This window comes from Lutjanus erythropterus, chromosome 2 (genome assembly GCF_056507025.1).
Source record: "Lutjanus erythropterus isolate fLutEry1 chromosome 2, fLutEry1.hap2, whole genome shotgun sequence".
NCBI lineage: Eukaryota > Metazoa > Chordata > Actinopteri > Lutjaniformes > Lutjanidae > Lutjanus > Lutjanus erythropterus.
Genome location: NC_139318.1, coordinates 13,890,759 through 14,034,937, shown reverse-complemented (window position 1 = coordinate 14,034,937; position 144,179 = coordinate 13,890,759). Strand labels below are relative to the sequence as shown.

The 144,179-nt window shown below is 40.1% G+C and overlaps 4 protein-coding genes and 4 non-coding genes across 13 annotated transcripts; 2 read left to right on the top strand and 6 right to left on the bottom strand.

Annotated features, from left to right (window-relative positions):
- Positions 1 to 4,005: 4,005 nt before the first annotated feature.
- eogt (EGF domain-specific O-linked N-acetylglucosamine (GlcNAc) transferase) lies at positions 4,006 to 28,898 on the bottom strand. Of its 3 annotated transcripts, none has more exons than XM_084729230.1 (16): positions 28,879 to 28,898; positions 25,910 to 26,162; positions 24,433 to 24,533; positions 24,012 to 24,120; positions 23,676 to 23,770; positions 23,481 to 23,585; positions 19,762 to 19,868; positions 19,461 to 19,564; positions 17,879 to 17,971; positions 17,037 to 17,108; positions 16,254 to 16,340; positions 8,650 to 8,718; positions 8,268 to 8,329; positions 7,079 to 7,198; positions 6,550 to 6,652; positions 4,006 to 5,429 (listed from the first exon to the last, which is right to left on the bottom strand). In XM_084729230.1, the coding sequence occupies exons 2-16, from the start codon at positions 26,111 to 26,113 to the stop codon at positions 5,283 to 5,285; spliced, it is 1,578 nt and encodes a 525-aa protein (XP_084585356.1). In that variant the 5' UTR covers positions 26,114 to 26,162; positions 28,879 to 28,898; the 3' UTR covers positions 4,006 to 5,282. The 3 variants fall into 3 exon arrangements, with proteins under 3 accessions (XP_084585356.1, XP_084585338.1, XP_084585347.1); XM_084729212.1 differs by lacking the exon at positions 28,879 to 28,898 and adding an exon at positions 27,757 to 27,845; XM_084729221.1 differs by lacking the exon at positions 28,879 to 28,898 and having other exon boundaries at positions 25,910 to 26,302.
- trnae-cuc (transfer RNA glutamic acid (anticodon CUC)) lies at positions 21,055 to 21,126 on the top strand. The gene has a single exon. It is a non-coding gene; the product is annotated as a tRNA-Glu (tRNA).
- Positions 28,899 to 31,285: 2,387 nt separating the features above from the next.
- Positions 31,286 to 45,608, bottom strand: tmf1 (TATA element modulatory factor 1). The gene is made up of 17 exons (XM_084729200.1): positions 44,972 to 45,608; positions 43,499 to 44,871; positions 42,493 to 42,596; positions 41,982 to 42,108; positions 41,792 to 41,897; positions 39,959 to 40,101; positions 38,115 to 38,281; positions 37,491 to 37,647; positions 36,500 to 36,592; positions 36,203 to 36,359; positions 35,894 to 36,086; positions 34,100 to 34,169; positions 33,924 to 34,016; positions 33,676 to 33,798; positions 33,410 to 33,568; positions 33,039 to 33,164; positions 31,286 to 32,155 (listed from the first exon to the last, which is right to left on the bottom strand). Exons 1-17 carry the CDS (start codon positions 45,105 to 45,107, stop codon positions 32,015 to 32,017), a joined length of 3,468 nt encoding a protein of 1,155 aa, XP_084585326.1. The 5' UTR covers positions 45,108 to 45,608; the 3' UTR covers positions 31,286 to 32,014.
- On the bottom strand, positions 34,983 to 35,055 carry trnar-acg (transfer RNA arginine (anticodon ACG)). The gene has a single exon. It is a non-coding gene; the product is annotated as a tRNA-Arg (tRNA).
- Positions 45,609 to 46,360: 752 nt separating the features above from the next.
- On the bottom strand, positions 46,361 to 52,879 carry uba3 (ubiquitin-like modifier activating enzyme 3). 3 transcript variants are annotated; one of them, XM_084729182.1, is made up of 18 exons: positions 52,794 to 52,842; positions 52,634 to 52,672; positions 51,164 to 51,284; positions 50,975 to 51,055; positions 50,797 to 50,879; positions 50,603 to 50,683; positions 50,433 to 50,476; positions 49,941 to 50,005; positions 49,602 to 49,757; positions 49,382 to 49,484; positions 48,876 to 48,989; positions 48,581 to 48,634; positions 48,368 to 48,404; positions 48,180 to 48,261; positions 47,995 to 48,095; positions 47,784 to 47,847; positions 47,050 to 47,104; positions 46,361 to 46,945 (listed from the first exon to the last, which is right to left on the bottom strand). In XM_084729182.1, the coding sequence occupies exons 1-18, from the start codon at positions 52,811 to 52,813 to the stop codon at positions 46,857 to 46,859; spliced, it is 1,389 nt and encodes a 462-aa protein (XP_084585308.1). In that variant the 5' UTR covers positions 52,814 to 52,842; the 3' UTR covers positions 46,361 to 46,856. The 3 variants fall into 3 exon arrangements, with proteins under 3 accessions (XP_084585308.1, XP_084585316.1, XP_084585300.1); XM_084729190.1 differs by lacking the exon at positions 52,634 to 52,672 and having other exon boundaries at positions 52,794 to 52,879; XM_084729174.1 differs by lacking the exon at positions 52,794 to 52,842 and having other exon boundaries at positions 52,634 to 52,779.
- A 33,533-nt stretch (positions 52,880 to 86,412) lies between these two features.
- On the top strand, positions 86,413 to 143,310 carry fgd5a (FYVE, RhoGEF and PH domain containing 5a). Of its 2 annotated transcripts, none has more exons than XM_084729160.1 (21): positions 86,413 to 86,702; positions 89,203 to 91,909; positions 101,728 to 101,845; positions 103,533 to 103,591; positions 103,987 to 104,017; positions 109,418 to 109,569; positions 110,867 to 111,023; positions 126,102 to 126,192; positions 126,791 to 126,841; positions 127,045 to 127,103; positions 127,813 to 127,884; positions 128,069 to 128,137; positions 133,314 to 133,397; positions 133,506 to 133,585; positions 133,991 to 134,087; positions 134,880 to 135,017; positions 135,478 to 135,580; positions 135,716 to 135,852; positions 137,526 to 137,627; positions 137,962 to 138,116; positions 141,716 to 143,310. In XM_084729160.1, exons 1-21 carry the CDS (start codon positions 86,693 to 86,695, stop codon positions 141,750 to 141,752), a joined length of 4,509 nt encoding a protein of 1,502 aa, XP_084585286.1. In that variant the 5' UTR covers positions 86,413 to 86,692; the 3' UTR covers positions 141,753 to 143,310. The 2 variants fall into 2 exon arrangements, with proteins under 2 accessions (XP_084585286.1, XP_084585279.1); XM_084729153.1 differs by having other exon boundaries at positions 137,526 to 137,654.
- On the bottom strand, positions 137,098 to 137,169 carry trnae-cuc (transfer RNA glutamic acid (anticodon CUC)). Its single transcript has one exon. It is a non-coding gene; the product is annotated as a tRNA-Glu (tRNA).
- On the bottom strand, positions 140,917 to 140,988 carry trnae-cuc (transfer RNA glutamic acid (anticodon CUC)). The gene has a single exon. It is a non-coding gene; the product is annotated as a tRNA-Glu (tRNA).
- Positions 143,311 to 144,179: the final 869 nt, after the last annotated feature.

The window sequence follows — 144,179 nt, the reverse complement described above, 5'->3', positions numbered from 1 at the left end:
TCCTCATCATCACCTAATAGTCCACCTCGCCTCTACACTTCGATCATGTTACAGATGGTGTCTGGATATCAATACTTGGTTGTGCGCTCGGCCGTACGCGCGGATGGTGTGTAACCCACCCCACCCACCCACCTCCCCCCAGCGAGATGTTTAACAGAATTTAATCACCGCCGCCTCTCCGTTACGCACCAGGAGACAGCCTATCAATTATTCCATCCCTAGAATATTCTAGTGTGTTGATGGCGATTGATTGCCTTGCGCTGCATTTGCAGTCGTTAAGACTTAGAGGAGGTCGATGTCTGCTAACGACCCGAGTTGAGGAGTATCCGATACATTCAGATGTCTTCCTTGTTTTCTTGTTGGGCCCATACGGTGAGGTCTGTGTCAGTGGAGGTGTTTTGGTTGGGAGTAGTTTACAGTTAGGTGTCTTTTAACCGAATCATGCACCATGTAGAATAATGAATTTCAGGCCTACAACACAGAGTACAGGCGATTATCTTTACAGCAATCTGAAGAATCCGTGTCTGGTACTGTCCTCACCACCCTGTGACAACTTGTGCTACCTGTGCACGAGCGAGAGAGTGCTGTGTGTTATTTTCGACCGATTAATCTAGGCTCGAATCTATTACAAATCGATCTGTCTGACTTTGAGCTGAGAACAGATTAGTCATTGATGTGTGGTCGCCAGGCCTGAGGTGCAAACATGCAGCCGTTTAGCTGTTGGATTCAGATTAAACATAAACCAAAACATTAAACTAAAGTAAAAAAAAAAAAAAAAGAAAGAAAGAAAATCTTAGAGAAAATCTTAGTTTCAGCACCATGGACAAGGCCAGGTTTCAAATAAAAAAACATTATGCTGACGTAAAAAAGAAGACAGAGGAAGAATCTTAGTCTCAGCACCGTGGATACGAGGATTCAGATAAAACTCAAGAAAGAAAGAAAGAAAGAAAGAAAGAAAGAAAGAAAGAAAGTTCCAGTTTCAGCACCATGGACAGAGCCAGACGCGCTGCATATAAATTCAGCACGCTGGACAGCTACAAACTGTCCTGTCACTGCTCTGCTTTCCTTTGCGTTTACTTTGCTGCCAAGTGGCTCATCTGATCTGATCCACGCTGCAGACCAAATAGACAAAAGTAGTTTAACCGTGTGAAGTGTAAGTGAACAGCAGAAAGTTGATCAAACATAATACATCCTGTCTAGTTGAGTCCACAGTGTTGAACCTGTGTGTCGCAGAGGGGAGAGGAGGCCTTTTATCTTAAAGTGAGGCAGCTAATGGATGCAACAGCTCCACAGCACTTATCTCATCTCTCCTCCCTCGGAGGGGCCAGATACTATCAGAGGAAACACATCATGTGACCTAAACACGGTTGAACAGTGTGAAATTTATTTTACACTTTCCATCACATTTCCAGTAGTTGTTACAAATCCATCCGTTTTCTTAACACGTTTCACTGTGTATCCGGTTCGATCTTAAATAGGAATGGGAAGTTACAGGTAGAATAATTCTCATATATATATTGTGGTATTTGTGGAAAAGGTATGAGTTCAGGCTCTTTGCGTGTCATATATCAAAAGAGTGCGGTTATAGGATCCCTCTGTGGGATTATTCCCCAATAAGCATCGCCCAGGGGAGAAAAACATTAAGGAAATATCTGCCTATAACTTGAGGAATATTTCTTCCTTCTGAATCGATATCCCTGCATTAATCCCCCTGTTTTCCTGGTGTGGAAAAGTGGCCGAGGTAAGATGAGCGGATTGTGATTGATTTGTCTGAGTTCAGTGGTGAGAAATGTTTGTCTTCGGAGATAAATTAGATTATGCTAATAATGACTTTGTAAAAACACAAAGATAAATGGCTGTAAAGATTAGCTTTAGGCAAATAAAGCCAATATATGTAAATAATGGAGCAGAAAGTTCCGAATTCTTCCGGTGGAAATGCCAAGCAAACTAAAATAGGACAGACAAATCATCTAGTGTGGCGTCTCACTCCTGAAACTCAAACGCGTAAAAACTTCATAAATCTGACGTGTGAATCGCGGCTCAGACGTGATTCTAATGACTTTACTCACAGCTTCCACCTCAGTGATTAAACCTCAGCATGTGCTTGCAATCTGATGCCTCTAAAGCCCGTTTCTTCGCTCCCAAGGCCTGTATTAAGGGCGACAGAGATAAGTAATTCAACATTTCTGCAGGAAAACACACGATTATTTAAGGCTCGACAAAATAAGGCCACCCAAACGTGGCTGTGGGAGAACTGTGGGTGGTAAACTTCCAGCGGCCCGAGGCTGTAAATGAGGAGCCTGTTCAGTAATGATAGGTGAGAGGAAGTCTGCCTGCAACACCGCTAATTACACCAGCGCACAGACGCTGCGCCCTGGCGGCCACCGAGGCAAGGTTACACCAAGCGCACAAGGACCGCGCCGCACACATATTTAAGACTTTTCTTCGCGATTTATACTTCAAATCGAAAGGAGTGTTGGGTGATCCGATGCGTTTCTCTCGTTCTCTTCCACTCAGATGCTCCAGCAAGCAGGCAGGTTTTGCGCTAAAACGCAGGCCCTGGTCATCGATTTGGAGCCGCCATGAAGGTTAATGAGAACAGACATCTTGGTTCCTCTTCTTTTGATCCCCTCCTGCATAGAGATTCTTCATTTCTTTACGAGGTCACTGGCAGTAACCTGAGCCGGGCCATAAATAGTGTCCATGCCAGACAGGCCCGGTGTCTGTCAATACTCAGAAAGTTCAGACACAACATCCGGAAAGAGCGGCCAGGAGCACAGCTGCCGACAGCGAACTTGTGATATTGGAGCAAAAAACATTTAAATAAACATTGTCTTCTTGTGACCCGTTGGGAAAATTTGTGAATAAATTGTTCTCACTCTGAACAGCGTTTGGAACAAGTCTGTCTGGGACGATCTCACAGCGGAGAGTGATGGTTTGGTCTCATGTGTGGTGTTATACTGCCCCCCTGTGGTCGAGAGGCGTCACTGTTAGCTGAGGTAGTTTTTGAGGTCATCCAGATTTATTATGGTGACAGTAAAAACTGAACTAGTGCCCTTTTCCAGGGAGTCCTTTCCCTCCTCAGACCTGAACTCACTAAAATAATGAAACCCACAACAAAGAGCTGTCTGCTATCAGCAAGAACCGGCATCACAGATGCTTCAGTTTTTCCCCCTCCAAGGTCAGACTTCAAAAGATGATTGATTAAATTAAGAAGAATTAAATCTCTGATCCCTAATATGTGCCAGCACAGACAGGACGAAGACATGCTTCAGCATTTTTTTAATAATTATTTATTTCAAAATATTACACAGCTTTTGAATAAGAAATTGCCTACAAGCCGAGCACAGCCCTGACCGAAAAGGGTCTGGCTGAGTTCAACACCGTTTCATTGATAAAACATCAAGCTCATGGAGAGGCCAAGGAACATGAAAATGATCTGCTGAGTGCTCAAAATACTCCTGTGCATTGCATCAGACTGCATGCATATTGTGCTCACTCCAAGCCAGAGTGATTTACTGTCAAATGTGAAACTAACAGCATTTAAAAGGCTTTAGGAAAGGTAACAGACAACATTTGACCATACTGACAACACATTTCCTTTGGTAAAATACAAAGAAAATAATGATAAACATCAGTATCAACAGTACATTCCATCAATCCAACATGATATACACACGCTTAAATAATAAATGTTAATGATGTAAACTGCAAATACAGATGCAAAAACAAAGGCAGCTTTTAAAAGCCTTACAGATATTTTTGATATTTACACTGTTTTCATTATGTTGTATGAAACAAAGGAGTGTTGAATTTTATTGACAAATACTTAAAAACGTGTGTTTCACAGTACTTATTATTAAAGTGTTTAAAAGTAAGCCTATTGGTGTACTTGCACAGGACTCCCTAAAAGTGTCACCCAGATGGACACGCTTTTGCAGGACGTAGCAGGGGATGCTTGGCAAGCTCCATGAATGCATGCAATATAAGATCTGTTTATTTAATTCATTTCAAGTATGAAGGGATACAGAATAGCCTACTCATGTTTTCCTATGATTTGTTTATTTGATCTCACACCTATGTACATGGAATTTGATAGTCCCTCTTGTAAGCCCATTTGGGCTGAAGATACTAACTCGCATTGAGACCAGAACAGAGACCCTCTGTCTGAGTAGAGATTTATTTTTGGACATAATTAATCCATCTAAATGTCAGTATATATACTGTTCAGTTGAGACTAACCATTTCCAAAACACTGTTATGATGATTAGTTTGAGAATTTACTAAAAGTCAAGTAAAAGTTACTTGACAATCTGCAGGGAAGTGTACTCGCTGTGCCAGCAATACAAAGAGTGTGACTCTAAGTTCATCTACTGTATATAAATCAGTGATCACAAAGAAATTAAAAAAACATCTGTTTTTTAAGTTAAAATTAGATGTAAAGTCTCTTGTATGTTTAATCTTAGGGTTAGGGCAAAGTTCAGGTTCATAAATAACTTTTTAGTCATGGTTTTGCTAGCTTACCCAAAAAGTGACAGAACAAGTGTGAGCCAACAAGAGTGTGCTACAGGCATAAAACACAGTTACACACGACGCAAGGCAAGGGAGTCCATACTTGCACACATATAAATATTAATACTGTTATAAAAGAAAATTCTTCTTGGCAGTAGGAGTGTTTTATCTTCTGTCTCTTACTTTTTAGAGTTACTAGTATTTGTGGTGAACACTAACTGAAAAACTACCTGCACAAAGTCTGTATATGAACAGTGTACATCACATCAGACTGGCATATGCTGGATGTGCTCAGAAAACTCTGGCGTTGATTGTCATCAGCTCTGAAGAGGCTCGCATCAAGGTGACTCTGATCAGATCTGACAAGATGTCGCATGTGAAGGGACACCGTAACAGCTGCTCATTTACTAACTTTGCCGGCGTGGAATAAAGTAGACACAGCCGAGGTAATGAAGAAACATAGGACACATCTTATCGCTCTCCAGATGCTTTGACTGCACACGCCTCGTCCTGATATGATACGTATAGAGCTGGTGGAAGCTAACCCTCTGAGTTGTCTGCCATGCTGCTTTCGAACATCCAGACTTATCAAAGCAACAGACAGGAGTAATGAACCAGACCACTGATATCTGCTGGTGGATGAGGTAACTTTGAAACAATCTTCTAAACGATTCTGCCAATGTCAAGACATCTTTAAATCACCAAATATGGCAGCTTCATGTTTAAAAAAATCTTCAGGCAGATGTCTGTGTCCTACACTTACAGAGACTCTAGAGTTCATCGTGAAGGGTCCGACGCTGCCATTTTGGATGGTGTGTGACATAATCAGCTGCCTCCAGCACAAGACGCATGAACTCCCCAACGTCAAAGGAGTAGTTGGTAAACTTCGGATGGTCCCCGAGGGTTGGATGGTGACCCTGAGAGAAGTGATAGAGAACAGTTTATACATTAAAGGGATAGTTTGGATTACTTGAGGTCGGGTTGTATGAGATACTTATCAATAGTCAGTGTATTAGCTACTGAAGGTAGCTGTCAGCACGCCCCCGGTTTGGATCATCAGAGAGGCGCACCAAAATGTAAGCTAAGTAATGTAGTGCTGTGGATGGGGCCAGCAACAAAATATATGTTAGCCACCTGAGGTCCACCTAAAAAGCAAAAAATCAATATCAGTTTAAGTATATGCTATATTTTGAATATTTTCACCACTTTACCTTGCTGTCAGAAAGCTTTTTCTGATGGGACGCCGCCGTTATGTAAGCAAAATATCAATCTTGCCAAAGCAACCAGACTCTTTAGGAGGATCAGTAATTTTATCTTGCAGATTATGGGAGTTGTGCTGTTAGTTTGTCTGTGTTACAGTGTGACTTTGGTGAATTTAAATTAAGCTTTTAATACACAGAACTCACACAATAACACTAACTAACTGATCAAGGTATTGGTAGACCAGCAACTCCTGTTTTCTGCAAGGTAAAATGACTGTTTTTCCTTAAGGAGCCTGGTTGCAGCACCGTATTTGGCTCACAAAACATCAGTTTTTCCGATAGAAAAATGGACTGACAGTAAGGCAAAGCAGTGAAAATATTCTGAATATAGCATACATTTAAACTTACATTATTTAGGTATGCCTATTTTAGGTGGGTAAATTACATTTTGCTTTTGACCCCCTCCTCAGCACTTCATTATTCAGCTTCCATGTTGGTGCATGTCTTCGCTACTCCAAGGTGGAGGCATGCCAACCGCCATCTACTCTAAGTAATACACTGACTATGGATAAGTACCTCAATCAGCCTCACTTAAATAATCCAAACCATCCCTATAAAAGGATGTGTACAAGTATAAGGAAACACAAGATAAAAGCACAGGAATATGGTTATTAGATTGGATGCGACAATAATAACGTTAAAGAGAAATGAAGTATATACATTTTTCTCTGCTGTGCCTATAATTGCTCATAATCAGATGTGTGCATACGTGAGATAGGTGAGATGGATTGAGAAAGCTTGGGGAGCTAATGGCTGGTACGGGAGTTTCCCCTACCTTGTCCTGTGGGAGCACTTTGTCCATTTTCTGCCAAGTCACGTATCGAATGCCCCGCAGCCGAGCCAAATCTCGATAGCAGCTCTCATCCTGACAATTATATCTGGGAGGGACAGATGCAGACACTTTATCTCTTGCTCTCCTCGGTCTGCCTCACTTTCACTCTTTCTTGCTCCATCTTTCTCCCTCTCTCTCGCTGTATACACACTGTGCTTCTCACTCTGTCTCATTCACCAAAACGCACAAAAAACACTTGCTCACACACACATTCCAATCAGCTCCCCCACCCAGGGTAGCCAGGTGTGATGAATGCCTGGTTAATTAGACAGTATTTCACAGTGATACACCAAGTGTCTGAGGGGCACTTTGGGCGCTGCGCCCTGCCAAACCCATCGCTTTCCCTGCTCTCCACTCTGTCTTCTTCTGTCTGTCACTCACTCACACACACACACACACACACACACACACACACACACACACACACACACACACACACACACACACACATACAGACAAAAGTGTCACTCACAGCTCGAAGATGACAGCCCAGTCAGGGAGGAAGAGGAGGTGTGTGAGACCTGCCCCGTGCATCCCTATAAAGATGTCAGAGTTATGGGTGATCCTCAGCTGCACCAGGAAGGGAACATCCCTGAAAGACGGGACAGGGGAGTCATACATCAATCATCCTCATTGTGTGAACACAATTTAAAAAGCTAAACACTTTCTTTATTCTCGTACAGCACTGGTACATCCCTGACCAATGCTAAGCAGCACGTGGGGAATCCTCTATAGCCAGGGTTCCTACACCTTTTCCAAAGTCCAATTCAAGCATTTTCAATGAGTATCTTAAAGCTTTTCCAGCATCTCACAGCTGTGGGAAATTACATATAAATAAATATGTATATGTACCTATATATACTGCAGCGGCAGAGCCAGGCTGTCAGGGCCTGGGGCAAAAAAATAAATAAAATGGTAACAGTCGTATGTAGTGACGCATCAGTGCACCAAAAGTCATGTTGCACTCTATTACATTTTGTCTACTTGAAGGGCACCATAGAGTGCATTTCATCACATTTTATCCACTTGGAGGTCACTCTAGAGTGTACTTTATCATGTTTTATCAACTGAAAGGGCGTTTTACCATGTATTATCCAGCAGAATGACACTCTAAGGGGCACTTTAGTATGTTGGCTTGGACAGTGGGCCACTCTAGAGGGCACTTAATCATGTTTGATCCACTGGAAGGGCACTCTAGAGGGAACTTCATCACATTATCTTGGACACTTGGCTACTCTAGAGGGCATTTATCACCATAGGGGCATCCAATAGGGCACTTTTGCTGCATTTTTTTTTCAAACCTGGACCTGTTGAGTGGCATAAAGAACCAGTTTCATGTTTCAAAAGAAAAACAACCACTCGACAAATAACTTCAATTTCATTAAAATTAAAAAAGACTGCAAGCAAAACTCAAGTGGAATCGTCTCTGTTTTGTACTTAAGTCAAAATCAATTAGGCTCTCTCCAACTTATTTTATTTCTTTCTCTAAAAAGTGAATTATTCAGTCAGACAGAAATTTATTATGAACATAATGCAGTCACAGTTTTAAGGCAGTTTCAAGCACATCATCCAAATTCCAAGCACTTTTAAAAACCTTAGATTTTCATTCAACAAGTGTTTTAAATGATTTCCAGGACCTGTACGAACCCTGTACAACTCACTTGTATTTGTAGTCCACCACGTTGACCTCGAGTGAAGGCACAGTCTTGAGGGCGTTTACCAGCTGCAACAACAACAGAGGTACGTGTTCTCTGATCAATGAGAGAGCAAACAAATATTGGCAGTGACCATATAAATCACAAGCCTTTTTTACTTGTACTGTTTATAGCAAATAAGATTTTAAATAGGCACTTAACAGATGTGGGCAGTTAATCAATGGTGGAGAGGAGGAGCTGCGGGAGTGGGAGAGTTGTATAGAATGAGGGAGGAGAAGGAGATGAAGAGAAAGACAAAGGAGGACAGGATGGAGGGAAGAGAAAGCGAGTGCAAGAAAGTAAGAGACAGAGAGGAGGAGGGAGGGAGGGAGGGTGATGGTGGACTCACCTCCACTTGGTTTAATATCCTTCTGTATTCCGTGCTGCGTGCCAGCAGGGTGACACGAACATGCCCCTCCTGAAAACAGCAATGCACCCAATAATCAATCAGCCAAGGACAGAAAAGATAGGCGGCTGGGAAAACATGATGCTCATTCAAACTAACTAAAAAGCCTCTCCTTATAAAGTCTCTTTTATACAGCGCAGAGAAAAGGACACATTAGTTCAAATCACATTACAAAGTAATTTTTTTGAGTGGAATCAAAGAGTTTCCTCTCTGATGTGCTCTTATTAGTGTACTAAGATGCTTCTTTTTCTACATTCTTCTACTGCCACCTTGTGTTCTGAAAGAGAACTTTTGTAACATATGGGAATAAACAATAAGGATGATAGTGTCATTACATTGATTTAAGGATGGTGAAGCTAACAGTAATTTACAACCTGTGCAATCTGCAGTAGACAACAAACCCACACAACTTAACACCTTACTATAAGATCTATATGTATTCAACACAGGCCTAATTTCTTCTCTTCAACTTAGAAAAATATTTTTAAAAAGTATTGAAAGAAATGTCATTCTGAGCAAGACCAGACTGGAGCAAATTATGACGAGGGGGAGATAGGAGGAGAGGGGCGGTAGAGGCGTATGAATAGGACACAATAGAGGAGAGCAGCAGTGTGAGTCTCCGGCTGTGCCATTAATCTAGGGATGAAAGGAGGAGCTGGGGAGAGGGTCAGGGCCAAGAAGACCTCTCATTCAGACACCAGCCTGCTATCGCTAGCAGCGCCATGTCTCGCTGAAAAGCCTCTTAGCATATTTCCAGTGAAGGCCATGAATACCCAATGAGCTGCTCCACGGGAAGGAAGAAGTTATCGGCCTTTGCTGGTCATAAAGATACAGTCGAGCACTTCAGAACTCGTGTCGTAAAACACCTGCGAGGAGCGCTGCAGAGTTATAGATGTAGGAAGATGAATAAGGAGGTGAGTGCGTGGCTGTGACAGCATATGATTGTGAGTGCACGTACAGTACTTATGCATGTACTAAAAAGCTACTTTTTAACTTCTGTTATCACAAGTTTTTCATTTCACAATAGTCCTATGATAAAGCAATTAATATTAGGTATCATACAAAAAAGGGAACAAGAAAAAGCCTACTCATATCAGTGAGGAGCTCTCACCCTGAGTTTACTGTAGTAAAAATGCACCAATCGATCAGCCTGTGACTGGCATCAGACGGTTTTCAGCTAGATCATCAATTTCAATATCAAAATCCTTATCGATTTTGTGCCAGTTGCATGTGCCACACAATGGTTCACGTCATGCTTCCAGCGACACAGGCAGTAACTAACTGTGTCTAGGATTATTGTGTGGATGACTTCACATCCAAAATACGTGGCAGTCTGTGTCAACTGTAAGTGAACACACAATCAAATGTTAGACTGTGCTCTCTCTTTCTGTTGTGATTGTGAATCAGGACATGCATTTATGTGATTATTGGATCTTCAAACTCTTTTAAAAAAAAAACACAGAAATTGCTTGCCATGGCCTTGATGGACCGGAGTGTACCTAACCCTGAAAAAAACCCCAATTTTGTTTTCACTGTGAACCCTTTGAAAAACAAACATTTCCTATCTATTTAGATGTAATAAGTCAGTTAAAGATGACAACAGCTAGTGTTTAATTGATTGTAAAGAAGAGAACTGATTCTGTTGTACGAATCAATGCCATTAGCAGGACTTCAGTGGGTAAATAACTGGAATAAATAACTTTTATATCAACAAGGACCACAAAGACTGGCTAAAGCTGGTTTATCTATAAAATAACTGGCAGAATAGAATATACTTCCATTTCACTGTAATAATTTGAAAGACCTAAAGAAAAAGACACTTTAAACAATAATGAACTTCCTTCAAACTTTGTAATCAAAAAATTAAAACATTAACACAGTGAGGGTGTCCTCTTGGCCTATAGGCTTAGACATCAATCAAGAACCTCACAGTTCCAGTCTGGCAAAGGAAGCTTGATGCATATAATTTTCAGTCATCAAACGGAATAAATAATTCCATATCTTAGACTTCAGAATCAACTTAAAGGCATTAAAGTACAGCAAAATTTAGATTTAGGCTCACATAAGGAGAAATAATAATACATTAACTAAATATGAATCAGAGTAATAGTTGCAAGAACAAGTGGACTGAGATGAAAGTTAAGGTTTTTCAACAAAGAGAGAAAGTGGAGACACTGGTGGATTTTTTTCATCCAGCAGATGTCTAAACTACTACATAGACAGGGAATCAGAACGCTGATCAGGAAATGGGCTGTGGTGGTCAGAGTGCCGAATTCTAACCACTAGACCACCAGGGATCTGTGCTGCAATTTTATAAACCAAAAACTGTAACCTACTGCCTGTATATCACAAGTAAAGTCAGTCTTAGATGAATAATTATATAAAACTTTACCTAAATACAAATGTCAACAGTGTCATCTTCAGACGTCTACACTCTGAAACAAATTTGACATATCCAGGATTTCTGTGAGTTAGCTGGTTCAAAAAAAACTTCTACTACAAGAGGAATAGGTTGCTATAATGGACAGCAATAATCCTGCCTTAGACTGAGGTTCTCATTTCAATTTTTTAAAAATATTTTTGGGGGCATTTTATGCCTTTAATGACAGGACAGCTGAAGATGTGACAGGAAATGGGGAGAGAGAGTGGGGGAACGACACACAGCAAAGGACCATGAGCTGGAGTCAAACCCACGGCCGCTCTACCAACTGAGCTATCCAAGCGCCTCTTCATTTCAAATTTTAATTTATTTTTGTATATCTGTATTTACTGGGTCATTTTTCAGCCTCATCCACTATACTCCACATACAAGCAGTGCTGATTAAAATTTGAACTTCTTATAAATTAAGTGTCCAAGAATATATGATTGGTATTAAGTTAATATGAAGAGTCCATATATGAAAGCCCAGGACTGTTTATCATTCAGACAAATTTAAATTTAACTTACAGTTTTGTTGTACATCATTCACTCAGAAATTGTGAGGGTTTTTTACATGTTTACATGGGGTCTGTGTGTCAGTGCAGGTCTCAGACCTTGTTGATGAGGCCAGCTGTAGTCAGAAAGAAACACTCTGTGCCAGTTGCTCCTTTCACTCTTGCTATTTTGGTGCATTTGTTGAAGGGCTCCAAATCAGCAAACTTGCTAGCAGCCGCTGCTGATCTAGTACTTAAGTTTAGACTTTTTGTACATAACAACACTATGTCATCATTGTCAGTATGTGAAACTGTTGAGGACAAGGGGATTATAAGTAATTCAATCTATTCTTTTCATAGCATTCTTTAATTTCAGAACTTAGACAACTACTCAAGCAGCTAATCAGTAGTCACTTTCTGTCTCAAGACACACGTAAAACCTGTTCCCTGACCGGAAATCAAACCCAGGCCATGACATCATACATGACATCACACCCCAAATACCAGACCATCAAGGAGGTGTACATAAGAAATGAAGAATTTTGTGTCCAACAATATACAGTTTGTAGTCTTTTTAGGACTACACTATAAGACTATACTTATTAATAAATTCATATGAAGTTCTTGCCATGTATATATGGAAGTCTGGGACTATCTATCATTCAGATAAATTTAAGTTACTATTTGTGAGTGAATGTTGCATAACAAAATTAAATGAAACGATCCAAGTTATACTTCCTATGTTTATCAATTCACCATTGCTTTGCAAAATTCCAACTGAAATGACAAATTTACTGACAAATAATTATCAGTGCATTCAAAAATCTAACTCTGCCATAATTATAATCAAAATTAATGTGACAATGACACTCCCTTTTTAATTTTCCAATTGGCAGACAAAGCACAACCTAAACTTGAAATTAAAAATGACAGGCTGGGCTTTTGCATTTGAATTATATCACAATTTTTAATCGAATCACAGAAATAGTAAATGGAAATCACATTTTCATTTGGATAGTAGAAAGATACACACAGCCTTGTTTTGTGAAATCTGTTATTATTCATTATTCAACTGGCTGAAGTAGAAGTCAGAGGACACGTCCACTACTTGCCATTTAACAGATTTCTAGCCAAAGGAAGAATGTCTGCCAAGAGTCTTGTTTTTATCTGGGTGAATAGTGGCTGATGCACGGAAACATCAGACAGGAAAATTTTACTGTCAGTCATGCCTGTTCGTGTTCAGTTCATTGAACAACAGCATCATCTCTGAGTCAATACTACTCTGGCTTTTCTTGTGACTTACAAATTGCAAGAAGCCTAAGTGGCTATCTGCCTAATAGATAAAAAAATGTTTAGGTTGAAACAAATAGCATAAATTGTGCCCTGACCCAGAAAGGAACCCAAGCAGTGATGAGGAGCTTTACCAGATGGGTATACAATTTTACATTTCATTTCAGTCTGCCTATTAGGTTTTTATTACATGATATATCAACTATCATATACAAGAGGAAATTTTTTAAGTGGCCCAGAGGAAATGTTAGGGTATCTGCCAATTAAGATTCATTTTCTGGTATGATATCCACAGCACACGTGAAACAAAACCTGTTTGTTTTCATCTTTTCTGAGACCAATGTGTTGGTCAGCATAAAATTCTGACCTGATGCTGCCAATAGATTAATGACTAAGTTATCACCAAAATTATTATCAAACATTTATTCGATGTACTACAGTAAGTATATGTCCAAACAACAAATGGCAATCTGTCCAGTTACTGATGACATACCTTGCGTTGGACAAGTTTCCAGTCTGTGATAGTCCATTTTAACATATTCACATTCAGATCAGGCACTCCTGCACAAGCAGGTCGGACTGTACATGTTGATACACTATTTACAATTTTAAAGTCTTGTACAGTTCTCTGGTGGTTTAGTGGTTAGGATTTGGCACTATCATCGCTGCAGCCCAGTTTCAATTCCCGATCAGGGAACACACTTTATATATGACTTGCAGTCTGTGAAAAGTTGAGGAGCAACCATTTCTGGCTTTCCTGTGTACAATGACCTTAAAACATAACAAATACATTGATCAAGTACAGATCCTCTTGTGATGTGATCATACCAGCCACATCTACTGTCAGAATGTTGACATTGGTACCCGTGAGTACTGGGTAATCATTATTACATGACCTCTCATTGGCTTGGACTGAAAAATCCTGACAAATGCTAGACCACTACCAAAAGCCACGGCCAGCTAGACGTTGAAACAGTCTGATTAAAGATATATGGCCCAACTGTCAATAGGCTACCTCTACTGTAAGACAGATACAGTAAGTGGTGCTGACTGTTGTCACCTCCCCCACCCCTTCATGTGGATCCGTCCATCAAAGTAATGTTAGTGGTCAAGCAGGAAATAATCAAATAGCATCAAGACAGAAAGTGCAGAGTTTGAATCAAAAACACAAATGGAAGAGCGAAAAGGTGGCATGGAATCTAGACAAAAGGGATCACCAAAATAACTTTGAATGATTTTCTGGATTCCATATATATTAGGGGTGGGGGAAATTTCCGATTCTTAGATGCATCGCGATTCGGACGTGGACGAATCTGAATCGATTCACAAACGTCCAAATTTCGATTATTTAAATCTGTTAATTAAAGTAATACAGAAGGTTCTAAATAATACGGAACTAAGAAGCGCAGTACACATCATCTCCAGGACACTTTGGGATGCGCACCTGGAGCGGACATGCCAACACACACACAGAGGAAAACAAACATGGCTGAACACCAGCCACCTCGCCATGAGACCCGAACAGCTCCTTCTAATTTAAAAGCAGACGTTTGGAAACACTTCGGCTTCTACAACGTCGACGGCGGAAGCGAACTGGACAAGAGCCACGTTATATGTAAGCTGTGTCGTGCTAAAATAAAATACTTTGGCAACACAACAAACATGAGAAACCATGTAACTCGATTCCACCCGACGGAGGAGTCGGGGAGATGGCAGGCTGTTGTTTGCTGCGGCTACTAGTGGCGCTACCGACCAGAGAACAATCGAGGAAGCAATGAGAAAGTTGCCACCCTCATCGGAAAAGGCGAAGCGAATAACAAAGGCCATCGCAACATTCATTGCCAAGGATTTGCGTCCTTATTCCATCATGGAAAATCAGGGATTTCGAGCACTGCTGCACACATTGAGACAAAAAGTGAGACAAAAAGAAATGTGTGTTGTGAAAAAGTGCATCAATATTAGACTTGCACCGATTAATCGGCAATGCTTGGAATCGGGCCGGTTTTCATGTGACTGGCCTTGACCGGTGACCGGCCGGTCAGCGTCACAAATCTGGTTCTGTGCCCATCATTGTCACACACATGTTCTGCACGATGGTCACGTCATGCGCGCAGCAGACAAACTGACCGTGACCTCAACACAGCGCTGATAACAGCTACACTCTGCTTGAAGCTGGTGTCAGAGACAGATTCCAAGAACAGGATAAAGAAAAGACAGACAGTCTACAACGAGACAGAGCAGCTGACAATGTCGCAAAACAGCCGTAAACTCTCTCGCACTTCAGGCTAATGCTAGCAAGCTAGCAGCAGACTGCTGTTCACAGAGGGACAGTTAAAATCTCACCTCCTGTTCTGGCTGAAGAATAAACAACCTGTGTTGATGCGTGTCCTCAAACATTTTCTCATCCAGATTCCTTTAACTTCTGTGTTTGTTTTTCTCACGGTAAAGTTTTAACTGTTGCACCGCGTTAGTCTCTGGTTTGTTTACATCCGCTTCGACAAAAGATCACGTGAAATTGCGTCCCACGAAATCCCGCGAGATGATATCGCGAGATCACGTTCACCCAATTGATAATCTTAATATAAAATTATAACAAGGCCTGGTTGTAATCTGGATGATTTTGGAGAAAGTATTAAATGAATATTTAATAGTCAGTGTCTTATTATGAACATATTTACAAGAAAAGTTGCAAAAATGTTTGTGAATGCTGTCCATTAAAGTTCTTAGAAAGACTGAAAATCGGAACCGGCCAAAATTGGAATCGGTAGGTCAGACCCATCAAAAATCGGAAATCGGAATCGGCTAAGAAAGTTGAAATCGGTGCATAAATTAAAGATGCATCAATAATCGTTTTATAATCGAATTGTAGCCCCTGAATCGTAATCGTAATCAAATCGGCAGGTGCCCAAAGATTCCCACCCCTATATATATATATATATATATATATATATATATATATATATATATACATATATATATAAGAAGAGCAATCTGGCTAGTTACTGTTGACATACGTATCTTGCTCTGGACAAAGATATTGACTAACATAATCATCCTTAGGCCTTCAATAATGCATTCATCTAATACCCATAAGGACTTACTCCTGCTCAGACTGGTGCTTGAACTTTGACAAGCATTTACTAGGAGGAGGACAGGGAGGTGCTTAAGATAGGATCTCAGTCTATGATGGTCAATTCCAACATATTCAAATTCAATATCCAAATCAGACTGTGACTTGTGTTTAGAGCTGAAACGATTGATCGAACAATTAATTATTAATCAATTATTTAATGAATCACCAACCACCATCTTGATTAATGTTTCTTAAAAGACGTTCTTCTTACCTTTGGCCCATCTTGCGGGATGTTCAGTCGATGAAGGACATGCTGCGAGAACGCCCTAAACATCCCTGCTCCATGGCAGTCAGAGATCTGCCATCAACACACCACAAAAAGGTGTCAGTTTCACTCACATAAGATATTTATTTTTCATCCATAATAATATTACAAAATATTGTAATAACATGAAACATACAAACTGTGACCACACTCGTGCACTGCACTGGGTTATGATGGCAAATATGTAACACACTGGGAATTTGACAATTGTAAACATATTGTCTAATCTCCCCAGAATGAATATCATATGAGCCTATGCATTTCTCAAATCTTAGAATCTCACATACATTGCTGCACTGCAGCTGTAAATGTGAGGACATGAATATAAACATGACATGTGCTGCAGGGGCAATCAAAAGCATCAGCTTGAGGCTGACCTATCAATATTTCACACCTCAAGGCTGGAACCACAGGACAACACACATTTACATGGTATCATCTTTATATTAATCTCCTTGGAATTATCATTTAAATAACATAAGCACTTGCTGAGGTTTTTGAATACATCACATAAATATTTGACCTGAAACTGCAAGTTTATGAGTAAACCAGTGTGCATGTGAGGAGGATATTTCAATAAATTATTTAAAAAAACAACAGAAAATGTGAGATAAAAAAAGCAACATATAAATGAAGACACAAATTTGTTTAAAGTAAATACATGTTAAGCACATCAGGTTAGTGTCTGCAAACACAAATACATGCATATATACATGAGGGGTAACTTACAAGAGGTGTGTTATAAAAGAGGCCATATCTCATCCTCGGGAGAAGGGAGAAGAAGGCATCTTTGAAACACACCTATGGACAAGTGTGAAAATATCAATGACGTAAGCATACAGAATGGCACAGAAATCAGTTAAGAAAATCAGCTAGAGGATTTTTCCTGTAAAAAAAAACAAAAAAAACCCAACCCAGTACCAGGGATCTGTAAGAACACTCCAACAGATGTACTTAACTTGTACCTAGCAAAATGTGCATACTGTAAACATTTAAACTGATCATTTGAGCTGACTGTGAAAGTAAGTACAGCTTCAAATCAAGTTAACAGTCCCTCCAGGATGTCACGGGCTGTTTTGGGGATTGTTGCAGCCTAAAATGCCTGATTTCACAGCAGCTTTCCTAAAAAAAAAATGCAATGTATGTTGCAATGGTTTTAAGATTTAATGTCATAGTTATCAATTACTACTGGTGTTTTTTTAAAAATCTCATTCTCTACTTTCCACTAAATTCTTTACAATTTGGGCTATTTAAGCATTTACATCAAGACAACCAAGACCTCTCAATCTCCTCATCTTCAATTATGATGCTGACCTGCAATTTCACTTTACTTTTAACATCTGATGTATTGCCTGTTAAATCCATGCAAATCCTACTACGTTCCTTGAATGTATTTCATTCACATTCATCTCAGTTCAGGTCAGTACTGTTCAAAATTGGATTTGATTTCTTTAGTCAACTTTCACAGACTAAAAATAACCAATTGCTATTTCCAACCAAACATACTTGAGTAATTAATGAGTTCAACATATTCACAAAGAGGGAGCACCCAGAGGTGACTTGATACCTACTCTTTTCGAGTCATAGGCTTTCAGGTGGATGATGTCATACTCTGAGAAGGCTCTCCATGTTTCACTGAACAGATCTCCATAACCATAAAAACTCTGGGAAAAGACAGAAAAAGAAGGGAACAAATGTTAATTCAATTAACGCTTCATCTGAAATGAGAAACAAAGCTGTAAAATTAAAATCAACAGCAGTCTTCAGCAGCGCCAGAGTCAGTTGTCTGTTTTCAAACTCTGCTGGTTGCATTTTCCTGAAGTTTTGGTTTTTATACTAATCTGTTATAACACTATTATCTGACAGCCTGCCGCTGTTTGGATTGCAGTGTGCAGGTGGTGCTGAAAGGTCACTGCTTTCCCTCTCCCTGACAGATTTCTCTCCCTCCCATTTCTCTTTTTCTCTTTCCCTTTTCCTCTTTACCTCTGTGCACAGTGGAGGGAACAATGGGCCGGATAAGGCTGTCTGTTTAAGTGTTCTGTTTTTCAACTGGTGTTTCCCCTTGATGCCTTCATCAGGCACAAACTGACTTGTTAAACAAAAGCTTTGGCTGTAGTGCAGTGCTTTATCATTGGGTTGTAGTCCTCAAATTCAGTCAGTTTTCATTTGTCTTGGACACAAAACTGTGTTTTCATGTTAGCCCTGACAGGAAGTAACATCAGAGAAGGTTTTTTTCATAGAGAGAGGAAGCTAAAATATATTACTCCATCAGCCAAAATGATCTCAAGATAAATATTCTTATACGTCAGCAATTTAGAATCTTGTGTGCTATCTTTATGAGCCAAGAACAGATCAAAATGTCCAACTCTTCTTTCTACTAGTCAGATGAAACTCCTTGAGTCTTTACCTATTTTATTTCATAAATGTGTGTTTATTTTTTCTGTAGCTTGAATAGGCACCATCAGTTCACTGGAGGGAGGAGACATGGAAATTCTTGCCTGGTATGGAATAAATAAAGGTGTGACAAGAGCTTCTTTGACATTTGTCTTCTTTTGCAGCAGTTTGTACAGGTAACATAAATTGTGAATTTCCAGTGGTGACAACAGCCATGTTCACCTGAATTTCTACAGCTATGTTTCCCTATGTGTACAGTATGTCCTAATTAAAGAGACAGGTCACCCCAATATCAAAAATCCCTATTTTTGGCCATCTAATTTTTTTTGTTGAAAGTTCAAAATCATGGCCCGGTTACTCAAGATAATTCACAGACCTTGTTGTGAACAGTTTCATGTAGGAACAACTTTCTTTCTATGAGAACAAAAGTAGTTCTGGTAGCATGACAGCAGTTCCTACATGAGGGTGCTCACAACGAGGTCTGTGGACTATTTTGAGCATGTCATGATTTTTGGAAAGAGAAACTGGTTTAGACTTTTTCAAATGTATTTTTGGTGTTCAGTCCCATTATATTTTAGAGAAGGCAGATATCTCTATGGCCAATATCTCCAAAACTAGGTAACTCACATCAAAACAGTGTCGCTGGCATTACAGGGGTATAGGGGAAAAACACGTATTTATTTTGTTGGGGTGAACTGTCCCTTTAACAACATACCCTCTCCTCAAATTAAATTGTAGAAGGCGGCAGCAGGTACCCACCGTGTCCCACATGATGATGAGGATATCTGAACTAAAGGAGTTGTTAATGTGCTGGGAGATGTAGAGGTTGACAAAGTCACAGAAGTGGTGGTACATGTTCACCCCTGTTAGAAAAACACAACTATTATTTTGTCATCATCCCACAACCTTTACTATTACATAATAGAAAATTATTTGACAGCAGGAACATGTTCATTTATGGTGCAGACATATAGAAAAGAGCATGTGTAGTGTGTTTTATTCATGTGTAATAACTGTTTAAATTCAGTCACATTCAAAATCACAGTCTTTTGTTACTTACCAGCATCCAGTTTCATGAATATTGTTGGTTTTTCAATGATGATGTCACAGTGTCCACCCTCTATGGGATTAAAGTCCAGCTCTGTGTATGTCTGCAGCTCTGCATACCTACAAAACACCACACAATATTGTATTGTAAATACAAGTGTAAAAATTCTGCATTAAGATGGTATAGATGGCACACTATAGAAATAACATTCACTCTTTCTTGAGAATCAGGACAAAACCATATTTTTTAGAGAGGTTTGTCAATTACAATAGGAAAATATTTTTTAAAAGGTCAAATTCTTGGCTATTATACCTTATAAATGCTCAACATCCTAGTGATTTAATTTTTAATTCAATAGGATTTTTGTGACTGAGGACTACATTACACGAGGTGTACTGAGACATTTCTTGTTGAACTTAACTCATTTTATTAATCCTTATGAGCACATATTTAATGGATGCAATAGAAAAAATGTCTCCATGACTACTTTTTGACAGAACTGACAACTGACAGTGTTGACATCACATACAGGGGCATGTCCAGACATTTTTGACCGGGTGGCTTAAGTGGGCACTGACTTATTTTTATGTATTTATGTTTTTTTTTCATAATTTTGGAAATGAATAATAATTTCAAACACAATAGTCAATTATTCAAGAGAACTGAAACTTACGAGACCGGGCTGGGCATTGTTTCAAAAAAACAAAACAATACCAGTACCCTTAAAGTAATTCATGGACAACTAGAGTACTTCAATAGTTTTGCAGACACATTTCACAAATCAACTATTCACAAATCATTGAACAGACAAGAGTGGATGAAAAAATAATACTGAATAATTAATAACTTGATATAAGACAACAAATCAACCTCATTAGGATACATGCACTGCATGCATGTCATACAATCCAAAAATAGTGCCAAAAAGTAGGGATGTCCCGATACAACTTTTTCACTTCCGATACGATACAGATATTGCAGCCTTGAGTATTGGCCGATACCGATATCGATCCGATACAATATCCGCACGAATCATACATACTTTTATTACTTATTTTGTAGTGTCGAATGTTAGAAAAGGCTTGATCAAGTGATGTTACTCAAACAGAGAACAACAGTCTGCAACCAGAGTCACCTATGGATAGAAGTGCTGGAGCGGAGAATGGACTGCTTATCTGAGCGCTTATATCAGAGATTTTAGATGCAGTCAGATAAAATCCAATACTCGTTTTTTGGCTGATATCGGACCAATATCCGATATCAATATTGGATGGGGACACCCCTACTAAAAATCCCTTTACCACATCCCTGGTGGTCTAGTGGTTAGGATTCGGCGCTCTCACCGCCGTGGCCCGGGTTCGATTCCCGGTCAGGGAACTTGGTTTTGGGCCTACATTGAAACTAACTAACCTGCAAGTGTATGTCATACATTGCCCAATTGTGGTAAAATGCACAGTAACATCTCTAGTGGTTAGGATTCAGTGCTCTCACCGTGGCAGCTCAGGTTTGATTTCTAGCCTGGGAATTCACTTTTGGGCCTACCAAGTAACTAAAACAATATCAAAACTCTACGGGGAACTTTATGCTGAAGTAGGCCTGTATGTAGTTTAAAAAATTACTATACTAGTGTCAATATGAGTACCCATGGGGAAGGGGATAATACTCAATTCTTAGATGCATCGCAATGCAGACATGGTAATGTCAAAAATCGATTCTCTAAATATTAATTAACAGCATGGTGACAGAGCGAAAAAGGTGGAACTGAGCTGCGAGGGCAGTCTACAGCAGACACACACACAAACACTCAAAATGAATTAATGAAGTTAACTTTCTTAAATTAAAAAGGCTACAGACCATTTAACTTTAATTCCCACAACCCAAATGTAATGTTTACTTCTAAACTAGGCTACTTCTTGAGGTTTGGTGAAGATGACTGGGCATGAGAAACTGCAGATGGATACAATGTGACCGGCACCCCCTGACTTCAAAACATAAAATTTTGATTCATGAAGTCCCATCAAGAATCATTTTATCATTGAATCATAATCCTCTGATTGAAGTGAATCAGATCATGAGGTACCAAGACATTTGCACTCCTACCTTAAAGTGCTACCAATACCAATAGAGTACTTAATTCGATACTTTTTTCTTCCAATTCATTGAGTACCCATAACCCTTTTACATATTTATTTTTAATCAGACACCACAGTCATCTACTTTCACAGACTGTATAGATTGTAGCTGCTGTGACTGGCTATGAGCAAAACCCTACAAATAGTAATTTTTCTGGATCTGGTAGGGTTGTTTGTGAGCTGGTTTGCAGAGCTTATAGGACATATGGCTCCACTGTACCATATTTTCACACTGCCCAAAAAAATAAAAATAGTTTAACAGTCTCACTCCACAATTCAGTACTACATGCTTATCAGTCTTTTTACATATTTTCAGCAATTATTTTCTAACATTTATAATATATTTTAAAGAAAGTCTCAGAATTTTCTTTGCACAGACTTGAAACGTATCAAGTACTGAGACCCAGCCCATTTCTGAAGTCAAGTCATTTTGCAAATATGTTTAGGCACTTTCTAAATTCTGTTCACAGATCAAGGAACAGGGGGGGAACAATGCAGACCATTCAGAGTAATTACTGCCTCCATATAAGACAAGCATTAATGAGCATGTGCTAAGTCAACTCCATTAGGAAGCATAAGCCATGCATATGCAATTTAAAGATGCATGTCATACATTCTAAAAACTGTGCTTTAAACACAACCTTGCACTCTCTGGTGATCTAGTTGTTAGGATTAGGTGCTCTCACCACAATGGCCCGGGTTTGATTTCCAGTCAGAGAACATACCCAATAGCTGTTGAATTTTGGCTCTCCTTACACTAAACTAAGTGCTTCAGGTGGTGAAATGATCTTGTTATACTGCCTCTTTTGCTGTTACAGTCCTCTTGCACATTTTACTGCAGTTTATTGTACATCTGATCTTTTATAATCAAACCACCTCCACACTACTGAAGTCACTTCCCTTTTTGGGTAGGTATTGTTTAACTGGAGAGGTTTCAATACTACTTGTTGGTGAATTGTTTTGGTTGATTTCTTAAGGCAGTGGTGCCCAACCCTGGTCCTCAGGGACCCCTGTCCTGCATGTTTTAGATGTTTCCCTGCTTCAACACACCTGATTCAAATGATCAGCTCATCATCAAGCCTCTGCAGAAGCCTGACAACAGCCTGATCAGGAGCAGGGAAACATCTAAAACATGCAGGACAGGGGTCCCTGAGGACCAGGGTTGGGCACCACTGCCTTAAGGAATTCAGACCCAGCCCTGTGCTAAAGTCATGTCATTATGCAGACATGTTTCAGCACGCTCTCAATTCTATTCACAAATCAAAGAACACAGAGGGGTGGCCATGCAGATCATTCAGATCAACACACAATGTACAAATCAAGCCCATTAGGAAACATAAACCATGCACATATACACTACAGATGCATGTCATACATTCCAAAAACTACACATACTTTTCCTGTCAACTCCCTGATGGTCTAATGGTTAGGATTCGGCATTCTCATCACTGCGACTTGGGTTTGACTCCTGGTCAGGGAACATGCTTTTTGGGCTGTCCAAATAGCCATAAAACAATTTCTTCTCCAATTTCCAAGACCTTATACCAAAGTCATTTGATAAAGCCCAGTAAGTGATTGTGTGAATGTGTCATGCCTCACCATGATTGTAAGGGGCTCTTGTGCTCTCCCTCAGCAGCAAGTGCTCCTTTGTTCAGTCTGCAAGAGCCACCAATCTCCCCCTCCTGAATGAAGTCCTCCTTATATCTGCAACATAAACACGGATGAGTTTCAAGACACTCTCATCTATGTCTGTGTAATGCTTTTTTCAAGTAAATGTCGCTTTCGCACACTGACCTCTCATGACTTCTGCGCGGCTTACGCAAGTCCAGGTAAAGGTTGGTTGCTTTACAGAAGCGAGTGTGGCTACTACATTTTAATGATGAGTCCCCCTGAAAAAATAATAGCAGCAGAAATATTTAGTATTCAAATTATATTAGCAAACTCTAAACTGTGGGATTGTGAGAGTGGTCTCTATACTGTACTCTTCCTTTAATAGTGCTTTGGAACAGCAAATTATGTCCAGAGCTATTGTGTGTGGGCTCTTTGTTTAGCATTGTGTCTGTTTCTACCTGTTGTTTCTTCCTGTTGACTCAGCAGGCCTGTGGGAACTGAGGAAATGAGAGGACTTACTGGCCTGCTGGGCTTGCAGAGTGTTTTCAGCTCAGAGAGGCGCTCCTTGACATAGCCAAAATCAGCCTGTTTCCAGAAAAGCTCCTGGGCCGCTTCCAGTGAACGGGCCCTGGCAGGTCAGAGTTTTAGGCAGATCAGCAAAACCAAAACCATGATGGTTCATCAATGATGCATGCTGTGTAGGAGTACACTATTACTTAGTAATAGAATAATGGAGACTGTGGTTCAGTAATTTCAACACAATAGGGTATGAATAAAAGATTACTATCATTTGTTATACTTAAGATTACTGAGGACCTGACACATCATGGATGACTGCTAGGAGAAGTGGATGGTAAATTGTGGAAACTGCATTATACTTTGTGAAGGACAAAGTGAGAACATAAAGTGTGTTAAAAAGATGTGATGTGAGGAACACTACCATCCAGAGTCAGCTTTAGTACAGACTGGATAGCCAAAGCGCTTCCCTGGATCACAGTTCTTCTCATAACCCCAACAGGCAGACAGATCCTGCAGTGCATCCTGTTGTAAAAACAAGTGTGAATGTATATATAAAGGTGTGCCTGTCTGTGTGAGAGAGACACAGTGTAAGACAGTGAAACACTTGTTTCCAATGGTGCTGCAACACAAGAACCCCAACGAATAATCGATTAGTTGTTGACTATTATATAATATTTTGTTCATGAATTAACTGGTTTGAGTAAGTTTCACCTCTCTATGACAGTAAACAGAATATGTTTTGGTCATGGACAAAACAAGACATTTTCAGCATTTACCAAACAACAAATAGATTAATTGATAGAAAATAATCGATACAGCCCAAGAGTTTCAATCAAATTTGATCATTTTAAAAGGACACTGATGATTAAAATCAATTCAAAACTTCAGAATAAAATCGAAACATGCAATTTAAGACGTAAATCAGTGGATGATTCACTATATGAACAGAATACATTTTGATTCAATCACTTTCATGTGTCATAATGAAACCTGAATGAGCTAACTTAACTGATGGAGTTGCAACATAGCTTAAAAATAAAATAAGTTTAGATAATACTGTGTCTAAAACATGTTTTTGTCTAATAATCTTCTTAATACAAGAGAAGAGTTAATTTGCATAAGCAGACAAACACCATTCTTAAAAAAAACACCTTCTTAACTGATATTTACTTGAGTGTACAATACTAAACTTTTTAAAGGAAAAAGGAACATAAATAAAAATTGAGATTGTTTTTTGTTTTGTTTTGTTTGTTTTTTTTTGTAAATGAGCCCTTCAATTGAAAAGTAAACTCTAGAGTAAACCCCACTCATTTATAGCTCCAAGTAGTGGAGAATAAAATGTTTTTTCAAAAAGTTACATGAGTGTTAACAGTTATACACAAAATATATTTTTGAAAATAATACTGGAAAAATATTTATCTTTGTGGGAAGAGCAACACCCATCTTTCTTTACTATTCTAAATCATCGTGTATGGACCATCAGCGTGAGAAACAATCTTTCTTGTCGCCTCACTAACTACAGGAAAGCAATGTCCTTTTATGCATATATCAATATACAGAAATTAAAACTGCTACTCTATTAAATAAGGTGCTGCCTATTCTGACAAATCACAATGCTGCCATCCTACATACATGTTCACTTAAGCTAAGACAATTTACCTCTGGGGGAGACAATAAGGTAACCTTAACACTGAAAAGATGACACAACTGAACAAAAAGTTTCATGCTGATGTTAGTCATGATCTGAACATTAACGCATTTGACAGTCAATCAACAAAGAGTTTTGTCATAGCTTTTCCTCACAGCACAGCAAAACTCAAAAGAACAAACTAACATGCTACCACTCTACAATGAAAACAATTCTTAACAGTGAAAAGGTGACAGAGTGCATATCTTACTTTAAAAGGGCAGAGTGGGTCCAGGCGGCATTGCTTAGCGACCTTCTTGTTATTGTAGAGGAAGTAGGGTAGGTGCTCTCGTGGCAGGGAGATCCCGCTGTAGCTGAGCAGCGGTTCTGGTGGTTTGTGGTTGGTATTCTCAGTCTCCTCAGCAGTGACCCCAGTGAAAGAAAATACGATGCCCAGCGCTACCAAGAGCAGCATAGTCAGAATCACACAGACATGTGAAATAGCCACCTCTCTTCACAGCACCCTGAGGAAAAACAGAAGAGGAGGACGAGAGACAGAGGCACAGACTCAGATTTGCACTCTGTAATCTTGGTTGAAAGCCCAACACCGCAGTATACAAGCATGTGGGCACAAGCAAGTGTGTGGGAATGTAGCTCCAGGCGGATCTGAGCACTACAGAAGGAAAGGTCCTGTTGCAGGAAGTATTACTGACCCTTTTTCCGACTGTTGTCTGAGCAATCATAACGGAGGGTGAAGAGGCAAGTGTGATCTCCAGGCCAGTTTTAATGTGCCCTTTACAGTTCCAGGTGGCCAGACCAACATTTACACGCAATACAGACATATTTCCATGATGCGCTGTGTGCTGTATGACAATAGCTCCCTTGCTGCACATCTGCAGGAACCGAGAGGAACTGATGTTGCTGTACATGACTTAACAAAATTATGAAACTGTCTATACCAGAGGTCTCAAATGTTCAGTCCACAAGCCACAGCTAGACCTCCAAAAGGGTCCAATCAAGCAAAATGTACAACTAGATGAGGCGATAACTAGGGGGGGATATATGGAAAATTAAAAGACTTTCTAAATCTTGACAAGATGTTTGAATCATATATTAATAAAATACTATGCTTTTGTTTGGTTACAAAACACTGTTTTCTGCATTTGAAGGTCCGCTGTTTTCTGTGTATTTTAAGTGACATATTAATTAAATTGCACTCATTTTTCCTAAGGCATCTCAGGCTGTTTATCTGTCCTGTAAATGAATAGTTTACTTATTGTGAACACTTTCAAAATGTACTTCTACTTACTATCACTAAAAAGGGACCACACTGGAGCCAGCCATTAATTAGACGTGTCCTTCAGGAGTTACGTCAAGAGGGTTAAATAAGAGTGGAAAACTCTTCGTTTTGAAACTACTGTGCTAACACATTAAAACATATGTAATCGATTAAATATTTCAGGTGAAAACACAACGCTGATAAGCTTGATAGGGACTTTTGGTGGTATTAACTGCAGATAAGATTTACTTTGTTTAAGCCAGTCTTTTAAAATGAGCTTAGTCTAATTTTTCGTCAAAAGTTACTGTTAAATCATCTTTTTGTTGAATGTGGGCTGTCTGAGAGTAAGCAAACTTAATTTAGCCAGTTAACTAATGCTAATATATAGCGTTAGTTAGCTAGATAGCTACGTATTTAACTTTTAGCTAGCGACAATTATTTAGTCTAGTTAACTAAATGATGTTAAGATGAACGTTATCGTTGAAACCCGCCAGGAAAACTCAGTGACTTTATAAACCCGTGAAATAAATCTAAAGGCTGAATATATGTGAAGTTAATAACGCATTACTTACACTTTTCTTCTGGACGAAAAGTACGAAAATACTTTACAGGAGGCAAATGTGTGAAATATTTAAGTAGTGGCTATCAAGTATCATTAGTTCGTGACAAAGCCAAGACCCCTTAACGTTTATTTAACCGGTTACTGATGTGGCAGCCAAAGAACTAGACGGGAAATTATATTTAATGTTCCCACGGTACAAAAACTTGTACGGGCAAGAAATTTACGAACAACGGTGGTCTGATGAGCGTTGATGAGAGTTAGAATAAAAGGCAGTTACCCGAATAAACAGCCTGCAGTCCTTCAGACTGAAGCGAAGATGTTGCCGGTGGTCGCCATAACACCGGAAACCTCGTGCCGGTATGTAATACGCAGTGACAACCACAGGGTGGCGCTGTGCACCACACACTCTCCTTACAATTACAGTGTACTGTCGGTGCTCCTAACTTATTATACTAAGATCAAAGCTGGTCCAGACCTCCATGGGGCCCTAAGCAAAATTCCGCTGAGAGCCCTCCGACCTGATCGGAGAGCCACGTTGCTACACAGTCACACCTGACACCCCAGTTCTTCCACTGCAGTCCCTCCTCCTTTCAAACAATTTGCTCCATTTGTCAGTCCAAGAATAAGGGGATCTATACAGAACATCTTGCATTAGCTCAGAGCTGTAATCATCAGTGGACTGTAACAATATTCATTTACATCAAGTACTGTACTAATTTTATACTTTACTTGAGTTCCATTTTATCCAACTTTATGCGTTTACACTACATCACGGAGGATGTACTTTATAATCTTTTTAAATCCACAAAGTTGAAAAAAGGCTGTTTTCTGACTTTTTAGAGATACATGGCTCTCACAGGACAATGATGCACATTATTTTAGGCAGTGGTCTTCAACTGTTGGTCTGTGTGACCCTCAGGGTGTCTTCAGCCATTGCAGGATGCCTCCAAATTTTTGTCTGATCTTTTTTTTTTTTTTTTTTTTAAATAATGCAAATTGTATTTGTGTATTTTTCCAGAAGAGAATAAAGATGATTTTCCTTAATGCAAATCTCACCACCATTTATTTATAATGTATTCTGCAATTTATTATAAGATAAATAACATTTCCGTCTAAGTTAGTGCTTTGTAACAAGTAATGGAGGAATTATATTTCACTTTAGTGTCCCAAATGATATCAGGGCAAGGAAACCATAAACTTTAATAAATATTTTTAATAATTATAAAAATTATGCATTAAAAATGCAAATAGAATAAAACATGTATATAATGAAACTGAATTAAGAAACAAGGATTGACTGTACGCCTAAGAGTTTGAAAATGATGTCAACCACAATAAGAGTAATTATTTTCAGAAAGGTTTCACGACCCTGTGTGTCATACAGTCGAAAATAGCCTACCTGAGACAACTGCTGAAAAAGAAAAGAGGGACAAAAGATTCTGGGGTGATGAACTGAGCCAGCCATTTCTTCTCCAACTTAGTGACTGCAGTCTGCAGCACAAATGAACTGAAAGATGAGAAAATGTAGGTCAGCAGACTGGAATAATATCAGAAAACGTCTAAAAAGATGGATGTGGGGAACTACAGTTCAAACTGGGGGGAAAATCCGTTGAATGAAACCTAGTCTATGAAAAGATGTTAAGATCATGGTAGTTTGATTAGTTGTCATTCATTACTTCCCTCTGCTCACCATTTTTCAAAATCATTATGATGCACCACTTGTCAGCAAAATAATGTGTCATTGTTTTTATTGTACCAGCCAGAGTTCATCTGACAAAATACCTGTTTGAGATTTTAAAGGTCATTCCCCCACATGGATGCATGAACCCACTTTTCATAAAAATGAACCACCAGATTAACAGGACACAAATAATCAGGGTGACAACGCAGCAAATGTCAGTTCAGTATAAATCATTGTATTGACAAGACAATGAAAAACCACATTTAATCAGAGCGAAAGTCATTTTCAGTCCAAAATAAATATTATCTGAAACTCTTCAGAGTTTAAAAAAAAACAAAAAAAAACACTACTTTTCAGGGCTTCAGCAATAAACAGAAAAAAAAACTCTTGGTTTAATTTGGCCAGGATCTGTGGGGAAGTTTTAATGGACCTGACTCCCACGCCCTTGTCTCCATGTATCACCACCCGAGCCTATAGCTGTTACTTTGGGCAAACCATAGTGTTAGGAGACAGAAATACTCATCCAGCACGCCGCCTGGCTACCCAGAGGTGGAGACTAGAAATCCAAGGTGAAACAGCCTGTAGTTCTTCATTAACACCAACTGTGACATCACTGGATGCAGGAAGAACAACAGACTTTGCAGCATTAGAACTCTTTCTCTGTTGATATAACACACACTAAGGAATTTATTGCTTCAGTTGACTTCATTTACCATCAATACTGACTGGATAAATATATGAAAAGTGGCAAAGTTGCCTTTCAGAGGAAGGAGTGGTTAGTCTTTCTGATCTTTTGATTCATTGTGGAAAAAAAATCAAAACAGCACATTGTGGAAAACTGTTACGTGAGAGGTTTTAAAGCAGTTTTTACAATCATCATCATTAAAATTAATGCACTAATTGCTTGCAATTAAAATGTTCAGTTAAAGGAGAAATCTGAAGTTTCACATTAATCAGAGTTCAAATTAATGCTGAATGTTCTCTGAATGAGTTAGTGTCTGTTGATGAGTCATAAGAAATCATTAAGGATCTTGTAGAAGATGTAGATGTTTATAACAGTTAAAATGAACAAAATGTTAATGGAGTCTGGCAGTAAGACAGGCAGTCACTGAACTCAAACTCCAGAGTTTGTATTTTCAGAACAGTGGGCTTTTATTTTCACGACAACAGGCTGAACTTTACATCAACTTAACGTTGATGTAAAGATGATAATGAATGATATCAAACTTTGGGAGGAGGAAATACAAGTTTACCTGATTACTGTTCACCACGTTCACTCTCGATATGTTGTTTCCTTTTTAGTTCTGCTTCATCCTCTAATCAAAGTTGTAAACACTGACACCCACTTTGACACGAGGGAGGGGCGGGGCCCTATGCAACTTCCGTAGAGTGCATGTAGGGTTGACTGGCACTGCTAAGATAATAGACTTGATCCAGAATGAAAAAAAGCCTATATGTGTATATAAATATTTGCATTTGTAGTATCTGTCATCCTGAGGTAGGCTAAAAGCACTGAGGGCCCACACTGGATAGATGCTGTAGCCCTGAGCAGGATCCAAACCCCACTCCTCTGTGCCATAGTTATTATATATATTTATTTAATCCAAAAGTGTTTCCCTTTAGAACAGACTTTTAGGAGTAATGAGAATTGGTCTGTGCATCTGTCCTTATTTGTGTGAGGTTCAACTCCTTTATTCTCACAAAAGACCTGTACTGAAAAGGCATTTTTTGAAGGAGCATATTTAGGTGACCTTCAAAACTTTCCCTTGATTCGATTCTTTAAGACATTTTCCTTCATTCAGAACAAATTGAGTTTGTTTATATTAAAATTTGTGTAAAGTTGGCCCACAATGCTGGGTAGAATGTCCTGGCTAATATAGATATGAAATAGTAGGGTAAACATGTGTTACCAATAATACTAAGGAAGGTCCCGTTTTAGTTAATGTATCTTTAGTAACACCTGTGTTTACCTTATTTCATATCAACACAGCTGCTGTGAAAAAAGGTCTATAAGCGCTTTTTAATATAGATGATGTAGTGCTTCACATATAAAACTACTTGACAGTTTTAATGAAATTGTGTTAATCACATTTAGTCTTGCATAAAAACAGATTTGACAACTGTATGAAATAGTTCAAGAAGATGTAGATTTATTTGAAGAGTTTTGTGCATTGTTAAGATAATGTAGAATTTTGTGTGAATGCAATGAAACAACTGGGTTCTTTAAATTAAAAATCACTGTATTTTCCACCACCCAAATAAATGTTTTATTCATTTACATATTTATATGGTTTAAAATCCAATATTCAGGATTTCAATCACAAACTATTCTCAGGTCTACAGCACATTTTATGATCTTTAAAGGAGTTAAGAATAATACATAAATTTCTCTGTACAATATTTTTTTTATATATTTCTTAGATTCTGTAATGGATTAAGAAATAAACAAGGATGAATTTGTATAGTGCAAAAAACCCTCACCGTCTCCTACAGTTATAAACTGTCCATACAATACTAAGTGAAAGAATCAGTCATGAGAAATTATGTCTAAAGCAAAGTTTGCACTAAGTCCCAAAGATTTCAAATGGACACCCAAATCATAAACTGTGGCTATCCTTCATACGGGTTCAATAACAATACATTGTATGTTATGCCTTATTCCAGCACCCCCACTTAAATATAGTATGTGATAATTAAAATAAAATAACAGATAAAGATGCATGAATTTTTCTTAGACACAGTGATTAAACTTAGATTCTCTGCCCTATCTTTTCTGTGAATGCATGTGTGGCTAAGATGGTCGACTGATTTCTTTGTGAGTGTCCCAGAAGTAACACAGCACAGCAAAAACTGTCTATTTCTGGTTCTGCAGCAGTTCATCTATCTGAGTTTTGTACATGTTCTTCACATCCTCGAGGTCCAGTCTCAGCTCCTCTGCCTCTTCAGCCTTTTCGCCATACATCTGCAGGATAGTGTTGTGTCTCTGCTCCAGATCCTGAAATGCACCAACACGCAAATTAGAAGAACAAATAACAGTACCTCTGAATAGGAAAGTTCAGACGGAACTTTTCCAATTAACATTAAAGGGATAGTTCAGATTATTTGAGGTGGCCTTGTATAAGGTACTTATCAACAGTGTGTTATCTATAGGAGATGGCAGTCAAAATGCCTCCAGTCTGGAGGAGCAGAGAGGAATACCAGCATGGGAGCTAAGCAATGTACCGCTGTGGAGGTAGCTTTAACTTTCAGTCAAACAGCCTTTTCCAGCAGTAAACAGACATTATGTAGGCCAAATATCACTCTCTCTTGCTCAGACTCCTTGTAAAAACAGTAATTTTACCTTGTAGAACATGGAAACTTCAAGTCTAACACTGCCTCAATCTGTTAGTTTGTTGGTTATAGTGTGACTAGTGAATCTCAACAAAACCTTTGAAAACACTGAAGTCACAAACAAACTAACAGATTAAGGCAATGGAAGACTCACAACTCCCATGTTCTGGAAGGCAGAATTACTGATTCATCTAATGGTGTCTGGTTGGTTTGGCAAAAGCGATATCTGGCTTATATAACAGCAGTTTCCCGTCAGAAAACGCTGTCTGACAGCAAGGTAAAGTGGTGAAAATATTCTAAATATAGCATACATTTACTCTGATTTTTTTTATGGGCCTTTTCTAAAGTGGCTGCTTCTGCAAACAGGGGACTGACTGACTTTAGATAAGTACCTTATGTCTGTGAAGATTCTCAGTCATCCAGGTCATGGTATTCGTAGTAAAAGTTGTCGTAGGCAACTGGACTTGATGGAGTCTCTATCAATACAATCCAACTTCTATAATCTGAACAGTCCATTTAAAGTATCCTCTTTCTCCTATAGCCTTTACCTTGAGTTGAATTTTCAGTTTGGGGATCTCCTTCACCTTGTCCTCCATCTCATCGTTTTGATTGGTGAGTCGGACCAGCTCCTCTGCCATCACAGAACGACTCCTCTCTAGACCAGAAATCTCAAGCTGCAACAGCAGGAGGACAAAATCAAGGTAGGACAAACCACCGAGACATAGAAGCCTTTTAGTACAGAAGATGACTCATTTTTTTTCTGTCAAAATATTAATTTTGCTGTTGATTCATGTTTTATCACATTTTTTAATAGAAAACATTTTAGATATGGCAATCCTTATGTCTTTATACAAGTGGTGCTGACATGTAGCAAACTAAAGAAAAAATAGTTTTAAGTGGGTTTGTTCTGAAGTGTTACCTGCAGCTGTGCTATCTCTCCCTCTCTGAGTTTGAGCTGAGACTGGAGGTTCTCTATGATGCTGGAGCCTCCAGACAGCCTGGCAGCTTCGTACAGGTTGGTCCCGCTCATCGACACAGACATGGTCATGGTACTCAGTGAGTGGTCTAATGAGTCATCCTGTGACGAAAAAAGTGTCACACCAGTCAGGCTACACAAATCCAAGCATGTACAAAAAAAATCCTTATTTCTAGAATTAGATTTAAAACATTTTCCCTAGTGTGTACCTGGGAAATAATAGAGGTGTGCAAACCGCCATTGTCTGCCCCACTGATGGAGCTGGAGCGGGACAGGGAGGGTGTGGAGGAAGCTGGGGGCTCACCTACAGACTGGGTCATGACCTTCCGCTCCTGATAAGGAAAGATTTCATAACTATTAGAGAGCAGAATCTAAACTGTTTGAATTGAGAAAATTTGATGAAGCAAAACAGACTAAAGACACAATTTAGTGTTAATAATCAAAAATCCTCCTAAACCTTTTCCTTCAGTGCCTCTTGTGCTAAGTAGCATTTCTTCTTCTCTTGCTCCACCTTCATCTTTTCCATCTCTAACTGGTTGGTCAGCAGCAACTGGTGGAAGAAGCAAAAAGATGCACGTGAGTAAGTTGCTTCATAGATGATAACAACAAGAGCAGGAAAGAGCATTACGGTACCTTTTCTTTCTTGGCATCTTCTTGCATTCGGATGTGTTCTCCTCGCAGATTTTCCAGCTCAACGTGCTCCCTACATTGATAGAATGATCAGTAAGTCTCAACAACCAACAGTATCAAAGGCTAAAAACCAGTGAAATACTCCACTGACATGCCATTAATCAAAAATAAATAAATAAATAAATAGAATAAAATAAAAAATCAGCACAATGGTGTAGAGCATGATGAAAAATAACCTAGGTGGTTCCTTAAAGGGATAGTTCACCCAAAAATGAAAATTCCCACAAGAAAACAGCGTTGTATAATCTAGCCAATAATGTAAGTGAATGGTGACCAGTTTTCAGAGGGAAAAAAACAACAGAAAAAACACAAGTGCCTCCATACTGCTCATCTAGTGTATGGGGGTATTTCTCAGGGGCAAGATTCAAGAAGTTCAGAATAGGTATTAAAATACAAACAAACACTTTGTGCAGGTAATTGACTCATCTGTCATGTAGACATCCCAGTCTCAATAAAGATGCACCAATGCCTTCTCATGCTTGTTATGTTGACAAATTTGACCAAATTTAAAGATTCAAACTAAAGACATTTTCTGGAATTCTTTATTTAATTTCAGTTAGTTTTGCAATTACATAACATTGATTCTGCTAGTTTTAATTTTCTTCTATAGTCTAGTTTCTCTTATTATTTCAGTTAACTAAAATATTTTTTACACCTTGTTTTAGTTTTTAGTTTAATTAACTATAATAGTTTTGGTAAATTAGAGGCTGTAGAGGCATTTTATTTTAGTACCAAGATATATTGTCTTTCTTTGTGTCATAAAATGCCTGCACAGGACATGGCACAAAACTTTGGCTACACAATTCAGCACAGGCCAAAACATTTCCGAGCCAGCCAGGAGTCGAACCTAGAATCTTCTGATCCGTAGTCAGACGCGTTATCCATTGCGCCACTGGCCCAGTCACAGTTATGAGCTTTGCTAACAAAGGAAGACTCTGTCGCACAAAGGCTATGTGCTCATGCATGAGTGAGTCAGTTAGGAGGGGAACCCCCAGCCTCTGCTTCAAACTCTCTCTCCAGGAAGCATTAGCATCACAAGAGGGGATGTGGTTACAAGAACTTCCATTTTATCTTACTCAGAAAGATCATACTAGTAATTTTCATACACATATGTATACATACATGAAATTAAATAGAGTAAAATTAACAGCATCAGGAAGAAATTAAATGTAGGATCAAATTCACTGTGTGCTTTTTGGAAACAATGACAAAAATAAAACTAACTGCAAACAAGACAAAAACACTGCTATTTGAAAAATATTAAGTATTTTTGATGCTCCTTCCGTCTGTCTTGCAACACACTTTCTTTATGGTCTGGTGGTTAGCGTGTAATTCTGTAGCAACTCATTGAGCATTTAAAAGCCATGTCATAGTTCAAATGAAACAAAAAAATCATTAAGAGTAGACAGTATAAGTGATAATGACAGCTAGATGTACCGCATCATGAGCTGCAATTTGTTGACTGAAATAAATTTGTTGACAGCTATTTTTATACCAATTATTGTTTCAGTCACTTTTCACTTGCTGGTTTCAGCTTTTTGAATGTAAGGATTTTTTTTTTTTCAAATAAGCATTTTGAAGACCTCACTTTGGGCTCTGGAAAACTGTGATGATGAGCATTTTTCAGTATTCTGACATCTGTTTAATCTTGAAAATAATCGGCAGATTAATTGATATTGAAAACAGTTGTTAGTTGCAGCCCTAAATGTATCCTCATTTAAGTTTGTAATTTCTTACATGTTTCTGTCATCTTCAAGTTTCTCTCTCTTGCTCTTCTCAGTGTCCAGCTGTGCCAAGAGTCTGGCCTTCTCCTGACGGACCAGGGAATTCTGGGACTCCAAAGAGGCCAGCTGGGACTTGATAGACAGCAGTTCCTCTGTTGCTGATCGCTCCTTCTCCACAGCAACAGCCAGCTGTGTCTGGGCATCCGCTGATGAAAAGAAATCACGGATTAACTGAATAACAGATATAGCTTTTTTCCTTCCTTTGCACAATACTGTCTTTCTGTGATTGTTTTACACATACAGTTAACCTCCGGCCCTTTACCTAGCCTGTCAGATATGTTCTTCTCCAATTTTTCCCAGGATGCTGTCTGTCCTCCCAGTGACGCCTGTAAGTTCTCAATCTGCCGCAGTAGGGGCCTTGTTGCCGAGGTAACACTCTGACTGAGCTCCTGGTTCCTAGTCTCTGCCTCCTGAAGCCTCTGTGGAAGATGACAAGAAAAAGAAAGGTGTGCATTTAAATAAATCCTGTCCCTGTCACAATTCTGGTTATTTTTGCATCTTGTCAAAGAGAACCAGCTTGGCAGAACACCTTCTACCTTCAACCAGAATTTTATGTTACCTGCTGCAGCTCACTGATCTCTTCCCTCAAATAATCTTCTTTCCTTGCTTGCTGTTGCTCAGCCCTCTGCAGAGCAAGTCTTAGATCAGCAACCTGTACAAAATATTAACAAAGTTAATAAAGAATGTCCTGTAAAACCTGGCAGTGATTAAATGAATGAATCAGAAACCAGCTAACTTTCATCTATGTTTAAATTTAAAGTGTGTGCATAAAAACATTTAAGTCAATGTTATGTTGATATTACAACATGGCAATTTCTGTCTGGCTTATGTAGCATCTCCTACAAAGAAAAAGGTAGGTCTAAAAGGCTTTTTATGGCAAAACTAGAGTGCCTTTTATCAGCAACTGTTTGGTGGGTTAATACCAGCACACTTTGTTATACATGGCACTTGAGTGCCAAGTAATCGTGAAGCCACAAATGCATTTGTAATAAGAGCTAAGCTAGCTTACATTACAGACATAAATAGGACTGGAAATCAAACCTCAGTAGCCACTTTTTGATCGCTGGTATTTGACAGATCATTTAGAAAACACGTATGCACACAGTGTGGGTAGATCAAAAGCTGTTTGTGCTTTTTCTTTTATTTAAGCGCAGGGTCTTGGCATCATAAAAAAAATCAAAGGAAAACCCTGCTGTATCACCCAGCCCTGCTGGTACCTTATATGTCACGATTTTGTGAATGAAAGCAGGTGCAGCTGAACAAAATCTAGATATAGTGAACAAATCACACACTGTTAACTCGCATGCCTGAGTGAGAACCCTGTTCACCACAGAAATAATAATGTGGTGCAAATAACAGCTGTACCACTGACTCAGGTAAAGAATTGAGGTTTGTTGAGGTGGAACCAAAGCCTACTGTGGTCTACACTTTACATCATTACATTACTCAGTAGGACACCTTGCTACTGACTGATGAGCCTCCAGTGCTTTACTTGCAAGCAAAGCAAACAAATTGCTCAGGGGTGTGTGTCCACACACTGAACCTGTTACCTGATCAGCCAGGGCCTCCTGTTGAATCCTGGCTTCCTCCTGGGCTTTCTCAAGAGCTAGGGTCAGCTGCTCCTTCGCCTGCGTGTCTCTGCTAAGAGCCGCTTCTTCAGCCTCACTGGCTCTGCTGGCATTCGCCTTGTGAAGTTCTGCCAGCTCCCTGACAACACAGATGTAGAAGCAGACCATCAACATCACGACTCTATTACAGTGCCATAGCTATTTGTAAGAGCAGTACGTTTGTTGTCGTTTGGTTCCGTACTTCAGTACACAGGATTTTAAATGCTGACTGGTTATCTACATATTATTAAACTGTATATTCATTTGTTTAATGATGATGGACTATGTCTAAAAAAGCTACAATTCCAATACTGTTGGCCCAGTCTAGATGTAAATACCCTAAAATTAGAGGTGGAAGACAACAATTGACCCTAAATTTCACTGCATCATTGCAAATCCAATAAACCTGAGTACCACATAATAGGCATGTCACTTTCCAAATATTTACCCTGTGCTAAAAACTCCTTCAGTATAATGCAATGCAGTACAATAGCTTGGCTGTTAGACCAGATTTACAGCAGAAGCTCTGGTCGTGAGTATTCAATAGCAGGGTGTGCCAGTGTTTACTTGTAGGAGTTGTCCAGAGCAGCCTGCAGGCTCCTGTTCTTCTCCTGCAGCTCTTCGTTGTCCGTCTGCAGCCTGCTCAGCTCCTTCTCCTGCCGCTCCACCACAGCGTTCAGCTTCTTGATGTTCTCCCTGTGCTGTTTCTCCACTTCCTCCTTCCCATCTAGAACCTAAACATATAAAACGTGGACAGAATTGTAGCAGAATTATATTGCACATGGTAATTTAAGTTAATTATAACACTAGACGATCATGACAAGGGACTACGGAAGAAAAACAAGTCATGTTTTACATACTGTAGGTTTATGATAGAAGCCAAAGAGAAAGCGGATATGAATGGTGGTAAATCAGTAATAAAGGCACAGTCGAGACAGCTTTTAAAAGCCCTGTATTAGCCAGCTTCCCTGACTATGGTGTTTCATCATGTTTTTGTCATGTCTGTTAAGAGACATTATTAAGACTTTGGGCTGTGTTTTTTTTGTGACACACTTTTTACTCAAGGCCTTACACACTACAGACTTTGACATGTCTGTTGTCATGTTAAACCTGCACATCTACCATATTCCATAAGACAACAAGCACTAGCAGAAATGACATAGTTCTGAGTGGTACATTTGGATGTCAAACTACTGTCTTAATTTTTCAAGTCAAATTAAGTCTAATGAGTATTGGTCAAGTGGTTTATTCCTTTCAGACAGGGGTAGATAAGAAAAATGACAGTATGAAGAATAGTTTTTGAATCCCATTCATAAAATAAATAAGTCCCATATGGTGACATGAAAACATCCCTTCCAAGTGAAAAGCCAAAAAGCTGTCAAACAATGGAACAATAAAAAGAGTTCAAAGCCATTTTATTGCACCTCTGAACAATACCAAACCCTGACTGGTCAACCCCACTTCCTCCAATTTAATTAACCTGAGTAGAAACTGGAGAACTCAAATGCTGCTCAAACAATCACATCTAAGTTTAGGTTAAGTATGTTTGCTTGAATTAGCCTGTTAAAAAAGAATAACCTGTTAACTTAGGTTTTAACCCCCATAACAAAGAAAATCAAGTCAAGCAACACTAAAATGATCAAACTAAGTTAAAAATAATGATAATAATAATAACAATTTGAAACTATGACTAAAAATCACTAATGCCTGATATAGAAAATTATAACTATTACTAAGATTACTTATATCACAAAACATCGAGTGTCTGTCATTTAGCAATGGCAAGGTGAAAATGATCTTCATTATCAAACTTACAGTTTAAATAGGGATGGTGATATTTTCCAGTTCATTTTGGCCAATTGCTGTTCCAGATACCAATACATACATATTTTTTTCCAATGTATTCACAGAGAACATCAGTCTCTCCTTTAGAGCAATTCAAATATAATTATGCCTACTCTCACTGCGATGGTCCACTAGCAGATGCAAAAAAATACAGTGCTTCTCAAAATGTACACATTCGCTGGACAAAATCAAAAACTGCTGACAAGTTTTTCTTTTTTTTTGCTGGTGCCTATTTCTCTTCATTCTTCACAAATTTGTTGTAATGATCATGATGACTGCTCTTAAGATGGGCAATTAAAGGAATAGAGTTGAAGGAGTGTGATTTGGCTCCTCCTTGGTTTTAGGGTTTTGTTTTTTTTTGTTTTTTTTTTCTATCTGTTTTGGGCACCTCAAAAAGCATCCACACCACAGATATGCTCACATAATTAGTCATCTAATCAGTCTATCATATCAGCAGAAATATTCATTTCTGGCCAATACCAATACTTAATTTTAAAGCCTTCATTGGCCGATACCAATGCCAAAATCATGCATCCCTAATTTTTAACTATGTACTACAATCTGACCTGCTGCAGTTGCCTGAGCTCGTCGTCCTGCTCCTTGATTTTCTTTTGTTGCTTGGTGATCTTGCTGTCACTCTCCTTCTCCTTCACACGCAGTTTCTTGATGATGTTGCTGTGCTGCAGCTGCTGCTTGGACAGCTTCTCACCTAAAAGTGATAGAAATAAACACACAATCAGCCAAAAACAGACGCTGAGATGATCCCCACTACGCACATGCAGTATTTTAGTAACAAGGTATAAAGTCATTGGCTGTTATTTAAATCATCCGACCTCTACTCCTTCAAGATTAGTGTATGCATGATTTCATGGGCCGTGATAAATCATTTGCATTGCCTTTGAATTCATGGTGGTTAACACTTTTCCATCCATTCATTACATTAATCAAAACATTACAGACAAGAATGGATACATAATATGGTCCATAGAAATAAAAAGCAAATCAAGCAAACAAACAGACAGAACAAAACAGACAAATCAAAAAACAGAACACCAGCTCAGATCCATATAAATAATACCCAGGGTTACAGTAAAAATGTGTGGTATGAGCAATCAAGAAAATCCCTGCAACATGATATTAGAGACCCCAGGCTCTACGTAGTTCAAATAGGGTTCCCAAACTTCACAGAATTGGTCTGTTTTTAAATGTACTGTACATGTAAGGTACTCTCTAATGGCACTAGATCAAACAGCACTTTTTGCCAGCCTTTAACAGTTATCATAAGTTATTATGTTTTGATGTTAAACGTCGGCTTGGGAGACCCAATATAAGCAACACAGGGTCAATCTCCAGTTTTAAACCCAATATCTTCTCTATTTCAGATAACACATTAGACCAATACATTTGCAGTTTCCAACATGACCAAAAACAATGAGTTAGGGTACCAATTTCTATCTTGCATTTAAGGCACGTGGGTGAGAGAGTAGGATTGAAGTAATGTCTGCGGTTGGGGGATATGTGAATTCTGTGTATAATTTTTAACTGCTTTGCTTGGGCATGATTGCAGACTGAAATTGATTTAGCATATCTCCAGACATCCTTCCACTCTTCATCATCCACTGTGATGTTTAGCTCCCTCTCCCACGTGCCTTTAAGCCTCTGCAACCTTACTGGGGGTGCGAAATACATAGCTTTATAAAATAAACTTACAGATATCTCTCTATCTGTTAAAAATAATAGTTTCTCACCAGCAGAGCTTTCATGGTTCTCAACTAATGTAGTACTGTGCAAAATGTAATGCCTTATCTGCAGATAACGAAAGAAGTCATGTCTGGGGATAGAATATTTCTCTATCATTTGTTCACATGTCATGACCACATTATCAGAGAGTAAGTCCCTCAGTCTATGAATACCATTATCCTCCCACTGCTTAAAACCAATATCAAACATCCCAGGCTGGAAATCAGGATTATTCACAATAGGAGTTAAAAAACAGATGTGAACTTTGACCTTCCCTCAAGTCGACATACTAATCGCCAGGCCTTAAGTGTATTAAGCGTGACCGGGTTATTACAACTCAGTCTGATATTTTTTAATTTCTTAAAAAACAGTAAGTCCCTTAGTGGATACTTTGAAAGGGAAGCTTCAACTACCAACCACATAGACTGCCATGGTAACTAACCTGTCTCATATTTATATTTGCTGGGCCACAACCCAAAATCATACCAACTCTTCATTCAATACCTTGCGTGCTACTTGAGCAACTTTTTATGACGTTGGATATAGTAAAAGCAGCTTTAGTACTATGTGAGACATAGTCTACAACTGGCTTTATGTTAAAAGCTTTCTTGACTGTACAGCCTCTCTAGAGTTAAACTGTGTGAGTTGGTTAGTCTTACCTTCTTCCAGCAAGCCTCTGATCTGCTCTTCCTTCTCTCTGATAATCTCCATTGTATCGCTGGAGTTAAGTCTTGTAGAAAGCTCTTCTCGCAAGCCCTTTATTTCCTGTAGCATAGGAAGATGTCATCTTAGTTAGTAATATATTCTAAAAGTATAAGCGGAAGTTCAGATCATTGGTATGTGAATTACCTTCTTGGCTATGTCTCTTTCCTTGCAGGCTAGCTGAGCCTTCCTCTCTGCATCTGCTATGCGCTGGGTGAACTCATCCTTCAGGGACTGAACAGTGGAGCTCTCCTCCTTCAGGCTCACCACTTCACTGGAGGATGAACAGATTCATTAATCCAAGAGCTCACTGTCAAAATCTGTACAGACTCAAGGCCAAGGCAGCACAAGTAGATTATTTTAGGCATTCACTAATCAAAGAGTGGCTTACAGAAAACATCACTTGAAATGTTTCAACAGTATTTCTGTAGTTGGAATAATTACAAAGTACATACAGGTATATAGATGAAGACTATTTAAAACATACAAATTCAAGGAATTTGTTGGTCTCATAGAAACAACATAATACACTGGGGTACTATGTTGCCTTGCCGCACCTGGATATCAGCAAGGACATGAGTCTCTTGGTCAAAACAGCTTTCTTATCAAGGTGATTCACAGCGCCATTGTGAACCAGGTGTGTGCGTCATATACTCACTCTTTGAGATTGTCACACTCCTCCTCCAGCCTGGCCTTGTCTTTGCTGACTGTCAGCAGCTGAGACTCTCTTTTCTCTAGGCGTCCTGAGAGCTCATCAATCACCTACGACATGTTCACATTTTTTAAGTGTTTAAAACAACAGTTGCACAGAAAAGCCTAAAAATATAAAACTTACTTACAAGGAAAGCAGTGTGGTAGTGTTTAAATGTACTGTGAGAATTTTATGTAACAAATTCTGGGACCTATAGAGGAAATACTGATATGTTCTCAAACTTTCCTGAACACTAGCATTCACTAGTGTCCAATGGTCACTGTTATCACATGGCAAAGTCTGGACTAAAGACAGAAAAAAAAACAAAGTGTGGCTCAGGACAACAAGCCCTGAAGGGCTTACAAGATGATATGGAAATATAACATGACAGTCTAGCAAAGCTATTTACTTCTGTTTTGCATATCAAGGAAGGTTATGCAAAATACAGAGCTGGTTTAAATACATTTGTTTTTACTTTTTAAATGTATAATGCTTTGTGATTACTGTAAAGCTAGACAAGTTATTTTTCAATGAATTACTTAATACTCAGAGAGACAGCTTTACTTATCAGAGCAGTTTAAGACTTTTGGATTGTACGATATACACACCTAATTTATAACAAGTATCCCTGATGTTTGTCTAACAAAGTGCTATAGCAAAGACATACAGTATATATTGAACATAAGCTATTTTGAACACTAAACTCTAATGTATACAATATGATCCACAGAGCAATATGGGCTTTTTAAACAACTAAGTTGACAGATTTACTTGCCCAACATAGTATTTTACTTGCCCCAGGAAGGCAGGCAGTCCTTATTGCTGAGCCCTGATAACAGCTGTACTAACTGTCAGGAATCTTATTTTGGTTTATCGTAAAACTGGGAATCATTTCATTCCTATTTTCTATGTATGTAAAACAAATTGTTACAATTTACTTCCAGCTACATGGGAATACAGTAATAATTGCTACCTTCTGAAGCTCCAAAATCTGAACCGTTGAGAAACTTTTCATCTCTTCTGTGATTGGTGGAGTAATTTGTTCTTCAGATTTGGAGGTCGGATCAGATAGTGTGACATTAGCCTCAGATTCCTGTTCTGTCAAATCTTCAGGCTGCTCACTATTAACAGGTGTCGCACTCCGTCCGCTCTCCTCCATCTCATCCAGCGACTGCTCCCTCATTGTGTCAGTAAATCCCTCTTCATCCTCCTCCTCTTCCTCCTCTCCTACCTTCTCCACCACTACATCTTCCTGCTTTTGACACACAGCCGATGACACTGTCAAAGGAGCAGGGCCTGCAGTGACAGACGCTAGTGTCCGACTCCCGGGGATCTCATCATCTGAGTTAACCTCGCTGACACTACGGCTGTCCAGTGACTGCACACTGAATGAATCTATGCGCTCAAATGCATCTGAGGAAGAGCCGCAGCTCTCTGTGAGTTTGGAATAGTCCTCCAGACGAGGGAAGTCTCCACATGTGGAGGCAGTGAGAAGCTGGAAGGAGCCCTGCATCAAGTGAAGGCCGGCCTTGCCCTCCCCGGTTTCTTGTCTGGAGCTGGCTGAGCTCTCACTCAGCACAGACTCATGGTCGAGCACTTCAATGTCACTGGTGGTGGAGGTTCCTGAGGAGAAAGCACTGACTGGAGGAGAGGGAGTATCATTTTGACGGTCCTCCACCTTTGAGTCTTTTTGCTCTATGAGCCCTTCCTTAGAGGATGTTGAGTGTGAGGGATCTGACGGAGTAGAGCTCTTAGGTTCAAAAGTGACAGCAGTAGGTTGAGGGGAATCTGTGGTATCCTGCTCCACCTGCTGCTCTGATGGAGTCTGTGACTGCTCTATTTTTGAGTCCACAGCAGCTGTTGAGCCAACATCTGTTTTTACACTGGTAGTTTTGCTGTCAGGGTTACTGGGAAGACCATTATGGGACAAAGAAGCAGGAGAAACTGGCTCCAAGAGGATAGTGACTGGTGAAGAGTCAGGCTTAAGTGGCTGGCTTTCAGTATCTGTCTGATTCTCATGGACTGTCTCAGCAGGAGCTAACTGTTGAGTCTCCACTTCTTTTAGGACCACCACCTCTTTGCTTTTCTTGTCCTTCTCCTGAGGTTGCCTCAGAGACTTAGCAGGGGGTACAGATACTACCTGGGATTTGGTGACACCTTGTACGTCACCAGGTGACAGAAAGGCACTGAAAAAGTTTTCAGATTCATCAACAACGGTGCGGGTGACAGGAGTAGTAATGGCCTCAGAGGATGGAGGAGGAGTGGTGGTCTTTTCTTCAGGAGGGGCTTCCCACTGCGTCATTCCCCATCCTCCACTTAATGACAGCTTTCCAGGTAATGTAACATCTGAAAGAAAATAAATTGTACCAGTTGTAGCAGTTTTCCAATATCTGCATATGACAGCATTTATTAGCTAGCTATTACCACCCTATGTGGCATTACTTACCATCATAGGGCATTACAACTGTGTCATTCCATTGGTCCTCTTCTTTGATGTCCAGAACTCGGTCGATTGACTTCTGAGCCGATGTTAAAGCTTGTTTAGCAAAGCTGGACAAGTGTGACGCGTTGAACCAACTCATTTTGACTATTAAGCTAGTTAGCTATCACGAAGTTCACAAATTATTCCACGGATGTTAAAGGGAATTTGGCGTTGACACACAAAGCACCGTCACTTCAGCTGTCTCCGCATTTTTGTTGTCGACATTAATGTGGTGCGGAACAATATTTCACAATTTCAAATACTGTTTTGTCCAGAAAAGCTTTGTAGACTGCTAGCTACCACTTAGCTAGTTAGCAAATCTGTAAGTTAGCCAACGCATAACGTTAGAGTACAGGGGCAGCATCAATCCCCGATACAGTTACAGCTCTGGCTAGTTGGCACTCAGAAGCGCTTAATGTCTACAAGTCAGTCATGTAGAAACGCACGTATCGCTAATGCAGCATCTACAACCCTGAAGCCATCAAGACAAAGGCATTCCCATCGTTAATCCGAGCTTTTTTCGACTCCTATGCTCGGCCGTCATCGTTTGTTTTGGTCGCTCTCAACTTGTAGCCAGACTAGCATTAGCATGCTAGCTACTTCCTTTTCCACGTAGCACCATGACGTCATGATCCTGTCTGACCGGACCTGAGTCGGAAAAAAAACCCTCCGCTGTGCTGTGAGCCCTGATAATGGAAAAATGATACTTACACAAAGCCAAATTTATACATTATTATACAAGTCCAGCTATTTCAATCTTTTTTATAACGAGTCTCGGCTGTATATAAATCCCTGAAGTATATTAATGTTTAAAATCTGATAAAGAACTATTGAAATGTACACTTTTACGATATACACTCAAAGTATTCATGTTTAATTCAAACCGAAGATCAAGTTATGTAAATGTATGTTTGAATTGTATTGTATTATGTTGTACTATTTACAATTTTTATATTTCATTTTCTAGTTTATTTATGTGGTTTTGTATTTTTGTATTTATTTTTCTCTTATTGACGTATTTTCTCAATAACATGGTTGACTTACCTTGTCTGTAAATCTCCTGTTCAATAAATTAAAATGAATCTCGTTCAAAATCCACAAACCTGCAATTTTACTATCTCAACATTAACATCCCAATTATGGATTTCTACGCACTAAGTATATATTGTTAGCTCCATACGTTTATGTCTGAGCATACAGTACCTTGAAAATGAAATGTTCAGTCTGCACTGATTCATGTAAATAAAGCAAAACAAGCATCTAACGCAAAGTGGATCTTACACAGTAAAGCAATTCAATCCTCCATACTGAACTTGTTAATTGAGCAGTTATTTCACTGTCATAAAGGCATGTAGGTCCAATAAAAGACAAAACAAAACAGAAAATTGTAAGAAAAAAAATTTATTCCAGTTCACACATTATTATCAGTGTTGATTACCACTTCAGTGGTTACTGCAACTACAAACTGTGTTGGAATAAATAAATATTCAAAATATTCAAAACCAATGCAAGTACAGAACCGTAACCAATGCTTGCCTCATTGTTTGCACAGAGCACACTTTAGGTTGTAGTGCAGATATCACATTATGCATCCCTAACATTTGCAGACAATGTATCACCAAAACACGTCAGGTTTTAAACAATTATTTGGCTTTTCAGTGCAAAACAACTTTAGTCAATTAGTACATTAAAATAATGAAATAAGCTACAATCATTTACACTGTGACTGTGACTGAATACACTGTAAACTGTTCTAGTTTTTAGGCCATTTAAAATTTTCTGGATCAAGTCACAGTTGGCCAAGAGACAAGAATGACATCAACTGGTTGTGTGAGTGCTTGAGTTCATCCTATGAGGTAAAGCAGAGTCTGAACAACATGGTCTGGGGTGTGGTTGTGTCGGCTACTGCCAGCTCTTGCCCATCAGTGAGACCCAGCTCTGGAAAAGACATGTTCATAACATAAGTGCGTCAGCATATTAACAGTAGACAGTGAATGCTTTGTCATTTCAAGGAAACATATTTAAATAATAAAGCATCTCACCCTTCAGTGTTTTGGACAGATTTGGCCGCGTCCTCTGTTCAATTGAAGCAACAGACTGTAAAACAAAATAACAACTTAACGTCAGCTCAAATCAAAACTTGCACAATTGCCTAAATTCAGCAGGACAAGCCTCAGATTCACAGAGTGGTGCAAAAAACAAAATGAGTTAGCATGTAAGCATTTCATGTTCCCTCGTCTCAAAATCAATAGGTTATTTGAATGGGTTTTTGCTTTGATGACTGAAATAAGATCTGTGCTTAACACAAGCAGAAAGATTTTCCTGGTTTCTTCAACAACATAAAATACATTAGTAAATAATCCACCTATTACGTGGGTTATAACCTCAATAACCCCAAGATTTTATGTGTCTTAAAAAAGGCAGTTGCCAGGACTACACATATTAGCGCGGATATTAAACATCATTACACCAAACACAACTCAGTTAGTGGTGGTGATATGAAGTCATGCAACTGTGGTGTAGTTTGTTTACAGCCTAATGTTAGGTTTTTACTTCTGGTGTTTTCATTTATGCTTCGAAAATGATGTTTGTTTGTGAAGATTATCTTGCTGAATAAATGGTGTTGTATTCTGCAATAATTCAAAATCTTTTTGTGGAGAGAACCAGAGCAATGCTAACTTCAAGATTGGCAAACAAAAATGTCATCCTTGCAGCACTCTATTACCATGAGGCAGAACTGAAAACACAAATCAATGTGAAACCAGAGCTTAATTACCTGTAAATATAATGTCTTGTTCTTTCCTTCCACTGTTGCTGTTATAGCAGGTGATTTCATTTGTCTGAAAAAATACATATATATTTGGGTGTTACAAACAATGCATACTGCACAACTAAAATCAAACATCAAGCAAATATGACCATAAGCAGAACTAGGGTGGCACAGTGTCGTAATTAGTAGTAAATCATGATAAGAGAGCTAAACCTACAGGGAGGCACTCTCAGTCAGGTAGTCCAACACCTCCTGGAGTTTGGAAGATGGAGAAAAGTGCAAGTCCAGAGGTACTTGGCTGCAGGCTGAGCAGTTTTCCTGCATCAGTGATAAACATAAACATGTTTAACAAAAAGGCAACTTCGTAGCAAATGAACTAGCAGTTGAAATTCAGGAACAAACCTTCCGTTCTGCTTCAAATGTGTAGGTGTACAGGCCGTCAACATCATTGAAGACCATGTAGTTATTGAGAGGTATGTAGGCACTGCAGATGCAAAAGGTAACATCATGTGTAACAGTAAAAGGAATGTGTTGTTAATACAAATCTTCACTTTGTGCATATGGCTGCCAAGCAGAACTAACAAACTCACCTTGATGCTATTTTGAAAACCTCTGTTGCGCAAGCAGCTTGGCAAAATAAATCAGAAGAAAAAAACTGTTATGTACAGGTAGACGTTCCTGTTTACATAAACTCAAGATACTCATTACTGTTTGGAAATGATTAACTCTCACTTAGCGGGGAAAACAATCTTTCATTATGGCAACAGATCCACAGGCCTGTTTATTCAGTCTTAGCTACTCACCAGCTATGACAGCATTTGTAGACGCGACAGCTGGAATTATCCTCTTTACAACACCTGCAACATTCAAATATGATTTAGTTTATGTTTAAATCTTACTACTAAACATGGGTAACTACAGGAGTAAAAGCTATATAAATATGCTTATCAGAGTGAACATGAATAAGACATCATCATCATCTGGACAACAACAGCTCACTGTGTCTTATGTAGTTTGACTTGTCTTCCTGCGGAGCTGCAAGAAAAGTAGCTGTGTTGTGTTCAGGTGGTGACAGATAGATGTGATACGTATGCTCACCCTGGGTTAGTCTGTAAGTGACTCCTGTTATGCTGAACTCTGCTGCCCTCTCCAGAGATCTCTGGTACACCCATTGGATATGTTCTGGGTCATCCCCATCCAGGGCCACACCATCTAATGCACACACACACAGTTGTAAACAGTAATTAGTCACTTCAGTGTGGAGTTCCTTTTCAGCAAAATCATAATGTAAGCATGACACCTACCATAATGTAGGGCTATAATGACAGTGATGCACATATGATTACTGTACATTATGTTACTTAATTACAATTTGGCAAATAGTGGAAGTTTCATTATAATACTTTTATAGTAACATTATCATAATTTGTTATCTATAATATTATTTATTAGCAATTAGCAAAACCAAGGGGACAATTCATGCTCTTGCACCCTCATAGAACCAGGGCTGGATTGTTATGCCTCAGTTCATACTTCACAATTATTCTAAACATTGCAAAGAACATTCAACAGAAAAAAATAGTAACTGCTGTGTGATTTCATACCTCCAAAGGGTTTCTCTTTGGGCCACTGGAGCACCCGGACGTACTCGATGCAATGTTCTGGCAAACGAGGCATGGAGGCTATTGTGCACATGGGGAAGTTGACCTACAAAGACAGGTGTATTTTAGCAACACCAAATTGACCAGGAACTGTTTCTGTAAAAACACAACACTGCGATTATAAAAACAATTTTTATTAAAAAAAAAAAAAATGCCACTTCACCTGAGGAGGGTAAAGCTCAAGGGTACAGTCTATGCAGGCGGTCATGCCAGGGAAAATGACTCTGGCATTTCCTTTAAAGCCTTCAGTCCCACCATCAATTAGAGGAATGATGGAGCTTGGGTCCAATACACCGTCCTCATATACCAGCAAAGACAGCTGCACAGAAAGACAGAGGGATTGCATATCAATACATTAAACCGTGTTCCTTTTGGAACAACATATTACAGCTTTACCATTTTAAAATGCAAGCAATATGCATAGGAAATAGAGAAAAAAGTTTGCTAAAGTCTTGAGAAAAATGGACAGTGACATAGATTGCAGTGAACAGAAATAACTTACCAGCATGCCATTCATCCACCTCCTGGCAACTATAGAGTCTAGTCCACAGACAATTATATGGAACTCTAGATGAAAACAGGAAGTGAATTAATTCAAATCTCATGTCTGATAATGACACAATCTGAGCAGCAGGGTGTAACAAAATGTCATGATGCAAAAACCTAATGATGTGCATTACAGAGCTGGAAAATGGAACTTGATATAATTTAGATTTTACCAAAGGCTTTGTGAATGATAGTAGGAATGGAGTTTTATGAAGTGGCTTTATAGTCAGGAAACAAGGGTTCTTCAAAATAACAAGTCACAAATGAAATGAATTCTTGGTTCTAACTGCTAGCGTGGCTTTTTAATCTTTTGGTCTCAGTTTATTTTTTAGTGAAAAATATTTGTGAGTGTATCAAATAGTATTGTAAGCTTCATTATAATTACACCCATTCCAACCTGACATGAGCAAATGAGTAAACGAGAATGAATAGTCCTGATGATACTTACGTCTGTAGAATGTTTCATCTAGGTCTTGAATTTTCTTAAAATGTCTGCACAACGCATTCAGGAGAAGTTCATGTTTGGACAGTATGTTCATTCAATTTTATAACCTGGATATTTTTAAATTGTGAAATGCATTTATATTTATCATCCAAAATCTTCCACCAAAAGGATACGGGACTACACAGCATCCAGGTATCCGGCTGTTGATAAAATCAGCTGCAACTTCTGCCTTGGGCCGACCTACATCTTTTCCCCTGTCAGCATTAGACACAAGTTAAAAGAACATATCAGCTCACTTCAAACATAACTTTAGCCGATAATATGTGTCGGAAATTACATATAGAGTTTATTATATAATTCTACTGACCTGAAGAGGAACTGTCGATTTAGATTTGAAACATCGATGGTGTCCATGTCAACAACATGAATGTTGCGAAAGCCTGATAAAGCCTGAGCCACAGCATGCACAAAAGAAAACAAAATGTTGGACATTCATTCACGTACAAATATGGCCAAATAGTCAAAATGATAGATAAGAACCATACCAGGTCTTTAAGCAGCTCACATCCCAGACCACCAGCACCAATGACCAGGATTTTGCAGGTTTCTAACATAAACTGCAATGACTGTGGTGAGAAGTGATAAAAACATACAGTATATTAAAACAATACAAGATGGCGCATGACCGAATGCAACAAAAAAGTCTTCATCATTCTGCCTATTGTAATTGTTACCTCTGTGCTGGGTTCAAAGTCAGGATGTGTGAAGGGCCCCGATCTTTCCAGAAATTTTTTAACATGGTTCCATCGCCCGTCCCACTCACAGGTGCGTCCATTGCCGCCATCAACCACCATCCTGAGGACAACAATATGAACATTTAGGATGGATCATCAGGAGCACCTCTGGCAATGGTGTGATATTACAGAAAAAAACTGTAAGTCTACTGAGGTCATGCAAAAAAACAAAAATCAATCAAGATCTAAACTTAATACCGGGATTAACTGGCAGATAGTAAGGGTGCTATTTACACACGGCAGATCATGCAATAATTTAAAAGGTTTAAAGGGACAGTATTTTTCCTCTTACCCATAGTGTTATGTGTCTATGTAGATTGTTTTGGTGTGAGTCATTGAGTTTTGGAGATATTGGCTGTGGAGATGTCTGCCTACTCTTAGATATAATGGAACTAGATGGCATTCAGCTTGTGGTACTCAAAGTGCCAAAAAATACATTAGAAAAGATACTTAAGATAAGACCTTGTTGTGAGCAGTTTTGTATAAGATTTATTTTCTTGCTGCTGTCCGCCAACTACAGCAGCACACAGAATGTGTCATGCATCTACTCATGGAAAAGAAAGCACAGGATATAAACATTAATGCATCCTCCTCAGCTGACCTGTAACCTCTCCTCCATGAGCAGGTGCATTCTTCATTCTTCACAGTGATATGGTTGATGGGTATAGTTCAGTAGAAATAGAATAGCCCACTGTCACCACTCACATCAAGGTCTGTAGATTATTTTAAGTTACAAGGTCATGATTGCTAGATTTTTTTCTGTTTTTATTTTCTAAATTTTGGGGGGGTTACAACACCACAAACTGAGTGCAATCTAGTTCTGTTATATTCAAGAGAAGGCAGACATGTTTAATGTCAGTATCTCCAAACTCACACCAAAACATCTCAACGGATAACGAGCACTACAGGTAAGAGAAAAATATGTTATTTTGATTTTGAGGTGAACTGTCCCTTTAAGAAAGTAAATAGGACTGTTGTGTTAACACTCACTCGTGTTTTGATGTCTGCCCTGTGTCAGCGTCTGCTCTAACGTGTAACGTTTTACTGTTTAACTGCTCTATCAAAATATAGTAAAACTACATTTCTGAAAGGGGGGCGTTTCTAACCCTGTGGTATTTTGTGGGGTAGCAATCGGTAGCTATGCTAAGCTAAGTGAATAGCTAGCATGTCAACATTGAAAAGGTAAAGACATGTATCTCTGCATAAACGTGAATAAAACGAAATCACGATTCCTGTATAGACGTGCTGCCTACTCACAGCTTACTAGTCAGTATGTCAGTCTGTAGCCTGGCTGTGAGTGTACTTTTGTTTACAACCAATACGAGATTAGCTTCTTCAGCTAGCTAACGTTAACCTTCCTCCTGTCAGTAACCTCAAACCTTCCGTCAGTTCTACCAATTCATTACTAACTTCTCAGTCAGCTCCACTACTCTCCTTCTTTTCTTCTCCCTAAAAAGAGAGAATAAAAGAAGGTTCATTCATGCTGCGCTCTCGTAGGTTAATGGGATTTGAAAGCATCTTTCGGGCAGTTAATGACTGTTTCTTGCTTGTTTCTTCGGCAGCTACTTACGGCTCATCCGTGTCCGCCATGTTTGACTACTTATCTGCTTTCAAACGCCGAAGTCATCAGTAGGAAATTTGAACATTCTCAGTAAATAACACCAAAATGCTCCCGAGAGCAAATATTTGGATACTGTTTAAGTTCGAAAACAACAGAGCTATTTCTATCGTGGAGTTAGGGTCGGAAGAAGATAAAGGACATGTATTCTAGCTTAGCGTTGGCTATATAGTTTTAGTTGAATTTGCATATTTCCGATTGTTCTGAAGGCAGCATTGCCCACTACGGCAAGTACATCATACATCCAACAGGTGGCAGCATTTACCCATTATTTTGTATGGCTCAGATGGACAATACATTCTCCACTGTGCATACTGACTGCAGATCATGTCCAACTTTATTTCTGTCATAAATGTTGATAGTCAAGTGTGTCAGGTGTAATGAGTCCAAGTGTCAATTCAGTTCAGTTCCAGTTAAATCCAAATAGGCTACATTGGTGTGGGGAACATGTTTAAACTGCCTAAACAAATGTGAAATAAAAACAAATGAAATTACATACAATACATATATATATACAAACTGTACGTACATCCATATGTATACTGCATTTATATATTACTATTATTATTATTATTATTATTATTATTATTATTATTATTATAGATATATAGTTAGCTGTCACATCAGCGCACAGATCTTGCTGCTGTATTTGCAGAGTTTTTGCTTTTCGCTCAGCAGATATGGAAGTTTTTGTTATTAACCAGTTTTTTGGGTGCCTGTAAACTGTGGGTAGAATATCTGATGTCGTGGTAGAGTTGGCAGGTGGGTGAAACGTGCAGCCACTTCTACCTCCTGCTGTTTGCAGTGGGTGCACAGTGAGGTTGTGCTCGCTGAGTCTCTACATAGTCAAGGATTTCCTTAGCTTTTTATCAGTCATAGTAGTCAGGTAATCTGCCACAGAGTGTTCTCTGTTTAAGACCAAATTGCATTCCAGTTTGTCTGTTTTTTGGTTGCTTCTTTCCAGTATGTCAAATAATTTTCTTTGTGTTTTCTTATATTGTGTTTATTTCCTTTGAATCCATTCAGACAGACTTAAAAATCATTTGGATGCACACGGCAACAACAAATAATATATTATTTTGTTTAGTATAATGGGGTTTCTGCCTGTGGGCTCTGTTAGTGTTTGAGTCCCAGAACCAGCTGGCTTAAGGGGCTTCTCTCAGGGTCTCTGTAGGTGAGGGCTTTGTTATGGAGCAAGATGAGTTTGGTCTCTCTAAAACAATGCAGAGCACTGGAGCAGTAACTTTAACAATGGCAAAGAGAGTTAAATAATTGTCGACTCATAATAACTTGATAATTACTCTGCTCTGTGTGGTTCAGCCCTATAACTTTAGCAATTATCTATAAAACTGGTTAACAGTCAAGGAGAGACAGGAAAAGAGAAATAGTCCATTTGAGTTAAATAAACCTGTTTCTAGAGCAGAAATTATCCAGATGGTCTTGGATGCAAACTGTGACTGGATCAAAAATTCAATCTTGGAATTTGTTTCCAGGATTTATCCTTGTGTTATTATTATGTTCATAACTAACAAAAAAAAATCAGAACTAATAACTGCATAAAGCTGCATGAAATTATATTACAGATTTATTGCTTCAAGCTGCTTTTATTGTGACTTGTAGCATGAGGCACTTAGCATGAATACAACATAAAACTGCAATCTTGTTATTAAGTTTTACGACTTTATTAGTGAGTCCATCTCCCCCAAGCATCTGATTTACTGTGTCTAAGTTGTACTAATGAATCTTGGTGTTTAATCTCTCATTATAGAATGATTAATAAACCTTGGATGGACTTCTTTGCATTTTAAGAGGCATGCCTGTGGGCTCATGAACCTAATTAATCCACCTGTCCACAAATCCTAAAGGCAATTTGGTGTAGGTACCTTTTTCAAAGGTCACCAAAGATCTGGCTAATGTACCTACTGATAGCCTGGTGCTCTCAAATTATTTGACACTGATATAGGATACTCTGTGTGTGTGTGTGTGTGTGTGTGTGTGTGTGTGTGTGTGTGTGTGTGTGTGTGTGCGTGTGTGGAAGAGAGACAGAACATGCACAGCAGGACATAGAGATTTTTTTCCTTTGAGTTTCTGTGATTTGAATGGTTTGATGGAGCATCAAGATTTTTTTTTCCTGATTTTTAATGAGATGTTCCGAATGACAGCCTCTGAAAACTGATAACTAAAAATAACTGCTGTGGCCATGTCCTTCATAGCTGACTGCCTGCCATCTCAGCCCTCCCTTCTCTCTCTCTCTCTCTTTTCCTATTTGTTCTGTCTGTCTTGTCCTCTTTCATTTAACCTTAGCAATGGTCTTGTCTTCGACAACGGGGAAATGTGATGAAATTTCATCAAAAAAAGATGGAAGAGGGAAGCCCAGAAGACACTTAAAAATTGGTTATATTACAAATGAAACCCATCGCTGAGGGAGTATTGCTCATGGGCACTTCAGTTGATTGAGCCCTGATCTTCAGGTTGAAGCAATATCTTCTCGACTGCTTGTACATCCAGTGATGTTTTGATGGTCTTTAAAGGAGCTGATTGGATTATTTGAATTGGGCTTATATAAGATACTTGTCAGTGTATTAGCTACAGTAAATACCAGTCTGCATGCCTCATATTTGGAGAAGCAAAGAAGAGTACCAGCACAAGGGTTAAGCAATGAATTGCTGTGATCAGGATCAGCAACAAAAGGTATTCCAGCTACCTGGAAAATGGTCCACCTGAAAAAATCAATATGACTTTTAGTGTACGCTATATTTAGAATATTTTGACCACTTTGCTTTGCCATCAGACAGCCTTTTCTGGCAGAAAACTAAGCCACATATCACTCTGCTCAAACCAGCAAAACCCCACAGACAAAATAATTAATTTTATATTGTAAAACTTGGAAGTTGCTGGTCTATTGCTGATTTGATCTGTCTGTCTGTTTTTTGTGTTATTTTGTGACTTAGGTATTTTAAAAGGTTAGTTTAGATTCACCAAAGACACACAGTCTATCTATCATTCTACCTGTAGGGCAGCAACGTCTGTGTCCTGTGACATAAAATTAATGATTTCACCTATGGAGTTTGGTTTGTTTGGAGAAAACAATATTTTGCTTATATAATCGTGGCTATGTCAGAAAAGACTGTCTGACAGACCTTTTTTAAGTGGAAAAAATCCGTTTTGTTTCTGACCCGGTCTACAGCAGTTGATTATTTAGTTTCCATGCTGGGGGTGTGCTGACCGGCATCTGTTGATACCTCATACAACCCTACATCAAATAATCCGAACTGCCCCTTTAAAGCATTGAACGTCGTTGAATGCACGCTGGATTTTAAAGTAGGTCAACAGAGGAGTAGAAGTCAAAACATCTTCCAGCGGTGACACATTTTTATAGATTCCATTGAAATGCCATCTGTCATTCCCCCACCTTAAGCAGGGACGTTCTGAATGTCACTACTGTGCCTTTGAGGTGACCCAGCTCTCTGCCATCCATCACACCCGGTTACAGGTAACACGTCCATGCAGAGATTGAAGAGTCTAGAGTTGAATAGACCTTTACTTGAAATACTTGATCATAGCAGGCTATCAGTAACATGACACTTGGCTACGAAGAAAAACCCAAGAGGAGCAGCTGATATTTTGTGCCTTCTCCACTTCTAGCTCTCTAGTTTTTTTTTTAGTAAACAGAAAAAAATCCAAAATTTCCTTTGCAGATTTCCTATTCATGCATTGACATGGGGATCAGGGTTGTCAGCTTTACGGCCCCATACATCTTCATATCCATTTGCCATGTGATGGCTTTCCGTCAGGACGTCCAAAGTGGTGTTGATTGTGCTAATGATAATGTGTCACAGCGATATGTCCCATGTTAGGCACAGAGCACAGCTGCCAGCCAGAAGACAAGGAGAAGCTATAGGCTGATGTTGTGTTGTGCTGTAGTAAGTGATTGATGACTCTCTCCATTGTAATGCTTTGATTAAGACTCCAGTGATTTATCGCCACTGTTCACAATGTAATTAGAATCTCTATATACACTCAACAAAACAGCGTTGTCTTGCTATATGATCCCAATATGTGAGCGCATGTGTGTGTTTGTGCACACACCCTTCTGTTATCTTCATATATTATTACATTATGTTGTTGTGGTGTGCATCCAAATGATTTCTAAGTCTGTCTGAATGGATTCGAAGGAAATAAACACACTCCTGTGTTCACTTTTTGTGTATTAAAGCAGGAAGTGTAAGCAGGAAATGTGTTGCATAAAAGGTATTTATTAAATTATTTAATATGTGATGGATGTGTTTACCTTCAACTGAAATTGCCTGGAGTGTATTCACGTGATTATTGCCAAGACGCTCTATAAATAGATCTTATTTGCTGTGAAAATGCTCCCATGCTGTGTCTGATGGTTCAGGGCTGTGGCTTTTGGTTCATCCTGGTCTCTTTGGTTTGACCAAAGAAGATGGAAGATAGCAGATACCATGCAGGCTAGCGTCAATCTGAAATGTTTTTATTTCAAGTCAAAAACAACCACAGACGGTGGGCAAAAATCAGGCTTTGTTTGTTCCCAAATTCACCATATTCACATGGCGGCCATTTTCCTCTGATGTCACACTCAGGGTGGGAAGCTCAAATGCTGTTATCAAAAGGATAATATTACTGTCAAATTGTTATCAGGTCAGAAGACAATGGATAGTGAAAATCCAGAGGGACATGAGACCATTTTTCAAGGTAAAACAACATATTTGATAACTCAAAGGATACCATTAGACAATAGTCAATGTTAGCATTTAACTACTTCCTAACTTGTGTTACCATAGGAAAGTAAATTAATTATTAACTATCAACTGAAGAATCAATTTACACCTTACCTGTCATGTCATGTGCAGTAACACAAATGGTAATGTTAGCTAGGAGGTGGTTGAATGCTAACAGTAGCTAATGTGTTATCAAATATGTTGTTTTACCTTAAAATATGCCCCGATGTCCCACTGATTTTTCACAATCCATAGTCTTTTCAGTCGTTGATCAATCTCCAAGTGGTGAAATGACAGTTTATCAGATCTCCTTCATTTATATGACTCACGACCTGGAGAACAGCTAAACATTATCCATTTGATAATAGCATTTGATTTTCCTACCCTGAACGTGACATCAGAGGAAAATGGCGTGACTTTGGTGAAGGAGGATTAAAATCCCTGAAAGTGTTAATTTGCACATTGCTACTTTTGAAAGTATCATGACAAATATAATAAATCCCAGGTTCCCACTGCCAATGTTCCAAAGTGAAGAGGCTGGACCAGATCTTAATATGGGGTTGTTGAAACATCACCAAGGTGTTCAAAAACACAATCCATCTTCCTAGCATGAGGGGTGTGGCGTCATTGCTGGTTTGCACTTTGTTCTTCCTGTTTCTGATGGGCAGAGCCCCACAGACGATTTGTGCTCGGCACTTCCTGCCTACAGGGGTGGAGGACTTGCCATGATCTTGCTGCACTTGTGTTTTTTTTCCCCACTGTTTGGTCTATAAGAAGGGACAAGCTGAAGATTTGGTCAAAAAAATGTTCACATGGTGACTTTGAAGCAATTGGTCCCACTACACTGAGTGATGTGTAACTCTATCAGCCACTGCATTGATTTGTAGTTATATTTTACATTAATACATTGTCATTACTTATTGACTATTTAACTTTGACCATATAGGTTCTCATTAAGTCTGTATGTTCACCCTATGACTCCAGCTAACTAGGCAAAAGTCTTCATTTGAAACTCAAGAAAGACAGACATTTACAATGAGAAGACAGTAAAATCTGCCACATTATCAGTTTATATTTGAACTCCTATTAGTTACAGTTTGCAACTTAAAACAACTTTGCTTTTAGCAAACTGGGCAAATAATTACCCCGAGCAAAAGAAATACCTTCCAGCAAAAGTTTTCCAGGATCTCAGAGGGGACTTGCTGTCAGGACAGAGAGATAGAGATAGATGCATGCAAGGCAAAAAGCTGAGCAAGAAAAAAATAATAAACTACATTTAGATGCCAAATCACAGTGCCAACAAAGACTAATGACAGTACACATCTGATTTGAATTTCCATCATCTGTTGTCAAGATTACACTAATAGTCAGATCTTTTGGGAAATACACTCATTCGCTTTCTTGCCAGAAGTTAGACAAGAAAATTGGTACCACTCTCATGTCTGCACGGTAAATATAAAGCTACAGCCAGCAGGAAATTACAAACTGCAATTCCAAAAAAAGTTAGGATGCTGTGTCGGAAATTAAAACATAATGCAATGATTTGCAAAAAAACCTTTTTGACCTATATTCAACTGAATACAGCACAAAGACAAGATATTTAATGTTCAAACCGATTAACTTCATTTTTTTTTTTTTTTTTTTTGTGTATGTCTGCTATGAATTTGATGCCTACAACATGTTACAAAAAAGTTGTTTCATCACCTTTTCTTTTAAGAACACTCAATAATAATTTCAGGTACTCAACAGTTCGGGGTCTCCATTGTTGTATTTTGTGTTTCAAAATGCAACACTTATTTTCAGTGGGAATCAGGTCTACCCTGCAGGCAGACCAGTCCAGTACCTGAACTCTTTTACAGTGAAGCCACACTGTTGTAAGACATGCATAATGTGTATTGGTATTGTCTTAAATAAGCAAGGACATCCTTCAAAATTATGTTGTCTGGATGGTAGCGTATGCTGCTCCAAAACCTTGTGTGTACATTTCAGTATTAATTAAGCCTTCACAGATGTGCAAGTTACCCATGATGCCATGAGCACTAACACACCCCAATACCATCACAGATGCTGGCGTTTGAACTTTGCACTGGGAACAGTCTGGTTGGTCCTTTTCCTCCTTAGCCCAGAGGACATGATGTCCATGATTTCCAAAAATAATTTGAAATATGGACTCATCAGACCACAGCATACTGTGTCAGTTTTTAATGCAGTGCTGCCTGAGGTGTTAAAGGTCACCCCCATTCAGTGCTGGTTTTTAGCCTTGCCCTCTACGTGCAAAAACCTCACTGGATTCTCTGAATCTTTTGATGATGTTATGAATTATAGATAAAATCTCTAAAATCTCTCTCTTTCTTGTAATTCATTGTTGAGAAATGTAAACTGTTGGACTATGTGGCCATGCAGTTAGTCACAATGTGGTGACCCTGGCACCATTTGTGCATGTAAAAAAATGAGCCTTTCAAGGATGTCCCTTTAAAACCAAAACATGCTGTCACCTGTTACCAAGTCACCTGTTTACCTGTGAAATGTTCCAAACAGGTGTTTTTTGAGCATTATACAACTTTGCAGACATCAAATTCAGAGTGAATATATATTTACATAAAACAATAAAGTTTATCAGTTTGAACATTAAACATTTTGTCTTTGTACTGTATTCAACCAAATACAAGTTGAGAAGGTTTTGCAGATCATTGCAGTCTGTTTTTATTTACATTTTACACAACTTTTTTGGAATTGGGATTTGTAGCTTAGTTTAGCATAATGGCTGCCAGCAGGGGGAAACAGCTATTAAACATCACAGAATGTGTGAATTAGTGAGGTTTTTGATTGTTGTGGGTGAGCATTTTTACCTTTGAATTGAGCCTGGCTAGCAATTTCCCTCTGTTTCAAGTCTTTGTGCTAACCTAACTTAAGCTAAGCTAACCAACTGTTGGCTCCTGCTACACTTTAGTAGAGACATGACAGTGATATCAATCCTCTGTTCTAAGTCTGGACAATAAAGACAATAAAATATAAAACTCTTCCTTTAAGTTTCATTAGAAGTTATGAAAGCTTGAGTTCTTGACAGCTACATCACTTGTTTTGTTCTCATAGCCATCAGCTCACAGGTACAGTCTGAACATCAGAACTGTACTGATTACATATATTGCTCAGGACAAACAAATTACATGGGCCATGTTGCCATTATGCTGATTTGTATCAGTGTAGTTTCAATATCAACCCTCCTATCAGATCTCTCATCTTTGGGAGAGGCTCGCTCTCTGTGTCTTTCAAGGACAACAGAGGAATTACTTGCAGGAGAACCTTAAGACAGTGGAACGGAAATTTCCCTGCAGCTATTTCAACAGCGTTTATTCCTGCTTGCGCTTCCTATTTCCTGTCCTCCTCAGCACGCTTCCTGCTCTGCCATTCCTACTGTTCCTCCATCACTATTGTCCCCTTCTTTCTAAAAAGAGACATTGTGCATTGTGGAGACAACATCCAGCCTGTCAGCAGTCACCCAAGAATTTCCTCACTGGACTGAAACACACCTAAGAATTAAGTGGGAAACAACAAGGTTTAGATTTTTGTGTTTTATTTAGGGGCTTCAGTTTACTAAAACCGTGTGCGCAGTGAATGTACAATACAGAAGCAGCACTTGTCAGTCCAAATACCCCTAATGCCATTCTCATGTCACCTTAGGGGCAAAAATGGCTGTAACCTTAAACCAAGTGTCCATTTTTCATTTCTGCCCCAGCATGACCCAGTCTTTCCTTATTCATCAGAATCTCCCACTGATCCTCTAAATTTTGGTGTGACATATTAGAGCACTGACTCATTGCTGATCTCATTTGGTTGATGCAGGAACATTTCTTCAGAAGTTCCCTCTAATCTTTTTATTAGCTGAAGTTATTGCGATGCAAGCCAAACATTCCTGATTTTGTTGCAATTTACTGTCTGTCAATTCAAGACAAAAAAAAAAAGCCAAACAAATAGATACAAAGAGATAATAAAAACCAAAGGAGCGGTGCGAGACGGTGCAACAGCTTAGGAAACTACAACATATTGCTGTCATAGCAACAAAGGCCAAGCACAATGAAAAAAAAACATGTGGACACAGGGTCTATGGCAGGCAATGCACAGGAAGTACATTGCTGCCTCCCTACGGTTAAAAACAACAATGCATGTGGTCTTTGGAAACAGAAATTCTGTACGTTTATTTGCATATGGGGCAGGAAAGCTAGATCCGATCACGAGTTGACTTGAGACGCACGTGGACACACATTCTAATGTCAGGTGTGAACTGACGTACTCAGAGCTGTCCACTTGTGACCGGATCACACGCGTGCTGATGCCAGGTGTAAACAGGGTCTTACATTGAAGCATGACAAGTCCCACTCCACTATCAACCCTGCCATAGCATATAAACAGCTATGATTTATGATAGAGAAACTGTCTGTACGGTTCCCACCCTAAGGTTTAACCCCCAGGGAGTTCCTGAGCCCTGCATTTTATGTTCTCCTCTTTCCTCTGCAGAGCACGGGGCAGGGTGGAGCTTTAGGAAGTGGGGTATATCCTTCCTCTCCTCTGAGAACATGACTGAGGAGAGAGGCTGGAGGCTTGGATGGCTGGGGCTCTGAACCAGTGATAGGACTACAGATACCACTAGCAACGCACAGTTTATCTCTCGCTGTCAGTGGACTGTCGGTGGATGTTTACAAGTAATATGCATATGAAACAGTCACAGGAGATAAAGTATCATGAAATCTTTCACTATCCCCTCTAAAGTAATAAACAGCAGAGCACCTGGCAGCTTGGCAACCCTTAGAGTTAAATTGCCTGTGAGATTTGTATTGTAAAAGTGACACCTGAAAGAAAACATGCTCTTCTGTCAGCAGCTTCATTGCAGCAATATGTTTTACAATGTGTTTTAGCCTTGTAATAATGTAGTTCTCTCTGGAAGATTTAGATGTCCTATCCACTCAAACAGTAAGACGTTTTTATATTCACTCATTTTATTTAAGATCACCTATATCACATAATGAAAAGAGTACCGTTTTAATTAATTTTTCACTTCGACTTAGTGGCCGACCATAATCATAACTGCACAGGCTGTTAGCTAAAAGAACAGTATGCACAATATTACTCATGTTGAAACATCGCACATTAATGAATCATAAGATTATTCATTTGTGTTTTCCTTTTCATTTTAAATCTTTATGGTGGCCTTACGCCTGCATGCAGCCTGCATAAACAGTCATAATTTAATCCATGAGTACACTTAGGAATTTATCACCGCATTAAACAACCATAATGACAATATGATGTGACTGTTTGCTCGTTAAAAACTTGGTGGCAACACTTGAGCCTGTTTCAGCTTCTCATACAAATGAATACAAGAAATGCCATTTAAAGGGAGGTTTCAGTTAATTATGACATGAGTCTTATTTTTGTAGTTTTGATAATCAGTCTTATCAACAGCAGGTGATTTGAGGTGGGGATGAGATGAAGAGGAGATGCCATCGACTGTGTTAGCAAAATGACCAAGTGCATGCTCCTTGTTAACCTGGCAGCTCTCTCTCCATCCCCTAGCAAAATTAATGAGCAGAGAGGTTATTCAGCTGAATATGTTAGTCTATATGTCTATATGTCTGCCCGATTCATTGATCCTTTATCTGACTGCGGTTTGTGACAGTTAGAATCTATGGCCTCAACTATGGTTTCAAAATATCAGTAGCCTAATTGCCATATGTATTGATAAATCCATGGTGCTGTTCGTAGTAGCAGACAGATTTGTGATTGCAACCTTTTCTCCCACCCTTCTGTCAGGATCTATAATATTCTCTAAATATTCTCTAAACTGTATCGCTACAGGAGTCATCCATGAGTCAGTTTGCGAGTCACAAGTAAATGAAACAAAGTGGTTCCATTCTCACTGTTAAAAATGAACAAATTGCCTACTGCTTATCAGTAACAATAACAAGGTATTGATCAAATTAATTGTGGTGACATGGAAATGTCATTAAAAAGAAGTTTGATGGGGTCATAAACATAAGCGGTCAAACCAGCCCCCAGGTTAGCCAAACAACATCAGCGATTAACAGTTACATTACTGTTAGACGCTGCTTTAATCAGTATTCGTATATTATCTAAGGATCAGATGACATTGATTTGAAAGTTGTCCCTCTGAGCTTTGCTTGTCTCTGCCGTTCCCTTAACCTAAACATCACATTTTAGCATCTTTAAGCTCATTGATTTTGTTTTACAGCCATGATGTTACTATTTTCTTTGGCCACTCACATCAAACTCACTCTGTGCGTCGTCCCCAGCACCAAATAGCAGAAAGAAAAAGTTAGCAAGAAGGTGGGGAACATAATTTAGTGTTTATTTGCTAAAAAGACAGATATTTTTCTCAGGGATTGGTTGAGACCAAAACAGAGTTAAAAGGACACTGGATATTGGACTTAAAATATTGAAATATTGGTCAGGACACAAAGACAATATTGGCCTTTGTCTAGTGGATCTGTAAATCAGCAACTGTTTGCTGTTTGTTAATCATTTATTGCCAACATGTCAGGTGTGCTCACATTTAGTTTCACTTCTAAATGAAGTGTTTGACATATGGCTAAGTTTGTATAACGCTGTCTGAATATCTGACTGCTTGTGTGTTTCCATATGAATGACTTTGGTGAGTGCAGTATTGTCATGACTGGTAAAAAAGATGGCCAAAACTGTAGAAAACGAAACCTATTTTGGCAAAAAAAAAAAGATCTTTTAATCATCAGGAAACTTAATACATAAGGATTATCACAGGTTAAGCTCTGTTTGATGATATAACAGTGGGTCCCCGTGTGCAGATGCAAGCAACTTGCCAGCCAGTGTTGTGCTCAGTGTTCTCCCCAGCCCGCCATAATGAATTCATTAGAGCGCAACTAAAATGAGATCTTGATTAAAAACAATTTGGGTGCTTACTTATTTATTAAGCTGGTGGCCAAGTAGTTTTTATCAGCTCCTGTGGGCCACTCAGGGAAGTAATGGACGTCACATAACTCAGTATACTGAATGTATAATACATGTAGGAACACAGCCACCCACATATTCATACTGTATGTAATACTTCCAAATGTATGTTGTACACATCTCTCCACATCTGCACAGAGGATTACTTGCTCTCTGTTTTTCCACCTCTGTCCTCCCCCCTACCTGCAGTGATGACTCTGTTGTATGTCACTGTCTCCCAGCATCACCCTGAGTGATTGCCAGTCCTGACACCCACCTGCTTGTTCCACTAACCCACCCCGATGCCCGGGAAATTAAATGCTCCGACGAGGTAATAAAGAGAGTAAATCCTGGTTGTGTTCTCTACCGACGGCCGGGGTGTTGAGGGGGCAGGTATTACCATATTAAGCCTGGGGCAGACGGGATCACAGCCCAGCACTCCCTCATTACACCTCATCTAGTGGGGATTTACTGCTTTTCCAAAAACAGCTTGCCTCCAGCTGTTGTCTCAACCTGTGCAGTGCGTGGGTCGTGTGCTGTTTGAGTTCATAATTTTAGAAAATATTTCTATACTTTTTATTGTAAATGGATGAAAATTTGGTGCTACACTGCTAGTACATGATGTTTAAAATTATTCTTTCTCCTGTAGGATTTTATATCCAAAATCCATCAATTGTCCAACTATACTGCTAACTAGAACCATAAAGGGTTCCTCAGCTTGTCCCGATAGGAGAACGCTTTTTGGTACCTAGTAGAACCTTGCATAAAGCTTCCTCTTGGAAGCCTTTCAGAGGGTGCTACCTAGAACCCAACATAAAGAGTTATACCTAGAGCCATCTGTGACAGGGTTCACAGAAAACCACCTTTGAGCGGCTCTGCAGAGAACCCTTCTGTGGTGTAATGTATCCACCCAGAACCCTCTCCGGAGGTTTTATCCAGAACCTTCCCGCTTTCTGGGTGCTAACAAGAACCCACACAGGGGATTCTACTGAGAACCATTCATATTAATGTACAAAGAACCCTTGACAAAAGAGTTTAGATTTCAAGGATCTGAGCAATCCTTGAAGAACACTTTCCTCTCAAAAGGGTTCTTTGGATGAAAATGGTTCTTAATGGAACACTTAGTCTTGCCTAGAACCCTTGACAAATCCTGTCTTCAAAAAAGAGGAGCACTTGGAATCCTTGTTTCTAAAAGTGCAGGGAGAACATGCAAACTCCAGATACACTCCCTACTGATCCAAAGTACAAATTTAAAGTATAAATACAAGAATAGCTTTTTATAAATTTTATTTCCTGCAGTAGTTGTAATATAATGCTCATACAGTCATCATGTCGCTGTCAGTTAAGTATTAGCTAGTGAGTCAGTGTGAACAGCTTGCACAGTTACTGCGACAAACATGATAAAACCGCTCATTTTGAACAGATTTTCCCTCCTGATAACAGCTGCCGAGCAACAGATTAATAATGAAGTAGAAAATGAGATTATGCTGAGTCATTAAGTTTATAACTCTCTGTAGAAGTAGATAATGATTCTGCGAGTGATCATAACTGTTACCACAAAGTCACCAGAATGTTTGATTATAAATGAAGTCCTTGAAATCTTCCACTACTGGGGGCTGGATAACTTTTTTTTGTGCAAAGTCAGTTTATGAGGCACCAACAGTTGTTTGTCTCTGAAAGGGAATTGTAGTAAACAAAATGAAAAATAATAATAATAAAATAAAGTTAAAGGAAGAAACTGGTTTCTCATTTCTACAACTTAAGGGTAACTTTGGTATTTTTCATCCTAGACCCTATTTTCTCATGATGGTTTTTGTCTATCTGACTAATGGGGACAACAGTTTTTGAACTTGGTCCAGTATTGAGAGTGGGAGCTGCAGCAAAGTTAAGCTGCAAGCCTCTGAGCAAATATCTGCCACCGTCAAAGGACATCCACTGACCATGCTTGTTGTGCCACCAACAGGTTCTGAACGTTATTATCAGTTCATGATAACATTATGGAAAGGAGCGCTCCAGAGAGTCTGTTTTTAAAGAGTAAATTACATCTTGTTTAACCAGAAACAGATATTTTATTACCCTCACCAAACTAACTGTGCTCCCTTTACATAACTGTAATTTTAACGTGTTGTTCCCATTACTCAGGCACAAAAACATCGGAAAATTGGGTCCAGGTTGAAAAATATTGTAGCTACTTTTTAAGATAAGACAAGCAGTCATAAGAAGATGCAACCTACAATTTCTTATAGTCATATTTGAAAGAGTGTAAATAACTTTGATTGTTTTGTTGTTTATATGTCCTGTGATGTGCATTACATGTGCACCCTACCATTGCCACTCCATTAAATGCAGTTTCAGCTCACTGAGTCACAGACTGCAAGGTTTCCTGCCAGGTGTCGAAGCCATTTCCACAACAAAGTGTTCGTGTGCACAGGTATGTAAAACAGAATTGGTACTTTTTACACACACAGGTGCTTTAATGTCCCTGCTAACACTTACTGAACAGGGGGCCCTTGGCAGGTTTGTTGGTGTATCTATTTGCATTTTACATGTTGTCCTCCCACATTCGATCAACCTGGCTGATTTCAGAGTAAATTAATCTCTTGGCACAGCAGGGAACAAATGGGTGTCATTAGCATCAAGCCATATTTTGAACAAATGAATTTACCTCAGAAAATGGAAATTCGGTTTAGGTCTTGCAATGCTGTTCAGCTATTTGAACTGTGCCATTTTAAAACACACAACTACGGTCAACTGTGACAGCAGGAGTTACTCCAAAATACCCACCTGTAAAAATCAGCTAATAGACTTGCCAACAAACTGATGCACTGCTCTTTCACTTTACCTGAACCACATCTGTGCTGCAGCAACCACAACCCCTGTTTTAAAAGCTAAATATTGCTCTATCCAAACTAACTAAACTCCACAGGCAAACTCAGTCAGTTTATCTCATGGAGGTGCTGATGTGTGTGACTTCACCTTTATAAAAGATTAGTCCGGATTCACTGAAGTCACACAATAACACAAATAAACTAACTGATTGAGGCAGCAGTAGCATCTACTGTAGGTAGTTAACTGACTATCAATAAGTATCTCAACCCCACATCAAACAATCCAAACTATCCCTTTAATAAATACATATTGTAATACTAGTTGCATTCTGCGAATACATCACAGTATTTGTTTATGTAAGTTGCACAATTTTTATTTTGAAACCAGCCTCATCACTGCCAACATCAACTTCATCACAACCCACCACAGGCAAATATCTGTGAAGTGTTCAATCACAGTTGTCAAGATGAGGATTTAGCATGTGGGCTGTTGATGGAGGATCAATACAACTCCATCACAGCTAAGCCATCCTCTCCCTGCCAATAAACACAGACCATTCACCACTTTATGATGTTTACGGACAAACCAAATCCAACACACGCTGGAATCCAAACAGAGAGGGCTGCTTCTGTTTTGTACACTTGGGATGTGATCACACACATCACAGTTTCAAATCTTGCATTTTTTTCCCACCTAAAATATTTCCAACATTTGATGACTTGCCCACAGCTATTATCAGCTCCATATAACCGCCTTGAACTAAGTAATAATTGACCTATTGCATCCTCTGCAGCTGTATAAGAAGAACAACATATTTTTCATAATGTGATAATGCAAGATGTATATCTGTGAGTGCAGGCCCTTGCTGAAATATGGGGACCCATATATTTGTCTCGGTTATGTTCTTCCCATGGTGATACTGAGTTTGAAAAATCCCACCATGTGTTACAGGAAAAGCTATAAAAACATAAATGGAGGTAAAGAGGAAAAAATCATTGTTTATTGTGGTTTTGAAATTTTCATATTGCCTGAAACCAGCAACATAAACAGAGATATCCCTTTAGATTTCCAGGGTAGATTATGTGAAACAGCAAAGTCCTCTCTGGTGGGAGGCCAGTCCTGCCTGAAGGTCCAGCCTCAGGTGGATCAACACAAGATAGGCCCTTGATTCAAAGCTGACAGCCGTACACTACAGCTCCCACAAAGAAGCAGCACATCTCTTATCCTCAGCAAAAGCCTTTGCGCATCGAGAGGAAAAGGTGAGAGACAGAAAAACTGCAGCAATTAAAAGAAGAAAAGAGAAGCAAAAGAGAATGTCGCTAATGGGAAGGGGGGCAGCCATCTGTCTGTGGAAAAAGTAGTACTTAACTCTTGCATTGAAGCACATGCTCGACTGATTGTGCATACATTAGATCGCTAAAGCGAATGTGCTGAGGTGGGATGTTCCTGTGAAATGCTGGTAGCTCACAGGAGGTGTTGGGATTTACACCCTGTGTGTGTGTGGGTGACTGTCTGCTGCTCCCCTCAGCAGAGGAAGATCCAATCAGGAAGATGTCAGGCAGATTGTTATAGCCAGAGCATTGTTATAATATGCTTTAAAACCTCACAATAAGTCTGATTAACCCTGGAAATTAGCATAGACTTACTGTTTATCATATGTAATTCCAATCCATCTAATACTATCTGATAGAAATACAGTTTATTGTGTAATCTGTATGTGTATTCGTATGATGATGCGATTAAATATAGAGCTAGGGGAATATTTCATCATTTTTCAGTTTGTAATTTTAGTTCAAATTAAACAGAATGTTATATCTTTTGCTTTTAGCCTGACAATCAGTCCAGCTGCTTGGTCCAGATTGAATCCCAACAACTAATGGAAAGACATTCATTGGTCTCTCCAGATTGCAATTTTTTTTCTCCCCCAGGAGATTGGCTAGCACTTGTTGCAGTTATTGGTTTGAGTTGTTTCAGATGGGTAGGTTTAGGCATGAGGAGTGAGACTGAGTAAGGTTAGGAGAAGACTATCAGGGTAAGCCAATCAGAGACTGAGTAGGGCGGTTCGTGCCCCTGCCATCCTGAGGAAAAAAAATAGCCTCCGGCACAGAAAAACGAGGGCCATGCATCAAATACCAAGAACTGCAGTTCCTTGAATGGCCACTTGAGGCTGCCTCCAAAAGTGAGTTAAATATCATGCCTAGCTGTACAGCAGACACATGTTTACAGCCTGCTACAAAAAAACGGTTATGTTCTCTGTAGCTAATTTTCATGTTCAGGACAACTGTTTAAAGGGGCAAATTTTTATATAACTCACTTAGAAATTAAGCACGTCTGCATTGAGTGATGGGTGGATGCTATCTAGCTTCTAGCAAGCCCCTTCATTCAGCCTGCCTCAGCTCCACCAATGCTCCACCTCTTTGCCTATTTGTGACTTAGTCCACACAAAAGCCAAGTCGGACACTGCCACTGGTAGGTTAATGTGTCATGTGTGTTCTGACTCGCCAGATGCACTCTGTGAGTATAAACCTGCCTTTGGACGGTTGTTTCAAGCAGCACTGCAGTGTCCACTATCTCTGTTTTCAAGGCCCCCAGGAAACAACGTCTGAGCTAGCAACCTACACACTGAAAATGGCACCTGGTAACCAACAGTACAAATGTAGGGGCTGTTTACTTTTCTTTTGTGGTGTCGTTTGCAGACATTTTAATGGCCGGGTTCGGCTCGGACATGTGAAAATATTCCACCAAAACAAGTTTCCCTCCAAAACTGCAGAGGCACTGTCACTGCACGCTGCTCAAGACAATTGTGATTTGTTTAGAGAAATAAAAACAGCCAGATGAGCGTTTTTTTCCCCCTATAGCTGAGCGCTGTGGAGAGAAATCTGTCTATGCAGGACTATGACACACAGTGTATGGTGTAGATTTGTGTATTGTGAGCTGTATTTTTATGGAGGCATAAGTTGAGACAATGTACTGTCATATACTGTATTTTTATGTTATGTTTTATGGTCAAATCAAATGCAAATTTCTACACTGTGATCATTATAAAGTTTTCATATTCATAAGATGGCGATGGACCGAGCCACCATCTTGAGTTTTGCAGCGGCTCTTCAGTGACATCACAGAGGTTAAGCCTATTTTTTATCTAAGGTGGACCCTCACAGATCCACTAGCTTTATTTATTACAATTCCTCATGCTCAGACTTCTCTTCACCATACATAATTAAAGGTGCTATTTTGGATATATTTTTCATATCATGCCAGAGGAATATCATAGTATATTTACTCCATGCAGTGTTGTCATCACAATGGAAACCACTTGGGAACATTTAATGTGAAATACAAACTGACACTTCACAAGTTTTGTAGCTCAGTTACAGAGATGGATGCCAGAAATATCTGCTACAGGTCTCTCACATGTAAAACTGTGATTCTGGCTAATTACATTTGCTGACAGAGTGTAAACTGAATGTTGGCATGATGTATTGTAGCCTGCCAAATCCCTCCACCTCCAACCCCGCACATCACAGTGATTGAATAGCTTTAAAGGTATCAGCAACATTCACCAATCGCTTGTCTGCCAGAAGTGAAAGTCAATGACATTATGTCTATTTATGTGTTTTGATTAATTGTTAGGAATTGCCATTTCAGGGCACATCTCCCTGGCGCTTAGAGGAGTAGCTGTTGGCAGTCATTACCATAATCATGTTAGTGTTTGGCTCTGCCCTTGTAGTGGCTCTGTCCCATTATCATTCCACACAGTAATGGATGCACATCGCAGATGAGATTGTGACAGCCTTGTCCTCTGCTGGTGAGGACACTGGTCACAGCAGCGCTAAACAAAATCTGTTTTATAAATGTGCTTTAATCTCATCGAATTTGAAAACATGCACCTCACTGATGAAAATTTCTGTTTATGTGCACCCTTTTAGCCTGAAGTTGCTGTAGCGTATAGCCTATGGTGCAAATGTGTCTGTCTTATAATTTACATTGTGCTCCGCTGACAGTCTCTGCAGGGAGCTCAGTGGCTCCACTGTTAGCTTGCTGCTATCTATCTGACTGAGACATCTCCTGTTCCATCTCAGCGGCCACCTAAAGCTTCATTTCCCTGCCTGTCACCGTCCGCCCCGCTCACTGTCTGCCGCAAGGATGCATGCTTTGATAAAAGCCACTCCGCCACATATTACATCTCATTTCATTGACACCAGTTGTGCACCTATGCTGTAAGACCCAAGCAGACCTCACCCCTTGACCTCACTTTATAAGAGTAATGAAAAGTGCAGCTGTGGATTAATGTGTGCACACACACATTCACACCTCCCAAAAGGCAGGAGGGGAAAAAATGCTGAAAGGTGTTGTTGCCAAAGGGAGCAGGGATTTGTTTAGCACAATAAGCATGTGTCCATCCTGAGGAGAACAGGAATCCAATAGTGAGGTTTGCCCCAAGGATGATATCTCCTGTTTTTTATTGCCTGTTTATGTCTGTGTTAGCACAAACTTTGTAATGGAGCTCATAAAATGTGCATACTGCTTGAAGGTACAGATTTTTTTTCACAGCAGGGACCTATTGCTGCTTCAGTGGAAAGAGCAGTGGTGCTTGTACTTTATGAATATTATTTTTTATCTCTTTCATCTTCATATACAGTGGAAAGTTCTTATAGTGATCATGTCTGTCCAGATCAAATTGATCACTACGAGTGGATGATTATTCAAACCATTTCTTTTCTATTTCTCTATTTTTTATGCAGATTACAATCTAATTGACACAAGTATATTTATTACATGAATATAAAATGATGAAACAGACAACTTCACTATTTGCCTAATTTTACTGATGTTTTTCAAAACGCAGTACCGCTGTTTCATATGCTTAACTTATTATACAAAGTAAATTAGTGTACTGTGTATAAATCAAATACACTATAATAGGCAACAGTGCAGTACTGAATATAAAATGTAACTTCAGGACTTTTCACACCCCTTCACAGTAACATGCTGCCTCCAGTCATTTCATTGAGAGGAAGATGGCGGGGGAATGGGTTTCAGTTATGTCAGTAGGAGTAAGAAGTGGTTGCTGTCCATGAGAATGCTCACAGAATTTGATCCGCCACTCAGAAATCACCATGCTGAGCTTACGGGGGTAGCTGTCTGGCTTTGGCCAATCAAATAGAAAGGTGGCGGGCCTCACAGAAAAAGCAGACATCGCAGGTCAGAAAGAAGCATGCATGGAGGAGCTGATAATGCTGGTGTCTGAGTGCCCAGAGCTGTACAACACGGCACTATTCACTTACAAGGAAAAACAATACATTCCACATGTGGAACCAATGATTGACATCTACTTTCTTGGGAAATTATTTACAAGATGGCAGTGTGAAGACTCCTTTACTGATGTTCTTCTGCTGCACCTCATTGCCTAATTCCATTCATTTAACAACATTTTTCATTACCATGAAGCAAAATACAGTACCATGGGAGTAAAAAATTGACTAGCCATAATTTTACTTTTTTTTTTTGTACATTGTCATGTATGAAAAGACCCAAAATGAACACTGTACGTGGACTATTTGATTAAGAAAATTATTTAAATTGCATTTGTATACGAATGATTCTGTCCTAAGCTTAGTGATCTATGTAAGTGGTAACCTTTCCACTGTATTCTGCAACACAATCAGCAAAATGGTATTATTTTTGATAGTGGGGCTTTCATAGCTACATGAAATGATACAATAAAAGCATTCAAACCATTCTGCTGTGCAACACTGACATTCTACACAACTTATCCGGAGGTTAAATCAGTTTAGTGTAGGTGCAGTCTGCACATATACAGAGCTGCAGGGACCGTATTGATGATAATGACAGTTGTGTTTATGACAGTCTGCTACCTAACTCACTTCACTGACAGCGATGCCATTTGAATAAATCCTGTTTATCCAATCAGACACATTTCATTAGCTTAGTCTGAGCTGTTGCTTCTATTGCAACATGTATTTCTCAATAACAGTCAGATATGTTTTGCCACGACTCAATACTGTGGGCTGAATTTGGCTCCACTACAGGAAAACCAAACTCAATTCAATAAAGCACGACAAAAATGAATGCCCCAAATTATTTTGTCTGGTGGTCCAGCAATGACCTCAGCTGTGCCTCACCTCCGGGTGCCACTTAACCTCATTACAGGAAAATGAGAAAAACACACAAAATATGTATTTGTCAACCCATGCAAACACACACACACACACACACACACACACACACACACACACATACACACACACAAATATTCCAACCTTTACACACTCGACACTTAAAAAGACACTTTCTCTGCAGCAATATATCTTTATTACCCACTTAAGCTTAAAGTGGCTCCATCACCTGACATTTAAATCTCGGTTATTACACTGGCGCCACAGTGCTGAATTCATAAACCAATACAACACAGCAGAGCCGAGACCCCGCTCAGAAAAGCGTACAGGCATTACAGACAATGGCCGCTGGGTCAATGAGGGGTGAGGAGGGAAAGTGAGTCCCAGGAGAGGGATTTTCACTGCGCCAAATAATGACAACTCAGGCAATATCACCCTGCCAATGTGTTGTGACGACAGTAACGACTGGTCGGGGTTCATTGTATCAAAGCTGACCCTTTGGACCTCCAGGTTACCATGGAAACACCTCATCTCTATAGGAGTGATGGCTGCTGATTGACATCAGCTGACACAGTGTTGACAGTGACACCCATCACTTGGGGCAGATATTACTTATAGATAATGTAATTATAAGTGTCCTCTCTGTCTTGTGTTTCCCCACTGAGAGACAGATGAGCACACACACTGAAGGTCTCCGCAGGTCAACGTCTTTTTCATTATCACCACCAGACTGAAGCAATGCTGTGACCTGTGCATTGTTCTCCTGTTAAATCACATGATCAGATATACATACTGAAGCATATTCCACACTTTGGTGGTTTCGCAGCCTCCACAAATGAAAATTGACTGTGCTGTTTGTGCTGATGTTGGTAAAAAGCCTCCAGTTTGTTCATGAAGCATCCTCCCCCTGCCCCCCTCCGACACACCCTTCATCCCCCGAGGCTCACTGCGTGTGAGAATACACAAGAGCCTGGCTCAAACCACCTCAGCAAAATATCTGACCAGAGACAGGACAGCTAGGCCGCTCATGTCCCTTGAGTGTGTGTATACGTGTGAGTGTGTGTGTATGTGTGCATGTGAGAGATAAGAGAGAAATTAAAAGAAAAAGGCAACCAACAGCGTGAATAAGGATGTTACTGAGAATGAAAGGGAAGGAGAATGAATGAATAAAACAGATATTAGCAGTCAAATATATTTAAATAAGCCCCTCTGTCCTGTAATAACAGCCTCCTGCAGGGTCACCTTGTGTTCACATAACGGACATCAACGTCTAGGGAAAGACTGAGCTGCCAAAGGAAAATTCACAATGACCTGAAGTGGATCTGAGCATCAGTTGACACGGGATTCATTAAGAAAGTACACAATAACACGATGGATACAGAGAACAAAAACAGTGAAATTAAAGATGAGAAGACCAGAAATAAGACAGTAATTAAAACTGATAAAGGGTAAGTCCTGTAAAAAGAACAAAATTAGTGATACCACAGTGGGAAGATTTCCTCATAAACTCACTAGTGTTACCGATTATACCTAACAATGTACAAAAAAGATATGAGCAATGTCATAGAGCACTTACTTTGATCTTTAATCTTTAGTTCTTCCCCTTACATTGAACAAAATGAATCCTTAGAAACTTGGTTGATTATAAAATTTTTAGTTGACCTGTCTATCAAATATCCCCCATGGAGCTGATGTTCATAGCTTTGTAGTCACATAACAACAGGTCTTCAGATAAAATAATGTTTCAAGAGACAGCGATATTCATGTTGATGATGTATATTATGTGAGGCAAGATATGTAGGTCACTGAGTGGTTTAACACAAAACTAAACTAAACTAAACTAAGCTAAACCTACCACAAATTGTGACTTTCTTGACTTGTAAAATTATCCCAGAGATTGACAGACCACCGTTCATATTTTTCCAAAGGTCCCATGGGACACACCGGAAGGGGCGTGACTGCTTATCTCTATTGATGACATTCTATAGACAGTAGTAGACAAATAATCAGTGTATACCTGAACACCATGTAACACATGGCACAGTAAGCCTTCAGAAAACCAAAAATCTATTGATTCTACTAACAAGTACTGTCTGTATATCTTATTTCTTTGTGCTAGAGCCTGATTGTTGTCCGCAAAGTACTAAAATCCCATCCATGAGCCATACTTACACTGGGTGACATCATTACCATCAGCACGGACACTAGTTTGAGTCAGTCCCACTTAAGGCTGTCCTGATGCTGAAAATCCTTACAGTACTAGAAAACCAAACCAAATGTGTATCTGCAGCTGAAAATAGTCCCCCAAAAGTGGATTATTTCCTCCAAATTGTGTAATATTTGTTTAAAAACTATGGTGCCGTGCTGTAAGGAGTGCATAGGAGAGGGTATAGGAGATTATATATTCAAAAAAATTTCTATACATAATTATTTTAAAAGATTTAAAGGACTAGTTTGTAGGATTTAGTAGCATCTAGCGGTGTGCATGCAGATGACAAACATGTCATCTCACTCTACCCTTCCAAGGACACAGGAGAACCTATGAAAGCCTCAAACTCCCCTAAAAAACACAAACAACCCTGTAGTTCTAGTGTTTGGTGGGATATTTGTTCTGGACTGCTACGGAACATGGCGATGCAACAAGGCAGCCTCCAGCCCTCTCTGTAGATATAAAGGGCTCATTTTAGGTTATTATACACCAATAAATACATTTATATTGATGTTGTGTTCAATTTCAGCCATAATTTGCCAATAAATCCCCATAAATCCAACACACTGGACCTTTAAGTCTTCAGTAAGAAGTAATGGGTTTGGGTCCACAGATGGGGAGAGAAATCAAAACCTATTGAGCAATGGACTAACAGATTTTTTTTTTTTTACTGATAGTCTGATTGTGTGGATGGAAAATGGATTGTGTATAAAAGATGACACATGCAGATAGTGATTTACATTTTTTTTAATATATAAGGCCGTTTACAGTTTGTGTAATTCTCAAAACCTTAATGAAATGACTTTTCATGAACAAAAATCAGATTCTTCTGTTTTAAAAGATCTTCAAACTTATGATTTGACTGGCACTATGACATCACATGTGTTGCATAAGAAACAGTGTGTCTCATCTGAGAGCAAAATATACATGATCAGTGAATTAAAAGGGATCTGACATTGCTGCAAAGACTACCAAAGAAAATCATCTTAATTTTAATGCAGATCTCTCATTTCCTGTCTGTCAGGCAGTTGTCTTGATTAGAAAGGACTTAATTATCCCCAAACAAAAGCCTGGTGGAGACACAGACGGGAGGTTGTGGTGCTGGCTGTTGATATTGTTCTATCAGACAGCTCGAAGGGAGGAAGTCCTCTGTCTGAGCTGCCAGGCCAGGCTGTTTTTTGGGCGGGGGGGTCCTGGGGATAAGAGACCGCCCTGTTATCTTTGTGTAAAAGGTCACATAGGTCTGGCGGAAGAAGCAAAAGCAACAACCATCTGTGTGTTTTCCACACACTCTGGTGCAGCCATCTAACCCACTGAACACACACACACATACGGACATCAACATCACTCACTCATATCTGTGCACATGGGACGTGTGATGAAAGATGCATTGTCAGAAGAAGTTGGAAAGCCCCCAGATAGGTTTTCCTTGTTGTGATGTGTGTGCGTAAGATTACCATTGTTTTTGTAATGCGCACAATTTATACACATGCTATTTCTCAGAATGAACAGTACTGATTTATCAGAGATTTGACTTATGGTTTGTGCTGGTATTGTGCAGAATGGGGTGTGATGGGGTTTTTAAATTCCTGTGACAAACTCTCAAGGATGATATTTCATTTTGCAACTCTGATATATAGTTTATTAATTTATTTTACCTGAGACAGTGTACATTAATCAGCACGGCAGTTTACACTGTAAATGTGCTGGAGTTACAGTCACTGATACAATACAGAAATACATTACCAAAATAAAGATATATAAAAACATGAGAGTATATAAAATAGTGCCAAAGATGAGGTCTTGAAGGCACAATATGCAACATCCACTCCCACCCCCCCCACCCCCACACACACACACAAAACTGTATAGAATGATATTAAAAATAATTCCTCTAAATAATCACAAATACACTACTAGAAGTGTGTGGTGGTCTGCAGAGACCTTGCTGCCTGTATATTCCTATTTTCTCATATTTTGCTGTGCTCTGGGCACTTCAGGGTTTCCAGTCTGTTCTCATTCCCAATTTGTCAGACGAGATTTTGTCACAGCCCCTCAGCGACTCATACAGACATGGACGTGCAAGGAGATGCACCAGGATTTTGATGAAGTATAAACAGGGAGAAAGTTCGAGTCTGGAGAGCAAACACAAGTCATTCACCCAGGAGACCAGACCCACGGTTTCCCACGTGAAATCCAAAACATTATTAAAAGCATTAAGGTACATAACATTTCGTGCTTCATATGACTTATGTCTATGTTTTCGACTTGCAAGTGCTTCAGTGACATCACGTGATGTACATAACACAAACCCAAAATATGGTCTTATCTCAAACCTACCCAAGTAGTTATAGGGCCTAAACCTACCAAAACTACTAGTGTTTCACAACATTAACCACATGTTAAAAGAGGCTTTTTTGCATCGTCTAATACAACTGTAAAGGGTTCCTTGTGCATCTGTATGAGCTGCCAAACACCATTATGTGACATGCTGGGATGAAAAATGGTTGGGCCTTAACCCTGATTTAGAACTGGTTAGAACTCTTATCAAAACTCCATCAGTCTACGGGTGTCTTGCCCCTCCAACTTTGAAGGGTGCATTTGCAAACAATCCTGCATATTTTACTTTTACATTCATGTTTAAAACTTAGGTGATTAGCGCTCTCTCTTAATTCAGTAGGTAAACTATTTCAGTAGTGGGTGGCTCTGGCTGAGAAGAACTTGCCAAAAGAAATAAACAGTTAATCTCTACAATGCACTTTTTCCAATGGCAGTCACATTTAAGCCTAGCAGGCTTCAGTTACAAATTTTCTTCTGTTGCATGTTGTTACATAAGTCAAACAATGTGCTTACACCTACAGCTATACTTGCGTGAGACTACACAGAAGCTCTGCCAAAGTTGTGTGTTTCACTAGCAGGAGTATCTGCATCCTCCCAGTCCCCTCTGGCTGAGAAATGTGAAAACACTCACAGAAAGAGTCGATTCTGGCCCTGGGGCTTTTTTTTTTTCATGATCCCATTGTTTTCCCTCTAGATCCTTTAGTGCTGTACACAATCAGAACGGCGGTAGTGGATAGCACACACACTTGCTTGCTTCATGTAAACTCATATGCAGGCATGCACAGCACACACCTGCATAAACACACTTAAGACACACGCACACACCTTACACAATCCCATGCAGGGAATTCATGTTATGTTGCCACATGGGACTTGAGTGTTCAAGGCCATTAAAATGATAAACAAAACATGCAGGAGAGATTGAGGAAATAGGCTATATAATGCAGCATAAACCTACAGAGACAGAGACCACACAAACTCAAGAGCCTCTCACAATGAAAGGCCTCGACAGTGTTCGTTAATCTGTGACGCCAAAAGCCAGCGAATAATGTTTTGACTGTGCTATTCAGAGAGGACATTAATGCTTCTTTTTTTATAGGTCTCCTTGAGGATTTTTATTTTGGACCAGTAAATCATTGTTTTTACAGTGCAGCTTGGAGGATTGTCTCTGCTGCAATAGAGAAAAAGAATAACAAATTCATCTGTTATCACAGTCTGACCTACTCTCTGGGCTTCAGGCTAATTAACGGCAATGTGACAGCTATTGTGCCCTGGCCGTGGCCTTCAGAGGCTGGCCTACTGAGCAATAATACTTTGTTTTCTGGTAATGGAGCAGCGCTGCCACTTTATCTTTGAGTAGGCTAGACTTAACACAAACAGCACCTCTGAAATTACAAGTTAATGTGACCTAATGAGCCACTGACACACATTATTTGGATAAGTTATGTGTCATTTTTTAAAAGTGCATAGACATGGGAAAATCCCAGTTGTGATGACTATAGCACTACAATAGCATACCTGGAACATTTATAAATGTAATATAATTTTCCTTTGTTATTCAAATGACAGCAATGATACAGACCAGTTTTATTGATTTTCCGTGGATTTCAGAAGGTCCTGTAGGGAATCAAACCTGTATTTTCTGCTTGTTGATGGAGTGCTGACGTCCATGGTCCACCTGTTTACTGCAAAGCTCTGTGTGTGTGCATGTGAGTGTGTGTGTGGATGTGCATGTGTGTGAGTGTGTGTGTGTGTGTGTGTGTGTGTGTGTGCGGGCTTGTTTTACTACATTTGTGGAGTCCAAATACCAGGAGCCCACTGCACTACAATGGCTTTGTGGGGACCAGAATGCTGGACCACACAAGTTTAAAGGGCTGTTTCAGGGTTAAACGGGCCACTAGGGTCTCTCTCACTTTAAAACAATAAGAAAAGATCTAGTTTGATGATGTAATTAAACGGCGTCAGTGAAAATCTATTTGACATGTTCACTTTCTCAAATTATGTTCATGGAACTTCCTTCCTTGCCCTCTGATGTTTCTGATATATCCCAGATAATGTCTTTTTGAATAATATTGCAGCCAGCTACCAATGGATAGCTGGAAAAGGACCATTACCTCCAATTATAGATTTCTCTGGGTTTGAACATTGTTGGAAACATTTGGGCTAATATATTTACACAACTCAACAAAATATATATCATATGTCTAGGGTTTTTAATACAGAAATATGATATATTATAGCTTTAAGACTTGTTTTTTGGGGGGTTAGGATTAAAATTAACCCTTCATAATCACTGCCCATGCTACACCTGTCAAGCTTTTCATTCTTGCACTGCATATATTCTGTTTATGGTGATAATGGTGGCAGATTTAACATGGAAATGGGAGTAATAATTGAAACACGACGTCTTTGATTCCTTAGAGAAGTAAAACAACCTTTCATTTGTAGCTTATGACTGTGGATTTTGTCAGCTACAATGATGAGTCTGACAAACAGATTTCATGTGTAGTTGGCTAATGTAAGCTAGACTGACTCCTTCAGTCAGCTGAGTGCTCCATCTCCAGCTCCCTTTTTAATGTTTCCATCTCACACATTTTAAAACAAGAACCTTGTGAAAGTGTACATGTAAAGCTACCTAAAACCTGCATGATATAACAACATAACATACATGATATAATGTTAATACTAAGAGACATATACTAAAGCTAGCCTACATCCCAGCAAACATCGGTCGGATGGTGACATACGACAGTTGTATCTATATGATAGATAACAGAAATGCACTCATTAAATTGGGAAAAGTGTAGCAACTGGATTAGTGTAGCAGACCTTGAGATGGTGAGCCAGCCAGTGATCAAACCGTGATCACCTCAGGAAGAGTGCTGCAATAAGAACTCAGTTAACCCAGCTTAGACCTACAACAGTGAGCCAGAGAGATGCATCATCGTCGACCTACTTTGATTCTGCACCACCCTCCTCCTCAAACCCCCCACATAACAAATGCAAATGTAGTGGTATATAACAAGTTTGGCTGGAGGTAAAGCACATGCTAACGTTGACATCTTATGTTAGAGCAGATAAAGACAGAGTTTTATCCATTCCCCATACATGTGCTCTTGTGTTTCACAGTTTTGAAAGACAACAGAAAACACGGCACCATCCAGAGCATCGCTCTTCTCAAAGCCGCATGCATGTCACTTCAATATGCAGAGAAATGCAAAGCTTGACGGGCCTGCAGCACCCTAATTAGGATTGCTAATCTATGATTGGACAGTTTCTGTTTGGAGGTGGGGCTTACCAAAGGGTCAGTTAGGCTAGGGTTAGGATAAGACGCTTTCTTTATAAGATAAAATGATGAATAAAATTCATTGCACTACTGCCACGCAGGTATGCTAGCATGCTTTGACTTTTGATCATACCTGATATTAGTAAGCTTGCATACAGTGATTGTCACTTAGCAAATTAAACACAGTGATTTAGGATTGGTATGATGTGAGAAAATAAAAATAACAGTATATCAATTTATTTTAATTGTAAATTTAAAAATGGTTGGAGGGACACCTGGGACTTTACCAGATGTGACCGGTGGGCCACAAAATAATTGTCCCAGAGCTAGGGAATTCAATATGTCAATGATGGGTCCCCACAAATATAGTAAAACAAGGATTTGCTTGTCTGCATGTGTGTGTGTTTGTGTGTATGCAAAGACATCTCTGTGGGGTTGGTGGGAGGGAGTCCAGGTTTTATATTGTTGGGAGAGTGGAGTATACACTGCTGACAACAGAGTTTTCTTATTTCACTCAGGTTACACAAAAATATTTTTATGCATAAAGACACCTGAGTTTCTTAGGCAGCAGCAGTTTATGTGGTTCTGTTTAATAATGCATTATCTATCTCACAGTTCTTTGTCAAAAACAACCAATAATCTTAAAATAATCTCTGCACACTCCAGTTTTCTGACATTTTAATAAAGTCTGCAGTCCTGTTATATACATATCCTCTGCTCTGAAGTCCCTTAATCAGAATCTAAAGCCCGAGGCAAATACACAAGTCTCAGAGGAGCATTGTGATCCTTCCTGGCTGTGCACAGCTGAGAATCAATAAAACATGTCAATAATGATTCGATCCATTACAGCAGTCAAACACTTTGCCATCCAATTACAAAGGTGTGTGGGTCACTTTAAAGAGTGCAAGACCTAAGACCTGATTGTACTTGACGACCACATAAATCAATACCTGAACTTCATACACTGCAGCTAGTTTGCATAATGGGATGATAAAGTGCTTTCTTCTCTGAGAAATTAATTCTGTAGCAAAGCTGCCACTACCATACTGTACATTAAAGGGATAGTTTGGATTGTTTGGTGTGGGGTTGTTGGAGGCCCGTTGGCACACCTCCAGTTTGGAGAAGCAGAGAGGAGCACCAACACGTCATTGGAAACACTAAAACTTTTGTCCACACACGCCTCCAAAATCAACACAATATGAAAGTTCCTTATAATAGTGAAAAAATTGCTTTATTTTGCCATCAGACAGCTTTTTCTGGTGGGAAATGACTGTAAGATAAGCCAGATACTGCTCTCTTCAAACAAACTGGTTGATTTTGATGAGCAATATTTGGCTCATAAACACAGGAATTCCTTGCTGGTACTCCTCTCTGCTTCTCCAAATGCGCCTGCTGACCACCATCAATAAGTACCTCATAAAACCCCACATCAAATAATCCAAATTACCGCTTTAAATAACATACTGTGCCATAAGGGAGCAAAACTAAAACAAGTGCTTTCCAGTAATTAGCTGCACTGAAGTATGATGTCATATATAGCTGTAGTCTCAGAGGGGAATAAAAACACTCAGCACATCCATTCAGCGCAGTGTCCAGTCACTGGCAGGGCAGGTGTTATGGATTGTCTCAGCTCTGGGAACAAGTTGCTGACCCCTTTCCCTGATCTCTTTCCTGTTTGGCGTTGTGTGTGCAGCCGAGGTGAGGGGAGATAGAGTCGGTTTGTTCTCTGCCTGCTACTACGGCATGTTTTTCCTAATATCTCCATTCCCCTTTTCTGTCTTCCAGTCAAGTCATGTTCCAGGTGGGGGTGACAGAGCACAGCACGCAGCTACAGGCGGTCCAGGAAATCTGTGTCCTCCGTCCAAAAACATGTTTTGACCGTCTGTGCCACATCTGGAGGGATATTTACTCCTAAAGCCATTCTTTTCTGCAGCCACATGACACAATACTCTTGACAGGTTCTATTTGCACACCCTGCAAAAGCAAAACATATTTTGCTCAAATGAAACCAAAAAAAAAAAAAGGTCATACGTAGCAATTGTGAGCAGAATGCTCTCCAGAGAGGCGATTTGGCACTGCCAAAAGACCAGAGTGGAGCTATCTTTAGTTGTCCAATTCAAAAACAAAAGGTTACTTTATGGCAGCTATAAATGTGCTACTACTGGCACATTAAAATTGTCTTGGCTTCAACACTCCATTACAGTAACACATTGTAACAAGGGGATGCAAAACAACTTAGTCACAATGATTTCATTGTTTTGTTGATGTTGTTGCATATTGCAGAATACATTACTCAGCATCCTATTTACACAAATTAACAGTTTAATTACCGCAGCAAACACAACAGTTGCAATTATAGCAGCACTTACTTCATATTTAATACATTTTAAAAACTCAACAGCAATGTCTCTTTCCAGAAATCATGACCCAGTTACTCCAGATAATCAACACACCTTGTGCAGTTTCATGTGGGACTCATTTTAATTCTATTGCCCATCAATTGTATCACTGTGCAGAAGGAAGCGTGCATCTACTCATGGATGAGAGGCTCATGCTCATGACAGCACAAGGTGTAAACATCAATGGCCTCCTCAGCTGAGCTGTAAACTCTCATCCATGACTAGATGCACGATGCCCCTGCAAGGTGATTCAGTTGGCAGATGTAGTTCAGTAGAAAGAAAATAGTTCCCACATGAAACTGCTCACAACAAGGTCTGTGGATTACAGGGGCAGATATTTCATGCAACAGTTGGGGGCAATAAGTATGGGTGGTGAGGGTTGTGTGTATTTCACTCCCCTGATGCCTAAATACTTAACTAGATTTGTTGCTAGTCGCTTAATTCATATATTACATATTTTGGCAGTAAGTCAAAAAGTCACATGGCTATTGGTAGGCAGTGGACCAAACCAGTGAGATGCAATTTTCAAAACTTATCACTAATTACCATAGGTGTGTTGTCACAATACTGAATCTCACTAATTGATAATGACTAGACACTGGCTGACAACAGTGGTTATATTTTAATCTTTTTGATTAAAATTATTGTCAGGGGCAATTCAATAATCCCTGGATATCGGTTAGGGACATGTCTCTACCATCCCTAACCAATTCAACGCCCTTGGTGGATCTTTAGTAACCAGGTCTTCAAGGCTTTTAGCACCACAAACTGAGTGCCATTTAGTTCCATTATATTAGAGAAAAGGCAGAAATCACTACAGCTGGTTTCCCCTAAAATCTGCAACTCACTCCAAAACAATTTTAATGGATAAATGATACTAATGGGGTCAGTGGATTTTGAGGTGAACACTCCCTTTAAGCCTTAAGTGGAGCTACCTTTAGTTATCCAATTCAAAGACAAGAGGTTCCTTTAGCCATACATGTTCTACTACTGGGACATAAGAAATTGTCTTGGCTTCCACACTTTATAATGGTTATTACAGTTTAACATTGTAACAAAACAACTGACTCACAGCCATTTAATTGTTTTGTTGCATACTGCAGAATGCATTAGTCAGCATCCTATTTACACAAATAAACAGCTTAATTACTGCAGCAAACACAACGGTCGCATCTTCAGCAGAAATTACTTCATATTTAATATCCTCTTTAGTGACTTACTTAATAATTTAGAAATTTTCTCATTACACACACCAAAATATTTATTGTTTAATGAGACGACCCTCATGCAAGTGCAAATATAACATGGGGTGAACACTCTAACCACCTCTTTGAGTCTGACAGAGCTGTGCACCTGCAGCAGAGCTTAATCCTTCCTGCACCAAACCATCTGGAATGGGAATTTTGCTGTGTCTATAATATATGGGTCTGTATGCCGCTGCAGCAGTCAGGACCAGAGCCCTGCGGTGATACAGCTCTGCTAATTCTTTTATTGTTCTTCTCCACTCTATCACTATCCACTTCAACTCTGCAGTCGAAATCCCAGAAGTATTCTACTATTGTTTGACCTTCAATGTGTGGGTGTTAAACCAGCATTGGGAGCTGTCAAATCAAAAGACCCCAAGTGGGCGACAATCCCAGCCTCCCCCCTGTGTTCCACAAGGTGCCTCTGTCCTTGAAAGCCTCTCATCATGGACTCCCACACTGACTGAAGCTGGTCAAAGTTTGTCTTTTCCTCAAACCATCGGGCTCTGCACAGCACCACTCAATCAGCTCTGTTAGAGGTTACCTAAGGGGTTAACATCGCCAACCTTTCCCATCTGTTGCTAAGGAAGTGTTGCCTGTTGTGCAGGAAACAGGGAGAGCAGTTTCCTGTTATGAAGAGAGGTTTTTAAAGGCTTGCATTCATTCAATCATGCAACAGATGCCGGGCCAGGAAGCCCGGCCAAAAGCAAAAGCTTTGGTGTCCTGCAGAAACTGTATTTGGAAACTGCTTTTAGGAACCTTTCTATGCACTGTGCTGTTTCAGTCAGGAAATAATCCATGAGCAAAACATGTTGGAGAAAATACTAAGAATCAATGCCTGATTGCTGTGTATCTTAAAAATACTGTAAATCCTCTCTATAGATGATGTTCCAGTCATTCTAAGTATGAAAAGTATATCATATCTGAGCAGCTCATGCAGCTCTGTGTCTTAACTTTCCAAATGTTATCAGCTGTATATCAATGACAGCACATGTGCCATGCACCAAATGGACCAGATGTGATTTGAAAAAATAATATTCTTAGTGCAATAACAGTTACTGTAGCTTTAAAGCTCTCCGGTTAGCACAATGAAACACTGCAGCTGAATTATGGCTTACTTTTATGGTCCAAATCTCTCATACTGAGTGGATTTAGTCCCAACTCTAGTTTATCCTGCTGCCTCTAGTCTATGGCAATGTTTCACACATCTGTGGAGCAGTGTGCTGAAACAGAACATGAACAGATGAGAATCTAACAGCCCAAAGTTGCTCTATAAACAAAACCCTCTGCAGATTTAATGATGTGCAATGCAGAAATGACACATACGGAGAGTAGGTTTGGTCCGCGCTGTGCTGTAGTCCTGCCTCAGGAAGCGCCAGGCAGCACCTCCCGTTTCCACACTGGAGCGCACCAGCAGTTTACTGTAGCATCAGCACTGGAGAGGAGATGCACGCCGGCTGAGAGCTCAGCTGCGACTCTGCGATTACACCGCAAGCGTCTTCCACAAGTAGATTCTCACTGGACAAAACCGAGACAACATGTTGACTCCAACTCTCCCTGATTTTCCCGCAATGAGTTTGTATTTGGATTAAGTTTACGCGTCATTTCGAGGGACTCGGTCGGTGTGTGTTGAGGGGGAAACATGAGGATAACTGTCAGCTCCCGTGGATGATGATGTCCCACAATGAACGCAGGTTGGTTTCTCTTGCTTTCCGTATCAAGAGCCCAGTAATGAAACTTTAAATATTTTCCTGCAAAGTGAGTGTGTGTTTATGTGTGTTTATGTGCTAGGAATAGGGACAATCGATTAATTCTGTCGGAAAACATATTTCACCCATTTATTTTAATTTGACATACAAATTGATATCCAATGCAACTTGATCCAGACTTTGAAATTTATTTTATAGACCTAGGCACAATTAAAGTTTAAAGTTCAAAGTTCAAAGTTATAGACTGATCATACAGGAACTAACATTTTTACCATGAAAACAAAGCAAGTTGAATTCATTCAAGAAATTTGAAGCTTAAAATCATACTATGGATATAGTTGGTTTCACTGGAAGTCTCCACTGGGAAAATGTTCTGTATTAGGATAAGATTATAGGAGTATAATCCATGTTTGTGAAAGCAGATAAAGCCATTGTTTTACATACTGAAACTAATGATTATTTTCATTATCCATTCATCTGCAGATTATTTTTAAGATTAACCGATTAGTCATTTTAGTTCCCAGAGCTCAAAGTGTTGTCTTCAAATTGCTTCTTTTGTCCAACCAGCTGTCTAAAACTCAATCACTATTCATTTACTAGAAATGAAATGACAAAGAAAATCAGCATTTATGAAGCTGAAACCCACAAATGTTTTGCATTTTTGATTGATAAATGACTGACATGATTAATCGATTATCAAAATAGCTGGCAACTAATTTTCTTTTGATCTAGTTATTGATCAAATTACTAATCATTGCAGCTGTGTTTTATACAGATGTCACTTGTCTTGCAAGGCAGTATCCTCTGAATTTAGAACGTTAAAGAAGCTGAAAGTGGTTCTCTTCTTATGTGATTTCTGTACAACTGTCAAAGGAAATCTTTACTTTAGAAACAATTTTCCATGTTCTTCTATAGCCTTGTCACTTGGCGTTTGGACAGATTGTTAAGACTTGCTGGGTGACATTTCATGATGAGGACACAGTCTGAAATCATATCCTGTGAGTCTGGCACAGCCAAGGTCCCAGTGTCTATCTCTTCCTTTGTTTTTCAAACATTTGTTGTAATTGAATTCTTGTTGCATAATTCATATCCTGTTGTTTGCAGTTGGGTGCTTTGTCAGACTGAGACCCCTTGTTTTCTCTCGCAGTTTTATTGTTCTTTGACGCACTCAAAGGACCTTTTCAGCAAAAAAAAAGTGTGTGCGCCTATATGTGTGTGTGTATTTCTCTGTAAGTACGTTTTGTGAGAATCAGGGAAGAATGACGAGAAGGAAGTCCATTTGTGTTGTGAAACTCTGTACTCCTAGAGTTCTAGGAGTAGGAGGAGGTTCATGGAGGAGTGATGGGGGGGCGTGCTGTTAATGTCCTCCTTCCCCCCATGGACATCCTGTGTGGAAGTTCTGCTGGAGAAGCTAATGAACCTGGAACTCTTAGAAGACAGAGCGCGGTGATATTTATAGCAAAAAATATGTATAAGTGGCAGCACAAAGCGATATATGGCAATGAAGGCCGTTTCTTCTAAAAAAAAAATAATAATATCAGAGTGAACTGATGTCTAGCAAGCCAACACTGACAGAGAATGAGAGAGCAAACACTCAGAGATAGCCAGAGTGCACACAGGGTTTAATAGGATGTGCGTCAGGGCAGGTACTAAATAACAGGAAGAGACAAGGGGTGTACACACTTTGTTAAGTATGGGGTGTGTTTCATGACAATTCTAAATTTTATAAGCAGTGCTCTTAAATGACTTCACAATTTTTTCTTATCAACTTTTTAAAAAAATTTCACATGAAATTTGATGTACACAATGTATGAAAAATAAGGATTTTCTTACATATAGTGTTTAACACAAACTTTATACATGCCATCATAGCCTTGCAAAGAAAGAGACACTGAAAAAGACTATCAAAGCGGCACATTATATCTGTGTGAGAAAATGTGGATTTAAAAGAGAACCAATGAGGCTATCTTAAGCCTCTACAGTGGATACCTGTGCCTTATGAATCAAAGATTATGATCTTTCGATGTAAATGTAAAGTCTAAATTTAAATGCAAAGTAAAACAAAGTTAGGATGTTATGATTACATTCAAGCTGCCTAATCATCTTTTGTGTTGCCATTTCAATACAGATACAGAATTTTTCAAATTCAGTCAAATAATTGATCAGTTTTTGTTAACTCTGATTCTTCTTTAAGTATCCAACCTGCATGTGTCATTTCCCAGACAGGGAGATGTTATTGTTCCTCCTCTAAGTACCCTGTGGCTCTGTTGTTTTTCCTGCTGATAATGTCCCCTGCAGTATTCTGCATGTTACTGACTATTGTATAGCACTTGACTTACTCTTAGCACTCTAGACCAAAACTGTGCTCACATATTTCTTATGTAGGCTTAGATATTAGGTAAAGCAATAAAAAGAACACAAGAAATGAAAGTATTATCAAGTGGCTTTTACCTTTTTTTAATTAACTTTTACTCTGTTTGCACAGATTTTCAAAATCCAATGCAAGTCCCTCGACCGAAGGCCCGCAGTCATCTGACCATCAAAGTGCAGTCCAAACTGATGTCCAAGTCGTGTCCCCCTGTCCATGGTCCAAAACCTCCCGTTGCCCCCAAGCCAAGACCCCTGTATAAGCTTCACACGTGCAGAGAGCCCTGCCCCCCACAGAATCTGAGTAACGGAGACCTGGCTCACTCCGATGGAGAGACAGAAGATCTCCATGAAATGGCTGAGGAGAATCAGGACAAAGAGGAGAAAAGTGAGGCAGAGGACAGCAATGATGACAATGGCATGGGACCCAGTGACAAAGTGGACATAGTAGAAGGAGAAATTGAGAAAGAAACGGAAAAAGAAGTGGACATTTTAGATAATGATGGTGACAGTATTGGCTCTGAAGACACTGTCAAAGCAGATGAGGGTTCGGCTGTTGACACTACTGAGGATGAAAACACTGACAATGACTTGAACCAGCCTGAAGATGGCGATCACACTGGTGATGAGAATACAGCAATAGAGACAGATGGGGAGGAACAGAATTGTAGTGAAAAGACTGAAACACTTTGTGTCTCAACAGGACACTCAGATGGATGTATAGAGGAAGAAAACCTTGATCAAACACTCAGTCAGGGTGATAAGGACAATGATAGTGGACTTAATGAAGTGGACAGTGGTCAAAGTGAAGACTGTGTGAACTGTCCAGATGAGCTAGAAGCTGGAGGATTTGCATTTGGTTTCAGTGTGCTGCCAACTGTAACTGAGGAGTATCCCTATGATGTGATTGGCCCCACAGATGATGCTAGTGACACATGTGAGTCATGTGACCCAGCTGAAACAGGGGATGCAGAGGTATGGCAACCAGAACGGGCCACCAAGGACCTCTCTGGCTGTTTCCGATTCACATCCAGCACTGAGGATGTGTTTGGGCCTTATTCGGTCATTGAAGCTGTTCCGGCAGATCTGTCCAACACTGCTGACCCAGAGTGGAATCAGGATGATACTGATGACAGACCTTCAAATGAAACACAAACAGCAGGTGCCTCTAACCAGGAACCTTATTATGTGTCATCAGATGATGTGGACAAGCTGGAGGATAAGCAAGTCCTCTCAGAACAGGGTGAGATCGAGGAGGACACTGAGCAGTCGAATCAGCACAAAGACAAAGCAAAGGACAGTGAGTCAGCGGATGAGTATGCAGATATTGACGACTCACTTTGCACGAAAGCAGATGATTTTGAACAGTGTGTATCATCGGAGGATTATGTTGAGATAGGTGATGAGGATGAAGAGGAAGAAATGGAAAAGAAACATATAAAAGGGAAAAGTGCAAAGGAGAGAACAGCTAAGCGAGAACAGGCTTTCCTCAGTAAGCGAGCAAGCTGCCAGCCTCGCCTCAGGTTGTGCAACATCACAGTGCCAGCAGACCTAGACCTGGGTCGCACCCCAGAGCTCACCAACAGGGTGGTGTTTGCCCACACCACTGAGGCCTTTGAGGAAGACATTGAGGAACTGGACTGCCATATTGTGCCTTACTATGAAGACACAGACTCTGACAGTGAGGAGCATATATATGAGGAGGCAGGGTTTGACTCAGAAGGAGAGAACTTTGTGAACTTTGATCGGAAGACTATTGTCACACGATCACGCTCTTATTCTGGAAAAGTTCCAGGTTATGTCCCAGAGACTGTCCCAGAGGAGACAGGGACGGAGTACCAGACTCATGACTACTGTACAGTGGCCTTGGATAAGACCAACGAACCACTTAGCCATTCACAACAGCCTGGGGTCAACTGTTTGATCCCATCTATGAAGTCTCGCCGCTTCTTGTTATATTCCCAGTCTGCAGAGGGTCCAGAATTGTCTTTGACCACTCCCACAGAGATCGGTCAGTCTCTGAAGGATGACTTCAGGATTAAGAGGAGAGATGATACCCTTTCACTGCCATGTGTCATAACCTCTTCTGGAAGCTTCTCCCAGCGTAGTCATCAATCGTCCAGTGGTGTTTCTACACCAACCTCTTTGGTGGACATCCCACCACCCTTTGAGCTGGCATACATTACAAAAAGACCAGTCACCAAGAGTTCCCCATCCGTCCTTATCCAGCATGAGCCCAGTGACATACCTAAGAAGAAGAAATCCTCCTTCAAGCGCTTTCTGGCACTTAAGTTCAAGAGGAAGACAGATTCAAAAGGTTTCAGTGATGGAAGTGTCCGCTCTTCACGTTCTTCCTCTGAGTCTAGCCACCATGGCCCAGTAAGAGTCATAGAGCTTGATCGCAGAAGCACTGGCAGCTCTCCACAGCTTCAGTCCCGCATAGTGAACCCCCAGCGTCCTTTAGACCTGCCACCCTCCTTTGTACACCACCAGAGGAGTAAATCTTATGGCAGGGGCGTCTCCAGAGTGGAGTCCTTCGAGGAGCGTTCTCGGCGCTCTGTCATGCCACTGCCTTTGACCAAACCCCGCTCCATCTCCTTCCCTAGTGCAGACACCTCAGACTATGAAAACATCCCAGCCATGAGCTCAGACTATGAAAACATCCAGATCCCAGGCCGACCCACCAGATCCCACACTGTGACTGAGTTTTTTGAGGACCCAAACCGCAGTACAGTTCCCTGCAATGAGAACGATGGTTATGTGGATATGAACAGTTTCCCTGGGATTGACAGCAAACCCCAGACATCAAAATCAGACACTGAAAGGTACAGTAAAAGCTCAATAGAGTTCAAATGGTTTTGTATTATCTGAAGGGATTGATTATTGATACATGTTTTACCTATCTCTAGTGATATCTAGCCATACAGATACTTCTGTTTTATTTGCCCAGGTTTTGAGATACCTCTCTCTGAAACCTATAGACCTAAAGACATTTATAGACCCATATGCAAAACAATGCAGCTGAATGGAACTGAAAATTACAGCTACTCATTACAATCTCCAGACCTCACTGTAAACAGTTTTTTACTGGAACGACTTTCTTCTGTACAAGCCCCAGTAAAAAACTGCTGACTGTTGCTGCTGACTTTTCAAAATGTCATTTTTTCAATGCTAAGTTCCACTCACTTCAATTGTACTGGGGTTGAAACAGAAATTTCAGAGGCAGCTATCTCAAAATCTTGGCAAGTTAACCCAAAACTATCTGCATAGCTAGATGCCTCAAACTTGGTTGAACTAACCATTTTAAGTACCAAGTATTGTTCATTAACACATCCATGGCTATGATTGCATCTTACACAATTTGCTGTTTGATAAGAAATCAATTGGCAACTATTTTTCATTTTTTTCAGCAAAGCCAAATGTTCATGGGTTCTTTCTCCTCAAATGCGAATATTTGCTGGTTGTCTTATTCATCTATGATGGTAAATTTAATATTTTTGGGTTTTGGACTTATTTGAAGACATCACCTTTGCCTCTGGGAAATTTGAATAGCCATTTTCCCTTTTTCCCCCCACACACATTTACTGAATTTTATAGACAATCAATAGTAGAATAAACAGCAGATAAATCGCTAATGAAAACAGTTGTTAGTCGCAGCCTTAGATTAGATGTCTTTAACATAATAAGCCAAAATATGTTTTAATTTATGATCACGTATGGCCATTTTGATGATCTTCTCATACATACCTGTATTAAAGCTTAGAGACAAAGCATATCCTGTATGTTTGTAGTCTATAGCAGTGTTTACCAACCTGGGGTTCTTCATGGGGTAGTGGTCCCCAGAAAAATGGGTAATATTTACATTTCAGTATAATTTCACTGACTAGAGGTGATCCCAATGAGAGAATGTATACAGATGACTACTCTGTTCATATGATTTCACACTCTTCATTGTTAATCTGCCAATGTACAGTATAGGCAGTTATGGAATAGATAAATCTTATCAGATGGGCCTCCATGAGACTACATCTTATCAAATATGGGTCTGCAGCCTGATGTGAGCCATTGACACCAAAAAGGCTGAGAAACACTGCTCTATAGAACAGGCAGAGAGTATTTATCTCTTGAACCTCTCTTAAAGTAGTGAGCAGAGTTGTTGGTCTGGACCTATCCACACACCAGGGCAATCTTGACCCCAGAACTGCTGACAAATATTCTCACACTGTATCTCAGATGAGTGTAGGGCACCTGCCTGACTAGAATCAGATCTCCCTCTTGTAAGAAAGTGTTCAGTGAGAGATGAGCAGCCTGCTCTGTCAGGCATCACTGGCCTCGGGAAGATGGACAATGCTTGTGGGAAAGCTTACTCCTGTTTTTCATTTGGTAGATTTAGAGGTCACATCTGGTGCCGCTGCTTCCTCTGCAAGTCGGAGGTGATAGAACAGGTAATGGCAATTTGGTAGCTCACTGAGCGCAGGTTATTCACATTAGAGAAAGTCATTATGGGCTGCAATTAAAAGTGGGGAAGAGTGTGGGGGAGTTCCTTTCACACAGGGAAGTTGAGAAGGGTGAGGAAAAAGGTGAGAGAACAGGGGGAGGGGATGTGTTAATAGAAGGTGCAGAAGAGTAAGAAAACAAAGAGTGTAGCAATAAAGTGATATAAAGGAGGGGGAGGGGCAAGAGAGAACAAGAGAAAGGGAGAAAGAGCAGTTCTGGTGTAATTGCTCTCCTGTACCTGACACTTATGGTTAAGTTTAGGAGGGCTTTTATTAAAGTAGCTCTCTCCCGAGTGCTTCTCTGTCATTGGACCCTTGAGGGGCTGCAGGATTTACTGCAGCGTGTGATAGAGTGAGGAATCACTGTGGTCAGACTGTACCAAATTACCCCAGCCTGTGCCACAGCTTCAGCCACTGTGGGCCACAGGCTTTCCCCAGTCTTAATAAAATAGTTGTGTTTGATGACCTGGGTGTAGTCAAAGAGACAGACCATTACCAAGAGGGCTTAAGATAATCTTGGGACAACATGCTTCTTTTTATTTCTTGTGCAGCTACTTCTCTCATAAGTATTTTGCCTATGTAGAAAAGTCTGTTGCAATAACAGCTTTTCCCCTGCAATTATTTAGGTTGGTTTCAACGACACAGTATGTGTTATTAGAGTCATGCTTTTGTGTGTTTTTGAAAATATAATTAGTTTATGAAAAATGAAGTAACCCTAACCCTAATTACATCATTTCTGATAAATTAAGTAATTTTATGCAGCAACACTATGTTTAATGTTATCTGTAGATCTCGTCTCACAGCAGTGTGTGACTTAATGGTCTAAGCAAGCTAGCTGCTGGGTGCTAGTCATAGTTACATGCAAATGAATTCCTACAGTATGTTCATTTCTTTTTCACACATAGCTATGTTGTTACCTTCAGGCCACGTCTATCAAGTAAATTTACATACAGCATAAACACAAACACACACACACACACACACACACACACACAGACAAACTGGTGAAGATCACAGAGCGGAAACAGCCAGCTTCTGTGTAACAACAAAGCTAACGCTGCTCATGCTGTAATATTGAGTTTCACAAAAAACAACAAAACAGTCACCAGCATCACATTTACTACTCTTGTTACTTAGTTGGCTTTAAATGAGGTTTAACGTTAGCGTACTTTTTCTTAACTGTCCCTCAATATTACAACATAAGTCCAGCATTACCCCAGCCTGTGATACTAGCCATGTTAGCAATATGCTAACTCAAATCCAACAGGATAACATACAAAATAAACACTAAAACAACATAAAACATTGCAAAACCTACAGCTTCCAAGTTTGAAGTTGGGTCACAGGCAGTTGTTCTTTCGATCTGTCATTGTTATTACTGGCCTTTGTATTGCTTGTCATATATCTTGAAGCTTTGATTCATTCATTCACACATATTGAGGCTTGCAGTTGGCCTGTCAATAGAGCAGTATTTCAAAATCTTGGTTACTGCAGCAGCGCTACACCGTACATATCATTTATACAGCCCTTCATACCATAAAGCTCATGGCTGCCTCTCCTCCAGATGGTCTGTGCCCCAGAAGATGCTATACCATGCTTCCCCTCAGTTTAATTCCAGTGTACTTAAAGCTCTCTCTATATATCTCAACATTTGAAACTCGTCAATTTCTCAGACAACGGTCCCTCAGTGAGAGCTCCTTTTCTCCCAGTGATGTTATCGATGTGGCTCATTGTGTGGTGGAGGTCTCACACCACTCACAATGATGCAAATAACCGATCTGTCCTGTCACCTCGCCTCCGCCGCGTTCCCCCTGGAGATGCTCCTGTTGCCAGGGACACTCTTTGGTGTGTCTATACGGGGCTGGTTTATGTTTATTTGAGGGTGAGTGTATATATGTGTGTATGTGTGAGCTCACAATATAAAAGTCATGTGCAGGCACTCTGGTGTTTGTCCCTGCCTTTGTGTTTAGATCTTACACTAAACTCTGTTCAAAGCTTGACATGCCCGCTGTCCCTGGCTGCCAGGCTGATGATGGCAGTGATTTATTGAGAACACATTCAACAGTCAACGTAGTTTTAGAGCCACCAAGGAAAAAGTGGATTTTTGTGGTGAGGAAAATGACCGAATGGCCCCAGAGCACTGCACACAAAAGGACCGTGCCTACAGTAGCAGACACGCATTTTAAGGAGTACTTACAAAGCTGCTGTGCCACGGGCTTGGCTTGTTTCCACTTGTGTGATTAATGTACACCACCATTCAGACACTACTTCAGCACAAGCATTCAGGGTAAGCAAAGAGACATGTTCATTAGCAAGCTAGCACAGTGTACAATGAGAAAAGAAGGCGCACTAATGATTCATCCCAAAAGGAAGGTGTTTGTTTGGAGGTGTGTGTGTATGTGTGTGTGTGTGTGTGTGTGTGTGTGCGTGCGCATATATGTGCATGCACACTAAGTTACAATTCAGTGCTGCTTTATCAAAGATGAGGCTCCTGCTGGGGGTGCAGTCTCAGCAGAATCATCCTTGCCAAGTAGCCATGTAGCAACAAATGAGTGTTTTAGCAGAAAGAACCTCAGAATTTGTAATTGTGCTCAACTTAGAGCCCATTAAGTGTTCTTTGTGTCAGCTTTAAGCAGTTAAAGCAGTAAAGTACATGTGCTTTCTGTCCCTATGCACACAGTACATTGAGCTATAGCGGCATGTTCTGCTAATATATGCAAAGTTGTACATCTCAAGCTTACCCTTTGGCATCATTTTCACTTCAAACAGTCCAACATGAACCTCTTCAGAGTGATGACAAAGCACTGCCATGCCCTCTAAAACAGCTCCTCCACCCACTGTTATGTTAGTGTTAGTAGTGATGAGGGAGCCATCTTAAGTACATTGTTGTACTGGGTGGTGGCTGTGTGCTGTGTGGCGAGGTGGTGGACAGGGTGTGTCGTTGGCTCGCCAGGTCTGGTGCCAGGCACTCTGAGGTCATTGCCAGGTCATCCCCGGGGAGGAAGTGTCCAGCCTAGGAGCTTCCCACCAGCCTGTTTACAGGAAATGCAGGACGAGGGCGGGGCTATGGCAGGCGGGAGGCAGGGAGGTGGAGTACAGGAGGAGAGGACAGATAGGATGACGGGAGGAGAGAGGGGTCACCAACCGTGGTGGGGTGGAGGTTCCCAGACTCTCCCTTGAACAACAAGTTGAGGTGTGGTCCTGTCAGGAATGCCAGGTCTGCTGTTATTGTTGCTCCAGTTTGTGAGGAATGCCACCAGCCTCCCACTTCATACACCCCTAAGTACTCTTGTGGCAAATGGGATAAATCATCTAAAAACAAGTGAACAGAGGTCAGCGCTGGGACCATTGCAGGCACTTCCTAACATGCAGATCCTATTTTAACTGTTCCTTAACCATAGTAAATAGGGTTAAGACCTGTGGTGACAGAATTTCCCATGCGGTTATTTAAGTTGGCTCAATAGCACAGCATGCGGCATTGGCACCATCTTTATTTGACTGCATTTGGAAATTACCTCATTCATGATAAATGAGGTAGTTTGGTGTCATAATGCTAAGTGTAATGTCTGTTGGTCTCACCTCACTGCCCAGCAGGCAACTTCATGGTCTAAGCAAGCAAGCTGCAGGGTGGTAGTCACAGACAAAGCTGCTAGGCAAATGAATTTGTGCACTTTGACCATGCCTTTTTCACAGGTAGCTATATTGTTACCTTCACATCGATGAAGTAAATTACTAAATAAGGTAGTAACACACACACAGCAGAATGTGCTTTCATATAACAAAGCTAACACTATCTGAGCTATCGTTAGTGCTGCAGTGTAAATTTCCCCCCAAAAAAAACATGAATTTTTTTTTTTTACTGCCATCGTACTACTGTGCACTTCTTTAGTTGGCTTCAGATGAGGCTTAATGTTCATACAGTTTCTCTGAACTGTCCCTCAACATGACAACATCAGTCCAACATCACCCCAGCCTGCTAGCCACAACAATAAAACAGCATAAAACATGGCAAAATGCACAGCTTTTAAGTTTGAAGTCAAGTCGCAGTCAGTATCGATCCATCCTTGCATATACCATTACAAGCCCTCTTATTGCTTGTTGAAAATTTTCAAGCATTGATTCATTCATTTAACATGCACTGAAGAGCAAATAAGAAGGTCCTCGTGAAAAAAAGCAAAAATATGAACATGGCGGTTGTTGGAATTGCTTGCCATAACCTGCATTTAGCTTGTCAATAGCAGATATTTCAAATTTACAGTTACTGCAACATCGCCATTAATACCTGATTTAGGAAGAAATACATTACAGATGAACAATTCCTAAGTCAATGTTCCTGTCCTAACTTAAGATAGGAAATGTGTATTGCACATCTCCCAAAATCTTCGATAAACTCTTCTAACTTAAGAATAACCATGTAGCTGTCCTAAATTTCACCTGTTGTAGTAGTTAACTTACTAACTAGCAAAGTATCATACAGTGTTTGCTACAGTAACTAATGCTGGCATTAGCTAACTTGTTTAATCTGTGTAGCTGCTGTTTTGTTGCTTTTATACAGTACCAGATATGATCCAGACTGTGTGTGCAAGCTTAACCTGCTCGCTCTCTTTTTTCTCCCAAGTTACCGTTGTTTTAGATTTCCCAAAAAGAACATCTTTGGATTTCTCAGCAAATGTTACCAAAACTTATGTTGGAAAGAAAAGAGCCCGTCATTGTTTTTGCTCCATTTTTTTTATGTTTCAATATATGTTATGTCATGCTTAAAAAACAGCTGTCACAAAGTTGTTTAGCTCTGCAAGAATGATAAACGTAATGTGGATTGCAAGGTAACAGACATAAAAGTTGATGTTTGATTGAGTATTTAGGATTTCCTAATGTGAGTTAAGATAGGATGAAGTACAATAAGATTGGATTCCTAATGTTAGTTAGGATTTGCTTCTGTAATACCAAATTGGCAAAAATCTATCTTCTCAGATGTGGCCCTGAATCGCAGCCTGTTACACGATGTAGGGTTAATATTATCCAAAACCGTCCTCCTTCACATCACAGGTGAGGCAACATCAGTCAGAGCACCAGAGTCTTCACAAATCAATTCATCACACTGTCACAACAGCAGCAGCACAACAGCCACAGGCTACATGTAATCATCATCACAAACAGCAGCAAACAATTTAAAACTACTCCCATTCTCTTAATCCCCTCATCAGTATCCCAATCTGCTATAGTTGTCAGGCTAATGAACCTATTCTGCAACTCCTATTTCCTATAATAGTGCCATTACAAATGGAAAAGGCTGTCGGATTGCACCTAATATATATTTTAATACTCAGTGTTTAGCTCAATTGAATTACATATTGCAAGCATCATCAAATCCCCAGGAGACTGGTGTAATACAGGTCTTTTCACAGAGAGTCATTGTCCTCTGAATTCGACACAGTAGATTTAACTTTGCCATGTTATAAAAGACCTTGTGTTCAGCTGGCATAATAGCACTGCCTAAATGGTCTTGTTAGAAGGCTTCACATATTACCACTACATTACTACAGTAAATCACATATGCACAGGTTTAAATATAGAAGCATTTATAAATCTGACAGGAGCTAAACAAGGCAGTATAGTGGGAAAATTGGCTACATACGGAGGAAATAAGAGCATCAAGGAAGAACAACTTCAGATTAAATTTCTTCTGTCCAGGAATAGTAAGACATAATTTAAAAAAAAGAAATTATTCTGTAGTAACCATTATAGGGCAATTGATTTTTTTTTTTTTTTTTTTTTTTTTGGCATTATTATAAATTGGACACAATATTCCGTCACAGCATAGAGTGTTTTCAGAAATTGTTCTGTTGATGCTGGAGGGTGCAAAGGTCAAGGTAAGAATCTGCCGAGCATTACTTTTGGACCTATGAAGGAATTCCCTTCACTTGTAGAATAAATCAGAGCTTAAAAATGAGTTCAAAGAAGACCCATCCCTGCTGTTCTCGTTCCTTCCCAACATCACCCAGGAGCCCACACCAGGCTGACCTGTCTACTCTCAGGTCAACTATGAGTTATGGCCTGTAGGTGCTTTCTTCAGCCCACCCAATAGTGTGTGCATGTGTGTGTGTGTGTGTGTGTGTGTGTGTGTGTGTGTGTGTGTGTGTGTGTGTGTGTGGTGTGAAGCTCATGAAGTATGAGTGCGTCTGAATGGAGATGAATTCCAGCGGGTAACTCTGTTAACCTCTGGTCTTCCAATAGCCAGCTGCTCTCTGCACACACAGGGGTCTGTTTAAGACATCAGGAGCAACATTCATTATAATCTGTAAAATGCCAGAAAAAAAGGTGAAAAATCACATTTTTAAGTCTCAGTCCTTTTTGCTCTATGCTCCAATAAATTGAGCAAAGCTTGATACCTCAGTCAACTTTCTCCTTTCCTGTAAAAGGCTGTAGGCTGTGTCCGAAACCACGCACTACTCACTATATAGTCCACTACATAGTGAGTTTGCCATTTTGTAGCGCTGTCAGAATATATAGTGAGAATTATTACACTTTATATACTGGACTCATAGTATCCCACAGTACTTCATGCAAAAGTAGTGTATAACTGATAGTCACTAACCAAGCACTATATAACATCATGCAAAACAACAGCAATGACAAAATTAACAGCACAGAGAAAATGACTTGAGCAGTAAATTCCCAGATAGTAAGCAGGGAGTCGTGAATTAGTTACTGATTTCAAACACAGCCACAGTCACATCTGACATCAGCAAAATGCTAGTTAACTAACTAGTTAATGACTAATGTTTATTAGCTAGCTAATTAGCTAGCATTAGCTCACTTAAGATGTGACTTTTACAGGTCTACAGGAGCTGGAACCAGAGAATGAAAAAGGACTTGTGATCAGTCAGTCCCTAATCAAAATAGTTGCTTATTTTTATTTTTTGTTAATTGACAAGTCGATTTATCAACTAGTAGCTGCACTTAAAGATGGGAACTTCTGGAAGGTTGTTTGACATCACAATTTAAGGCATCCTCAGAAAATATTTTCCATTTCTAATGTAGTCTGATAAAGTTTTGGTATATACTGGATAATCTGTCAAAAACCTCATCAAATACATCAGCGAATCCCTCAGAATCAAAGTGCAAGACTTTTTCTAACATAAACCACCTTGCATAGATAAGATAGAAAAGGCAGATGTAACGCTTTCACTGAAAGAAGACTGAAATATAAATGTCCCAGTGGTTTATTTTTCCTTTCACATCACATCTTTCATTGCAGTACCTATAGTATTCTCAAGAGCAGAGTTCAATGGATAAGAAATCTAAATGTCCTTGTGGAAGTACATTTCTATTCATTTTGCTATTCTGCTTCACTCTGCATCCCATTTATGTCCCATGTTATGTGACATACAGCACAAAGATTCAGCCTTTATATCAAAACCAGTGATATAGTGAGTGTTCAACTTTGTATATGACAAGCAACCTTTCCATTAGTCGTGAAACCTGCCAGCAGTCTTACATATGACAGCTATATGACAGCTCTAGGACAAGCTGGCCTATCCGTCATATAGCTGCTCTGATAATTCTTGTTATCCAGTTATCATCCCAGCAATGTGAGTTTGGTAAAACACACTATATGGGTTTTAATGGGCCAGAAGACATTAATAATTACCACAGGTGGCATTTAAAAGGATTACATGTGAAATGACCTAAAGCGTGCCCCCTCAGGCACAGCAGCACACAACAGGATTACTGGTGTACGGACACAACTGTGCCATCTGTGAGACGAACAAATCATGAAAGGGATTACAGTGTGCCACTGGAGGACTCTGCATGAGGAGTGGAAATGTTCAGAGACACACACAGGAAAAGGACAAACATATATTTACAGGGGACTTTGGGTATTGCTTAGTGTTTTGAGAATATTCTCCTGCAGCAAAGATAGTATACAGCAGCTTTTTACTGTAAATGTGCCATCTGGAATTTGTGTCCTCAAGGCCTCCTTGCATTGCCAATTCAAAATATTCAGTGGCTTTATATATGGCTAAAGCAATGCTATTAAACTCATGCTACAGTGTAGTGCAGATACTGATATAATATTAAAAATTCATATTTCAGTACCAGTGCAGTTTTGCTGTATTCAGTCTGTCTTTTCTTTCCCTTGGCAGTGCCTACACGGAGCCTTTCCCGATGAACCCCGTCTCTGAGTCTCTGTCAGTGGACGAGGACCACGGGCGTACCTCAGAGGAGGAAGAAGGAGTGGCGGAGCAAAGTTATGACCGACAGGTGAGATATGGGATAAAGAGACAAATAGAACTAAGGAAGAAAGTGGTTGATTTAATCCACCGAACTATAAACTGGTCCAGCAAATCAACATGACGAGCAAACAGTGCTGAAAGGGTCCTAGTGAATGCTTTATTGTATTAATGTGTATACTTGCATCTGACAGATTTGAATAAAAATCATAAAATAAAATGAAATAATAGGACACAATCAAGTGTTCTGTGGTTTACACACAGGTCCAGAGTGATCCATTTGATATGTGGGACTTAAAGGGATAATTCAGATTATTTGATGAAGCGTTGTAAGAGGTACTTATAGAGTACTTTTTGACCCATCTAAAAATATCAGTATCAGTTTAAGAGTATCCTATATTTCAAATATTTTCATCACTTTTGCTGACCATCAGACAGCCTTTTCAGATGGAAACCCACATTATATAAGCCAAATATTGCTCTCCACCACAGCACCAGACTCCTTTGACAAAAGGAACAGTTTTACCTCACAGAAAACATTGGTTGCTGTTCTACTACTGCCTTGATGGGTTACTCTGTTTGTGTTATTGTGTGGGTTCTGGGTTTTCAAGTGTTAGTTTGGAGTCACCAAAGTCACACAACAACACAAACTAACTACTGATTTAGGCTGTGGTACACCAGCAACTCCCCTGTTCTGCACGGTAAAATGACTGATTTTACCAGTGGAGTTTGGTTGGTTTGAAGGGAGCAATATTTGGCCTATATTGATGGGAAAGGCTGTCTGCTACACTGCACTGCACTGTTACAGCAGTGAAAATAAGTATAGTGTTTACTTGACTGTAGTACATTTCCAAATTGGGGTGTGCAGGCTGCCATCTATTGTAGGTAATACAGTAACTATACCTCATACAACCCCACTTCAAATAATCTGAACTATCCTTTTAATATGCATCTTAGTGATTCACTGTTGTGCTGTTGGAGTGTATGACCTCAAACTCCCTAGATCTCCGTACAGTAAAAGGCCGCCATTTTACAGTAGCTCAGAGATGGATCCCACCCTTCCTGCTGCTACCACAATAATATCAGGCTGCTGCTCCCATCATGTGGCACATATTTCCTTGTTTTCTCCTTCAAAGAAAAAAATACAATAAATTGAAGGAAAAAACAAAGAGGAAGAGGACCAGAGAGACTTAGGTTGGCCCCAGGAACAGTTTCATCTAATGGGAGTGTGTTTTGGTTTTATTTCGAGGAAATGAGGATCAGTATGCCTTTAATGCAGTATTTGTGAAATACCCCACATAGGAAAAAATAACACTGATAAAGCACAGGAGCTCTGCCGGTAAACCCCTAAATGGCTTCAATGTTATGTTTTGGCTCGGATGTTTTGAGACCCTGTGATTAGCCTCTAAATCAATGGGCAGCATTGTTGTCACCGCACACACAGCCTCTCATACATAATGCATCCGAATTTAAAAGTCCCGTATTTGAGAAAGCCCTCATGTCTATGCTGCGGTGTAATGAAATAATCAGTCTTATTTTGACAGCACAAATCTAACCAAAGAGAAAAAAAAAATGTGAATTTGCTTTTTTCGCCATTCTCCTTGGCTGCTGCGTAGCTGTTCCTATTAATGTTTGAGAGGAATAAGTGCCCACAGAGAGCCTTTTCAACATTAGCTGTGTTCATTCATCTCCCACTGTTCTCCCTCCCTGTCACCCAGATTGATGGCCGATCCCGAGCCTTCTACGTCGCCAAAGAGCTCGTTGACTCAGAGAGACTGTGAGCATCTGCACTCGCGGATTCCCCCCCATTTGCACACTTCTCCAGCACGGCATCACACACAAACACACTGCATCAAAATTTTGTCGTTTGTGCCCCTGTATCCACTCTCCTATTCCTGCGGCATCTATCTCTCCAGCTCCTACATTCATTCATCCAGCTGCATGCAGAGAAACTGACAGCCAATTACACAAGTGTCTTGTGTAACTTATTAAATACACCAGCCTTGACCTTGCCCTGCTTACACACTTAACCATTCTTCTGATGCACTTTTCTCATCATGCATAATTTATGTAATTTAACGAGTCTGGTAGGAAGATTAAAACAGCTGTGTAGAAGGTTGTAAATTCCACACTTTAATTATATTTTGTGTTTCTTCTCTTCTTGTTTTCCAGACATGTCAGTGTCCTCAAGTACCTTCAAGAGGTAAGAAAGCCTTTGCCGCCGTGACATAAGTATGTCACATTAAATTTGAGTGTCTCCTGCTTCAAGGCCAGTGTTCATTTTGACAAGAATTTTACATTTTGTTTGCAGTCGCTTACTGAAAATTGTAGGCAGTTAAAGTTACATTTGTGTCTTTTTGTTTTGTTTTGTTATGTTTTCGTTATGCACTTAATATGGAGCTGAATTCTGTTAATGTTTGCTGAATGAGTTAGTGCCTGTTTTATGAGCCATGAGAAATCATTTAGAAGGAGTAGATGTTTACTGTGAGCTTGGATCTGTTAAATTTTACAATATGTTAGTGGAGCAAGGCAATGCACCCTGAATCCTGACAGATCTTACATTAAATTTATTCCTAAAAGGGAATTGAAATGCATATTATCGAATCAATCAACCAGCGTAACTGATATTTACCCTGGCAGAAACTACGGAAGTGTGTGTTTTCTGGCATCTTTTCAGGTGTTTTTTCTCCACAAGGTGTTCCGTCCTAATTGGGAACGTTATGCTCAGTCTTTCTTTCGGTATAAATATAAGATAAAAGTGTCCACAGATCGTCTCTCCTCTTTATTCGCACCTAATAGGCCAGTGTTGAAGATGAGACACACTTTTTAAGCAAACTAGCACTTCATTAGTGCTTTCAGATGGCTGGTAACTTATGTTGTCTGCTGAAACAGAGAGAACTATTTTGTCTTGTCCTTACTCGTCAGGACAGAGACTTTACTGTAAGTTTTGTCGCCAGTATTTTTTTTCTTTTACATCATTGTCACAATTTAGTCATGAAATAAAACACCAATAAATACTTAGCACTGACAAAATGAATACAGTTAATTGGCTCATTAAACTTTCTTAAAAACCTCCTGATAACATCACGTCCTGCGTGTCTGCTCCCCAGTCTCTGTCTCCCTCTCCTCCTCCTCCTCCTCCCCCTGGTTGTAAGGCTTTGCTCAGGTTTATCAGTGTTGTTGCAGCGAGATCTACTTCCTGGTCTTGACAAAGTTGACATGTTGTCCTCTGGTGTGGTCAGTTGTAAGATGACGCAGCATGCGTCCACCAGGCGCTCTGCTGATGCTGTTCTTTGTATCCTTACTCCACTGATATGTGTAGTTCTCTGATACTCAAGCAACGCAGCTGGCAGTCTGCCGCTCAAAGGTCACAAAAAGGCTGCAGGGGCCTTTTACACTAGATACACTGGATGCACGATGTGGCCTCCTTATGACCCGTTTGGCCATAAAGTGGAGACTTTTCCTCCTAGTAGATTGATTAGTGTAGTTAATGCAGGACAGAGGATTTAAAGGTGAGCTGTAGTAAGCTTTGCGAGGTCGACCGTTCATCACAGCCAACTGTTGTCATCTGCCTCCATCATTTCTCACTGGCCGCCTGTCAAAATAGGAGCACATCCCTGCAGAGTTAGGGATTTTTTTTACCCAAAATACCACGTAAGTGAAGATTCTCAGACTTTCATGTCATATTCTGATTTGCATTCCTCAGTGTCAGACTTTTGGATTTGGATTTCATGCCATATTTGTTATTGCCATCCATTTGCTATTTAATAACCTTGCAGTTAAAAAAACAAACATATTACTTCAGTGATTAAATAAATCAATGTCATAATCAATTTACTCTTTAAGTCAAGTACTTAAGAAAAAATATTGATTCTCCAGTTCATGGAAAGGGTTGACATGGTGATTCAATTGATATGCGTCACAACAATCTTTTTGAATGAGGTCATTATCAGTTATATGACAAATAGGGTCTATTAAATAGGGTGGAAATTAAATCAATTTTAAAATATATCACTATTCATTATTTTAATTCGCTTTGCGTTTTCAGGATTATGATTAAATAGAATATTGAAATTTTAATGAGACAAGTTTTGGATATTTATTTTGGGTAAGTTAAGTGTTTGATGTTGACTGTTTGATCTGAATTGATTAATAAAAAAAAAAAATCTTTAGAAACAACAACCATTCCATTAATTATTTAAAAGATAATCATTTGGTGCAGCCCTAAATTTACTCCACATAGATCATAAACCCTTGAATATGACATGACTCACTGAAATCAGTTTAGGAACGGTAACATTGCAGTGCTTTTTATCCAGAAAAAACATCAGCTCGATCATTTACATGTATTAGTTCACAGGCCAGTCTTGCCAGCTGTGGGTAGATGCGGTCAGTGTGGCATCTATATGTTTATGCTCTTCCATGGACGCTTCTATGTTGCGCTGCCAGTTTTCTACAGTAGCCCAAAACAGACAAATCAAACACTGGCTCTAAACATGGCCACCACAGGTTCTTCTACACACTTGGAAGGGGAGAGTGAGGCGAGATGGTGCAATTTACATTACTACCACTGGATGCCACTAAATACTACATACTGGTCCTTTAAAACAATCATTTGATTCTAATCAAAAAGGAGACTCACACAGGAGAGGTCACACCTTTTAAAGAATGGTGTGCAAGAGTTGCTATTAAGGTGATGGTTGCCAGTACAGATCTGACAGGTAGAGTCATTGAATCCAGTGAAACCCATCAGTCAACCTCTGCCTTATAACCTTGAACAAGGTCATACCCTGAATTTCTTATGTGTGCCCTCTCACCGTGATTTATGAAAGCCTACTGTGAGTACAAAAGCAGCAGATTAGTGTAATGTGTAATTTAATGCCGCTAAACAACAACTAATGCAAATATTATACAATGGATGTGTCTAATGATCATAAATCTGCAATCTCATCATGATGCATAATTATACTAATTAGCTGCTGTGTGCCAAAGCACAGACGGAAACATATGCTGCAAGTCAATATGGACATCAGAAGTGACATTTTGACAGCAATGTCCAAGTGTACCCTGGACTATTGAACGCATTTTTCAGTGTAAATGATCTTTCCTTGGCTTGCACTCTTCTTCAGCGATACCATAGCACTTAATTGAATCTTTTTGTCACCTTTCAAAGGTGACATTGAGGGCTTTATTTTTATCATACTGTTGCATAATTCATATGTACAGTGTTACAGTATGGGGACTTATTATACTTCAAACTTCAAACAGTGATGTATGGAGATATTAGTTACTGTTTGATGCAGACTGATGTCATAATTAGCCTGAGACAGTGTAATTCAGCTGGGAAATGCTCCAGCAGCACAACATGCACAAACACACAGTTTGGGGGGAAAAAAAACAGGAGCAGCGTTAAGTGAGAGGCACACATGAGCTATTGTTCCATTGTTTGATAAGGAATAACAAGAATACAAAGAATTTCCAGACCCTGTCTCCACATAGGAAGGGAGGCCGTGCTCCTCTTCTAAAGGACTTTCCCCTATAACAGCTTAGACATATGAGGCTCTGAGACTATTGTTTTGTTGTTGGTAACACATGACTTCAGTATGGAAGCCCATTTCTACTGGCAAAACAAGAAAAAAGAAACAACATGGTAAATCATAATTATGAGATAAAAAGTCTAAATTATGAGATAAAAATTCAGCATTTTGAGAGTATAGGTTGTGTTAGTTGGCAAGAATCTGGCGATACAATATGTGTCAAGATAAAGGGGTTTGATTCAATATATTCAGTATATTGTGATGTATTGCAGCAAGGTGATACACTGCTTTATAGTCTAATTTTAGGAAAACTGTCATAGTATAAAGAACACACTACCATGCCCATGAAATCTGAGTTTAAAAAGTTAACTTTTTTATGCAGTCAGAACATTGATGTGGTGGTCAGGGTAAATTGAGCTGCTGCCCTCAGGTTACCGTTTTAGGGCACCTGTTCGGAGGAATGAAAGATTTCATACCTCTTTCATTCAAAGTGCTATAGATGTGCTCAATAGCAACTAGCACTTTGTCTGTTGTCTCGCTGTTGCTGTTGTTGATGATGTGGCCCTTTTGTATCATGTTTTCATGTCAACTCTTGCTGGACAGCAAATTTCCCTGAGGGGACAATAAAGAAACCTAGCCTAAATCTTTGCATGCATCACAATATCACGATACAGTATTCCTGTGGCTCGATACAGAAACGAAACACAGTATCACCATACTCAAGTGTACTGATACTTTCTTACACCCCTATGAGATAAAAAGTTGAAATTATGAAATCAAAAAGTTAAAATTATGAGATTAAAATTTTTCATTCTCAACTTTTTATCTTGTAATTTCAATTTTCTATCTTGTATTTATGACTTTATCTCATAATTATGACTATTACTACTATTACTGTGTTTTTTTTTCTTTTTTTTACTGGTGGAAATGGGCTTCCACACCTCTGGGCAGATTCTCTGTGCTGCTGAGTTGTGACCGAGCATGACTGGCTGCTCAACCAGCTGCTTAACGTTGCTTATTGTCCTGTCTTACGTGAGGAAAATAGGGATAAGGTGGAGAGTGGACCGGCGAAATGGAAAGTAAAGCTCCTCTCATTCATGGATCTGAGTGTGTGTGTGTGTTTGTGTGTAACCTGGGAGACCAAGTCAACCAGAGCTGTTCAAGTCGCGGCTCTTCTCCCCGGCAGACATGATGAATGTTAACTCATACACGATCGATTGTGCATGATGAACGGCGTGTTCTGAAGTGCCCAGTGTCACCACATTATCTCACAGCCGACTGGGACAACTCTATTTGTTTTATGTCTGTGCTTCACTCAGAACTGGAGTAGATGAGCTGCAGACACTTATCCCTTACAGACACACACAGAGGCTTTATATATTACATTAGTTTGCCAGACAGCTTTGCCCACAGAGAAAACTGAGTTTCTTTTTTTTTTTTTACAGTAAAGCATGTCGACACCTCCTAATGATTCCCCTACTTTCATCTATTTTTGTCTTGATTTGCTGAGTAGATAAATAACCTCCCCCCTGCTTTTTCACTCCCATGTGCCATAACTCCTTATATTAGTCCTTGTAGTCACTGACACTGCAGCTATTAATGCCTGTTGCTCATGTTTTATGTGTGCTGAATGGACTTCAATGGACCCAAATTCATTGTATATCAGAGAAATTCTAGGTTCTTGTCAGCAGAGACATGAAAAGTGGGGACTATATACAAAACAGCATTGTGTCATTGAGCACCAAGGTCATTATGCAACAACACCTGGTGTGTAACTCTTGTGCAAGCAGTGCCACCTTTCCTGAAAGCCTGGACAGAGGGAGAAGTGGAGGGAAGGCACTGAGGTGATTTGAAGGGAGGGTTGCAGGAAGGATGTTTAGGAGGATCTGACCTTCCTTCCTTCCATTTTTCTTCCCTTCTTCATTCCTCATTCCTTTCATTTCTCCTGCTCTCCCCCTCCCTTCCTCTCCTAACTACCATTTCCTCCTTCCTCTCTCTCTTTTTATGCTCGTGTTCTACCCCACATTTTTGTCTTATTGAAATCCTGTTTTCCCTCTCTCCTGCAGGACTTTAGGTCAGCAGTGACAGAGGCGGAGGGTGAGGAAGGGGAGCCTGTGCTGGAGGAGCAGAGGTTAGGAGAGATACTGGGCGTACTCCCTCAGGTCTACACCCTCCACAGCAGCATCCTCACTGAGCTGGAGGAACGCATCAGTCAGTGGTAAGAAACACCACGGACCTGTTGTTGCGCATGGCAGTTTTCATAGAGGTGTAGCTGCAGCACAAAATTTTGTCAGTTAGATTTGAGTACATGGACACCAATTTCCTTTATTTTGTCACAACTTTCAAACAAATATATTATCGGCTGCCATTCTCATTCCATGCTAAAGTTAGCAATAAATTAATAAATAAAAAAAGTATGCAACATATGGATACACTTTTAAAATAAAGGTCTTGGGTAGGTTTAGGTACAAAAACAGGTCTCACACAAGAACACCTGTCTTATAGGTGAAAGTCCATGTTTGACTCACCCAACCACCCCAACTTCTCCCTGCCCAGACTCTCTCACTCTTTATACTATGTTTGTACTGATTGCTTTTGAAAATCATGCCGACTGTCACAAAAACGTTGAAAATTTGTGTCCATGTATACAAATCTATAGATTACATTTCATATTTCACAGACTGCAGTGATACTGTGCTGGCATTTCTCAAATGTAGCCACAATACACACAGTTAATACAGACTAATGCAGTATGGATGTAAAGAGACTTCCACTGTGGTCATAATTCATTCTCCACTGAGATCACAATAACTACTCTACTCTATCCTAACCCTGCTTTAAAATGCATATAATAATTCGAGAGGTAATTCTTTTTATCAAGAGACCTTTCATTGCTGCAATCACTGCTGCACTGAAGTGCTTTTTCGGGAGTTGTTAATATTAATCAGCTGTTTTAAAAACATGCACTCTAAAGTATTGGTGTTACTTTTCTCATTCTTAATTTGATGCCAAGTTTTGAAGGGGTGGTTTGTCCTGGGTTAAACAAGTACACGTATTTGCTTTCATATAGAGAGTTATACCTACCAGCACCTCTAAAATTCACCTGTTAGCATGTTTATGTGCTAAGCTTTGTGCTAAGCTAAGCTAACCTGCTTCTCATTGTACATTAAGTGGACAAATATGAGAGTGGTATTGATTTTTACAATTTTTTCTGTAAAACTCTTTTCTGTAACATTTTCTATAAAGAGAACAGCCTCATAACTACTTACGCATGACTTCCAACTGAAAGCAAAAAGTTTACATCCATTGCAGAAGGTTGTGTAAATGTGGGAGTAATTAGTAACTGGAAGAAAACTAGGCTTTTTGAGTGAAAGTGGTCACACCATGAAAATAAATTACAGACTTGTGAAATGCACTGCACATCACAGACTTTGCATTTATGTCTTTAAATCGCAGATATTCACTGTACATGAAATGACAAAAATGACTTCATCTCTGATTTTCCTTCCTTGTAGGGAAGAGAGCCAAAGGGTGGTAGATGTGATCCTGTCCCGTCAGGAGGAATTCAGAGTGTTTGACACCTACATCTCAGAGTATGATCGTAGCATGTCTTTACTGGAGGAGGACTGCAGGAGCAACCTGGCCTTCGCCGGCATCGTGAAGAAATTTGAGGTAAAACAGGCAGACTGGAACCTGACCAGACAACAACTGTTAATCTTCTTGTCTCTCACCATATGTTGTTATGTGTGTATTATTTAACTTAGCATATGTCATGTGGGCTTTGAGCACTGCTCAATAACCAAGAGATCGTCTTCAAAGAAAGTACTTTGACAGTCACATATTCAAATCTCAAATTTAGTTCCCATGTTTGTGGAGTGAAAGTGAAGCCTTGTGGGTGTTTCCAGGGAGCAGAGATCGAACCTGGTATTTCCCCTGGCACCCGCTCAACAGCTCTCAACTTAGATTTTGTCACCCAGCTTCCACAGGGAGATGATGGCCTTTCTAAACCCCTTCTATCCTCTCCACCCTCTCCATGGGACTAACCTTTCCACTGTCATGCTCGCATATTTTACACCCACTCAACACCAAATACTCATTCTTTGTCCAGCGTGGATCTCTTCATCCTCAATCCTCCCCGGAGAGCGGGGACACAGGATTTGGGTGATGGGATCAAAATTCAGCAAAAGCTCATTCTAAAGCTGTCACAGTGGTCTACATGTTGTGCGCCTGGTCCACTTAATCAATGCTTTGTCCTTATCTCGAATAGGAGTGGGTATAGTCGCAGCTGGTAACAATACAATTGACTACTTTTAACTAAAACACAGGATATTAAGAGAGCCTATAGATAAGACCACAAAGATATATCCATAGATTTCTCATTTCCATGCAGCTGTATCCTGGATCAATAAAACTGATTAACAATTTGCTGTATAGCAGGTTCTGTTATATAGCTGCTGTATAGCAGCACACAGGTCACCCTGAGCAGCATAATTCTTCTTATTTATTCTTTGAGTAATTCAAAAAAGTTTATGTACAATTTTAGTGTTTCAGTTTGTGTTAGACACATCATAAAAAGCCTTGGCCGGGCTTGTGTTTAATAGTGTTGTAGTTCGAGTTTCACAAAGTAGAGCCCAACCAATATAACGAAAGACTGGTTTTGCCCTATTCTGCATTATTCTGCATGTTATATTCTGCATAAAGAATATCAGCCATTATATATCGATCATTTTTACTCCCTTATATTTGATATCTGCATAAGGCCCAAACATTCAGTATCAGCTGGGTTGTATTACGTTACCTCTTCAACTCAGCACCTTTCTCCCCAAATTTACGCATTACCAGTTCCATGCTGGTTCCGGTTTGATAAGAAAAGCAAACGGACAAGCCACCAACTGTCTGCACATCATGAATATTCAGCAGCAGCTGCCCCCTCCCAGGAAAACTTTGGCTCTGCCAGACTTTAGTGGAGTTAATGTAAATAGACAGGAGTGGAGGTGAGAGACAAAGACTGTAAACCATGTTGAGTAAACACTGACCTTTACTATCTTGCAGCATGTTTTTACATGTGATGTAGACCAGCCAGTAGTTTAGCTCTCAATAACCTTGATCAAAGTCAATAATGCGCCACTTCATTTTAGCCTCATGAAGTTAATGTTAGTCACTTTTCTCACATCATAAACCACTAATTGCTATCTAGAGGATGCATAAATGGACTAATTTGCAAAGAAGGAAGTATGGAAGGATATCATCTCATCTAAGGACACAAATATGTTCTTTACTCCACAGAGGTGGTTGGTCTGAATAAAAACTCGTCCTGTATATCCTGCTCCTCACTTGTGTCCATGTAAAGGCTGTGATTAATCTTACACCTCTAAAATTAACACCCAGAGGCATATTCAATAACCTTTCCTCAGTCCACTGGCAGATTCACCACACCTGCCACTGCATACACACGCTGTATATTGTATTTCCCATATTGCATATAAGCCAGTAATATGGGGTCTGTCCTCCCCACCCTCCCACACCAGGGCATTGTGTGTATATGATGGATGCTGCGTTGAATCAGAGCACTGCCATGGGAATTGTATGGTGTGTGTGACCCCACTGTAATGAGGGAGAAGGAGGGCCGAGGGAGAGCAGGGAGGATCGCACAGGTCACGGGATTCACCATACCTACGACTGGGAGAGAACACAGTCATTTATGTGTCATTATACTCCATAGGGATGGAAATGTTGATTTAATGTTTTCATTTACTGCATGCAGCTACTTTTTCACATTTAAAACGGTTCATTCATCATCAGTAGCTGACATTTTATGCTCTTTCTCTGTGTCAAGTCTAAAATGCATTATATGTGATTTCTGCCGGTAGGGATCTCTCTTAAGTTAAAACAATAACAAAAAATGTAGATTGAGATTGTCATGAAGTAGTGGGGGATGGTGGGACCTGTTTTCTTCCTGCGTTTACATGGATCCCAGTATTCCCCAAGTAATCGGAATAATAGTATAAAGGGGCCTAATGCAAATACCTCAGCTGAGAAAGATTGGCCCAATGTGGCTGAATCAAAAGGAATTTTCGATCTAATTGAGAAGGATGGTGGAAACCTTTGATAAGCCTCTAGGAAAATAATGACCACCACGAGGAACAGAAACATGGTGGTAGCAAAATATAACGGGTCAGTAGCAAATGCAACTGCAACTAATATTGTTCCCAAGATACAACGTGGGTCCATCTTGAAAATGAATGGGTTGAAACCATGGATGTTCTATTTAGAACTGGATACTGGAAGCAAAGATGGTGCCTATTCATTTAAATTGTTTATCTGGTGCATGAGCCAAAAAAAAGTCTTCTAGGTTCTGGTTGTACTTTGGTGGTATGCGGCCCACTGAATATACTTCCTACTGACCCTGCCTGTGAGTTCCACTCATAGATTTTTCGTTGTGATCACATCACAGATTTTTAAATAACTTTTTCAGGAAAAAAGTTGTGTGAAGTTATTCAAATACAAAAGCTCCCTGGATTCATTAATGATACAGAGTCATAGCAGACCTTGTTTGCAGTTCGAGTGTCCTGTCAGCAGTTTTGCAGACACCCCTTTCATAATGGTGGCTTATGGGGAAAATGCTTTTTTGGCCACAGAGGAATTTTTTGCAATTCCATAAGTGGCCAGTGGGAAAAAAATGGAAGCAATGCTGAGCAGCAGTGCCCTGTCCAGGTTCCATTATACTACGTGGTTAAAACACTATCTCTTCTTCATCGTTTACTGGCAGTTGGCAAACTGGAAACACTTCTTATGTTATTTCCAGCAGATTAGACACTTAAATGATATACAGTATACAATATACGGTCTATGGATCCTTCACACGGAGCGGAACCAAAAAACTTCTATTTTGATTAATGTTTGGGACATGTAAACATATGTTTTAACTGATTACTTTATTTAGTGTCCATGTAAACAGTTATGTTGGAATTCCTAATCAGAATGATTTCAGCCGGATTAAAGAAATATTGTAAACGTAGCTACTACTGATAAACAACTATCATTTCTGATAAAAATCTGACATGACTCAGGTAGTGATTGTGTTTACGGACAAGGTAATGGTTTAAGTTTTATTCACATTATGTTTACTCACATTTGTCAACTTTCTTTCTCGCTCTCGGACATATTTTTTAAAATTATTTTCCTGGAAGTTGTAGCAACTAGCGGCTAGTGGGAAATGCACTGTTACCTTTAATAAATTGTGTATTTCTCTGGGTTTGAACATTGCTGGGAACATTTGGGATAATATAAGTACACGTGTCAACAAAATATATAGCATATGTCTGATGTTTTTACATTTTGAATGCCAAAATCTTACATATAGCTTTACACCCTTACCTCCATCAAAACCTCTCTTTCTCTTTCTCCTCCACCCTCCTGCTCCTCCACCTTTATTGCTACAAGCCAAAGTCCAGCAGTATAAGTGGTAGTAATTTCATTGTGGATGTGGTGATGACAGTGATGAAGTAGCCACAGACCCTGATCAGATCAGAGCTACACCCTTACAGGATTAAAGTCTCCTCTCCACAGCCAGTCGCTTGTTTACCACACCATCTATAAACATTGGCCGACACAGTGCGGTGTGTGTGAGAGTGTGTGTATACATGTTTTTGCCCCCCTCTTTTCGTGAGAGCGTGTGTATTCGTGTGTGATTGTTTTGCAGGGACATGTCCGTACACAAATTGCGTGGATCATATGAAACTGGTTGTAAGTGTTGTCAAATAAATTGTGTCCACGATACATTAATAAATAATTGAAGGTCAGGAATTTTTATACAGTAAATAAGTTAATAAATAAATAATTTGCATTAAGGTTAAAATGTATGTATTGAAATCTGTTGTGTAAAAGGTAAAATAATATAATTTACTAAAATGTTGCAAGCACATATGCTCTAGTTCATTGTTTAAATTGTACATTTATTGCCCGGAACCAATGTTTTCCTTTTGTGGCGCACCTACGGTTGAGTTTTTTGTGGGACTATATACAGCGCAAGGCGAACGCCTCACGAGGCCTTATCTGTTTCTCGTTCGATTCATGTTAACGTCTGAAGCTTAAGCAGACGTTGAAGAGACTTTAAGGAACTTAAAGTAACTTGAAAGGATTTTCATGGACCAAACCTCTCTCAACAACAAGCGGCCAACGAGGTACTTATTAAAACTGTAAATGTTCTTCATTTCATGTCGGTGCTGAGCGCCATGTTATATTTGTTTTTATTTTCATGTTCGTTGTGCCTTGTGGCTCATTTGGTTATTTGCACTGTTTCTTTACAATATAGTTCTCACGGCGTATGTGTGACGGCGAGAAGGAGAGGAGGTAGCAGGGACAAGCCCAAGCAATAAAACGCCCGTTTTTAAAGAACCGACCTGTGTCTGTATTGTTGTGGAGAGAGCTTCAGTGAGAACTCGCCTGCTCGGCGCGGGTAGGAGAGACGACGAACCTGCAGCGGGGTAACAACGCGACGAGGATCCAGCGCACCTGATAAGAAGGCCCATAACGCACTGTTGCCATAGCGACTGCAAGCCACGGTGATAAGACTGTGTTAAAGCGCAAGTTTCAAGCTAAAGCCAAGAAGTGCTCCACCATATCCTTCAAGTTAAAGCGGTGTGAGAAGTGGTTCAACTTGGAAATTGCAAAGAAGAACTCAGCTCTATTCAGCTTGCATATTGTGCTTGGGGACAAATCTAGTGTGCTACTATTCATGGTTGTTACATGCTGAAGGGTAAAAGGGTATTACACCTGTTTAAATTTAATCCTACAAGCAAGTTAACAATTTTTTCATTGAGCTTGAAGCAAAGGACATCCTTTAAGTTGAAATTAAGTTTTACAAAGGTTTATGTTCATGAAAATAAGAGTTTAAAGGACCATTAAGTGAAATTTAAAGGGTCAGTCTACTGATGTGAAATCTTTTCTTGTGTAAAGTATAAGTGACTTAAAGCATTTTTAGACACATTTTCTTTGACATTTAAGGTTTATATTTGTTTATATGAAAGGTAGTTGAGTTTAAAGGGTCACTTAGGTGAATTTTAAAGGGTCACTCCATTGATGCAACAAACCTTTCTTACACCAAGGATAAGTGAAAAAACACATTCCTAAGTATATTTTCCATGCAACTGACATTTATAGTTGCTTTTGTGTTAAAGTAATTGCCAATTTCATTATTTCTGCTTTGAATTGAAGTCAAATTCAAACTCAGTGGTTATACAGTTACATAGCCATTCAAGTTAGCTTAAAATGTCCCACACAAGCACTGAGACTTGCCGAAAAAATGTCAAATCACATGCCCAACCCGAAGCTACAGACACTGAATCTGCAGAAGAGGTGAAAGGGCTACGAAGAAGTGAAAGAACACGGACCTTAACAGAGAAAGGGAAAGAACTTCAAGGAGAAAGGCTTAAGAGTGTACACCGTCGGTACAGAATCATCTATGAGAAATGGAGATATCATGCAAGAATAGGCAAAGAAATATTGACTGATGATGCCTCCGAGGACGAACTAAAGGAGTTGATAGGGAACATAGACAGCACCTGCTCTGATGTAAAGATAATTTATGAAGAGTTGCGTCAAATACAAACTCCTGAACCAGACCTGCGACGAAGAGTTGACTCATGCGTATCGCTTACAGGATTCATCATTCGAAAGGCAGAAAGGCAACTTACAGGACATACAACAAGTGAAGAGGAAGAACCTTGGCCTGATGTTGGATCCATCTTGGACTCAACAGGTTCCTTGTCAAGATCACGGACCCATCAATCAAAACGTGGTTCAACCAGCTCCAGCATCTACTCAGTCAAAAGAAATGAGGCTGCAGCTGAAGCTGCCGCATCCAGGGAAATTTTGGCAGTGCTAGATGACCAAGAAAGAGAAGCGATAGAGCTTCAAAGGCTAGAGGCTGAACATAAACAACAGCTAGCACAGTTCGAATCTGAGAACCTAGCCAGACAACAAGCAATGGAAGACAAGCGTAGAAAACTTGAACGTCTGGAAGAAGTGAAGAAGTTGAATGCTGCAAGAGCTCGAGTAAAAGTGTATGATCGAGTTGAAGAAAATCTTGAAATGAATGACTTGCTGGATGACAGTGAGCCAGCCGGAGAACCTCAAACTCAAGTTCTCCAAGTCTCAAGTCCCCCATTCATTCCCCAATCTCTCCCTGTCACAACCCAAGTTCTCCAAGCCTCAAGTCCCCCATTCATTCCCCAATCTCTCCCTGTCACAACCCAAGTTCTCCAAGCCTCAAGTCCCCCATTCACTCCTCAATCTGTCCCTGTCACAACCCAAGTTCTCCAAGCCCCAAGTCCCCCATTTGCTCCTCAATCCCTCCCAGCCACAACTCAAGCTTTCCAAGTCTCGAGTCCATCATTCATTCCTCAGTCTCTGCCAGTCACTACTCAAGTTCTCCAAGCCTCAAGCCCCCCATTCATTCCACAATCAACCCCAGTCACAAATCAAGCCCCCATTGCTTCAAGTCACTCATTCATTCTCCAACCTTTACCAGTTACAAGTCAAGGCCATGGCACCCAAGGTTTGCAACAGGTACCTCAAGCCCCACCAATTTCATTGCCCATACCTCAAGTGCAGAACAACTCTGATTTGGTCAGTGTGCTCGTTGAAGCTATAAGTGCCAATCGTCTCCCAACACCAGAGCCTGTGTTATTCACTGGAGATCCTTTGAAGTTCAAAGACTGGCGACTATCCTTCGAAACGTTAATAGACAGGAAAAACATCCCAAAGAATGAAAAACTATACTACCTTCGAAGGTACCTAGGTGGCGCTGCAAAGAAGGCCGTCGAAGGATTCTTCCTACTAGGCACCGAAGCAGCATATGACTCCGCCTGGCAACTGCTGGAAAAACGTTTCGGTGACCCATTCATAATAGGGAAGTCCTTCAGAGACAAGCTGAATGCATGGCCAAAAATAAGCTCCAAAGATGGATGTGAGCTAAGAGACTTTGTGGACTTTCTCAAGAGTTGTGAGGCAGCGATGCCCCACATTAAAGCATTGGAAGTTCTTAATGACTGCAATGAAAGTCAAAGGATTCTACTGAAATTGCCAGACTGGCTGGTATCCAGATGGAACCGCAAGGTGATGGAAACCAGACAAGCAAACATTGAATACCCACCATTCAAAGATTTTGTAAACTTCCTGTCAAGGGAAGCTGATCTTGCTTGTGATCCCATATCCTCGATACAAGCACTCAAGAGTGTGGAAAATGAGAAGCCAAAGCATCCAAGAAACCAAACTATTCAAGCGAAGACACTGTCCACAAGTGCAGCACAAGGCAGCATCCCATCATGTGTCTTCTGCAAAAGAACAGGACACGTGCTCGCCAAGTGCAGAAAGTTTGTTGAAAAAACAGTTCAAGATCGTGTCAAGTTTGTGCAGTCAGAGAAGCTTTGCTTTGGATGTTTAAAGACTGGTCATCACTCAAGGAAGTGTGATAATAAAAGCACATGTGAAAGGTGTCAGAAGCGACACCCAACATGTCTGCATGATGATAAGTTCAAAGAACATCAAAGATCAGCACCTCCAAAGGGAGATGATAATGCAAGAAATAAAGTGGATATTAAAGAGATAGCTGCAACAGCAACTACTAACAGAGTGATACAAGAAGGCTTAAGCACACAAACATCCTCAATTGTACCAGTCTGGGTCTCATCCACTAAACAACCAGAACAAGAAGTCCTTGTCTACGCGCTCTTAGACACACAGAGCGATACAACCTTTATCTTGGATGAAGTGGCCCAAGACTTTGACACAAACAAAGAGAACGTCAATCTGCAGCTATCCACAATGTCTACAAGGTCAACAGTCATACCATGTCAGAAACTAACAAATCTACAAGTGAGAGGATACAACTTGAAGAAAAGAATTCTGTTGCCACCACTTTTCACACGAGAGTTCATTCCAGCAGACAGGTCACACATCCCAACTTCTGAAACTGCTCAAAAATGGCCTCATCTGGAACAATTGGCAGACAAGATTCCACCACCACTAGACTGCGAAGTGGGCCTCTTGATAGGCTATAACTGTCAACAAGCCCTTCTGCCAAGAGAGGTCCTGTCTGGAGAAGAGAACCAGCCGTATGCCCAACGTACAGATCTTGGCTGGAGCATTGTTGGCTGCTCGATTCCAGCGAATGACTACAATGATGCAATAGGAGTCAGTCACAGAATCATAGTGCGACAAGTGACACCTGCTCCACAGCCATGTCCAAAGCTAAAGAGAGAAGTACATTTTGTGTGCAGAACCCAAATCAAAGAGATCAATCCAACAGACATAATTAAGGCTCTCGAAACTGATTTTACAGAGCACACTGCAGACGATAATCCAGTCTCGCAGGAGGACCTTCTCTTCTTGTCAAAGATTAAAGAAGGTATAAGACAAAGAGAAGATGGATACTATGAACTCCCACTTCCTTTCAAGACAGACAAACCCAATGTCCCAGACAACAAACAGTGTGCAGTTCATAGACTCGCTTCATTAGAGCGACGCCTAAGGAGAAATGAGCAATATTATAAGGACTATGTCCACTTTATGAATGACATAATAAGCCGAGGGGACGCTGAGAAAGTTCCACAACCTGAACTTGATAACCAACCAGCATGGTATATCCCGCACCACGGAGTCTACCACCCACACAAGCCTAGGAAGATCCGTGTGGTTTTCGATTGTTCAGCTCGTTTCCAAGAAACCTGTCTAAACGACCACCTCTTGACTGGACCAGACCTGACCAACACCTTAATCGGAGTGCTGTGTCGATTCAGAAAGGGTCCAGTAGCCATCATGTGTGATGTCGAGAAAATGTTTCACCAGTTTCATGTTGCAAGAGAACACCAAGACTACCTAAGATTCCTCTGGTGGGACAACGGCAACCTGGACTCCAAACCCGCGGTGTACAGGATGAAGGTGCACCTGTTTGGAGCAGCTTCATCACCTGGCTGCTCCAACTTCGGATTCAAACATCTGGCATCACAGGGCCGTGGAAGGTTCAGTGAAGAGTCAGTCAAGTTCATCCAGAGAAGCTTTTACGTCGATGATGGCTTAACGAGTGTAGGGTCAGCCGCTGAGGCGATACACCTAGTGGAAGAGTCAAGAGCCTTATGCAGAACAGGAAACCTTCGGCTGCATAAGTTTGTGTCCAATGACAAGGAAGTAGTGGCTGCCATACCACAAGAGGAACATGCCCAAACGAAGGATCTGAACATGGCTCTAGGAGAGCTTCACATCGAGCGAGCACTTGGAGTTCAGTGGTGTGTCGAAGCAGATGAATTCCAATTTAGGATCATAGTTAAGGAAAATCCACTGACAAGGAGAGGGGTTCTCTCGACTGTTGCCTCTGTCTACGATCCATTAGGGTTTGTGGCCCCTTTCGTATTAGTCGGTAAGCAGATCCTCCAGGCACTATGTAGAGACAAAGTAGGCTGGGATGAAGATCTCCCCAAGCACATCCTACCACAGTGGGAATCATGGCTTAGAGACTTACCTCAATTGGCAGCCCTGAAGATCCCAAGGAGCTACTTCCCATCAAACTTTGGCAAAGTCATGAGACACGAGCTTCACAGCTTCTCAGATGCGAGCTCTGATGGATATGGTGCATGCTCATATCTCCGGGCAATCAGTGAGGCAGGGCAGATCAGTTGCGCTCTCGTTGTTGGGAAAGCAAGAGTAGCCCCTACCAAACTAACTACCATCCCAAGACTTGAGTTGTCGTCAGCAGTAACTTCAGTTCGCAATGCTGATGTCATCAAAAGGGAGCTTGAGATCGAAAACCTGCAAGAGTATTACTGGACTGACTCAAAGGTGGTTCTGGGCTATGTGAATAACGACGCCAAGAGGTTCCATACATTTGTAGCCAACCGAATCCAACGCATAAAATCTAGCACAAAACCAGAACAGTGGCGACATGTTAGGTCTGAAGATAATCCAGCCGACCAAGCCTCAAGAGGGCTGAATGCGGCCCAGCTCAAGGAGTCTAACTGGCTGAAAGGACCTGATTTTCTTTGGCAGCAGAATCTGCCATGTGAAGAGGAAATGGTGGGAGAAGTAGAAACTACTGATCCAGAGCTTCGCAAGTCCCATGTTCACATAGTCAAGACAAAGGAAACAAACTCCATGGTAAGCCATCTTGCTAAGTTTTCTGACTGGTCCAGAGCTGTGAGGGCCATTGCTCGGCTCAAGAGATTTGTCAGAGAATTCAAAGGACTTCAACCAAGAACAAATGAAACAACTAGCCTTGAGGAAAGAAGAGGTGCAGAAATCTTCATTATTAAGCTGGTGCAAGGAGAATCCTTTGCTGAAGATATCCAGAAAATTAAGCTCCAGAAAGAAGACACCCTGGGCAAGCACAACAAGTTACACCAGTTAAGTGCCTTTCTAGATAAGAATAATGTCCTCAGGGTGGGAGGACGGCTGTCCCAGTCAGCTTTGCACCATGATGTAAAACATCCTGCAATACTTCCCAAGAAATCTCATGTGTCCGCCCTGCTCATCAAACATCATCATGAGCGTGTACACCACCAAGGAAGAGGCATGACCATGAACGAGTTGCGCGCAAAGGGAATATGGATCCTAGGATGTGGAAGTGCTGTTTCTTCTCATATTTACAAATGTGTTAAGTGCAGGAGATACAGAAGAACTATGGAAGTTCAGCAAATGGCAGATCTGCCGGAAGAGAGGACAGAAGCATCCCCTCCCTTTACATACTGTGGCATTGATTGTTTTGGCCCCTTCACTGTAAAGGAAGGAAGAAAGGAATTAAAACGATATGGACTGCTGTTTACCTGCTTATGCTCCAGGGCAGTACATATAGAAACACTAGACGACTTGACAACAGATGCATTCATGAATGCACTTCGAACATTTGTGGCTATCAGAGGACCTGTACGCCAGTTAAGGTGCGATCAAGGAACCAATTTCATGGGTGCCAGGAGAGTGTTTTCTGAGTTGCTCAAGGGAATGGATCAAGAACGTCAACGAGCAATCGGCTGTGAATTTGTATTGAACATCCCAGCAGCCAGCCATATGGGCGGAGTTTGGGAGCGCCAGATTCGAACAATTCGAAGCATTCTGACAGTCATGCTAGACAAGTCCGCAAGCAGACTTGACACCACAACTCTGAGAACGTTTCTTTATGAAACAATGGCTATAATCAACAGCAGGCCACTAAGTGTTGAACATCTGCATGACCCCACTGGCCCAGAACCCCTCACTCCAAACCACATACTGACGATGAAATCATCGATTATTCTGCCACCTCCTGGACAGTTCTGTAAGGAAGATCTTTATCTAAACAAAAGGTGGAAAAGAGTACAGTTCCTAGCCAATGAATTTTGGCAAAGATGGAAGAGAGAGTACTTGCTGAATCTCCAACAAAGACAGAAATGGCAAAGAACAACACGAAACTCACAAGTAAACGACATCGTCATCCTTCAAGATGACGGGTCACCAAGGAATGAGTGGAAGCTTGCCAGGGTTGTGGAAGTCACCCCCAGTGTAGACGGCAGGATACGAAAGCTGAAGCTTCAAGTTAGTGACACTACATTTGAAAAAGGAAGGATGCTCACTAGATCAGTCCAGCTAGAGAGGCCCATTCACAAGATAGTCACTTTACTTGAGGCTAGCTGAGTCACAAACTTTAAGTAGCATTCATTCAGACTTAAAACATTTAGTTGGTCTCCTTTATGATGTTTGCTTATAAGAAAATCCCACATTTAAGTCAATGAGCGATTTGGTGGGAGTGTAAGTGTTGTCAAATAAATTGTGTCCACGATACATTAATAAATAATTGAAGGTCAGGAATTTTTATACAGTAAATAAGTTAATAAATAAATAATTTGCATTAAGGTTAAAATGTATGTATTGAAATCTGTTGTGTAAAAGGTAAAATAATATAATTTACTAAAATGTTGCAAGCACATATGCTCTAGTTCATTGTTTAAATTGTACATTTATTGCCCGGAACCAATGTTTTCCTTTTGTGGCGCACCTACGGTTGAGTTTTTTGTGGGACTATATACAGCGCAAGGCGAACGCCTCACGAGGCCTTATCTGTTTCTCGTTCGATTCATGTTAACGTCTGAAGCTTAAGCAGACGTTGAAGAGACTTTAAGGAACTTAAAGTAACTTGAAAGGATTTTCATGGACCAAACCTCTCTCAACAACAAGCGGCCAACGAGGTACTTATTAAAACTGTAAATGTTCTTCATTTCATGTCGGTGCTGAGCGCCATGTTATATTTGTTTTTATTTTCATGTTCGTTGTGCCTTGTGGCTCATTTGGTTATTTGCACTGTTTCTTTACAATATAGTTCTCACGGCGTATGTGTGACGGCGAGAAGGAGAGGAGGTAGCAGGGACAAGCCCAAGCAATAAAACGCCCGTTTTTAAAGAACCGACCTGTGTCTGTATTGTTGTGGAGAGAGCTTCACTGGTACTGAAATCTCTTTCCAAAGCACTCCAGCTTGGATTTATATTCATGTCATAGCTCGTGTTTGTGTAAAGCCCGTGTGTTTTCTCTGTCGTGCGAGGAGCCCGGGAGGAGAGGAGGAGGCTGTGCAGCAGGTGGACAGAGAGCGATAGAGGGAGAGAGCGATGGAGTGAATTCCTTGTAAAGGCAGCTGGGCAATGAGGCAGACAGAAGCTAATTAGAGAAGCAGCCTCCTTTACAACTCCCCAATTAGATCAGTTGTGTGTGTGTAGGCAGCAAATCAGCTGGCCGTGACACGGTTTGAAAGGTGTGTTTGTTTGTCCGTGCATGTGTGTGTGTGTATGTGTTTGTCTCCCAGCACGAGGCATCACACACACTCCCTCTTCTCTCCTCCTCCATTTGGCTCGCTCACCCAAACAAACCACATGCTAATTACCATCTCTGGAAAGCCACTTCTTCCGAACAAGTGTCAATTGGATGACAATTTGCGAGCGACACTCGAGGAGAGCGGATGTTCTGAAGCCAGGCGGATTTAATAATGGAGAGCTGGTTATTATTATAGTCGATGCATCACGCTGTGATCAGCGGAGAAGAGGAAAGTGAAGGGGGGGGGGGGGGCAGAAGAATGCCAGAAACTCAAACAAAAGTTGTTGCCGAGCACCAAAGTTGAGGAGAAGGAGAAATAGAAACAGAGAGAAACTGAGTATTTGTGAAGACCTGCTCATTAAAAGAGGCATCAGCTCTCTGTTTTACTTTCTGACTCCAGATTGTGATAATGAAGACAAAGAGCGGAGTGTTTAACTCATATCCCGTCTCTCTCATTCACAAGTGTCATCAGTGTTATCTCATCAGCAGCCAAGGTGTGTGTGTGTGTGTGTGTGTGTGTGTGTGTGTGTGTTTGCATCAATAATAAATTGTATGTCTTTGTGAATAACACTGAGGTGTGTTGTGTGTCTTTGTGTGTATGTGCTGGTGCGTGTATGCACTCTTAGAAAAAAAAAGGTGCTAACTGGAACCCTAGAGGATTTCGCAGCTTGTCCTTACAGGAGAACCATTTTTTTTCTGGTAGAACCTTTTATATCCACTTGGCTCTATGTAGTGCCCAACATAGCTTATACCTCGATCCATTTGTGACCTACAGAGAACCCATTTGTGGAGTAAAGGATCTAACCAGAAGCCTCTCTGGGGAGTTCTATCCAGAACCTTCCTACGAAGAAGCAGCTTTTAAATCTCAAGAGCTCCATCTAGAACCCACCAACAGCCCTTCTATATCCCTAGGGTTCTATCCAGAGACCACCCATGGGGTTCTACTGAGAACACTTTTATATTATGGTACAAAGAACCCTTGACATAAAGGTTCTTCAAGGACTTTAACAATTCTTGAGAAATCTTTGTTTCCAGAATTATTCTTTTGATGAAAATGGTTCTTAATGGAACCCTTATTTTGTGTGTGTGTGTGTGTGTGTGTGTGTGTGTGTGTGTGTGTGTGCGTGCAGTGTAAATAAGATGAAGATGCTGTTTCCCGCAGGGTGCTATCTGTGCCTCTCTAATGTAGGATAGGACCTTATTGGATTAGAAAAGACTGTTTGTGTGTGTGTGTGTGTGTGTGTGTGTGTGTGTGTGTGTGCGTGTGTGTGTGTGTGTGTGTGTGTGTGTGTGCGTGCGTGTGTGCGTGTGTGCGTGCGTGCGTGCGTGTGCCCAGTCCCCCGTTGCTCCTCTACCGCTCAGGGCATAAATACCTGTCAGAGACAATTAGATCCTGATTGATTTTCTAAAGCTCTCTTTGATTGTGCCAATTTCTGTCCCCTTTCACCTGCAAATGACTGTTGGGAGGAGAAGAAAGGGAGGCGTTCAGGTTTTTGTGTGGTGGAAAGATGTGTGAAGGTCAGCAAGTCCGACTGTGTCCCCTTGATCACTTGTGACCTTGACTTGCAGCATCCTGTTAAAGAGGTTACCTTCATATATAAGACATAGAGCTGTGGTTTTGTAAGTGCATTTCATTCCCTTTGGTGGGACATCACTTTTGATTTTAATTTCACTATAAATTTGTTCAGCAGAAATGATCAGGTGTCAATGGTCAGTTAAACAATTCAAAATAACTGAACACTAACAAATACGGTTTTATATTGGAAATAATGTATCAAGCTCAAGTATAGACTGTGAGAAAATGTGATAAGTTTAAAGCACCTTTACTATATTTTGTAACCTATGTAAAGTAGTGATATCTGGATTTTTACCTCCTTTAAACTAGTGTATGTGTGGCTGTGTGTGTCTTGTGTGTGCGTGCAGACAAGAAGCCCAGAAGAAGCTGAAGTGCCACTGAAACACCAGCTGCTGCAGGTTATAGTGAGAGTACTTCAATATCGAATGCTACTCACAGGTAACACAATAACACACGCATGTAGTAATCTTTAAAGCTCATGTCATGTCATGTCAAGCTAGTGTTCACCGTGATGATGTTTAATGTCCCCAACAACCTCTGTAGTCTCATGTAGCCATTTGTTAGCAACCTCCTTGTTTTAGACATGTAAAATCTAAACTTGTGTTAAACAGATTATTTATTTCAGATCATTCTTGGATTTCAGAACTAATTTCTGCAGCACTCTGCATCTAAAGTTTGCAAACATTTGCCATCCGTTACTGTTCATACAGCATAGTCTACTGTTTGTGTTGGCTGTTGCAGCAAAACCCTGGATTTTATTGACACAAATGTGTTGAACGTTTAAAATTTTCATAACCTATACGGAAGAATGTGTAATTTAATCCTTTAAAAGTCACATTCTCTCATTTTTAAAATCACAAATGCCAGAGAAGACAGGAGTATTAGCATAATGTTGCAGCACGGCCTTGTGCACCGAACAAGCTGTATTTTACAGAGTTTTAAAACATTTGTCTTAGTAAGCATTAAATTGTATGTAAATAATCAGTTTGAGTGACATATTTTCCATGTTTTGACTAATTTTTTCTGTCTTGCCCAGATTACCTGAACAATCTCTCTCCTGATTCTAAAGAATACGAGGACACACAAGGTAGACCTGCAGAATGGAGCTCTGTGACAATTATAACCAGCTGCATAACAGCGATGTCTTTTCAGTGTTCAAAGACATACTGACACATAGACACTGCAGCTGCTCCACATGTATCAGGCCCTGCTTGTTGACTCACTGAGTGTGTCTTCATTGAATTCAGTTGTGCATAAATCTGTCTCTTTCTCTCTCTGTTTGTGTTGCAGCTGCCTTGGTGATCGTGTCCGAGGTGGCAGACCAGGCCAATGACAATCTGAAACAGGGGGTGAGTTTACTTGGGATACACTCCATGTGTTTATAACATTCAGGCTGTTTAGCTCCCGTTGAGTGTGACATATTCACAGCCCAGCGTGGCGTCATTGAGACACGTCTTTATATTCTGCCTGGCAGTGAAAGAGCAATTTTAAGATGGAGATGAAGCGTGAAGAAGTTAGACAGCTGAGGTTTTCCTGCTTATGAATCCCTCTCCTCTAAATGAAACGCTAAAGTGAAGGAGAGGTCTATCCCTCTTTGGCGCCGGCCTCCGCAGCTTGTTGATTAAGGCAAAGGGGCGAGGAAAGATGATGTCATCAGAAAATCCCAGGTGTATCATTACAAAGGGAGCAGTGTGAGAGTGGGGATGAGCTACGCTCCCCCTCAAACATGAGTAGTTCATGGAGATAATTCACCCTCCCCCCACTGTCTTTCTTCCCTCTCACTGTCAAGATCCCCTGTGCTTCACTTTGGCTCGCCTCCTCTGTTTATCACACTCACATGCACTGACACACACATACACACACACACAGGGTGACAGACAGTGGAAACACAGACTCCCTCTATCTCTGTTCCCCCCTATTCAGTTTTCAGTATCACATCCCTTTCCGTCTCCCTCCCTTTCATTCATGAACAAACAAGGACAGTTTCATTCTCTGTCTTCTCTTCCGTCCATCAGTGGATAATCTCCCTCCATCTCTGTGCTCTGCCTGTTCCCTCAGGAGAACTTGCTGCGTCTGGTCCACATAGAGTACAGCGTGAAGGGCAAGAGGGACCTGCTGAAGCCTGGGAGGGTGAGCATCACGTAGCTGCTACTGGCCAGTGTTACTGTTTCACTATCAAAACACAGCAACACATTTTTCTGTAATGACATCTGGCCCTCACAGGATCTAAAACATGGTTGACATAAGCAGCAATATGAAGGACCTTTATGTTGTTCTCATGCTTCTTCACTGTGTATGCTGTTTGTTTTGTCAGATGTTTGTCAAAGAGGGCACACTCATGAAGGTCTCGAAGAAAAGCAGGCAGCCCCGACACCTCTTTCTGGTAATATTTCTATCTTCTTTCCATGTAACTTTCAGACAACTTATTACAGTGGCTCTCAACCCTTGGGTCTGAGCCCCCAAAGGGGTCGCAAGATCATTTCTGGGAGTCACCACATGGTTGTGGAGAAAAATATAAAATAAAGTATATTGGCAGGAAGCATGGAATGAGAGCTGGGAAGCAGCCCCTAGCAACAGTGTCATACCAACCAAAGTAACATTTCCATTTTGTAACATAAAATAGCAAACCTAACAAACTACTCTGTCCAGCATTAGGCATGCTGGGAAATGAGGCCATATTTTAGACTGGAGACTATTTTTTACATTATATCACCTATACCAGTGATGCAATAGGTTATAGAATACATTTTATTGAGTTTTTTGTGAGAGTCAAAGTGATCATCTTGGTCTTAGTTGTTTCAGTTTCTCAGGCAGACAAGGGTGAGGGTAGGGCTCATCAACCTGATTATTCTGTGGGGCTACAACTCAAAAAGGTTGAGAACCACTGCCTTATTAGAACCATTCAGCTGCCAGAGTTTTAGATGTGGTTTTAGATGTGGGGACCGAAATGTCTGCACACTGACCAAAAAAAAAAAAAAAAGCTTGACTTTGGGCAGCCCTAGTTTAAGCCCGTAAGGCCTTGTTCCCCTCTGTAGTTTCAAGGTAATTGTTCAAACTCTGGGGGAGTATGTTTATTAACTCTTGCTGAGACTTAGATGACAAGATCCATTCAACTCTCATATCTGTCTGTTAAAAATGAGCCCACAGGCGATTAACTTAGGGTGGCATAAAGTTTGGAAGAAGAGGGAAACAGCATGCCTGACTCTGCCAGATTCAGATGAAAAGATCCACCCACCACCGGCACCTCCAAATTTCACTAATTAACACCTTGAAAATGAGAAGGGTGTTATGTGCCAGACCATTTCTTGGCTGGGCTCAGTGACTTCCAAGAGTCTGTAGTTTTCTGGAACCTCCATGGTGTTTTTTAAGAGATTAATCAGACAAGATAAAACATGTTAATTGCTGAGCTTCAGAGGTGTTGGTCGGTGTATTTTTTGTACCTTTGGGCAGAGCCAGACTAGCTGTTTCCCCCTTTGTGCTAAGCGGAGCTAACTAACAGCTGGCTTTAGCTTCATATTTAGCATATAGACATTAGAGTGGTATGAATCCTCTCATCTAACTCTTGACAAGAAAGCAAATGTAGTCCCTCAATTTTCTATTTCTATTTCCTGTAGGTTGTTAAAAATCATTCCACATTGTCTGACAGAACTCTGTATTAGGTCGCTAAATCCTTCCTTGAAGCTACGATGTTTACAATGATTGAGATATTCAAAAACAAGATTACAGCTGAGTTTGTATCATTTTAAACCCCAAAATTTAGCCTCAAATATCTGTTATTTTTGGAAACTTTAGGATCTCCACCTGTTTAAAATAAAGTTCTGTGGGTTTGAGCAATGACAAAGCAGCTAAATCACTGCCACATCAGTGATTCATCGTGGTGCACTACTGTAGAAAGCACCTGACATATTACTGAAGCAACGGCAAAAACAAAGCTGGCGTGGTCTGTGAAAATATGGGGGAATGTTGGGCGGAGGTCGTTCTGCGAGGTAGGTGAGGTTAGGACGGGGAGTCGGGGGCACAAGGCCAAGGCTGTAAGACCTCCACTTGGCACCACACCCATCAAGAAAGGGCCTCCCTCTCCACTCTTCTCTTCTCCTCCCCGCTCAGGACTTGTTTTCCAGGGCCCCACTTCCTCACAGGATGTTTGGTGTGGGTCACTGGATGCTGGCTTCCTGTGTATTGGGAGGGGACTGACAGCAAAGTGAAGGCCAGACACCCTGTAGAATGCAGGGAGGGTGGAGGTGGTGGTGGAGGAGGGGTGGTGGTGCTACACAAACACATAACGTGAAATAGTGAAGCCCACTCTATTGTTTCATGTGCAATCAGCGCTGTCTCATGTTGTGAATTATGCTTGAGCTACATATCCGCAGGAGCAGCATTTATAAGTCTGGCTCACACTAGTTGATCCCAACAGAAAATAACGTGAAGCTGAGGATTTATTTATATGTATTCTATGGATTATTTATCTTTTATCTTCATTTTGTTCAATTCCATCATTCTCCCAGTCCTTCCAAACAGGATTGCAGTTGAGCGATAGCTGAAAATCGCTAGTGGTTGATAGTTGGACACTTTTAAAAATAAAGGTGCTAGATCAACTTCTTCACCTTGTCCCCACTGAAGAACCCATTTTGGCTCCTGGTAGAACCTTCTACCTCAAACTCTTGAAAGGGGCTTTACCTAAAGCCCAGCATAAAGAGTTGTACTTAGAACCATCTGTGAAAGGTTTCACCCAGAAACCCCTATGAGAGGTTCTACATGGGAACCCCTATATGGTGTAATGGATCCACCTACAGCTCTCACTGTGGGTTCTATCCAGAACCTTTCCCCCTTCTGAGGGTGATAACAAGAACCCACCCACGGGGTTCTATATACCAAAGAGTTTTATCTAGAACCCGTCCAGGGAGATTTACTAAGAACCCTTTTATATTCCAAGGGTTTCATCTAGAACCCAGCCTTGGGGACGTACCGAGAGTGCATTTGTATCCCAGGATTTTCATCTAGAACCCACCTAAGGAGATCTATCTATATTCCAAGGGTTTCACATTTAACCCTCTTGCCTTTTGAGGGTTCTACCCTCTGAACAGACACATTAAAAACTTAACGTAACATTTGCATTTCTGAACATAAATCAGCAACCTTAACAAACTACTCAGTCCAGCATGATGGGAAATGTGGGCCTTCCAGACACATCTACATTAAATAATAAACATTTAATTATTTGAGGATGCAGATACTTTAACACCCATACTTTCAACAATCCTTGAAGAGCTTTCTTGCAAAAAAGGTTCTTAATGGAACCCTTAGTCGTACAAAGAACCCTTGACAAGCCCTTTCTCCTGAAAAGGGTTCTTCAGATTCCAGCTGTTCTGGAAAGAACTTCAGCTCTTCAGGTATAACCCTTTTTTCCAAGAGTGTAGGCCATTAGGGTTATATAGCCATTTGCTCCCTTGAAGTAGACAGCTTCAGTGGGTCAGGTGTTATTTATGGGCTTTTAAAGCAAGAGAATCCAAACAACAGTGAAGATGAAAGCCATCAGTCACCTCAGCGACACAGAGAAGCTACAACCGTGTCACAAGCTTGGGCTCAAAGAAGAAATGAACGAGTGAGGAGAGGGATTAGGAGGAGGACGGAGAGACAGAAAGCTGCCAGAGGGAAGAGAGCGTGGGTGAAAAGAGGCAGGTGGAAGAGCTGAAGGGAAGAGATGAGGTGCCAAGGGGTCAAGTAGGTACATGTTGTGTCTCAGCTGGTAAAGTCGTTTGTGAAGTGTGGTAACTTGGAAACTTGCTCTGGTTTCTGTGGAAGGAATCTTTGAGTAAAATGAGCAGCACAGGGTGGAGCAGACGAACTGCGGTGGCTGCAGCCCAGAGGTCGCAGAGGGTGGGGCTCGGGCTTGGCTATCATGCACTGTTTTGTCTCCAGCCAGTGAACCCGTAACTGCGACTGTTTGTGTTGTTGTTGTTGTGGTGAAGGTGGCCGGTTCCACCCAGTTCTGGTTCTCAGTGCAGCCTGAGAAGTGCTGGGAGGGCGAGTGGAGGCCTGGAGCCCGGAGCAGGGTGGAGAATTCCTGGATGCTGCCTTTACGGCCCCAGCGGATGTTTAGAGCACACATTAGGTGTGACCAATGATGTCATCTCTTTTGTCTGCGAAAAAAATGAAATACCTCTCATAACACAATGGACTCTTGGTGTGTTCAGGGGATCACAATACTTTTGGTCTGGCAAGCAAATAAACACTTTTAATGCCTCATTTTGTTGTGTGCATACATGGGAATATTCTGCAGAGAGGTTGGACAGACGTGTGAATTCTGAGAAAGGAAATGTAATCTATGTAGCTGAGCTCAGAAAGTTGCTTTCAAGAAACAAAGAATAAACAAAGAGGTGTGTGCTGCAATTTTAGATATTTCTCTCAAGGTAACACCACCACCTTGTGGTTATTAGGCAGTATTATATTCTTCTGGGAAGTAAAGCTTCTCTCATTTTCTCAAAATTGAGATTATTTATAATCTCAGTTATTTACTTATTTACCTGCTATGTAGGGCTGGGCAGTAAATTGATAACAATATCAATATTATGATATGAGACAAGATATCCTATTTTGGATTTATAATTTTGATGCATAGATATGGATGTTATATTGTGATGCAGCATAAGTGTTGTGTTTTCCTGGTTTTAAAGGCGACATTGCAGTAAAATGATGTAATTTTCTGAATTTACCAGCTGTTCTACCTCTAGCTATTATTTGCCTTTAATGATTTAGTCATTATATCTACAGTATTGATGATAATTGATCAAAAATCTCATTGTATTCATATTTTTTGAAAGCACCAATAGTCATTCATACAATATTGATATCGAGTTACTGGGTCATTTCATCCTATTCTATAAGATGATCATATATTTGCATTATTTAAGAATTTAAATGCATATATAAAGATATAAAATGTATATCAAGGCATAGCCTAAAAATCTAGATATTATAGCCATATTGTCCAGCCTCACTGCTATGTTATTAGTTTATTATTATTATTATTATTATTATTATTATTAATTTCACAGGGACCGTGCACAGCTACATAGATAGACAGATATATATTTTTATCCATAGTCCCGGGGCAGGCAACAGAGGACAACATCTCTGCCGAAAAACACTGTAGTATAAAACCGCAATTACAAGACAGTTCATATTTACAGTACAATGGCAATATCAGCAACAACAACGACACAATTTTACAACATTGAGACACATCAGCTGTTTGTGTTTATGTGTGATGGGTGTCATGTTTCATCCTGATTTTAAAATTAATTGTTAATTGGCTCCCACCTAATGTCTTTCTTAACACGTTCTGACTTCTGGGCTTTCAAGCGGCAAGTTCAATATAAACTGAATTAAAGAAGTGCTAAAATTGAGCCTAGTGGGACATCAATGAGCACAAAGTCTTGATTTTAACTTTGGTGCATTGTTTTCTCACAGTTAGATAATTTGCATGAGTATGATAAAAAAAAAAAAGTGAAATCCAACATAATATACTTATTATTTCCTCTTTCTGTGTTTTGTACCAGATGAATGATATAATGCTGTACACCTACCCTCAGCAGGATGGAAAATACAGGCTTAAGAACACGCTGTCTCTGTCTGGAATGAAGGTACATTACTTTTTCACTTCTCTGACAGACATGATCCAACTTGATCTCTGTACACAGTGTTTTTTGGCTGAACTCTAATGTCTTTTTGTCCTTCACTCACACACACAGGTGAGCAAACCTGCTCTAGACCACGTGCTGAACTGTCTTAGGATCGAGGTGTCTGACATTACTATTACACTCTCAGCCAGGTGAGCATCTGACTGCCAAAACCTTGAAATGAACAGTGGGAGTTTGTTGATGACTGGCACAAGACTCATTTTATCCTGTTAGACTTCTTTTGTTCAAAACGACTCTAGATGATATAGAAGTTAAACGGCTTTTCGAAGTATCAGGTGTGATTAAGCAATAAGAACAAAATCACTTGTCTCCTTTGTGAAAAACATCTGTAGAGTGTTGGTGGACAAACATAAAAATAATCCAAGGGACTCTGTTCTTTTCCAAAAATTTAAAAAGCCTTTATTGGTCCATGGATAGACAAACAGACCAACGCATTTCAGCATCTGTTCCTTGTTTGTCTTGATTGTGGACCCATGCAACACTTCCATACATATTGATTGTATTAATCAAGTGTGATTGTCTGTTTCACTCTTCAGTTCAGTTGGAGAGAGGGAGGACTGGTTTCACACACTGAGTCGGGCCATAGCAGACCATGCAGCAGGACTATGTACGTTTGGTGGACCCTGCAGTGAGGTAAGAAAAACAAAAAAAGTTGAAGATATTTTTCAAGGATTTTACCCTTAAAACTTTCAAAACTCAAATTATCAACAGAATGTGAAAAAAAGAACAGTTTTTATATAATGCCAAAAATAACCATCTATTGTTTGCAAAGATATCTACAAATGTTAGCATGCTAATCAGCTAGCTTTGGCCTGTCCTGTCTGGTAAAACCCCTTTGCAAATTAAGATGTAATAGTGCAGAAGTCCAGTTTGCCCTCAGTCCAACACCACCGAGGTGGTTTTCTCCTGGCACCCTGGGGCTCACCCTGCCATAGGTGGTACTGACTGATGTCCGACCTTCCTCTCGCTCCTGTTACATGCTTCTCCTGTCCCTGCCTTAGCCCACTGTATCTTTGTCATCCCCATAGTCAGAGTCCTGGTTTGAGCCCCACTAAATCACCTCAGTACTGTGTTTCCTGTCGTCAAACTGGCCTTAATCAGTCTCAGAGGCTGTGCTTGGTCCCAGTCAGCCATGTTCACATATTCGTGTTAGGCTGCTGACCCCAGCTCCTATTCTAGGACCACTAGCTGCATGGCTAACTGAGCTAACTGGCCAATGGCAGCTACAGTTAGCAGCAATTAATGGTTATTGTGATGATATGCTGCCCACAATTTGAGTATGAATTTCACAGGTGGCCAAAATCTTGTAATTCTTACAAACTGTTCCTTTAGGTAAACAGTAGTAATTAGGTGCCTTCTGTAATTCTCTACTGTACCGTAACATCTGCTTATAAAACTTGTCTGCTTTGTTGTATGTGACCACAGGCACGTGAGAAGTTGTGGATGGCCCTGGGTGAAGCTGCTCCTGTACTGGTGCCAGTTTCTCATGTGATGATGTGCATGAACTGTACCTCTGACTTCAGCCTCACACTGAGGCGACACCACTGCAATGCCTGTGGCAAGGTCAAACACGCACACCAACAAAAACTAATTTGTCTTGTTTGTGATGAGTCTTTACTATGGTTTCACTGTACTGGAAGCCCAGTTTTAGGAGATTTCTGGACTTGGACTAGAAGTATTAATAGAAGAGAAAGTTGTATTTGGCATGTAATTTGTGTTTATGATAAGTTCTACATCGTTATTCTCATTTTCACTGAAAGGCATCAAAATGTTTATGGTGTGATTTTTGTGGGGATCTGTGCCAAGCAAAGATGTTTTATTAAATCTTTAGAATATGATGTGCAGGCCAGACATCTCTGCAGTACGACAATATTGCGCCACCTGCAATATTAAATTTGCAGTAGGCCATATTGCAGTTTGGATAAAATTTCAAAGAAGTGTTCAGCCCTAGCCTAGGATAGACCACCGGATGCTGTTTCTCTGTTGTTTGTAAATCTTCCTTGTACTCTGTCATTGTGAGCAGGTGGTGTGCCGTGCTTGTTCCAGGAACAGATACCCACTGAAGTACCTCAAAGACAGGGTGGCCAAAGTCTGTGACCACTGCTATGCCGAGCTCAGGAAAAGAGGTGAATCTCAGCTTTCTGTATGTAGAAGTGTCTTGCTGGTGAGGGAGGGAGGACAGTGGAAAGGAAATTATCTTGGTTGTGGTGTTTTTTTTTTCCTCTTTGAATATGTTATTAACTATGTATGTGCGTTTGTAGGTGGCAGCGTGTCGGGGGCATGCGGTAACTCCAGCCCTCGGACTCACCGGGCAAGCCGTCCCCTCTCTGCTGTCTTCCAGAGCCTGCAGCCCCCGAGTTTGTGGAAGAGCAGGAAGAGCACCTCCTCTCTCAACCAGGTGGACTACATTTCCCATTTGCCATCTGTAAATGCATTCAACAAGCGTTTAAATATGACTCCTCTTGATCATAATGCATCACACACGTAATCTCACTAATTCCATGGTAAATATGATCATGAAGGCTAGTGACATTTGCATTGATGACATTAGTCTTTTGTATAAATGAAAACATCCTCATTTTCAGCACAAAATTGCCTACTGTAATGCTATATGTTATGGGCTTTTTTATCAATTGGTCTCTGAGGATGTATTCACACCTGTAGTTTGGATCATTTGGTTGGACGAGGGGGAAAAAAATGATACATCATTGCATTTTCATTCTGGCCTGCTTCATGTTCACACTGACTTTCACAAACAAACTAAAGGAGGACACATGAAGTTACACAGACCAACAGGTAAGTCGTTGATTGGCTTTGTATGTTTTTTGGCAATTGTCATCTTGCGTCATCAGAACCCACAAATAAAAGTTGCTCAAAAAGAAATAACTGATTCAAAGCACTATTAGTAATTCTGGACTGTAAATCAACGGCATGTTATGACTACTGACTAACAGGTCAAGACAGGATGAAAAGGAGGCATCTTGTATAGTAATAACTCAGGGTTTATTACTGTGAGGTCGCTGTCACACACTTTTTAATGAACTTAATCAACAAAGTACATGGAGTAGGATAGAAACACAGCAGTTTGAACAGCTTTGGCCTATTAATCAAGGGAAATGCCCATACTGACATGCACATGCGTTACCATGGTTACCAAATGATTTACTAAATATATACTACATAACTTGTACAAATTGCTTCCTGAACACATTACAAGATATTATAAATTACAGATTGCAAATCCTGTGGTTGATTTGTTTGCTTTCACACCACAAACAGACTGCACCAGTGTCTGCTGGGAAACGGACTGAGACACCCTTTTCATGTGATCTCACTCAGGGCCCCGTTTCCCAGAGCCTTCATAGCGCTACGTGCGTCGTAAGTTGTATTTTAAGGTCTCCCTTAAGGTTACGGGCTGTTTCCCAGAGTTGGACAATCTTAAGGGAGACCTTAAAAACAACTTACAACACACGTAGCGCTACGAAGGCTCTGGGAAACAGGGCCCAGGTTGTTTGGTCCACACCAGGACTTGATTGACAGCTTTCACACCAGAACAAATGGACCATATTAACACAACAGTGTCTGTTTTATCCATAACAAGTTTTGGTGTGAAAGCACCCTGAAATTCATTAAGTAAAGGAAGTTCCCTGACCGGGAATCGAACCCGGGCCGCGGCGGTGAGAGCGCCGAATCCTAACCACTAGACCACCAGGGACCTGATAGACATGTGTGAAAGCTTGTGATGTGGAATCTATGGTATGTGTGACAGCCAATCAGCTGTTGACAACAGCTGTCAGCAGAGTTCACCATCTAAAACTGTCTTCAGGGGGTTGGACAAGGTAACAGGAATGTTGGAGTGCAGTCCTGCTCATGCAACCAAAACTAAATTTATTCTCTTATTTTTGCTGAAACTGTCAGAAAAAGAGGAGATGGTCATTTTGTAGTTTATGGTTTTGTTGTGCTGGGTTACATTATGTTGCAAAAGGCTCTGTTGTGTCATCTGGTCCATTTCTCTGTCTATGAGCATTAATGTAGTTTTATGTGGATCTAACGTACCTTGAATTTCATCAGGTTGCTCTTGCAGTTGAGGGCTCCACCATGAGCGGCAGCCTGCAGCGCCGGAAAAAGAGCAAGAGGAAGTGGAAGCGGCTATGGTTCCTCCTCAAAGACAAGGTGCTCTACACCTTCACAGCCCGTGAGGTGAGGGGGCACAGAGTCTCCCACACCAGCCCCAAAACTCTCACACACTCTCATGATCACGCAATCACAGCACCTTTGTTTCCCCTTTCTCTCTTTCACACACAGAGCTGTTTAACATTCACATTTCAACTGTTCAACCTTTCCTCCTGGGCACAACACTTTATGTGACTAATGAGGGGATTCTCTGTGCTCTCTCTGTCTCTTTAGTTGCTCCACTTTATTATTCCTAAAGCATGAAATACTTATTATTCATTGCTGCTGACAGTAAGATCGGTGTGTTTTAACTTGTACACCCATGTTCCTTCAGGATAAAGTGGCTTCAGAGAGTCTACCTCTGCAGGGCTTCACTGTCAAGCTGACTGAGAGGCCAGATGGAGAGGAGAGTACCAATGTGTTTCATCTCTACCACAAGAAGACGCTGTACTACACCTTCAGGGCTGATGATCATCACACTGCACGCAGGTCAGAACTGGAGTTGTTTGTGTAGATATGACTTTTACTGAAAATCGTGTTCCCTGACCGGGAATCGAACCCGGGCCGCGGCGGTGAGAGCGCCGAATCCTAACCACTAGACCTGTATATACACAATATAAGTTGGATCTCAGATACGTCTGCCAGCAGGTGGGGTGACTACTGTGCCCTGGGTGTTCAGCAGTTTGCCTCCATAGTGCACTTTCTAATGGAGGATTGCTGTCCTAAGTGTAAGCGATGGCGCCTACATATGTGTTGACCTTTTTTTATTGTCTAGCTTGTCCCTTTTTACAGGATCTAATACTGCTAAGCTTTAAGTCCATGGTCTATCTGCTTTTGTATTTTCCTATTACGTTTCACTTGTTTATTTATTTGTATGTGTGTTTTTTTAATTCAGAGATGTTGTGGTAAAAAAGTGCTCATCTGACATCACTCAAGTCAGTATCTGTGAAAGACAACAACAGGCCGAGACATGTTGTGATGAATTTGTGGCAATTTGCACCTCCCCTACAATACTGGTACACAATCACATTGACAGAACACATTTATTAAAGGGCATTAGCTTTGTTTATCTCCACCAACTTAATTTGACCTACACAGAAGGCACCAATTATCATAATGACTGCTGATAATTTATTTTGATCAACTTATTTACCATCAGCTTCACACATGTTGTGTGCAGAGTAGCAAAAGAGTGATGTTATTCACTATAGCACAAGAACTAGAAGTCAGCTAGGTTGATATATCAGCCAGTATTATTTTATTGCAGATATACTGGTATTTTTGTGTTTGAGAGTCAATAAGAAACAATAAATTGCAGTATAGAAATGCCCAGCTGGGTTTGACGTAATGTAGAAACTGTCTCCATTACATTAATTGTCCACCAGAGAGCACTGAACATTTTTTCAACAAATGTCTCAGTCAGTTTGTCTTTATTTGCATCTATATCAAGACTGTGTGTTTATTGTCAGCAGACGTATAATTTTCATTCATCAGCATCAGCCTCAAAATGCAGTGTCAGTTAGTTTATTATTTACAGTAAATAATTTATATGGCAGTTTTCAAAGTTCAAAGTTCTTTACAGGAGGAAGAAAGTGGGGAAAAAGGGAAAAAAGATTAGACAAGACAGATTAGACAAAATATGAGCAGCAAAAATTAGTGTATGAAACGTCAAGTTATAAAATCACAAAAAGAAAAGAAAGCAGATGTTTTTTTAAAGAATTTAAAGAGTTATAGTATTGCATTTCCTCAGGAGAGGCCAAGATATCCCAACTTCTAGACCTCAGTATGGGTCAGGCTCCAGTGGTGGAGTAAAAATACAACTAATGACTATTTTCGTTATGGATTAATCTGATGGTTATTTTCCTGATCAACCCTTTTGATCTGTATTATATTCACAATTAAATAAAGCTCAAAGCAAATGTCTTGTTTTGTCCAACCAACGATCCAAACCTCAAAATGATTCAGCTTAGTGCAATTTAAGACAAAGAAAAGCCACAAATTGTCACATTGGAGAAGTTAAATGAAATATTTGGCATTAATTGTTTGATTAATAAACTATTTGATTTATTAAGTAATTGTTCAAGTTCAGTGTTTATAAACTGTTGAGTAGTGGTAATAGTTTTTTTTAACAATGCCTTGCATTTTAACCTACATATATATCATTTAATACATTTGATGATCAGTAAATGTATTAAATAATATATTTCTCTCCGAAGTCAGTTTGACAGCACCAGGTGCAGCTGAAATAACAACACTAAAACTGCCTCACATACAATAAGAATATATCTAAGCAGCACATTAATTTAACTGAATACACAAATGTAATTATTACTGACTGTACTGATTGTGATGTGTGATTAATGCTGTGTGTTACAAATATTTCAGTGTATCTTCTTTGATCATTTTAACTGATGTAAAGTGTCTCTAAGGATCTTGAAAAGTGCTCTATAGAATAAATGCATTGTCATTATTATTATTCTTCACAAAGTGATTTTTTTTCTTTTGCCGTCTGTCCTTCCTGGGTGTTGGCAGCTTTTATTTCTTTCTGTCTGGATTATGATGGTTATGATTGCCATCTTTATTATTTGTCTGGTATTATAGACCCTTTTAAAGTTTGAAAACAATGAGAAAGCTGCATCTTGGCAACGGAAGTACAGCGGACCGCAACAGCTTGTCAACGGGCCGCTGCAAACACAAGCTGTTTTGATTGTGTCCTCAGTCCAGTCAACACAGTTAATAGCTGGTATCTGTAGACGCCACCGGTTACTCTAAATGGTCATAGTCCTGTCGGAAGTTACAGCAACTTATATCAGCCACTGGAATAACAATTCTGAAGTATCATATACTCAACAAACAGATGTTTTGGTCATTTTGGTGCTGGTAAAATGTTGAATTCAACCTTTGCAGCTTGATAACTCATCTGGATGACAGGGGGAGCTTTTCGATGATGTCAGCTGTAAAAGGGTCTATAGTTTAGTCTTCATTTGTAAAATATGCTGGTGTGTTGTCTGTAGTCTTGTCCATGAAGCAACTGGTCAGCTGCCACAAACTCCACCCTGTTTATGTGAAAACATTCATATCTAGATTGTAGAGAGAGAGAGAGAGATAACCAGCTTCGTATGATCGCTTATCCTTGATGACTTCAGTTAGGTTTCATCAGACCAGATCACTTCTTAAAGACATTCTGGGTATGTTGAACCTGATTTGTAGTAGAGGCCTCGGGGTCCATTTTACCCGAATCAAATAGGCTTGATGTGAAGGCACCCTGATACTCAGTCAGAAAAGCATGTTCCCTGACCGGGAATCGAACCCGGGCCGCGGCGGTGAGAGCGCCGAATCCTAACCACTAGACCACCAGGGACCTGTTTTCCTACAGTAAAAGCCTGTGTACTGGAATGTCTGGCACATGTGGCAACTGATCAGCTGTTGGCACTTGTGTACAGTGCAATACAGCTGCCACAGAGTTTACAAATAGCGCTCAAGGGTTGGACAAGATAACAGGAATGTAATGCAATCCTGCTCATACAATAAATCTACATTTGTTTCTTATTCTTTTAAAAACTGCAATTTCAGGTAGGAACTACTTTCTTTCTAGCAGAAAGAAAATAGTTCCTGCATGAAACTGCTCTCAACAAGGTCTGTGGATTATCTTCAGTAACCAGGTCACAATTTTTGGAAAGACACACTGCTTTTGAATTTTTCAAATGTGATTCTTTGGCGCTTTGAGCACCACAAGCCAAGTGCCATCTCATTCCATTATACTGCAGAGAAGGCAGACATTTCTACAGCCGATAACTCCAAAGCTCTGCAACTCACACGAAAACTATCAAGATGGATCAATAACACTACAGACCAGAGAACAAATATGTATTTTTGATTTTGGGGTGAACTGTCCCTTTAAATGTATAATATTTCCCAATGAAATATAGTGCAGTAGAAGCAGAAGTATCATAACATGGAAATACTAAGTTACCTCAAATTTGTACTGAAGTTAATGTACTTAGTTACATCCCTCCACTGCCAAGCCGCAAAACAATGCATCCCTTTAAGTTTTCCATGGTCTCATATTCCTTTTTCTTGTGTTTCAGATGGGTCAATGCCATGGAGGAGGCTACTGTTTTATAGCACCTGCTCAGTTAAATGAACACACCCCGCTGACCGTGACTGCTAGAACTCCTCTGTGGAGCACAACAAAGCTACCTGCTGCATCTCAACTAACACCATCAGTCAGGATTCATCACATCTGACCTGTTGTGGAATATCAAGTGAAGATTTAATCACCAGGGGAGATCTTAGATAATGCTGCCATACAGTGGAAAAGGAGGTAAAAGTACAGGGTGCAACTGCATGGAAAGGAGGAGTGGAAACCTCTTGCTGAAGTGTGATCCAGCCGAGTTCTCTGCAGCAGTTTGGATACCTAAAATGCTTCATCCAACAACTTTCTATTCCCTCTGACTCACATTTTTATAAGGACCATTCACCAAGTCCATTGTTTAACTTTGCTGTCTTTTACCACTGGATTATTAAACCATTCCTTTAGTTCTGCAAGAGAACATCACAATCCCTTATTTTTAGACGTGAGACAACCTGCGTTCCGTGACATCACTTCACAAAAACATCCAAAACAAACTTTGCTCCATAGTAGTATTCAAAGCTAATAAAAGGGAAAATACTGGTCAGCGTTTTAGAGCGATATTTGGTATTCTGACTATATATTGTGAAATGTACACTGCAGATATTGAAGTGAATTACATGATTTGTTTGTATAGAAATGGTGTTTCATGATGTTCCAAGTAGGAGGTCATTTTAATCATCATGGTGTGTGTACATTATATTTGTTGTGGATTGTTACTCTTGTATTGAATCTACAAAGCTATGGAATGACCCTGGGCATGACAACCTCTCCACAGCATTTCTACAAGACACTTTGTATTTGAATCTGTAGGTTTTGACTTGTTTGTCACACATTTCTGAAGTGCCATTTGATTTCTTCCAGTTGAATGCAGTGCAATTTGCAATTGATGATGAATGTGCCTGAAATGAAATTGTACTCTTTGTTGGTCTATTGTTATCACAGTACTGTACTACTGTCATGTCTCCACAAGAGACCTTGATAACATTTGCTTTTTATCTACTCTTATATACTTTTATCTTCTAGTATTTTTGAACAGTTCGGTTACAGCCCAGTAACGTGAGAATATACTATTGTGCCACTTTTAATAATGCATTTTTCATGCTGTATATACACTGCTGGATAAACCCATACTTTAACCACTTGGACTAAATGGAAACTGCTGAAAAAAGCCATCATCGTACTACCTATAAACTGTCAGTGTTAGTCATCTGAGCCGCTCATGTCTTCAGCAGAAAGGAGGACACTGGAGTTTCACTCCTCTCTGCTGTATTTTACATAATCAGACATGCATAGTTTGTCTTTAATAACCTACCTAGAGGCATTATCTGCTCCATTCAGAATGCAGCTGTACTACATGTGATCTTTCATCCTGTCTAACTACATTATTTCTAGAGCACACGTTTGTTCATCAAGTACTGTTCAGCTTTTCTACCCGTTTCCTATGTGCCATACCTATAGTGTTATTATGGATTGTACCTCTTGCATATAGTGCATTGTAAATGTTAATGTATATAGATACATATAAAAATAAACTCCTTTAAAAGTTTACTTAATGTTCTATAACAATGCAGAGCTGTGCTGCCTCATCCTCTAGGTTTTCTGGGGCAGATGCTGATATTGATATTAAGGAGTAAGTTTGGGTATCATTTGGATTACGACTCTGCTTATCAATTTCGGTTCATAATAGTTCCCGATTCCAATTTGTGGAGTGTCCTCTTCCATTCTTCACAGCAGAGTTGTGTGAAACACTGATTACTGCAGATAAATGTTACCCGCACAAACACTGAGCTAAGCTAACATTAGCTGGACCACAATTATGGTCTCTCCTCTGGTTTCTTGAATAATTGGGGGTTTACTTATGTTACTTTACTATAATGAGAGAAAGTCTCCATTCTTTGTCAACCATGCTGTAGCATAGCATGTGCTAAACTGAGGTGATGGTTATAAGACACACAGTTTGTGCTTTTTACCTGCTAGCCAATTAGCTATGCAAGGAATTACGATTTAATAAAACAAAAGCAGGTGACAGGAAGCTATTTAACTGGCATGTCTATAGGATCAGACAGACAACCAGGTTGATATTCGGTAGGTGTTTATGGTACACGGTTTAATTTTAAACTAGTGCAAGAATAGGATTGCCACCTGTTCTGTACAATACATGATTGTCCTGTATTCAAAAACGGACATGCACTGCCCCTCACTGAATCAAGACAGGATGCAATTTGTTCCTTATTTTCATACAAACCCTAGTCTTATGCTACATTTTCACAAACCTAGAATGACTAAACAAATTGATTATTTGATTTCACATGATAAACATAAAGCAACATGTGTGCTAATATGTTCATCCACGCATTCCCACTGTGGAAAAAATACTAATAGCTGCTGACTTTAACTCAGTCAGTTACTCTGGCTTC

Coding starts and splice junctions, on each gene's coding strand:
- eogt (XM_084729230.1), bottom strand. CDS start 26,113: ATGCTGCTCTTGGTAGCGCTGGGCATCGTATTTTCTTTCACTGGGGTC. Junction 23,586..23,675: donor CCGCGCAGAAGTCATGAGAG/GTCAGTGTGCGA, acceptor TTTATGTTGCAG/ATATAAGGAGGACTTCATTC. Junction 16,341..17,036: donor TCTTTTATAACACACCTCTT/GTAAGTTACCCC, acceptor TGTTGATGGCAG/ATCTCTGACTGCCATGGAGC.
- tmf1 (XM_084729200.1), bottom strand. CDS start 45,107: ATGAGTTGGTTCAACGCGTCACACTTGTCCAGCTTTGCTAAACAAGCT. Junction 40,102..41,791: donor CAGAGGCTTGCTGGAAGAAG/GTAAGACTAACC, acceptor TATCACTTTTAG/GTGAGAAGCTGTCCAAGCAG. Junction 36,593..37,490: donor AGGAGGCCCTGGCTGATCAG/GTAACAGGTTCA, acceptor TATTTTGTACAG/GTTGCTGATCTAAGACTTGC.
- uba3 (XM_084729174.1), bottom strand. CDS start 52,701: ATGAACCTTCTTTTATTCTCTCTTTTTAGGGAGAAGAAAAGAAGGAGA. Junction 50,880..50,974: donor GTGAGCTGCTTAAAGACCTG/GTATGGTTCTTA, acceptor GCTGTGGCTCAG/GCTTTATCAGGCTTTCGCAA. Junction 48,990..49,381: donor CAAAGAGAAACCCTTTGGAG/GTATGAAATCAC, acceptor TGTGTGCATTAG/ATGGTGTGGCCCTGGATGGG.
- fgd5a (XM_084729153.1), top strand. Junction 135,018..135,477: donor ACTGCAATGCCTGTGGCAAG/GTCAAACACGCA, acceptor CATTGTGAGCAG/GTGGTGTGCCGTGCTTGTTC. Junction 135,581..135,715: donor TGCCGAGCTCAGGAAAAGAG/GTGAATCTCAGC, acceptor GTGCGTTTGTAG/GTGGCAGCGTGTCGGGGGCA.